This window comes from Acomys russatus, chromosome 15 (assembly GCF_903995435.1).
Source record: "Acomys russatus chromosome 15, mAcoRus1.1, whole genome shotgun sequence".
Classification (NCBI taxonomy): Eukaryota; Metazoa; Chordata; class Mammalia; order Rodentia; family Muridae; genus Acomys; species Acomys russatus.
Window position 1 is genome coordinate 65,384,523 of NC_067151.1, and position 141,389 is coordinate 65,525,911.

The window sequence follows — 141,389 nt, forward strand, 5'->3', positions numbered from 1 at the left end:
CCACTTAGTCATCTCTCAAGGCCAACAAAATTCTTTTTTGTTGTTGTTGTCATTAAAAATTATCTTTATTTTATGTTCACTGGTGTTTTGTATGCATGTGTGTTTGTATGAAGGTGTCAGATCTCCTGGAACTGGAGTTACAGATAGGCGTGAGCTGCCATGTAGGTGCTGGGAATTGAACTGTGGTCTTCTAGAAGAGCAGCCAGTGCTCTTAACTGCTGAGCCATCTCTCCAGCCCCTCTGTTCTTAATTCTTAACAGAGAATTCCTCAGACCCGTACAAAGTTCCAAGCACAGGAGTTATGGAGACATGTTTTTTAGTATGATCTTAATGAAAACAAAACTCAGGCCAGGCGTGGTGGCGCACACCTTTAATCCCAGCACTGGGGAGGCAGAGGCAGTTGGATCTCTGTGAGTTTGGCACCAGTCTGGTCTACATAGTGATTTCCAGGAGAATTAGGGCTACAGAGAGAGACTCTGTCTTAAACAAACAAACAAACAACAGAGGAAAAAAGCAAGTTCAGAACCTGGCATGGCACCACACACCTGAACTGCAGCATTCGGGAGACAGAGCTGGGTCTGCGTGAGTTCAAGGCCAGCCCGGTCTACACAGAGCTCCAGATCAGACAGGGCTACAAAGCCAGACTCTGTCTCAACAACAACAACAAACAACAGATTATTCTTAAATGTTTGGGACCGCTGGGCAGAGAGTGAATGTGAGGTAAGGCTGGTGCGTTTTGATGTTCAGGGAGATAAAAGAACTCAGGAATGCCTTCCTCTGCCCTTGTGTCTGCCCCACTGTTGCTGTTGTACAGCTTTTCACTGAGCATACTTATGGGGACAACTGTACACAGTAACACTTTGTATAAAGAAAATTTTGGAGCCAGGCGTGGTGGCGCACGCCTTTAATCCCAGCACTCTGGAGGCAGAGACAGGTGGATCTCTGTGAGTTCAAGGTCAGCCTGGTCTACAAAGCGATCCAGGATAGATAGGATCCTGTTACACAGAAAAATCCTGTCTTGAAAAAACAAAAAAACAAAAAACCAACAACAAAAAAGAAAGAAAATTTTGGCTCCTTATCTTAATTTATACTTGTAATTTGACATACAATGACAATTTAAATTGCTTCCTCAAACCACATACACACAATTTGGTTTCCGTAATTACCGTCACTTATACTTTAATTCAATATAATCCTTTTAGAGTTGGATATAATTATTTAAGATTTCACCTGGAAGAAAGAAAAAGAAAAGCAAAGCTTAAAGATGCTGAGATGTACCTCACTTTGTAGAGCCTTTGCAGGGTTTGCCCTCCACACAGATGCAAAGGCAAACAAACAAACCCCTTCCTTTGACAGAGCTCAGCCGGCCGTGAGTTAAGCTCTACAGACAGTAAGACGGTGTGCAGCTTCTGTGTCAGTTTTACACACTAGCTAGACATAAACAGACCCAAGTGTATACAAACACTGCGGCTTAACGGGAGAAACAGCATTTGAACAGTTGTTAAAATGTTGGGGGGGCGGGACTGCGAACGCCTGGATCGGCGCTCATTGTACGAATGTGCTGAAACCCTGCGTGAAGCCCCGGGAATGTACGTGACTCTCATGCACACACTACAGAAGGTTACTGTCTTAGAGTTCTGTGTGTATCATGCACACACAGGACTTAGGCTTTAACCATACACCTAAATAAACTCTAGATAAGTTAATTAAACATTATAAATTAACTGTAGAAAGACTAGGAGGAAATACAATTTACATATCAAAACCTAAAGATAACATATACTTAAAATGCTTATATTAAAGATCCTAGCACTGAAAGGATAGCTCAGTGGTTAAGAACACTAGCACTGGCTGCTACCCCAGAGGACCAGGGTTCACTCCCCAGCACCCACATGGTGGCTCACAACTGCCTGTAACTCCAGTTCTTTAGCACCTTTTCTGGTCTCTATGGGTACCAGGCACATCCATGATGCAGACATCCATGCAGGCAAAACAACCATACATATAATTTTTTATAATTTATGTATTTTTTTTATTTTATGTGCTTTGGTATTTTGCCTGCATTTATGTCTGTGTGAGGGTGTCAAATCTTGGAGTTACAGACAGTTGTGAGCTGCTACGTGGTTGCTGGGAATTGAACTCAGGACCTCTGAAAGAGCAGTCAGTGCCCTTAACTGCTGAGCCATCTCTCCAGCCCCCACATAATATTTTTGTAAAAATTTTATTGGGCTGGAGAGATGGCTCACCAGTTAAGAGCACCGTCCGCTCTTCCAGAGGGTCCCAAGTTCAGTTCCCAGCAACCACACGGTAGCTCATAACCATCTATAATGGGATCTGATGCCCTCTGATACACAGGCATACATGTAGGCGGAACATTATGTAATAAATAAATATTAAAAACATTTTTATCAAGGTCACAAAGGAAAACATTTTAGCCTAAAATTATAAACTGAATTTGTTTGTTTGTTTGTTTTTCGAGACAGGGTTTCTCTTGTAGTCCTGGCTGTCCTGGATTTGCTTTGTAGACCAGGCTGGCCACAAAGTCACAGAGAGATTGGCCTGCCTCTGCCTCCCAAGTGCTGGAAGGCAGTGCACCACCATGCCCGGCTAAACTGAATTTTTAAAGTAATGAAGTTAAAAAGACATTTAACCAATAAACACAAACAAGGTGATAGGAAAATTAACGTCTCACTAGGTCAATGACCAGGATGGTTGAAGAGAGGTCCTAGGCCTTATCCTAAAGGCATTAGCCTCCTCCCCTCCCTGTGGGGCACCAGGCCGCTGAGGATTTTGGAGGGGCTGTAGCTGTAAGGCAAGTGTGCTCTTGCCCTTGGGGTCTTGTGTTAGGTGGATAAGGTAGGAGGCAATTCAGAAGAAATGCCACTGCTGGTAAATAAAAGACGTCTTACTGGCTCAGACAGACATACTTGAAGTTCAAGTGAGACTTAGCCAGACAGAGTGATGGCTGAAGAAACTCCAGCTAATGCTAGACAGCCATCTGGGTACCCACCAGCTGTTTGTCCCCGACTCCAGTCCCTGGAAGGCAAGTTCCCAGGAACCCTGACTCAGTGACCCCCACCCAGAAGTGACCATCTACTTGGTATGACTAACTACTCCTTTCGCTTCTGTCACTTGCTCTCACAGATGCCCAAAGGTTGCTTTGAGTCGCCTTAACCACCTAACTTGGCAGAACAGAACGGTTTTTGTCGGCTTGCTTAGAGTGAAGGTCTTCACGGGGTTTTCCCCTTTAAAGGTCCTTTCCCACACCCCTCCTGGATGGCAAGCCCAAATCTGGCTCAGGGATTGTTCATCCTGCTAGAGGTTCATCAATCAACCTTTTAAGTGTACTAGGACCAAACCTAGGGTCTTTTCCCAGGGGTCACAACTCTGGGCCAGCAGCTCATGTTCTCTCCACTTCCCTCAGCACACAGGTTCGTTGCGTGCTGACCACAACAGCATGAAGTGGGAAATACAAGAGGGTGCACTGTACTGCAGTAGCATGTATTCAGTACAAATGCGGGGATGGTACAATACGGCTCAAAGTCTTAGGGACACTTACTACAGCTCTGCCAGCAGAAACACGCTGCTTCTAAGGAGGAAGAAATAAACGCTGCCGATGTTGCCCATGCTGGTGACGTGGGTCTGTCCTGCTTCCTCATTTCTCTCAGTCTTCTGCCTTCCTGTTTTCCAGATGATTTGCTTTGCTTTTCTCTCTTTCAGCCAGGCTGTATTCCCAAGTCCTTTGCATAGTCCCATGGACACATTTGAGGGTATTGCTCTTTCAGCTGAAATGCCCTCCCCTTTCAGATAGCAATTCATTTAATACTCATTTGCAGCTGGACATGGTGGTGTAGGCTTTTAAACCCAGCACCTAGGAGGCAGAGGCAGGCGGGATCTCTGAGAGTTTGAGGTCAGCTTGGCCTATATAGTGAGTTTTAGGACTGCCAGAGCTATCTCAAAAACAAAACAAAACAACACAACAACAAAACCAACTTACTTGTAGTTGATAAAAAAAAAATTGTGTAAGCCACAGTGATGGTGCACACCTTTAATCCCGGCACTTTGGAGACAGAAGCAGGTGGATCCCTGAGGTCAAGGCCAGCCAGGTCTATGTGGTGAGACCCTGTCTCAAAAAAATAATAAAGAGGAGAACGAGAGAGAGAGAGAGAGAGAGAGAGAGAGAGAGAGAGAGAGAGAGAGAGAGCGCACACTCGAGGGAGAAGGACTGAGATTAGGAGTCCTAGCTAAACCCACCTTACTGGTCTTTCCCATCACATCCCCAAAAGGCCCTCAGCTGGGCTCGCTGTCCCCCATATATGCTAACTGACTTCCAATGCTGGCTTTCTTCCTGTCCTTTCTCTTGGACCAAGATCCTCCAGGCTCAGGTGCAGCGTCATAGCCTTTCTACCTTTCAGCATCTCTCATGTTTTATTATCACCCACTTGCTCACAGGTTGGCTCCAGCGACCCAACAGAATTCTGGAAGAACATAGCACTGTCCCATAGCACTTGGCTCAAAACTGTACAAATAACAGGGGTGGGTTTTTTCAATCCTTCTTTTGCCTTCTTTTCTATCTCCTAACAATAATAATCTCTGTATTTTTTTCTTCTTTTTTTTTAAAGATTTATTTTATTGATTTTATATATATAGTATTCTGCTTCCGTGTGAAGCAGGCCAGAAGAGGGCGCCAGATCTCATTATAGATGGCTGTGAGCCACCATGTGGTTGCTGGGAATGAAACTCAGGACCTTTGGAAGAGCAGGCAGTGCTCTTAACCTCTGAGCCATCTCTCCAGCCCATATTTTTTTGTTTGTTTGTTTGTTTTTGACACAGGGTTTTTCTGTGTAGCCTTGGCTGTCCTGGACTCACTCTGTAGACCAGGCTGGCCTCGAACTCACAGAGATCCGCCTGCTTCTGCCTCCTGAGTGCTGGGATTAAAGGCGTGCGCCACCACTGCCTGGCTGCAGAAGTCCTTTTTTTTTTTTTTTCCTTTTTTTAATTGATGACCAATGTTTTGCAAAAATTCCCACCCAGTAATATATTTTACATAGCATGTCAGTTAAAACACAGAGCCACACTGACTGATACTGACAAGACAGAAAGGTCAGGCTAGGCCCAGAGCCCCAGTAACAGGGAGGAAAGGGCTGGCTGTGTGACACAGCTCACTCACAAGAACTAATGATTCCCTTCCCCTCAGCCCTCTGAGGTCCCTGTGGTTTAAGACTTGGTGACCAACACCCTGTCAGGAAATTAATTACCCTACCATCACCTACCCTCAGTCCCTTCTCCCACAGGGCTCTGGGGAAGGAGATTCTAGCGTAAAGGCTCTATGTATTTTAGAGTCCCAAGGCAGCCTCAGTGAGACGGAAGGTACTACGCTTTAAGAACCGTCTCTTTCCTCCTCAGCCTAGATAAGCATTTTCCTCAGGAAATGGGGGATCTGCAGGTCTGTGACTTAGGAGTTTCAAGGTGATGGTGCTTATAACTGGGACAGAATAGAGGAGACAATTGTCCTTGCAAAGCCAGAGCTCTACATCACTGCATGGAAAAGAGGCCAAGGGCCCCAGGCTAACATCTGTTGTTGAGTCATGCCCTGAACAGACTCCGGCCTTAGCCCAGCAGCTCTGAGGAACGAGAGAACTCAGGGAATTACACAGGCCACACAAAAACGCCGCCACTCAGAACCAGGAGCTGGCTAGGGAGGGAACACTGCTTTTCCATCCCAGAGGGCATTAGCCTCCTCTGTTAAAGTATGGTGTCAAGCGGAGCATCCAACCAGTGAGGGGACGCTTCATGGTGGAACAGTCCACTGTAAACAGTGATTTAAAACGGGGACAAGCCAGCCTGGTCTACAAAGTGAGTCCAGGATGGCCAAGGCTACACAGAGAAACCCTGTCTCGAAAAACAAAACAAAACAAAACAAAAATCAAACGGGGACAAAGCCAGGCATTGGTGTGCATACGCGTAATCCCAGCCTTGGGGGCCAAAGCAGGAGGATGGTGACTTTGAGGCTGGACCGAGTTACATAATGGGACCCCAAGAAAGACAGACACCAAGAAAATGAATAAATCATCTTTGAACCTTAAGACACCTGTCTGGCCTGGGATTCACTGTTTGTCTTGTTTTGTTTTCCGAGACAGGGTTTCTCTGTGTAGCCTTGGTTGTCCTGGACTTGTTTTGTAGACCAGACTGGCCTCGAACTCACAGTGACTCACCTGCCTCTATCTCCCAAGTGCTAGGAATAAAGGCGTGCGCCACCACCCAGCAGTGGCCTGGGATTCACTGTGCTGACCATATTCAGCCCGCCCCCCCCCCCCCCCCCCCCACCAGTGCTGTGGTTAAAGGTGCACATGGCTGCGCTCTGGGCTCTTTTTAAAATTATTTTGGTAAACTTTTATTTTGAGATAGGGTCTAACTGAGTTGACCAGACTGTCCTTAAGTTTTCAGTCCTCCTGCCTCGTCACCAAAGTGGCCGAGGCTAGCAACCTGCTCCACCTGGCTGACACAGTATGTGCTGCCAGGTTCTTTTCTGCTCAGTGCAAGGATGAAAAACAAAAAACAAACAAACAAACAGATGAAGACCTGGGATATGGGCAGTTGTTGGGGAGGCAGGGAGTGCATGCTCCCGTGGGCTTCTTTTCCCACACCAGGCTCGTAGCCCAGGTTTTTAGGAGGCTGGCAATGATGGCTGCATGCCTGGGCAACTCTTAACGCCCTCGTGGCAAAGGTCCCAAAGAGGCAGAAGTCACACCTCTCTCCGATAGCATGCAGGAGTTGGCTTAGAACACCATTAAACACAGGCCATAAAAAAGGCAGGGGCTTGCCATCCCCTTAGCTCTACCTGACATCTCTGACTGGAAAGACTGTCAAGGTGCCGAGTGGTCCCCCTCTCCCCGCGCATCCTCCCCGGCCTTGTTCTTTTCAGCAGCAGGGCACAGCGGCATCTGTGATGCCAGAGCTCACTGCCCCACCACCCCGAGCCTGGCTTCTGCTCTCCAGAACGCCTTCCACCCGCTCCCTATCTCCACCCCACATCTCTGCTCTTCCCATGTAGCCCAGCAGGCCCTGCTGCAGAGCCTCCCTTTCCTGCAGGGCAGCACACTCACCCCTGTATCCTGCAGCCAGGCCAGTCTCCTTGGCACCCTTGCCAACCCCACCCTGCTAATGTTCTGAGACAGGGCATCTGGATAGCTCTGTGCAAGCAAGACTGCCAGGGCAAGAGCAGCCTGGGAGTCGGGAGACAGATCTGGATGCCGGGTGGAAAGCCGCCTGGGTATTTTGATGCCTGTGCTGAGAAGTTGGGCTGGGGGGTGGGGGGGAGAGTGTAGGGGGGAAGGAGTTACATTCTCAGTTGGAAGGACAAAAGGGGAACCAGAGGGCCCAGGAGCCAGGGGTTGTTGCTTCCCATTTGCTTGGCCCAGAAGGGGTTGTGTAAATTCAGCTATGTCTTGTTTGGCCCTGCAGCCAACTGCCTTCCTGGCAGAAAGGAGGAGAAATATCACTGCATTAACAGAGCTTGCCAGAAACTAATAAACCCTCCGAAGAGCTGCAGTCAGCATTTCTCAGAGCTTCCCACTTCTGCAGAGGATGAGGCTGCTCGCTTCTGTACCTCTGCTGGGGCTAGTGTCCCTCCCTGCAGTCTCAGGACCCGGGATTCTGGGTAGTGCTGTTCCAAATCAGGACACAGAATGGCGAAACTCGGTGATACCGCAGGGCCTGATGGCTCATGACTTCTCTGAATGCCATAACACCCACACGTCATGGTCTGAGAGAGCTGTGACATACCTTTCAGATGTTGACAACAGGATGCCACCTTCAAGAGACGGTGTACTGTTTGCTCTTTCATCCTCTCCAAGAAGGAAAAGGAGGTCCATAGGGCAAAGAGGTATGTTAGCATAATTTATTAAAGTCACCATACAAAGACCGTGTGTCACAGACAGGAAACGAATTTGAAGGGGCACAGAGACCACACTGAGCGCCCTCATTCTGCAGAGAGACGCCTGAAGTCTCAGGACACTGTGCAGACAGAGCCAGGCCCTGGGCCGAGCCCTGACGTAGAAACACAGACTTAAGGCTTCTGGCTGTGAGTTGTAAGACTGAAGTTGTCCCCGTGGCTCTGCAGTCATGTGCCTGAACACTCTTGAGGCTACTAGGCCACACTCCGGGAAATACAATGAGCTGCAGGGTCATTGGGGTGGGATAGAGATTGTTATGGGGTACAAGGGTTCTGAGGGGTTAGAAGAACCCACCTGGGCCCCCCAAACAGTCCCAACTGTCCTATTCCGCAGACAGCACACACTCAGGGACAGACGCTAGCCCCGAGACACAGGTTGGCTCTGGAGGAATAAGTGAAAAGCAGAGATAGAGGGGAGTTAGTGCGCCCCTGGGAACCAGAACACTTCCCCCACAGTCAGGAAAACCCAAATACCTTAGCAGAAGCCTGTACAACACTGGTACTGAATCAATTATGAGATGTAAGCAAAACCAGCAATAACTTAGCAAAATAAATACAGTGGCGGTTTTGCTGGGACTGATGCAACTCGGAGGAAAGTTTTTAGCTCTGGGATAGGAAGACTGAGTTGTGCCTCTCAGGACACCGCAGGGGAAAACCCATAGCCTGGGACCTTCCAAGACAGCGAAGCCGCAAGAACTATTCGTGGCCCTAGAGAATCTTCCTGCTAAACTGCTCCCTGAATGCACATTCCTCGGTCTTCAGGAAGGCACACTAGCTAGTTTAGGTTGCCTGGCTGAGACCAGACCTGTCCAGCTAGCTCCCATTGGCTGTCTGTAGGAGGCCCTGGTCAGCACGGCACAAGGGTGGAGCCAAGTGGGAAAACAAATAGTTTGTTGTTGAGACCTGAGCTGTGTTTGCAGAAGGAACTTCGTTCCCCCGGGACACCTCCAGTCACTAGACATCTGTGCTTCCAGTCTTTCAGGCTGAGACAAATTTTGTCACTTCTCTGGACTTGACGAGGGGCTGGCTTTGGGCAGCTAGACTCCAGTGTACGCAGCAGGGGAGCTCTGGTACATGGGAAAACACTAACTGAGAGTAAGGATATTGCCTTGTTCCTGCTAGCAGGAGACCATCTTCCCAAGGTCTGCAGTGTCCCGAGGAGACAGACGCTCCCGCCCCATCTGCCAGCAAGCAGAGGACAGAAGCCTGGGGCACGAGCCCAAGACCTGGGGCCACCAGGGTAGTCGGAAAGTCAGCGTCAACGGCCTACAGGGTGGTGAGCTTCTCTGCAGGACTGAGGCGACAGCAATGGCAACTTCATCTCCTGGCAGCTCAGGTTTCTACCACTCGGATGAGAGGCAGAGGCTTAGGGCTGGGGGGCTTGGATATCCTGACACTGGAGAGAAAGGAGTAGATGGTGAGGGCTGTGCCGTTGCACCCGGCCTCCCAGAGCCTCCCCTCCCCGGTTCCATGGTGTCTCTGGAATACTACACTGCAGGGCTGGCTCATCTCATGAGCTCTTAGGTGATTTTCAGTAACATGGAGGAGAAGCTGTGGCATGACCCAGTCCTCTGGTGGCAAGGGTGGTAAAGATGGGGTGGCTAGCTACACACCTGAGGAGTGGACAGAGCTGAGGGTCTTGGTTTTCCCCCAAGATGTGAGGCCTCTTTGTGACTCTCTTAGAAACAAAAGACTCTACTCTAGAAATATGCAAATATATGTACAAATTTGCAATACACAAATATTATAAATAAAATTCACATGCAATCTTGGGATCTCATACACTTCCAGGAGCCATGAATGTTCCCTCCAGGCTAGGAAGCAGTCTATTGAACACTGACTGGAGATGGGGGCAGGAAGCTGGGCCTCGGGGAAGGAAGCTGGGCCTTGGCACAGCAAGCTTTACACAGCTCCTCAGCTCTCTCCCCTCCTCCTGGGCCCAGGCTCTGCAGGTGCTCACCTGCCCAGGTCCTCGGTCTTGGCCCGGGTCTGTGTGCTGAAGCTCCCGCGGGCCACCTGCTTCTCTATGAGATGCTCCATGCGGTCGTGCATCTCCAAGTTCTGCAAGGCAAGAGCAGGTCAGTGGGTCTCTGGGGCTGCTGAGCGCCCTGTGTAACCTGCGCGGGTGCTCCCGTTAGCCAGGGGTGTCCTTTCCCCTCATCATCTTCAGAACGGATCACTCTCTGCCTCAAGTGCCTGCTCCTCCATAACCTAGCAACCCAGTCACTTCTGGCTCCTCCTCCATGTATGTGGCTTCGTGTCTTCAGTTAAAGCAGTCTTATGCCTTTGTCAACAGCCTAGTTTTTAAAAAATTTTTTTAATTTAAATTTAATTTATGTGCATTGGTGTGAGGGTGTCAGATCTTTGGAGTTACAGATAGTTGTGAGCTGTCATGTGGGTGCTGGGAATTGAACCCGGTCCTTTGGAAGAGCAGTCAGTACTCTTAACCACTGAGCCATCTCTCCAGCCCGCCTAGTTTTTTTTAAAGTATCTGTAGCTTCTTGGTTTGTTTTTAGTTTTACTTTTTATTTATATGCATGTCTGTGTGAGTGTGTACCACATGCATCCAGGTGTCTTTGGAGTTCAGAAGAAAATGTTAGCAGCCTAGGAGCTGGGAACCGAACAGCAAGCTCTTACCTTGGAGCCATCTCTCCAGCCCAAATAATTTCAGTATTGTTTTGTTTTTCCTTAACATATCCTATCTTTAACTCTAGACCATGCTTTCTCTACATACCCTGTCTCCCACCTGTCTCCCCTATTACAGCCATCTTCACACAGTGGCTTGCAAAGTGATCTGAGGGTGGTCAACACACCAGAAGGGCTCTGCAGCAAAGCAGAGATGGGACTAGGAAGTCATCTTGATAGCTGACTGAACCCTTCACCAGAGATATGAGGAGATGCCAACCAGAGAATGTCCCCCTCCTCCTTCAAAGGCTGGCTCCACCGTCAGCAAAGCTCATTTGGTCAAAATGTGCTATGGTTGATGGCTTGTACCACAACGCTCTGCCCTCGACTGGGGATGCTGTCAGCTGCACCCTGGAAACTATCAACTCAACACTTCTAGATACTCAGTTCGGAGCAGCTGTTGGACAGGACCATGCCCCCTCCATGTGCCCAGGCTTCTCGAGAACCCAGCTCCCTGTCGGGGGCTGTCCCCCATAGACCTCAGCCTCCCCTCTGTGTGCCCAGGCTTCTCCAGAGCCCAGCTCCCTGTCGGGGGCTGTCCCCCACACAGACCTCAGCCTCTCCTCTGTGTGCCCAGGCTTCTCCAGAGCCCAGCTCCCTGTCGGGGGCTGTCCCCCACAGACCTCAGCCTCCCCTCCGTGTGCCCAGGCTTCTCCAGAGCCCAGCTCCCTGTCGGGGGCTGTCCCCCACAGACCTCAGCCTCCCCTCTGTGTGCCCAGGCTTCTCCAGAGCCCAGCTCCCTGTCAGGGGCTGTCCCCCACAGACCTCAGCCTCCCCTCCATGTGCCCAGGCTCTCCAGAGCCCAGCTCCCTGTCAGGGGCTGTCCCCCACAGACCTCAGCCTCCCCTCTGTGTGCCCAGGCTTCTCCAGAGCCCAGCTCCCTGTCAGGGGCTGTCCCCTACAGACCTCAGCCTCCAGATAGGCAATTTTCTCCTTGAGCTCTTGAATGGTGGCATCCTTCGACTGGATTACAGCCTTTGAATTCTGGAGCTGCAAAGATGTAAGAGACACAGAGTTCATCTTGCAAAGATGAGCTACACCCTCCCCAAACACCACCCTGGGTGCAGGGAAGGCAGCGGAGGCAAGAGGAGAGGTCTGCGTCTCATGGCGTCATGGTGTTTCTACAGAACCTCTCTTGTCATCATTAATGACCCCAGATGGGGGGAGCGGGGGAGAAAGGGCGGGCCAATCTCAAATCCACACCTATTCCGTTTGGTTCTGGAAAGTACAAACTGTCTATTCACTCACCTAGGGAACGTTTGCTGAGTGCTTACCGTATCACAGACACAGTTCTAGACAGTGAGAAACATGTGTAGGGAGCTGGCAGGAGGCGGGGAGGGGCCTCTCTATCCAGAGGGTAACCTTAGAGTCTCCAAACAGTTTTGCCGGCAGGCCTATCCCAACACGCTACCCTGATGCTCAGGCAGAACTCTGAGGCAGGAGATCTGCAGGAGCCACGAGGATGGATAATCTTCGCAGGTAACTGAGTTTATTATGACTCCATTACTCACTCACCGAGGAGATGTGGAGTGTAAGTGAGACCAGCCTCCCCCATCCCAACGGGAAGCCAGAAACTAGATGCAAAAACCGTGATAGGAAACAAGTGAGGAGAGCACCACCCGGAACCTAGCAACCGGCAGCCGGGACCCTCACGGGGCCACTGCCCAGAACCTAGCAACCGGCAGCGGGACCCTCACGGGGCCACTGCCCAGAACCTAGCAACCGGCAGCCAGGACCCTCACGGGGCCACTGCCCAGAACCTAGCAACCGGCACCGGGACCCTCACGGGGCCGTACCGCCTTAACTCAGGTGCCGAGGGGTGGACGCAATGACAGCACAGGCTTGGGGGTGTACACAGAGCAGCTGAGACGGGACCCCCGGTCTACCTGCTCTATCATCTGCCGAACTTTCCGCTGCTGACTCTTGAGCATATCGTCCAAGTGGTGGATCTTTTCACGAAACCCGGCCACTTCCTTTTCCAGAGCAGCAGCCCTGGGGAGAAAGACCAGGAGGCCAAGGTGAAGTCACACTTGCCACCCAGGGTGAGTCCCTGAGCCCCATGGCCTGCCTAGAGACAAGTAACCAGGCACTTTTAAAGCCTCACTGACACAGACAGGGTACGTCACTTGCATGCCACTAGGGGGCAGGGGTTTTGTGTTCCGTGGTAGGCCTGAACCAACCTTCCAAATTACTAGGATTACAGGCACAAGGCACCATGCCTTGCCAGGGGTAGGGATTTGTTTGCTTGTTTGTTTGTTTGTTTGTTTGTTGGCTTTGGGTTTTGTTTTTCAAGACAGGGTTTCTCTGTGCTGCTCTGGTTGTCATGGAACTCACTCTGTAGACCAGCCTGACCTCAAACTCAGAAATCCACCTGCCTCTGCCTCCTGAGTGCTGAATTAAAGGCGTGTACCACGTTGGCTTTTTAAAAAAAAATATTAACATTATTATTAAAATTTTTCAGTATTAAAGCCGGGAGAAAATTGGTTGTCTTGTTATTTTAAGTTTCTGATTACTTAGAAGATTTAAGTAGGAACTAGGATCACTCTAAGCAAACAAAGCCAAGATCCTCAATAAGAAACAGCTGCTCTGTCCTTAATTCTTTTTATTTCAATGATTTGTTTCTATATTCTATGTGCATTGGTGTTTTGCCTACTTGTGTGTCTGTTGGCTCTCCTGGAACTGGAGTCACAGACAGGCGTGAGCTGCAATGTGGGTGCTGGGAATTGAACCCTGGTCCTGTAGAAGAGCAGCCAGTGCTCGTAACTACTGAGCCATCTCTCCAGCCCCTCTATCCTTGATTCTTAACAGAGAATTCCTCAAACCATTATACATTTCCAAGCACAGGAGTTAAGGAAACATGTTCTACTCTACAGTACTTGGTCTTGGGTTTCCACCTTCTGACAAGAGGCTTGCAATCTGCAGAAGTGCTAAGGTCTTAGTACACTAAACAAATGGCTGGCTGGGCGTGGTGGCGCACACCTTAATCCCAGAATTCAGGAGGCAGAGGCAGGTGGATCGCTGTGAGTTCGAGGCCAGCCTGGTCTACAGAGTGAGCTCAGGACAGCCAAGGCTACACAGAGAAAACCCTGTCTCAAAAAAAAAAAAAAAGAAAGAAAAAAAAAAAAAAAAAAAAAAAAAAAAAAAAAAAAAAGAAAGAAAGAAAGAAAGAAAGAAAGAAAGAAAGAAAGAAAGAAAGAAAGAAAGAAAGAAAGAAACAAGACTGTTTGTTGCCTGGGATTTGTAGATAGTTGCAGGATGAGGGACAGTTAAAATGTTACAAACGTCAGCCCTTCTCCAGTGTCTGGGGAGGAACAGTACCTGCACATTGCAACATCCGCATACACATTTCAAGGGGACAGTATGTACCTGCTCTCTGGGGACAGCAGCACTGTGCCCTCTGACCTCACCCTATATACCACTTCATCTTGTGGTCACCTGAATCCTTTAAGAATTTATAATAATAAACTGGACGTGGTGTTGCACGCCCGTAATCTCAGCATCCAGGGGGCAGAGGCAGGCAGGTCTCTGAGTTCAAGGCCAGCCTGGTCTACAAAGTGAGTCCAGGACAGCCAAACCCTCTCTCAAAAAAGCAAAAGGAACTTATAATACTGTTTCATCAGTTCCACGAGCCACTACAACAAATTCTTGAGCCTGAGGAAGCAACTAGGAAGAACCCCAGATCACACACTCACACTTTGTAGGCCTCACACACACACACACACACACACACTTTGTAGGCAAATGGGAAAGGTAAACTGAGTGCCCTTGAGCACACTAATTTTGACTGGCAGTTAAAGTTGGGGTAAAACTGAACCTTTGACATGAGGGGCCTGCATTAGTCTGGATAGTCTCAGGCTTGTATGAGACTGTGGGACCCACAGTCAGTGTTAGGAGAGAAGAAGGTTGGCTGACATCACGGTGCTGAGTAGTAGAGAAAGCTTCCCTTAGTCACTTTTGAGGATGCCCGGAGATCCCTGAAAGACCACAGGCGCTGCTCCTTCCCAGCTCTGCCTGAAGAAATTGATAAGTACATGCTGGTACCTGGGCGGTGGTGGCACACGCCTTTATTCCCAGCACTAGGGAGGCAGAGACAAGTGGATCTCTGAGTTCGAGGCCAGCGTGCTCTACAGAGTGAGTTCCAGGACAGCCAGAGCTACACAGAGAAACCCTGTCTTGAAAAACAGAACAGAACAAAACAAAACAAAACGAAAAGAAAATGGACAGCGCTCAGGGTGGGGTGGTTACCATGCACCTGCCCCCTCATCCTCCTTGGAATTCAAACATTGTGAATCCCACCCTCAGCGCTCCACACGTGTCAAACACTATTCCAGAACATTCGTCTGGGATTATCTCACCCTTTGTTTCTCTTTTACTCTGCCCTAGGTACCTCCTACACAGAGGTGGGAGTTCTGAACGCAGCCATCCCCCAGCACCCGAAAGGGAGTGATCGTAGAGACCCCCAGCCCGTGTGCTCTGTTTCTCTTTAGTATTTGCATCCGCCTGTGTGTGTGCACCCCCTTACACCTCACCTCTACACTATGTAGGATACCTGATGCCATATAAATGCCACCCACATAACTCTTTATTGTTTGTTTTGGGGACCAATGGCAACAAAATAAGACTGTAGATATTCAGTAAAGAGACATTTCCGGTTTCCTGGGTTTTGTCTTGTTTTTTCTCTTTGAGACATGGTCTCACTGTGAAGCCCTGGATGGTCTAGATCTTGTTATGTTGACCAGGGTGGCCTAAAGTCCATAGAGATCCACCTGCCTCTGCCTCCTGGGTGCTGGGATTAAAGGCGTGGGCCCCCATTCCCAGCTCTGTTGTGGGAGTTCTGGTGTCTTTAAAAACTCAGTTGTGTTATGTAAACATGTTTCTGTTTCAACCCATGTGTGGAATATGCTGCTTCAGATTGGCCACGGCAGCAGACTATTTGCCTCCTGCAGGCTCCGAGAAGGGCATGATCTTTGCCAGCTACAGATAGTTTAATTCTGGGGACTCAGAAAGGGAATAAATGCCAGAGCCTGGAGAGGGACAGGGGTGCTCGGAAGAAGGCAGCTGCTGCTCCACCCACTGCCCCTGGGTGCTGTTGGTTCAGTTTGATGAGAAGAAGTTAAAGATGCCCTGACGACTACGACCGGACTTGCCCCAAGGAACCCAATGACCCTAACCAGCAGGAAGGAGCCTGAAGAGCCTGTCACGGGCCCTCCCCTCTAACGTTCTTTCTTTCCCTCCTGCCTAGTGTTGGGGGAGGGCTGGGAGGAAGGAAGAGGCATAAGAAACCCAAATAAAATAAATAAAAAGCACACTAATACAGCTCCAACTGTTCTCTTAAAGTTACTTTGAGGATATAACGTCAAACTAGAAAGGAGGCTACAATAAAAAAAAGGTGCCTGCGTTTTCCAAGCCAGGAAGGCCAAACCTGGGTTGTTCTAAGGAAGAGAAAAGACCCTCTGAAGACAGAGGGGCTGTGGCAGTGTCTGCTCATCTTTGCCCTTCAGGTAATGTCTGTTGAATTTGAAGAAGTCACTTATATAATGGTGAACAGACCCACTATGGCTCCCTGAGATGTTTGTTTGTTTTAGAGACAGGGTTTCTCTGTGTAGCCCTGGCTGTCCTGGACTCACTTTGTAGAGCAGGCTGGCCTCAAATTCAGAGAGATCCGCCTGCCTCTGCCTCCTGAGTGCTGGGATTAAAGGTGTGCGCCACCACTGTCCGGTGGCTCTCTGAGATTTAACTGTTTGTTGTTTATCTTTGAGCCAAATCCTGTTAAGTTGCTAGGCTGGCCTGGATCTCATGGTCCCCCTGCCTCTGCCTCCTGAGTACCTGGGACAATAGGTACAGACCACCACTACTCCATCTAGAAGGAGCGTTGTTACTTACATAGTCGCACTCTGTAACACAAGCTGGCCTTGAACTCATAGCAATCCTCCTGCCTCAGCCTTCTAAGTGCTCGGATCACAGGCATGTGCCACCATGCCCTGTCAAGGTCTCATTCGGTCCTGACAACTGAGGAAGCGCTCTTTGCTCTGAGGGTCCCACTGATCTGGAGCCTCTGATCCCCTCTCCTCATAGGAGGTTTGCCAAACTCTAACCTTGGAGGAAAAGAATGCTCAGCAATCCCTGTACAGGCCTCTGAGGACAGCAGGTGGTTCTTCGTTTCTATCTGAACTGCTTAGAGCAACAGGAAATTCTCATGATGTTCCCCGCCTGTCTCTGAAGGACTGGAGGTTTATATGACCTTCAGGAATGTCTAGTGTGTCTGCTTTAGGGGTAGGAGACGTGGAGTGACACACCCAGTGAAGCCTCCTGCACTGAGAGCCAGGACAGCCCATGCTGCCCTCCCCCGCTGCCTCCACTCTGCCCACCTTAGCTCTAAAGCCAGAAATCCTTGTCTTCAGGTCATTGCCCTCACGCTAAATGAGCTCCCTGAGGAAGGTAGCCCTCTGATCAGTGCCTGCCAGGAGAGTCTCCCCTACTGAGCACACTGAGTTAACCTGGAAGGCCTGACAGTCTGCACCACCGCAGCTTTACAGTGAACAGGGCCCTTACTTTTCTCTTTCTGCTTGGCAGTCAGCGTTCTTGGTCCGAAGCTCCTCTAGGGCCAGCTCCCCTTCCCTCACTTTCACCAGTAAGGCCTGATGCTCCTGGGTGGGACAAAAGAGAAGGCCTGTAGCAGGGGCCGCAACACCTTGGGGTAAAATGGGTAGCTTGGCTGCTACTGGGCCTGGGACAGTTGCCAGAGAGCAGCAGGCCGGGCTGGTTTGATGGGCGCCCTCCCCTGTCAGGGCTGGCCCTCTCCACTCTCAGTTTACAGAAACTTCCCAGCCTCGCCCATCTGCCCGAGGGAGAAGAGGCCTGGCATTGTGCAAGCCCACCTCCCGGCTCTGGCCAATACTGGATGGAACAGGTGGAGTGACTGGCTGCTGCTAAGAAGAGTCCTCAGAAACCCAAAAGGGCGTCTGTGTAGGGGCAGGCCGGAGGTGGGAGCAGTTTCCCCTGAGTGGAAGGAGACTGAGGCTGCATGACAGGCCTTCCGTTCCGCAAGTGCTGGAAGGCATCAGACAGGATGCGCATGGCTGCTGGGGAGGGAGTGCTCTGGGGAGCTACTAGGGAGAGAAGCCCAGGGTCCCTTCCTGCCCAGGGTGCCACCATTACCGCCTCCATGCCCAGCAAGCGCCTCTGCAGCTCCCCGACTTCTGCGGCTCTCTGCTCCACTCTGTCCTCCTCTCTCTGGAGGGCCACATTACTCTGTTCTGCCTCTCGCTGGTACCGGTTGAGTGTGACCTGTGACGCAGAAGTGTGTGTTCAACGGTGGAAGGAAAAGGGCTCGCACAGCTAAGCCTTCGAAAGGGAACCTGAGGTGGCTTCGGAGCCGGAGTGGGACAGAGGAAGCAACTGTCACTTGCACGGTGTCACTTCTCATCCCCCATCCAGGGCTGCTGTGGAGATTAACTGGCCCCTCACAGACTAACTCCATCTCCAAGGTCAATCGGCACACAGTTCACCAACACCCCCTGGCTGACATCTGACATCGTCAACACCTCCACGGCCCCCTCCAGGGCGGGCCAAGCCTAACCCAACGCTGTGGCTTCCCTACTAGTCAGAAGCAAATGGCCCAGGAGAGGCATCCCCATCCTCCCAGTTCCCTGCTCCTCCACCTCCACACCAAGGCAGCGGTCCTTCAGCCAATGAGAAACCACTCCGGAATGAACAGCAGGACTTGCAGTCGTTAGGAAGAGAAAGTGAAGAAAGAACGTGTTTGCTCTAGTTACATCTCCCGAGTCCTGCTCATCCGCAGCCCCACCGACAGCTCTTCCCAACACCTTCCTCGCCCGCCCCGGGAGGGTCTTCTCAGGCCCCGTGTATCCCTGAGCACAGTGCATGGTGGCGCCACACAGGCCTTAGTCCCTCCACACGCCCAAACAGCCACAAAGTTCCTTGAGTACAGCCTCGGTGAGCCCTAAGCGTGTTCATTTAGCCCAGTCCTTTGCCATCTCAGGTGAAGGCAGGGCCGCGGCCGTGCTGCCCCAGGTGCTTCACCATCCCCTTCTCCGATTCCCACCCACCCAGTCACCCGATCATGGCCTGGTAAAAGAATCCAGGCAAGCCCTGGGAGGCCTGGGTGACAGGAAGCAGACAGTTTGCCTGGCTCTTCCCCATCTCAGAATCAGGGCAGAGCAAGCCTTATGTAGAAACGGGTGAGGGGCCTGGCCACAGAGCACACCTGCCTCAGCCAAGCAAGGCCACTGCAAACCCCTCCTCACAGCAGGCAGCCAGAACAACAGGGGCCCATGCCTAATGACAGGAGACATTTAGGATAACTGTCAGTCTTGTCCTTCACACCCCAGGTTCAGAAAAGCAGCCTGGACAATCCTAGTCGTCCGGGCAGGTTAAGAAACCCTCAGTGCCAGGCGTTGGCCGGAAACAGGCCATCTTCGTGGGCAGGAGCTTAGAAAAGGCTCCTTTCAGTACAGAAACAGCACACGCAGGCTGACATGTGCCAGAGCGGAGTTAAAAGAGCCACGATCTAAATCTCCAACGTCTACCACAGACTAAAGATGCAAAAAGCAAACATACAACAACCAGGCTCCTCTCTCCCAGCAGCTCAGCCTGCCCTGCTCCTGCAGGAACGACGCTGACCTAAGCAGCACCTCCTGCAGGCAGGTAAACAAACTGAGATCCCCAGCCTCCCACCGGCAGCTCTTCCTTCCCAGCAGCAGTCAGAAATGACAAGTGTGTCTGAAATGCCACAACTTCTCAAAGCTTCCAAAACCCTAACCCTGCTCGGGGCTGCAGCTTCAGCCTCCTTTCCCTGTATCTTTTCCAGAGAACAGAGGAAATAGGTGGTCATCGGAGCGATACGTGAATAATTGTGTTATCTAAATTGGCCACGGTCAAATGGCTGCTTTGCTCACAAACTGGCCTTAAAACCTTCCCAAGTTGAACTATGTGTAACAGGAAAGTCTGCTTCAAAACCGAGCGCCAAGGAAAACAAAGCCTAGCTCCCTCTTGTACACCCACCCGCAGGCAGTGCTCACCACACACAGCCTCACCCAATCCAGATGCCGGGCTAGTTCAGGAATCCTTCCAACAGAACTGGAAATCGGCTCTAAGGGAAGCCGTTCCATGGGCTCCGTTTCCTCAACCTCAGGGCAGTTCACCATCCTCGGAGCTGCTCTTCATCCTCCATCTTCCTCTCAAACGTCCTGTGCTTAGGTAAGATGGCTCTGCGCATGAAGGCATTGCCAACAAAGCTTAGAGACCTGAGTTTGATGCCAAGAAGCCATGCAGTGGGAGGAAAGAACCAACCCCAGCAAAGAAGCCGGACCTCCACGCACGCACCTCCACGGACACACCACTCACTCACAACGGAAAAAGTTCCTGCTTTAGTTCCACGAACAAGAACTCAGGCCAGCCAGCCCCCGTCCACAAACTCTCAGTGAGCCTACGATGAATGCAATCCCATTGTAGCATGTTTTTATTTGTGAGTGAGCAATAACAGAAGGGTAGCTGCACACAGGACAGAAAACTGCTCAGTGCACTTCATTTTATACTCAAAGACTTTTCCATGGAGAAACGAAGACCTTGTACACTTTTGTAGACCAGACTGCCCTTGAACTCATAGAGACCCACCTGCCTCTGCCTCCCGAGTGCTGGGACTAATGGCGTGCGCCACCACACCAGGCTGACATTGCACACTCTTAATAGAAAGGGGGTTCATATTTATAGACTTTATATATTTTTTTAATTCTTCTAAAACAATCTAGATTACTGGGGTTGGTGGGGGTTTGGGCTGGTAAGATGGGTCAGCAGGGTACTGCCACCAAATCTGATGACCTGAGTTCAGCCCCCAGGACACACATGGTGGAAGGGGAGAACAGACTCCTGTAAACTGTTCTCTGACCTCCACATGCACGCCATGGCAGTGAAGTGTGCCCTACCCACCACGTGAATGAATGAACCAATGAGTGAGTGAGTGAATGAATGAATTTGTTTTGCTCTGTTTTTTTGAGACAGGGTCTCTCTGTGTAGCCTTGACTGTCCTGGACTCTCTCTGTAGACCAGGCTGGCCTCGAACTCACAGCGATCCGCCTGCTTCTGTCTTCTAAGAGCTGGGATTACAGGCGTGCACCACCATGCCCATACAGATTATTATTATTATTTTTTTTTTTTTTACAAAATCAACTATAGGACTAGAAATGTAGCTTCCTGGTAGTGTGCCTGCCTAGTGTGCATTCGATTTTCCATGACCACACACAAAAATTTTTTTAAATCAAACCAGGCATGATGACAGACCCAGCATTTGGGAAGGGAGGGACTCAGGCATGTTCAAAGCTGATCTGAGCTACACAAGGCTCTATCTCTAAAGAAATGATGGCAGAGGCTGGCGACGGCTCTGTGGAGCGCAGCACTTGCTCGTCCAGACCGAAGTTCAATGCCCATCACCTACACAGCGGTTCACAACAATCTAGAACTCCAGTTCCAGGGTTCTAATGCTCACTTCTGACCTCCTCAGGCACCGGGCACCCGTGTGACAAACATATATGCAAGCCATATACATAAAATAATGGAATCTAAAAAAAAAAAAACCCAACCCAACTATAACAATAATTAAGGTGACAAAGCCCTGTGTGTGCACTGGCATAGTTATTTCTTTGAGAAGACAGATTTATTTACTCACCCAGCCCACACTGATGAAACACCACCCTACACCATGTACCAGGCACTGGGGTTCTGTGAGCATGAGAGCAACAGGCACTGCCTACAAGGAGCCTCGGGCTCTGTGATTTTTTTTTTTTTTTCTTTTTTTTTCGAGACAGGGTTTCGCTGTGTAGCCTTGGCCATCCTGGACTCACTTTGTAGACCCGGCTGGCCTCGAACTCACAGCGATCCGCCTGCCTCTGCCTCCCGAGTGCTGGGATTAAAGGCGTGCGCCACCACGCCCGGCTCTGTGATTCTTACTATGGTCCACAGCAATAATTTCTGAATTACCTGCTGCCCCAGACCAGAACTATGCTCAACTTCAGCAGAGCAGAGAATCAAGATCTGACCTTCATGGCTAGCCCTGTGGCTCAGTGGTAGAGCACTGCCTAACATGCACGAGGCACAGACAGTTCCGTCCTCAGCACTGCAAAGAAAAACAAAACACCTGGCCTCTGAACTACGGCCAGATTTGGAGAGCAAACACCTTAATACCTAAGGAAAGCAGAGGCAGGCAGGTGAGCAAGGCTTCGCAGCCCTGCAGCTCTTCTTGGCTGGCATCCACCCAAGACAATGGAGTCCATGCTGAGAGAGTCACTGGCCCCTCATTCAGCAGCCAGTCCCTCAGGGCGCCTTCTCTCCAGATGCCAGCTCTTACCTCAAAAGCCACACGGTCCGCCTGGTGTCGCTGTTCGGCCTCCTGCAGCTTGGCCAGCAAGTCCTGCACGGTCTTCTTCAGGCTCTCGACATCTTCACTCATGCTGGTGTGCACCTAGAACCGGAGCAGACAGAGGAAGAGAAAGCCGCCTAATCTGAGACTTGGTAAGACACGGTGGCCCTGCCCCCCTGGGATTTGGACCATCTCTTGGGACCACCCTCACACAGGAAAGGGCAACCAAATGTTTTGAGTTATTTACACAAAAACATTCCCCCTTAATCCCTAAGGGTCTTGGCCAGTCTCAAATCACCCAACTATTTAGGATACAGTAACTTTTCCCTCCCCTGAGATAGGGTTTCTCTGTGTAGCCCTGTCCTGGACTCACTTTGTAGAGCAGGCTGGCCTGGAACTCACAGTGATCCTCCTGCCTCCCCCTTCCAAGGGCTGGGATCACAGGCGTGCACCACCAGCCTGGCTGACACAGTAACTTTTAAACATATCAAGGGGATAGTTTCTTTTTTGTTTTTTCAAGACAGGGTTTCTCTGTGTAACAGCCCTGGCTGCCCCGGAACTCTAGACCAGGCTGGCTTCAAACTCACAGAGATCTGTCTGCCTCTGCAGGGATTACACCCAGCCAGGAATGAATTATTTTAAAGCATTTTTACATTTATTTTGTGTGTTGGGGTGGCAATGTGTGTGCCACAGAACACGTAGGGAGGTTTCCACCTGTGGATCTCAGAGACTTCAGGACAAACCCAAACCTGGCTGCAGGCTCGGCCACTGGCTCCGTAGAATGACCCCCAGCAGAGGTGTACGTTTGCATGTGCGTGTGCGTGTGCGTGTGCGTGTGCGAGCACGCCCTGCCTTCCTGCAGGTGAGAGTCTCCTTTTGCGTTGCCGTTGCTTTAATGCAAGGCCTCCCTCTCCAGCCAGGCTGATCTGGAACTCTCTATATAGTCTTAGCTTAGCCTCAGACCTGTGGCCATCGCCTGCCCAGTCCCAGGGACAGTGGCCATCTGGCTCCCACCACATGGAGGCCGCAGCCCCAGCCCGCAGGCACCTTTTGCTGTTTTCACATTGAACGCAGGGATCAGCATAAAAAGGGCTGCTGTTGGATTGACAGGTTGAGAGCAACAGCCTGAAGCTCAGGGATCTGACGTGATGAGGCAAAGGGTGTCCCGCTGAGGTGACTGCTGGCTGTCCCTCCCAGACACACCCAACCGCAGGCTGGCGTAAGGCTGAGCAGGCGTGTAGGGTCTCGCTCTCGTTTTGCTACGAAGGCATGAAACACCGCCTAACTCCCTGAGTCTGGCGCAGACTCCGGGTCTTGCACAGTAGGAAGCGGCAAGACCCTCTTCACCCCAGCTCAGAGCTCTCACGGGGTGGAGGGAGACGCTTTGCAGCCTTCTCATTCTCCTGGCTCCCGTGCGCCTCCATCTGTACGCGTGTGGGCCGGGGAAGACCCCTCACCACACCCCATCTCACAGGCTGTCGCCAAAGTTGGGATGGCAGTATCTGGTACAGTTTGGAGCTTGTAAGAAGAATCTAGGCAGACGTTGCCAGGTGTTACTATAATTTATTACCAATAATTTATCTGCCAAATGTGGTGTGGTGCTCTGTGGAAAATGAGCAGCCCGAGCTGCACACTTAGCATTGAGCACACGGCTGGAGCCACACTTAACACCTGGACATTGATTAAGTTGCCTTGTCAACTCCTCTCCAGCCTCACTCTAGCACCTAGGCCACGTGAAAGCACGGCAACAGGCCTCCGGGTGTGTGCTGCACGCATTGCTTCAACTAGTCTTCTCAGAAGATCCTCAGAAGACGACATGGAGATATTTTTGCCATTAAAATATGTCAGACGTTCAGCTCAACAGCAGCTGTTTGATAGACATGTAAGGCCCTCGGCTTAATTCCCAGAATGCAGAGAGAGATTTTTACAATGTAACACAACACAAAACAACAAAAAGAGGAAGGTATAAAACTACATATGAGAGGAACAAATGACAAACTAGGCTTCAAGCTCACATCAGTCTCCAAAGTCCTGAGATTAGAACAGGAATGTGCCATCATTTGTGACTTAACAAACAGATTTCATACAGTAATGCGCATAGACCCTAAAAACATATTTTGAGAAAAAGCAAATTTAAAAAAAAAAAAAACAGGAAAAAAGATATAAACCCTCATGTAAAGTGAAAGCACCCGACAGCCACATTTAAAGCAATATATTAAGTATTTTATAGTTAGTGGAAAAAGAAGAAAAAACAGTTCAACCAGGGAAAGGCCTTGCTGAGCCATGATAAGCTGTGACTAATGGAGAGGTGTGATTCAGTTCTACACAGAAACACCCAACCCCAAAAAATTGGCCTTGGGGCTGGGTGTGTAGTTTAGTGGTAGAGGCCATAATTACTGAAGAGACCTAGGTTCACCGTCAGCACTAAGCAAACAGAGCCCCTTAAAAACAAAACAAACAAACAAACAAAAAGCCCCCCACCAAAGAAACAGGAGACCAAGAAATGTGGTCTGTGCTTCCACCTCAAAATTGTAACTAAGTATTTGCATGGATGAAAAGACAGAGAAAATTTTTCTCTCTGGAGAAGAGACAGAAGGACAGACAGGAAACATGGGGGAAGGACATGCAGAGAGAAAGAAACCAGGGACTCTGGAATCTGTCGGGAGACAAACCACAGAGTGCTTAGAGACACACTCGCTCTCCCAGGAGGCAGTTAAGCAAGGACACTGACGACGACAATGAACCAGGCTCACTGTTGGCCAAAATGTTTGTACATGTGACCAAATCATCTCTTCTCTCTCATCCCCCAAACCCAGACCTCAGAAAACCACTTTACAGAGGGACAAGACGGCTCCGTGGATGATGGAGTCTGCTACCACGCCTCATCAAGCCTGACACCTGGAACCCACATGGCGGAAGGACAGAGCCATTTCCTGCAAGCTGTCTTCTGAGCTCCACACACATGCACACACACAGTAAGTGAATGTAAAGAGCAGTGTTTTAAACCACCTGACAATTTCATTTACAAGAAGGAATTCTTCTTAATACAAGAAATAAACCACCTCATATAGTTTTACTTAATTTTTAAACTTAAAATTTAAGTTTTGCTTAGTCTTCAAATCATAAATCATATCCTTCAAGCAGTGTACTTAGAAAGCCACAAGATCACAAGCCGCCGCTGGAGAGACACCCAAGTTGACCGCCTGTACTGCCATGTGTGCTGTCTTCTTCCTCAGCCTCTCGCTTTCCCTGACGCCTGCACAGACGTCTGAAATGTGCACTATTCCTCATCTTTACCAATAAACTTGCTAACTTGGCTTCACTCTGACCAGCTCTGCAATTATTTTGCAGAATAGTCAGGAATCTGGCCTTTCCTCCTCAGTGGCTGCTCACAGGCAGCTTACTGCTGCCACTGACACATAGTCTAAAACTGTTAATTTTTCTTGTTTTACTTTTCTGTGTTTCTGAATTTCCAAGATTTTCTACAGTTAGTATACCTTATTATTTAACTACACAAGGTAACCAGTACCATTAAAAAAAAAAAAATGTGTATGAGTGCTCTATCTGCACACACACCTGCAGGCCAGAAGAGGACATCAGATCATATTATAGATGGTTGTGAGCCACCATGTTGTTGCTGGGAATTGAACTCAGGACCTCTGGAAGAGCGGACAGTGCTCTTAACCGCTGAGCCATCTCTCCAGCCCCACAAGTATCATGTTTTAAAATCACAGCAATAGAATGAAGGTCTATCAACTAACATGAAAAGGCTTAAATAAAGTCGGGCATGGTGGTACACACTTCTAATCCCAGCACTTTGGAGGCAGAGGCAGGAGGATCTCTGTTAGTTACAGGCCAGCCTGATCTACATGCATAGTGAGTTCCAAGACAGCCAGCACTACATAGATAGACCATGCCCCCCATCAAAATAAAATAAAATAAGACTTATACATAGGAAACAATGGCACTAGACTTTGGACAAATATTAGAACCACTTAAAGAGCTATAAAATAACCCTGATGCTGGCCCGAGATGGCTCAGCAGCTAAGGGCTCTTCCTCCCCATCCAGAGGACCATGTTGAGCTCCAACACCCACACAATAGCTCACAACTGTCTTAACCACAGTTCCAGGAGATTCAGCAGCCTCTCTCTTCTGCACACATGTGGAACACATGCGTACGTGCTGGCAAAGCACTCATCAACATTTTTTTAAAAAGGTCCTGATGCTCAGGTCACATCCCAGAACAGTCAGTCACTGCGTCTCCAGGGATGCCTCCAAAGCTCTTCAGGCTCATGCAAGGGCAGCCAAGAGACACGGCTCTAGGGGGGCCCACCCACCAACAGCGGCTGCTTCTGTGTAGTTAGCCTGGGGAGGCTTTGCCTTTTCTGCTTCTGCTGTTTGATTTTTATACCAAGTAAGTACGAGGTGGGATGGCCAGGGAGCAGACGGTGCTGCCTGCCAGCTAAGGGCTGCCCAGCATGGTCTCTCCCCAGGTGCCTACCTCGGGTGGGCTGCTGTAGAGAGCCATGGGATCCTGACTGAAGCCATTTGGCTTTTCTAGCACCACCTGTTCAAAGAGAAGCAAAACCAGGAGTTAAGAACCATTTAACTAAGCAAATAATTTTGAAGCATCGTATTTCTCAGATGCCAAACCCTACTGACCTGTAAGATGGCTCAGAGGCACCTGCCACCAAACCTGACAGAATCCACCTGGCAGAGGAGAGAACTCACCCCACAAGCCCTCCTGACACCCCCAAGTGTGTCACGGCATGAGTGAGTGCATGTATGCACGTTATGTGTGAGTGCCCATATGCATGCTATGTATACATGCTCACATGCAAAATACATGTAAAAACCTGTTTTCAGTCTTCAGGGAAAGAGAGAAGGAAAAGGAAGGAGGCGGAGAAGTGGGAACAAGCAGAAGAGAAGGAACAAGGAAGATTTCCAGTGCTCCATGAGAAGATTTCCAATGCTCCATGAGCAGTGTTCCATGAGCAGTGCTCCATGAGAAGATTTCCAGTGCTCCATGAGCAGACAGGAGGAAGAGGGCAGCTAGGTGGCCTTGAGAGGGTACTGGACCCAGTCGGGTGGATGGAGCAGACCTCAGGCTAAGGCCTGCAGTGGGCTGGAAAATGTGTGAGCGCATCCCTCCCAGGAATACCAGCTGCCGCTTGCCACAACCCTGAGCTCTCCCTGTGGAGGGACCCTGACAGGTTTGACAGGGTGTAAACCAAGAAAGGAAGAAGCTTTTCCTACATCAGCCGGCTCAGCGCGGACTGCTGCTTGTGCCTCCAAGGGGTCCGGGTTTTGTGGCCTGACTCTGACTGTGCACAAAAGGTTCTGGTGCCACTTGACAAGATGCCCCCCACCCCAACCCCAGCCAGGTGTGACAACTGGCCCTGATAGTGCTGCTTTCAGCCAGAGCAAATACATTTGAAAATGTCCAGCATGTAAAACCCAGTCAAGCCAGGTGCTGTGGTGTACACCTGTGATCCCAGCACTCGGGAGGCAGAGGCAGGTAGATTGCTGTGAGTTTAAGGACAGCCTGGTCTACAAAGTGAGTCTAGGACAGCCAAGGCTACACAGAGAAGCCTTGTCTTGAAAAACAAAAAGCAAGCAAGCAAGCAAGCAAACAAACAAACAAACAAAATACCCAGTCACGACAGTAAGAGCCCATCTGGAGCCAGCTGCCAGGCCACTTCTACTGTCAGAACAGGGAGGGGCCTGCTGGAGAAAGATCACCCAGCTCGAGCCAAAAGGCAAACAAAAGAGACAGAACTCTGGTCTCAGAAGCCCAGGTGAGAGGTCAAGAAGACCGCGCTCTGCTTCTGAGGACACCGCTTTCCTGGAACCTAGAGAAGGCTGGGCAGCAGAGTGTCAAAGGCCATTGATTTGGGGAAGATCGATAGCATGTGTGCTTTCTAGAAGGTAGCCGGCACTCACACGTCTGTGCTGTGATGCACCCCAGAACTGCTTCCAGCCCCTGACACCCCTTCTTTTCGGCACTGCTGCATCTCTTTTTCTGGGAATTTGCCCACTCTGACTGAACCAACCTCCTACGGGATCTTTGTGACGAGGCACTGCTGGTCAGATGAATTAATTACTGATTTGATCCAAACAATTTTAGAAGCTAAAAAGTTAAAATAGTTGAAAGAAAGTTTATGGTTGCAGTAGATGCTTTTGTGGACCTCCAGATGCCTCGTGAGGAGACAGGCTAACGACAGATTTATGACCACAGATAAGCTTTCACTCTAGAGATGGCACCACGAATCCTGGCATGCACCTTAAGAATATACAAGTTGGTTTAACCTTCCCATGAACCCACAATATAATGGGACTACAAAAAAAGTCTAAATTAAGTACAAATCTTAATGTCAAAAAATACAAACTGTTTTGTTGTAATTCCTTATACCTTGTCAGCTTATTGCATAAAATACTGTCATTCTAAATGTACTTTGTATCTGGAATGAAAGGCAGATAAAACTATTGTCCTGAACTCACCGTAAACTAAGAGATAGCTGGAAAATGTGTAGCCAGGTCAGTCTTTATTGAAAAGACATATATTCTTGTGACCTCTCCTGTTAACCTTTAGGCCTTGTCAACTTTTGTCCTTCTGAACTTATGGACTCATGTAATGGATACATAGATAAGAAAGATTTAGTTTTAATGAAAAAACATGTAACTTGCTGTATTTTAGAATTAATCTGTTTTTGCCTTTTTGACTATGAGGTAGTTCCTTTTCTGACACAGAGCGCTTTGACTCGAGAGCATAAAAGTTGTGACCAGACAATGAATAGGGTTGACATTTTTAAAAGTTTCATCCACCTTTCTTGAGTGTGTGTGTGTGTGTGTGGTGTGTGTGTGTATGTGTGTGTGTGTGAGTGTGTGGTGTGGTGTGGGGTGTATGTGTGTGTGTGTGTGGTGGGTGGTGTGTGTGTGTGTGTGTGTGGTGTGGTGTGTGTGTGTGTGTGTGTGTGTGTGGTGTGTGTGTGTGGTGTGTGTGTGTGTGGTGTGTGTGTGTGTGTGGTGTGTGGTGTGTGTGGTGTGTGTGTGTGTGTGTGTGTGTGTGGTGTGTGTGTGTGGTGTGTGTGGTGTGTGGTGTGTGTGGTGTGTGTGGTGTGTGTGTGTGTGTGGTGTGTGTGTGTGTGTGTGTGGTGTGTGTGTGTGTGGTGTGTGTGTGAGTGTGTGTGGTGTGTGTGTGAGTGTGGTGTGGTGTGTGTGTGTGTATGTGTGTGTGTGTGTGTGGTGTGTGGTGTATGTGTGTGTGTGTGTGGTGTGTGTGTGTGTGTGTGTGGTGTGTGGTGTGTGTGTGTGTGTGGTGTGTGTGTGAGTGTGTGGTGTGTGTGTGTGTGGGGTGTGGTGTGTGTGTGTGTGTGTGGTGTGTGTGTGTGTGTGTGGTGTGTGTGTGGTATGTGTGTGTGGTGTGGTGTGTGTGTGTGTGTGTGTGTGTGTGGTGTGTGTGTGGTGTGTGTGTTTGGTGTGTGGTGTGTTGGGTGGTGTGTGTGTGTGTGTGTTGGTGTGTGTGGTGTGTGGTGTGGGTGTGTGGGGTGTGGTGGTGTGGTGTATGTGTGTGTGTGTGGTGGTGTGTGGTGTTGTGTGCGTGTGTGGTGTGGTGTGTGTGTGTGTTTGTGGTGTGGGTTGTGTGTGGTGTGTGTGTGGTGTGTGGTGTGTGTGTGGGTGTGGGTGTGGTGTGTGTGTGTGTGTGTGGTGTGTGTGTGTGTGGTGTGTGGTGTGTGTGTGAGTGTGTGGTGTGGTGTGTGTGTGTGGTGTGGTGTGTGGTGTGTGTGTGTGTGTGGTGTGTGGTGTGTGTGTGAGTGTGTGGTGTGTGTGAGTGTGTGGTGTGTGTGTGTGTGGGGTGTGGTGGGTGTGGGTGTGTGTGTGAGTGTGTGGTGTGTGTGTGGTGTGGGTTTGGGGTGTGTGTGTGTGTGTGGGGTGTGTGTGTGGTGGTGTGGTGTGTGTGGTGTGTGTGTGTGTGGTGTGTGTGTGTGTGGGGTGTGGTGTGTGGTGTATGTGTGTGTGTGTGGTGTGTGGTGTGTGTGTGTGTGTGTGGTGTGGTGTGTGTGTGTGTGTGTGGTGTGTGTGTGTGTGTGTGTGTGTGTGTGGTATATGTGTGTTTGTGGTGTGTATGTGTGTGTGTGTGTGGTATGTGGGGTGTGTGTGTGTGGTGTGTGTGTGTGTGTGTGTGTGTGTGTGTGTGTGTGTGTGTGGTCTTGCTTCTTCTCTCTCTTTCTTCTCCCCCCTCCGTTCGTCGCCTCCGGGCCTCGCCCTCCGCCTCTCCGGAAAGCCGGCTGAAGCTTGCCTTAGCCTGCAGAGCTCTCCGAAGCTGCCTGCTCCTGCTCAGGGGCTGATCTCAGATTGAAGAGTCTCTTCTTACTATCCCCTGCATTTCTTTGGCTAGCAGCTGCTTTTTGCAGCCCTGGCTGCTCCTGCAGTGGTCAGTTTAAGCTTTCCTCCTGAGTCAGAGAGGAAACCCTGTCCCCTCCCCGCTTCCCAGGCCTTACTAGCTGCCTCTTGCAGTCTCCAAATTTAAAAGGTTTTAAAATTTTAGGTATAGAACATGAGAAAGAAACGTCAGTCACTGACTGACCCTAAATGAGAGACAGAGATGTCAGTCACCAGTCTGACTGACCCCAAATCGCCAATGCTGCCTCCATTTGCCTCAGTTTCCCTCCTGGACTGAGATAACTACATATACAAATGACAGACTAGATCAAGACTTCCACTGTGGCCTGAAGACACGGCAGCTCATGAGCACCTGAGCACTCTTGGCCTTCTGTGGCACTGGGCACACACATGTACATAAATACACTGGCAGGCAAACACTAATACACATAAAATAAAAGTAATAAATCTTAGCAGAGTGTGGTGGTGACACCTTTAGGCTTGAGAGGCAGAGGCTAGTGGGTCTCTGTAGGTGGGAGGCAGTCCTGGTCTACATAGCTAGCTGTAGGATAGTGAGGGCTACACAGAAAGACCTTGTCTCAAAAATAAACAAAAATAACACACAAACAAGAAAAAAGACTTCCATTTCTACTTAAGCTCCCCCAAGTTCAGCAAAATCAACTTACAAGAAGTTTGGACGAACAGGTGACTGTCTATGGCTAGGTGCTGGGAACCCCATCTCTGAGAGTTCTCAGGAAGCCAGCTCCCCAACACACCCTCCCTTCCCAGCCACGCTGTCAGAGTACCTGCATTTCCTGCTGACGCTGAGGGTCTTCCGAATTCCTGTCAAGCTTGCTACTTATATCCTCCCGAAGCTTCTGCAGACAGTTCCTGGCCTGGAACAAGAGGGCCAGACACTTGAGAGTCAGGGCAGGGACCCTAAACAACCCTTGGGCCACACCCCCCACCCATACCACTTTCACTCTGGCATTGTTCTACACAGTGGCTGCAGACAGAGGACTTGTGCTCAACTGGGGTGACAACCCTGTCTCTCCTGTACAAACAGGACAAGTCAATCCCCTCCTGTGGCAATGCTGACATGCTAGTTCAGTTTCAGTTGTTTTGTTTGTTTGTTTGTTGGCTTTTCGAGGGTGTCTCTGTATATCTCTGGCTGTCCTGGAACTCACTCTACACCAGGCTGGCCTCGAACTCACAGCGATCCGCCTGCCTCTGCCTCCCAAGTGCTGGGATTAAAGGTGTGCGCCACCACTGCCTGGCTGGCATGCTAGTTGAAAAGACACATGACACAAAAGATAAATAAGATGGGTAGCATGGAGTCCAGTGGAAAGTGCTAAGGAGAAGCACAAGCCAGGTGGGGGCTGGGAAACACTGGGGAACGTCCTGACCATTCAGACCAGGGAGCTCACAGAGGTGGCTAGGTGCAGGGCACTTAATTCTTTGTTCACTTATTGGTTAGATCCAAAAGGTCAAAAATGTTATGTGTCAGCACTCAGGAAGCAGAGGTAGAGAGGTAGGCACATCTCTATGAGTTCAAGGCCAGTGTGGTCTGCATCGAGTCCCAGGAAAGCCAGGCCTCCACAGAGACATCCTGTCTCGAAAAACAAATAACAAATAAACACACACACACACTAAGAGACAAACACACACACACACACAATTTGACAAATAGGCGGGCATGGGGAACTTTAGTGACAATAAAAGGAACAGAAAAAAAAAAAAAAAGACATCAGAACCCATAAAAGACGGCAGCCCCAAAAATGTAAGGTTCAGGGAATGTAGGTGCTCCCGCCGGGAGGGCCCGCACCTCCTGGATGTACTGGACCTCACTCTTCAGCTGGTTGATGGTCTTCTCCTGCATCATCTTGTCTCCGGACCGCCCTCTCAAGTACACCTGCAGCAAAGGACGGCACTGTCAGCTAAGGGACATGTAGCCCATCCCAGAAGGAAGGACACCCTGGTACCACCAATTCACCAGGGGACGATTTGGCAACCCGGTTTGGCAGAGTGAACAGTGGACTCCTAACACTCAGTGTAGGAGTGCTGGGGTTTACACAGGTGAGGCAAGCACTACCAACTGAGCTACAGCCCAGCCCAGAGTGTCACTGTTGGACCTACTCAATCTGCTCCTAGAAGTTTGTCCTAACACGGCAAACCCAGCCGCACAATACACAACCACACCAGTACGAATGTGGCTTGATGGAAAAGCAGCGGGGAGGGTGAACTCTGCCTCAGCCCTGCAGCGGCCATGGAAAGAGGGCCGCAAGAGTACGCCGGGCTCTCCTCAGCACACTAGCATTTTCCAGCTGAGGAAATGGCACATTTGTGTTCAGCCAAGCATTAGATATGGTTGCAAAAAATGAAAATAGACAAAATGTCCAACAATAAGTTATTAATTCAATAAATTAAAGTAAATCTTAAAAGGAATATTATGTAGTCATTAAAATGCCAGATACTTATAGACACAGATGTGTCGTTAAATGTGGAAGGAAACGGTAGGGCAGAGTATACTAACACAATTTCATTTTCTCTTTTAAAGAAGTGCACACAGAGCCAGGCGTGGTGGCACACACCTTTAATCCCAGCACTCGGGAGGCAGAGGCAGGCGGATCGCTGTGAGTTCGAGGCCAGCCTGGTCTACAAAGGGAGTCCAGGACAGCCAAGGCTACACAGAGAAACCCTGTCTCCAAAAACAAGAAGAAGAAGAGGAGGAGGAGGAGGAGGAGCAGCACATATATATCTGGGAGGGTGTACAGCAAGATGCTGACAGTGGTTACCCTGCTAGATTATGGGGTAGCTTTGCCTTCTCCAAGAAGCACGCAATTACTTAGAGTAAGGAAAATAAATAAAGTAATTACAGGCATCCAGTTTGGAAAGGAAGAAGTACAACAATTCCTATTTGCAGACGATACAACCTTACAGCGAGAACAGCCAAGAAACCCCATGGGACGGCAAGTGGAGAGCCACAGGGCTGAGGGACACTCACTACCCCGATGTGCAAACCGGGTGTCCTCCTGCACTTCAGCAATTAGCAATCCAGAGATGAAATCTCATTTGTGGGAGCTGGAGAGACAACGACTCCATGGCCTAGAGCATTTCTCTGACGCCATGGGGACTGGAATTCACAGTCTGGCACAAGGTGACAAGCCAGCTTCTCCACAAGTGCCTGTGGCCTCAGCTCCAAGTCGGGCACAGATGGAAGGTTGCCAGGTTTACTGGCTTACAATTTAGCTGAGAAAGCACAGGCCTCAGGTTTAGGACGAGACCCGTGCCTCAAGGAAAAAGGCAGACAGTGGCATAAGACACCCAATGGCCTCCTCTGATCTTTGTGTATGTGCGCAGGCACACAGGCACATGCACCCCTCCCCATGCACACACGCACACATGCACTCACACATGCACACATGCACCCCTCCCCATACACACATGCACACATGCACTCACACATGCACACATGCACTCACACATGCACACATGCACCCCTCCCCATACACACACGCACACATGCACACATGCACTCACACATGCACACAAAATATGTTAATAAAACAATAAGCAAAATTCCATTTACAGCTGGGTGTGGTAGCTCACACTTGTAATCCTATCACTGTGGAGGTTGAAACAGGAGTTTCTGGCTAGTCTGAACTACAAAGTGAAATCCTATCTTAAAATACTAAAAGATTCCAAAGCTAGGTATAGCGGTGTACACTTCTGAACCCAGCAGAGGAGGCAGAGCCAGGAGAACCAAGAGTTGAGGCCAACCTGGGCTACACAGCAAGTTCCAGGTTAGCCCAGCCTATAATGTAAGACCTTCCTTATCTAAAATATATAGCAAAGTGAGGGGCTGGGAGCAACAATTAACAACACCTGTTCTTGCAGAGGACACAGGTTTGAATTCCAGCACCCGCACAGCAACTTACAACCACCCGTGCCCAGGGCATCCCGACGCCCTCTTCTGAGCCATGTGGGCTGTTGGGGGTTGGTCTGTGCTGTATGTATTCTGATGCCTAATTCCGGGACCCAAGATCTGGTTGCAATCCAGATGACTCCATTCTCCATGTACACCAAACATTTGCTCCCCAGTTATCTCTGATTGGTTAATAAAGGAAGGGTGGACAGCCTGTAACTGGGGTCTCAGGTAGGGACCACGAGGCCAACAGAGGAGAAAGGAAAGGAGTGGATGGGGACAGGGGACGTCACCTGATGAAACAGACGCAGCCCAGACAGGACAAATGTTGGCAAGCAGCCTGGGGTGTGTGGCTGGGAAGCAGTCAGACTAGCTTAGAAAATTAGTTTAAATCGTACCTGCCCAGTTATGATGCTTGAGCTTGTTAAATAAATCCACAAGTCTTTGTCTCAACTGTTTGGGAGCAGGGTTAGAAGAGTCCTCTAAAGCTAATGAACAGTCAACAACAGTGGGCACCACGTGTACACGTAGTACACAGGCATAAATGCAAGCAAAACACTCATGCATACAGAATAAAATAAATAAGCCTAAAATAAATATTTTTAAATAGCAACCTTGGCTGTCCTGGACTCTCTGTAGACCAGGCTGGCCTTGAATTCACAGAGATCCGCCTGCTACTGCCCCCTGAGTGCTGGGATTACAGTCGTGTGCCACCATACCTGACCTCGTTTCTATTTTGAGATTTACCACTAGTTGTTGTTTAAAAAAAAAAAAAAAAAAAAAAAAAAGATAAAGAAAACCTTTTAAAAAATTAACTTCATAATTTACCCCGTCTTTCTGCACAGGAAAACTCAGAAAGCAATCCCTCCCAATCTGACCAACAGACTCGACACAGTTCCAAATATAGACACTCTAGTTTGCTTCTTTGCAGAAACTGGTAACCTGAGCCTAAAATTCACAGAGAAATATTAAGGAGCCCTGGGTATTGACCAAAAAAACCTAAACAAAAAGACAAGTTCATAATTAGCAATCACTGCTCAGGATGGTATGCCAAATGAACTGATGGGCGGAGTAGAAGGAAACAAGTCACAGTTGCTGATTCCATACATAGCAGTGTCCCCAATAGGTAAGTCCAGAGAGACACTGAGCTGCAGCCATGCCTGGAGGAGTGCTCTGGGAGCCAGGCCTGGAGGAGTGCTCTGGGAGCCAGGCCTGGAGGAGTGCTCTGGGAGCCAGGCCTGGAGGAGTGCTCTGGGAGCCAGGCCTGGAGGAGTGCTCTGGGAGCCAGGCCTGGAGGAGTGCTCTGGGAGCCAGGCCTGGAGGAGTGCTCTGGGAGCCTGGCCTGGAGGAGTGCTCTGGGAGCCTGGCCTGGAGGAGTGCTCTGAAGCCAGGCTTAGAGGAGTGCTCTGGAGCCTGGCCTGGAGGAGTGCTCTGGAGCCTGGCCTGGAGGAGTGCTCTGGCAGCCTGGCCTGGCGGAGTGCTCTGGAGCCAGGCCTGGAGGAGTGCTCTGGGAGCCGGGCCTGGAGGAGTGCTCTGGGAGCCAGGCCTGGAGGAGTGCTCTGGGAGCCAGGCCTGGAGGAGTGCTCTGGGAGCCAGGCCTGGAGGAGTGCTCTGGGAGCCAGGCCTGGAGGAGTGCTCTGGGAGCCAGGCCTGGAGGAGTGCTCTGGGAGCCAGGCCTGGAGGAGTGCTCTGGGAGCCTGGCCTGGAGGAGTGCTCTGAAGCCAGGCTTGGAGGAGTGCTCTGGAGCCACACCTGGAGGAGTGCTCTGGAGCCTGGCCTGGAGGAGTGCTCTGGGAGCCTGGCCTGGAGGAGTGCTCTGGAGCCAGGCCTGGAGGAGTGGTCTGGGAGCCGGGCCTGGAGGAGTGCTCTGGAGCCGGGCCTGGAGGAGTGCTCTGGGAGCCGGGCCTGGAGGAGTGCTCTGGAGCCAGGCCTGGAGGAGTGCTCTGGGAGCCAGGCCTGGAGGAGTGCTCTGGGAGCCAGGCCTGGAGGAGTGCTCTGGGAGCCAGCCTGGAGGAGTGCTCTGGGAGCCAGGCCTGGAGGAGTGCTCTGGGAGCCAGGCCTGGAGGAGTGCTCTGGGAGCCTGGCCTGGAGGAGTGCTCTGGAGCCAGCCTGGAGGAGTGCTCTGGGAGCCAGGCCTGGAGGAGTGCTCTGGAGCCAGGCCTGGAGGAGTGCTCTGGGAGCCAGGCTTGGAGGAGTGCTCTGGAGCCACACCTGGAGGAGTGCTCTGGGAGCCTGGCCTGGAGGAGTGCTCTGGAGCCAGGCCTGGAGGAGTGGTCTGGGAGCCGGGCCTGGAGTAGTGCTCTGGAGCCAGGCCTGGAGGAGTGCTCTGGGAGCCGGGCCTGGAGTAGTGCTCTGGAGGCAGGCCTGGAGGAGTGCTCTGGGAGCCAGGCCTGGAGGAGTGCTCTGAAGCCAGGCTTGGAGGAGTGCTCTGGAGCCAGGCCTGGAGGAGTGCTCTGGAGCCAGGCCTGGAGGAGTGCTCTGGGAGCCGGGCCTGGAGGAGTGCTCTGGAGCCAGGCCTGGAGGAGTGCTCTGGGAGCCAGGCCTGGAGGAGTGCTCTGGGAGCCAGGCCTGGAGGAGTGCTCTGGGAGGCCAGGCCTGGAGGAGTGCTCTGGAGCCAGGCCTGGAGGAGTGCTCTGGAGCCAGGCCTGGAGGAGTGCTCTGGGAGCCTGGCCTGGAGGAGTGCTCTGGGAGCCAGGCCTGGAGGAGTGCTCTGGAGCCAGGCCTGGAGGAGTGCTCTGGGAGCCAGGCCTGGAGGAGTGCTCTGGGAGCCCGGCCTGGAGGAGTGCTCTGGAGCCAGGCCTGGAGGAGTGCTCTGGAGCCAGGCCTGGAGGAGTGCTCTGGAGCCAGGCCTGGAGGAGTGCTCTGGGAGCCGGGCCTGGAGGAGTGCTCTGGGAGCCTGGCCTGGAGGAGTGCTCTGGAGCCAGGCCTGGAGGAGTGCTCTGGAGCCAGGCCTGGAGGAGTGCTCTGGAGCCAGGCCTGGAGGAGTGGTCTGCTTTGGGAGCCAGGCTGGTGGTATACATCTGAAGTTCCAAGGCTCAGGAAGCCAGGCAGGAGGAATATTGCAAGTCTGAGACAAAACTTTACTACACAGACCTGGTCTTTAATTAATTAATGAAGAAAGAAAGAAGGAACGAACCCTGGACTGTGAAGTGGTGATGTCTGTAGAACCCTATGGCTCTACCAAACACCAGGACTGACTACTGTAACTGACTTCGCTATGTCAGGGGTGGATTATCTAACTACATATTACATTCTAACGTTATTTTTACTTTTTTAAAAAGTAGTTTTAATTAAAAAATTACTTTCTACTTACATGTGCACTGGAGTTTTGCCAGCATGTATGTCTGTACAGCACCACATGTGTCAGGTGCCTACAAGGCCAGAAGAGGGCATTAGCTCTCCCGGAACAGAGTTACAGACAGTTGTGAGCCACCATGTGGGACCTGGGAAGTGACCCTGGATCCTTTGGAAGAACTGCCAGTGGTCTCAACCTCTAAGCCATTTCTCCTGCCACCTATTTAAAAATTCCTAATTATGTGTATGCATTTATGTTTGTAAGAGACTGCACATGAGTGCAGGTGCCTAGGGAGGCCAGAAGAGGGCAGCAGATCCCTTGGTGCTGGAGTTACAGGTAGTTTTGAGACTTGACATGGTTGGTGCTGGAAACCCTACTTAAGAGGTCCTCTGCAAGAGCAGGAAGTGCTTAACCACTAAGCCACCTCCCCTTCCTGCTCAGGAGGAAGGAAGGAAAGAAGGAAAGAAGGAAGGAAGGAAGGAAGGAAGGAAGGAAGGAAGGAAGGAAGGAAGGAAGGAAGGAAAACTGTTCATCCCCAATCCTGGTCCGGCCGACTCTGGAATTTGGGTGGGATGAGATGAGCAAGAGCTAGCATCCCCCTCCTCTTCCTCTCAGTCAGCGCTGTCAGCCAACAGCCCCCTTCTCGTACTGCAGGGAGAAAGCTGAAAGAAAAGGGGAAAGTGGATCGAGCTCACCTTAAGGATCTCCTCGTGGCCGTCATGGGACTCCACCAGTTCCGACGCCAGAGAGTGCCCTGAGGAGGGCCCAGACACCATGGCGTAGGTCTTCCTGCCCACCTGCCAGAGAGACAGACAGAAGTGACTCAGAAGCCACGCGGCAACAAGAGCCTCCTGCCCTCAACCCACACAGAGCCCGACAAGAAGCGTCAGGCTGGTTTCTGTCCCCTGCAAGAGCAGCCACACAGACACAAGGACACAGGGCAGGGAACGTTAGGAGGAAACTTGGGTTGGCTTTAGTTTTAGTGGGGGTCTCCCCCTTCCCAAAGCACGAGGCTCAGCTAGCCGGGTGTGTCTGAAAGGAGATGCTCTCAGGCTTGCACAACAGAGGTGGCTGCAGGCACCGCTGGGATGAGGGTCAGCAGCAAGGACGCGCTGGCTGCGAGGAAGTCCTGCCACAACAGACAGCTCCGCACCTCTGTGGTATGTGCTCAAGTCCGTGTCCTGCCAGTCCACTCTGGAGACCCAGCTTGAGAATGTCCATGCCACCCTAACAACGACAACAGCAACAGTGCTCCTCGCCTCTCAAGCCTACAAGAGCAACCAGCCTGGGTACTGGCACATCCCTTAAGAGGCCTCTGTCCCTCACACATGAGAATGACTGTACAAGCGTATGGCCCCACGTGGCTCCAGGGACATAGCTTGACTCTCAGATCACAGGAGTATAGGACATGGATTACTCACCCCCAGAGAGTGGAGAAATTACCCTGAACTGTCATTTCCAAGCCAGTTTGTTTGTTTGTTTGTTTGTTTGGAGACCAGGTCTCATGTTGCGCAGGACAGCCCTGAACAGATTTCCCGGCCCCACTTCGCCAGTGCTAAGATCAAAGGTGTACACCAGGGCACTTGGCTCTTGACGACAGAATGTCTGCTTCTGACAAGCAGCCACGAATTTTTTGAAGCCTAGGAGAGCCTTCTAGAACCAAACAAGAAGGATGCACCTGAGTCCTAAATTGGAAATGGAGGCACACACATAGATACATACATAGATACACACACACAGAAACACACAGCCCTGTAATTTTAGCACTTAACAGCTGAGGCAGAAAGAACGTCAGTTCAAGGCCAACCTGGAGCACTCAAAGTAAGGCATGTCCAAAAAACCAAAACAAGCAAACAGCAAACAACAAAACAAAAACACAAATCCAACTGGGCCTCTCTCAGCCATATGGAAATTATCCAAGTTACAGAAGGCAAGATAACTAATCTAATTTCAAAGGACAAAGCCGAGTTTCTTTTCTAACTCCGGGTAGATTATGCACCGGTGGGAACAACTAAAAACCTTAGAGAGGAAAATGAAAGCGAGAGAAAAGTAGGAGGCTAGAAATTTAGGATGCACGAGGGACATGGCCATGCTGGGCTAGTTTGAATGGGAAAAAACAAGGGCTTGAACGGTCAGTGTGACACAACAGCATGAGGGTGGAGAGAGGACAGACATTCCTCTCTGCCCTTTCCTTCTGTTTCTCTCACACTGCTGAAGATGGAACCCAAGCTAGCTGCTCATGTTAGCACTCTACTGCTCAACTGCACCCCAAACCTCAGAAGATGGGTGCCCTGGGCATTAAGGATGAAAGCAACCTTGAACTAGTGGTGGGAGGCACAAGATCTGAGTTTGAGGTCAGACGAGTCCACACAGCAAGTTCCAGGCCACAGAGCTAAAGGAAGATCCTGTCTCAAAATAAATGAATTAAATAAATAAACATTTTAAAAAATACTTAAAGAAGAAAGAAACAAGCAATTAGCAGACCCAGTAAGATCGCTCAGCACGTAAAGGCCATTGCCACCAAACCTGGTGACCTAGTTCAATTCCCATGGTCCACATGGTCCAAGGAGAGAACCAATTCCTGTAAGGTGCCCTCTGACCTCCATGCATGAACATGCTCTCTCCCCACAAATATATAAACGAAAGAAAGAAAGGTCTCACTATGTAGCCCTGGCTGCCCCAAACTCACTATTTAGATCAGGCCGTCCTTGAAGGCACAGAGATCTACCTGACTCCACCTTATTTTCTGAGACGAAGGTAACTTGCTGAACCTGAGGGCTCACCAATTTTGCCAGGTTGGAAAGCCAGCTAAGCACGCCCAAATCCTCCTGTCTCCACTCTCTAGCACTGAGATGACGGCACCATGAATCAGACTCAGGTTCTCATGACTTCATGGCAAGCACTTCACCCAGCTCCAGGAGGTGTGTGTGTGTTTGTTTTGGAGGATTTTTTTAATGCTATGTGAGTGCTTTTCTTGCAGATTCGCATGTGTACTATTTGTGTGCAGTGCCTGTGGAGGCCAGAAGAGGGCACCAAATCACCTGGAATTTAAGTTAAAGGCAGTTGTGAGCCATCATGTGGGTGCTGGGAACCAAACCTCTCTAAGGTCCTGTGCAAGAGCAGCCAGTGCTCGACATTCTGAGCATCTCTCCAGCCTCCTTGCTCCAGTTTTTTGTTTTTCTTTAAGGGCCCATTCTTACCACAAAAACGCTATGTGAGGCAGTGCATATGCTGACTAGCCAAATCTTATCGTTCCACACTGGACACATACTTCAAGTAATACCTACACTTGTATCTGTCCTTTGAAAAGCATGTTATGTCAGTGTGACAGCACACGCCTTTTTGAGACAAGTTCTCATTATGTAGCCTAGGATTTGCTGCGCAGAGCAAGCTGGCCTTGAATTCGCAGACATCTGTCTTTGTGGCTGAGATTAGAGGCATGCAATGCCAACCTCAATCAGGAAAACTAAGACAGTTCTTTAGTAAACGTTCATCTTACCAGCTAGTAAAGAGGGATGAAGATTTGCAAAGTGTGATGGCTGGTTTTAATTGTCAGCTTCACACAATCAAGAACACCTGGGTGTGGGGCATGTGACCCGTGCAACTGGGGAGACTGGCCTGAAGCAACAGTGAGGTTGAGATGTGTCCAAACCCCAAAAATCTCAATCTTGAGATCATCAGGGATAAAGATGGCTCCCCCTGCCCCGCCGTTCTGTGCCTGTGTGCCCCAGTGCACAGTCTTGTGACACTCCCACCTCTACCACCCTTGAGGTAGTCACGCAGCCTGGTGACCAGGACGTGTCCAGCTAGCACCTGAAATTCCTCTCCATGCGAATGAAGCATTCTCAGCACCTCAGCCCCAGCCAATGATGTACACTCACCCCAAAAGCCCCTGTGCACCTCCCCAAGGTTTATATAGCTCTTATTCCCACCACCAATAAGGAGAGCTGCGTCACTGAAAGAACAGTACCCTAGAAGGTGCCCCCCAAATCACTGCCCAATCAGCATCCTCTGACCCACTTGCCTTTGAGTCCAGCACCTACCTGTACGCACCATTGCCGAGACACCCCAAGGGAGGAAGCAGACCCCAGGCTTCGGAATGACACTGGGAAAGGAGTCTCAATCAGAACTGTCTGCATTCAGACAGCATGTGGCAATCAGGAAGCCAAGGCAGGAAGCCAAGGCCAGCCTGGCCGACAGAGTTGAGTGCCAGGACAGCCAGGGCTGCACAGAGAAACCCTGGCTGGAAAAGCCAGAAACAGCAATAACAAAAGCATGGTATTTGTGTGCTGGAGCTATAGCTCACTTGGTGGAGTGCCTGACTAGGATGGATGAAGTCCCAGCGTCATTACCAGCACTGCATGAGCCCTGGCATGCTGAGGATATCTGTAATCCTAGCACCTGAGAAGAAACAGGGCAAAGCACAAGCCTGGGCTACACAGTGAAGTCCCTGCCCCCAAAGACAATGAGTCAGACATTTCTAAAATCCCTGTAGCTATCAAAAGAATAAAGAAGCACTACGAACAACTCTGAACATAAATTTGGTCATTTAGATTAAATGGATCAATTCCTAGAGAGAGAGAGCGCGGAGTTGGGGGGGGAGGAAAAACAGCAAAACCAAAACACCTACCGCTGTGAGCCACCCAATCCTATGAATAATGTGGGACCAGCGCACAGTCGGGTTTATACTCTAAACTCTCACAGCACAACTCTGGCTCCACTCTATCAGCTCACAGACTGTTCTAGAAGCAGCGCCAATCCTGTACAATCCCACCCAGAACAGAAGACAGTGCAGCTCTTGTTGAAGAACTTGATGAAGCTAAGATAACCCAGTACCAGACAAAGACAGAAAAAAATGTGCATGCGTATAGACACACAGGCACACACGCGGATATAGTCTGTTCCCTAATATTTTATTATAGCCTGGATAAAGATATGAAGAGGCATTTTACTAATGAAGAGACACAGACGGCAACTGAATGCTTCTAAGTAAATTCAACATCACTAATATGAAGCACATGTGAGCTGAACCCACTGGACCGCACCGCACGCCTGTCAGACTCACTAAAGAGTGCACATTTGACACCACACACACCAACACTGCACCAGGGGCGGGGAGATGGCCCAGGAGTAAAGGTCTTGCTGCCAAGCCTGAAGGCCTGAATTCCATCCCAGGGCTCACATGGTAGAGGCAAAGAAACCACTCCGGCAAGCTAATCTCTGTGTTTATCGGCACCACAGCACACATGTGCACAGACTCACACAAATTCTCAAGTTCAAGGCCAACTTGGGCTATAATGAGACTGTATCTTAAAATAACAAGGCAAACAAAACAAAGGAAAACAAAAAACCCTTAAGGGTTATAGCTCAGTGGTAAAGATCTCATCTGCACGCTCGAGGCGTTGGGCTGTGTGTCCGGTACCACCCCGCTCCCAAACAGAGAAACTGTTATGTGTATGGGTGTGCGTGCACCTGATGACCAAGGAGGGCCCCAGAACTAGAGTCACGGGTGGTTGTGAGCCACCGTGTGGGTGTGAGAAGTCAAGCCCAGGTCCCTGAAGGACAGGCAGGCACTAACTCTTCAGCCCTGTGAACTGTTGGATTTGTGACTATTATTTGAGAAAATTTTTAGCAGTAAAAAGAGACCAATTCTGACACATGTACTACCAAGTTCAAGAGTGCTCAGAGTGTAGGAAGTAAAGCTCAGGGTGTGGATGCTTCAGTCACCGAACACACCCAAGTGAATAAAACACCGCCATCAGGGCTCCTGATCACATTAATCCCCCATATGAGCCCCCCTGCCACGTGGAGGTGACCCTTCACTGAAAAGGAACAAACTATTTCTTTCTTTTATTTTTAATTTATATATGTATTATGTATACAGTGTTCTGCCAACATGTGTGCCTGCCTACCAGAAGAGGGCACCAGAACTCATTATAGATGGCTGTGAGCCACCACATGGTTCCTGGGAATTGAACTCAGGACCTCTGGAAGAACAGATAGTGCTCTTAACCTCTGAGCCATCTCTCCAGCCCGAACAAACTAGCTTTAAGCCGTAAGAGGAGGCTGCACAGAAGAGACTTCTTTATAGCCCAGAAATAAAGTGAGCACAAAATAAATGTTCAAAAAGAAAGAAAAGAAGAGAAAGAAGGAAGGTAGGTAGGAAGGAAGGAGAGAGAGAACACATTAAAGCCTGCTGGGAGCGGATGCAGGGGGCTTGGAGGCAGACGTGGCTGTGAAGCAGCAATGGAGGGTTCTGGTGGTGACTACAGAAGCTCAGTCAGTTGGTTTCTCTCCATGCCCTGCAACATAGTGTACTGGAATTTGACGCTGAGTAATAGGTATAGGAAATTCTTTCTTCTATTTTTTTTAGATTTATTTATTTACTATGTATACAATGTTCTGTCTGCATGTGTTCCTGTACGCCAGAAGAGGGCACCAGATCACATTATAGATGGTTGTGAGCCACCTGTGGTTGCTGGGAATTGAACTTGGGACCTCTGGAAGAGCAGTCAGCGCTCCTAACCTCTGAGCCATCTCTCTCCAGACACGCTTTCCTCTATTTTTCAAGACAAGATCTCACTTGGTAGCTTAGCTTGTCTTTAAACTTGTGATCCTGTTGCCTCAGCCAAAAATACTTTATTTTTTGAGACAGGGTTTCTCTTTGTAGTCCTGGCTGTTCTGGACTCACTTTGTAGATCAGGCTGGCCTCAAACTCAAAGAAATCCACCTGCCTCTGCCTCCCAGTGTGCTGAGATTACAGGCATGCACCCCTGTAACTAGCTGAGACCCTGTCCTTAAAAAATTAAATTAAATTAACAGGTTGGACGTGGTGGCACGTGCCTTTAAAATTTGATTTTTAATGACTTTTATTTTCTATGTACTGTGTATAGGTGTTTTGAATGCATGTATTTAAGTGTATCATGTGCATGCAGTGCCCAAGGAGGCCAGAAGATGTCAGATCCTCTAGAACTGTAATGACAGACAGTTGTCAGCTATATGGATGCTAGGAATCAAACCCAGGTCCTCTGGAAGAGCAACTAGTACTTCTAACTACAGAGCCATATTTCTGGATTGGGGCACAGCTTTTTGTTTGTTTGTTTGGTTGGTTGGTTGGTTGGTTTTCAAAACAGTGCTTCTCTGTTTAACAGCCCTGGGTGTCCTGGACTCACTTTGTAGACCAGACTGGCCTCGAACTCACAGAGATCCACCTGCCTCTGCCTCCTGAGTGCTGAGATTAAGGGCGTGCGCCACCACACCTGGCGTTGGGGACACAGTTTGTTTTTTTTTTTGGGGGGGGGGGGGAAGCACAGCTTTTATCTCAGCACTCAGAAGTGGAGATAAATAGATCTTGGTACTTTTAAAGCCAGTTTGATCTACATAAGAAGTTCCAGGCTATCCAAGGCTGTAGAACAAGACCTTGTCTCAAAAACAAAACAAACAAATGAAAATAAAATGCAAATTTAAAATAAAGTAACCATGGAAGAGGCAGTAAAGAAAAGGTGGTCACCGGAGGATGGGGAGGAGGGCTGTGAGATGCTGTCTCCAGGACGTGCCTGCCCTTTGCACAGCTGCGGCTACCTGTACAAGGGAGATCAAGTCCACAAGCTACCAGGCAGCTGTCCACCAGGCACCTGTCCACCAGGCAGCTGTTGTCCACCAGGCAGCTGTTGTCCACCAGGCAGCTGTTGTCCACCAGGCAGCTGTTGTCCACCAGGCAGCTGTCCACCAGGCACCTGTCCACCAGGCACCTGTCCACCAGGCACCTGTCTACCCGGCAGCAGGCAGCAGGCTCGGGGAGGGCCATGAAAGTGAGGTTAGAGAAGCCAGAGAGATGACTCTGCAGCTAAGAGCAATGTCTGTCCTTCCAGAGGACCTGGGTTCAAATCCCAGTATCCACATGGCAGCTCACACCTGTCTGTAACTCCAGTTCCAGGGGATCTGACACCCTCACACAGATATTCATACAGGCAAAACACTAATGCACATAAAATAAATTAAAAAAAGAAGAAGAGTGCAGGGTGGGGGGTACATTAGGAAGTGTCTGGGAGGGGCTGTGGGGAGCAGTTATGGTGGATGTGACCAAGACACAGTATACACATATATGAAACTGTCAAAGAATAAATAAAAAGCCCTAAATAGAACGCCTATATCACGAAGGCTCTGGACCATTGCAGAAAAGAAAGCAGAAACAGTGTAGGAGCTAGGGAGGCAAATGACTACAAATAGGCCCTGTCCTTGAACCCCCGCCCTGAGGAGCTCTTAGCATTTGGCACCTACTAGGGGAGGAAGAGTCAGTTTGGAGAGTGTATGTAGCTTCTGGTAAGTCGACGTCCCAGTGGGAGACCACACAGCCGAGAAAATATGGGCAGCACAAATTGGACTTGGTGGATGTGACGGACTGAATAGTTATGGCCCTATTAGAAGGCGTGGCCTGGTTGGAGGAAGTGTGTCACTGTGGGGGTGGGCTTTGGGGTACCATATGCTCAAGCTAGGCCCACTGTGAAGCAGAGTCTCTTGCTGTGGCCTATGGATCAAGACGTAAAACTCTCTCAGCAATCTCTCCAGTATCATGTCTGCCTGTCTGCCACCATCTTTCCTGCCATGATGATAATGGACTAAGCCAGAGCCAGTAAATGCTTTCCTTTATAACAACTGCTGTGGTCATGGTGTCTCTTCACAGCAATAAAACCCAAACTAAGACAGAGGATTTACAAAAAAAGAGGGCAGAAATTTGGATGAGTAGGGAAGATGGGGTGGATTTGGGAGGAACTAGGGGAAAGGAGCAGGTATAATCAAAACACATCATACAAAATGCTCAAAGAGCTAAGCTAATAGGGAGATAGATGATTGATAGATCATAGATAGATAGATGACAAGATAGATGGACGATAGATAGATATATATAGATATAGATAGATAGATATAGATAGATAGATAGATAGATAGATAGATAGATAGATAGATAGAATTCAACAATAAAGTAAGCAGACAACTCAGTGTGAGCACCTGTTCATCTACACCAGTCCAGAGTCTGCCACCTGTTCCTGCTATAAACATTACATCTGGCATTGCAAGTACCTGACTGATCTTTTTATAACCTTTGGATTTTATTTGATTGTTTCAAGGCAACAATGTCACTGTGTAACCTTGGCTGGCCCAGAGCTTGCTATATAGTCCAGACTGTCCTCAAACTATCAGACAGATGCGCCTGCCTCCGCCTCTAGAGTGCTGAGACAGAAATGAACCAGCACACCTGCTTCCTCTGTGACCTTCACTGACTCCTCTCCTTGCGCAGTTCCTTGAACGCAGACGGCGTATTTATCTGTGGCCGACATGCAGTAGCTCTGCTCTGAAGACACTTGAACGAATTCAGGCAATCCAGCCAGAGATCATCCTGATTCCCTTTCTTTGAAGAAAAATGAAGGGTTTTTTGTTGGTTGGTTGGTTGGTTGGTTTGTTGATTAGTTTGGCTGGCTGGTTATTTTGAGGCTGGGTTTCTTTGTGTAGCCCTGGCTGGCCTCAAACTCAAGAGATCCACCAGCTTTTGCTCCTGAATGCTGGGATTAAAGGCATGCACCACCACTGCCCAGCCAGACTCTTTTATCTAGAGAAAACAGGAACACTAGACAAAGCCAAAAGAGAGTGGCTGAGGAATATCATGAAAAAGACCAGCAATAAGCAAAAAAGGTGAACAATCCTAAGAAGAAATACAAATGGCCTATAGATCCATGAAGGGAGCTCTGCTGCGGTGGGCACACCTGCAATACAGAGAGGCAGAGAGGTCAGGACCAGTCTGGCTGCATAGTGAGGGGCTGGAGAGACGGCTCAGAGGTTAAGAGCACTGGCTGCTCTTGCAGAAGACCTGGCTCAGTTCCCAGCGCCACATGGCAGCTCACAACCGTGTATAACTCCATTTCCAGCATCAGACGCCCTCTTCTGGCCTCCATGAGCACTGTGGCTCACAGTCTGTATGTGAAGGCAAAACATCCATATACATAAAATAAAATAAAAAGTTTAGAAAAAAAACAAATCATAAAAAGGCCACAATTGTGATCCTAATCCTTAACAGACTAACAAGAGTTTGAAGCCAGTCTGGGCTACACAGCAAATTCCTGGGAGCTTGGGCTTAAAGAGAGAGAGAGAGAGAGACAGACAGACAGACAGACAGAGACAGACACACAGAGAAAGGAAGGAAGGAAAAAGGAAAAAAAAGCCAGGCACAGTGATGCACACCTGTAATCCCAGCACTCAGAGAGGCAAAGGCAGGTGGATCTCTGTGAGTTCGAGGCCAGCCTGGTCTACAAAACAAGCCCAGGACAGCCAAGGCCACACAGAGAAACCCTGTCTCAAAAAACAAAGCAACAACAAAAGAAAAAAGAAAAAAATAGACACTGATTCACAAAACACGACTTTTCATTTATTTAAGTACACAAATACACTGTAATTGCTAACTCCCACACACGGCGATTACTATGTGTGGGACCCTATTGGGCTCTGTTCCAAGGACTCCACATGTACTAACTCATTTAATTCCAGTAATTCCATACAGTCGGCACCAGCGTTCCAATTTTTAAAACAGGTTCAGAAGTTAAGGGTCTCATCCCGCAACTAATCAGAGACAGAACTAAGACTCAAACCTAAGACCCATGGCTCCAGTCTGGGCTTCTAACCAAGATGCCGGCACGCACGCACACGCACGGGGGTGGGGGTGAGGGGCTGGGGAGGATCAGAAATTCAAGGTCTCCCTGGCTACACAGCAACTTTGAGGTTAGCCTAGACTATGAGACCCTGGAAAGGAAGGAAGAGCAGCCAAGGTGGGGCAAGGGAAAGAGTCTGGGGAGGAATATGAAGGGCCTTTTGTTCCATATATTTCCAAGGTTTGGGGTTTGCATGTGTGTATGTCTATCTGTGTGTATGTTCATGCAGGTGGAGGCCAAAGGTCAACCTCAGGTGTCAGTCCCCAGTGGCCTGTTATATTGCTCTTTCTAGACAAGGTCTCTCCTTGACCTGGAGTTCTCGGGCCAGACTGGCTGACCAGTGAAGCCTAGAGACCCTCCTGTCTCCGCCCCCCAGCGCTGGCACCTCAGGTGGCCTGCCACCATGCCTGGTTTTTATACACATGGGTTCTTGGGATGGAACACAGTCCTCAGCTAGCCCAGCAAGTACTTCAGTGCTGACGCCATCTCCCCAGCCCCTCCTGTGATATTTTAAACTCTAGTGGAAATGTTGCCTAACACTCCTGTGACAAAAATGACAGTGAAGAGAAGAAAAGTACTGTGTAGTCACAAGTGGAGCATGTGAGCTCCTTCCGGCATCAACGGATCCTGCAAGCTGCTTGCTCTCTCTGGACCCTGTTTACAGTTTGTGGAGTGGGGGTGATCAAAGCCACCCTGCTCAGCGTGGGGCCGAGCAGGAGGTGTGAGTACCTAATAGTCACAAAAGTACGGCAGTAGCACTGAACCCAAGCAACTCATAACAGACTGCCCAAGGCTCTCCAGGATGCTACAAAGCCGCAGCCCTCACCCCACAACTCCACACCAGTACCAAGGGCTAGGCCTAGGGCTCCTGTCTGCTTGGTGAGACCAGCTGTCCCTCCGGAGCTAGAGTGGCCTCAGGGTTGTGCTCAGGGCAGAAGAGACCTTTAGGAACACCCCCAAAGTGTCTGGCAGGATGGTCCCTACTGGGGCTACAAGGGAAGTGGAGTCTTCTCTAGGGGAAAAAGAGCAGCACTAATCACACGGTGAGCAGGCCTCTAACCTCATAAACACTCCCGGGAGAAGCCCAGCGACCTCCAATTACAACAGCCTCTGCACTCTGTTCAAACAAACCAGCGGTGACTCACTCCTCAGAGCAGGGAGGGGGTAAACACATAGCTGAGGGCTTAAGAGATCAAGAGGCTCAGAAAGAGGTGATAGGAGATAAATAGGGGGGCCCCAGGAGATAATCAGGGGGGCCCCAGGGGTTCTCACGCCACAGGCCTACTGAATGGGAAAAGATCCTTGGGAACCCGCTCTCCAGGCTCCTAGGGAGCCACCAATGCTGGGAGCGGGAGGTCAGGGTAAAAAGCCAGGGTCACAAAGACAAGGGAGACAGACATAGCCTCTAAGCTGAAAACCTTTGAGTCACCTTCACCATGTACCCAACTTCTGCCAGCCTGTGCCCACCTGAATCTGAGAATGGCTACCTTCTGGTAACACTGACTCCTGAGAGGCCAGCAGGAGGGAAACCCCATGAAGTCACAGAAGAGGACGGGGTGGAATGGGATGGCTAGGTGCCCACCCTCCCCTAGGGAAGGCCCCCAGTCCACTGGGCATGCAGGCTTGCTGGGCCTGGTCCTCCAGGAGACAAAGAATCCCTCCCTTTCCTCCTCACAGCTAGACCAACAAAACGCGAGAGGAGCTTACCTTTACTCTGGCCCCACCCACAGCATGGACGGGCAGGCACAACAGAGGAAATACAAGAAGAGGAGGCTTGGGGCAGCGCCCTGTCACCCCCCACCCACCCCGGGCAACGAGAGTATGTGCACTGAGGGGGTGGGCTCCCAACCCCAGCTCCGGAAAGCTACCTGCTGCTGACTAGTCTCCCTCAAGCCCAGCAGGGGGTTGAAGCTTCTCCAGTCTCGCAACTGCCTGGTGATTTGGCTTTCCTGCTCTCACACTCCTCTCTTATTTACCATCTCCACCCTGCTCTGCCCAGTCCATAGTGTCCTCTCTTCCTGTCCCTGCTGCCCAGGCTTAAATCTGGGCCAACAGTCTTCCTGGCACACATCCATTCCCCCACCTAAGAAACAGGTGTTTCACAAGACTGCACCGTGACCCAAAGAGGCACATGCCATAATTATTAACAGGTGAGGGAGCTCGTCCCACCCGCTCTGAGCACAGGCCCTGGAACCGAAACCATCCGGGGCACACCTCCCTCCACCCCAGAGAAATACGGGCAGTGTTGGTGCCACATGCCTAATGATTAAGTAATCTTCCTCCCTCAGACCCTCCCTTCCCTCACCAGGCAAGAAAGCCAAGCCGTCCCCAAATGCCCAGCGGCTCGAGACCTCACTGAAGGGTCAGGGCTGGCAGTAAAAGGGGAAGGGTCCATGGTGTGAGCAGAAACTTCCTGGATGAGTCTGGGGCAGCGGCAGGAAGTGAAACAATAGTCTCCAAGCCTGAAAAGATTCCTCCACCCAGGTGTCACGGAGACGGACTTCCATCATGGAGAACGCATCCCATCGGAGTAGGCAGCAATGACCACAGGGCGCCCTTATTTTGTGTGTATCTGAGGCTGGCCTCCATGGAGCCAAGGATGAACTTCTAAGCTGCTGGCTTCTACCTTCCCGGTGCTGGAAAATTAATCCAGGGGCTTCATGCATGCTAGGCGAGAGCCACTCTACAAAGCTATGTCCCCAGCCCCTCACTCCTCCTGGGAAAGTAGAATACTCAATTCCATTCCAGCCCCAAGTAAAAAGGAAACCTAAGTCCACATAGACTTATGAAACTTCCTAACAGTAATATTTACAAAACAACTCAAAAGTCCTTTAGTAATTCCAAGAGGAATATAGTTAAATATGGAATACCACTCAGCTCTTAGGGCAGTGGTAGTGCGTGCCTTTAATCCCAACACTTGGGAGGCAGTTCTGAGTTCGAGGCCAGCCTGGTCTACAGCAGGGCTACACAGAGAAATCCTGTCTCAAAAAAAATCAAAAACCAAAATAAACAAAAGGAAAGAGAACCTGCCATATGTTAACATGTATGAGCCTTTAAAGCAGAAGCCAGTCAGAAGGACCACAGACTGCATGACCCCACTTAGGTGAAACACAAATATGAAAGGTAAATTATGGACAAACTAGACTGGGGTTGGGAGACTCGGGGAGCAGTTGCCAACGGGTGAGGGCTGGGAGACTGGGGGAGCAATTGCCGACGGGCTAGGGTTGGGAGACTCGGGGATGGAGCAATTGCTGACGGGTGAGGGTTTTGTTGTTGTTTTGTTTTTTTGAAACATGGTCTTCCTGTGTTAGCCTTGGCTATCCTGGACTCACGTTGTAGACCAGGCTGGCCTTGAACTCATAGCGATCCACGTGCCTCTGCCTCCCGAGTGCTGGGATTAAAGGCGTGCGCCACCATGCCTGGCGAAGTTTTTTTCTTTTTTAAGATTTATTTCTTACTTATGCAGTATTATTCTGCCTGCATGTACACCTGCAGGCCAGAAGAGGGAACCAGATCACATCATAGATGGTTGTGAGCCACCATGTGGTTGCTGGGAATTGAACTCAGGACATTTTGGAAAACCAGCTGGTGCTCTTAACCTCTGAGCCATCTCTCCAGCCCTCGGATGGAAATTTCTCTAGGAAGTAAGCATATGGCTTTAAAATTGGCTCAGTGATGACCATGTAACTTTGAATACACAGAAAAACATAGATACATACCTTAAACTAGTGAATCATGTGGCATAATAGTTTTAATAAAGGTTATAAAGCTGGTTGAAATTCACGGTAGGCTTATAATAAATCACATCCCAATTTAAAAAATATTTATCTTTGTTTCATGTTCATGAATATTTTATGTACACGTATATCAGAGACCAGAAGAAGGTGTCAGATCCCCTGCAACAGGAGTCACAGATGATCGTGAGCTGCCCTGTGGGGGCTGGGAATCAAACCCAGGTGCTCTACAAGAGAAGCCAGTGCTCTTAACTGCTGAGCTACCTATTTAGCCCTTACAGGCCAATTCCTAACTAAGAAAAAGCCTCAGGCGTAAACTACTTCAGCTTCTGAAGTCTTGCAGGAAGCACCTGGTCCACAGTTAGGACAAAGGCTCAGACTACAGCAGATAAAACAAATTCCACTCCTACCCAGTTTTGCCAAGGGTGCCAGGTGTGGTGGTATAAAACTTTAACCCTAGTCCTTGGGAGGTAGAAACAGAAGATCTCCTGTGAGCTCAAGGCTAGCCTGGTCTACATAGCAAGCTCTAGGACTGGCAACAGAGAGAGCCTGTCTGAAAACAAGAAAAAAGAAAGAAAGGAAGAACGGAAGGAAGGGAGGAAGGATTGGGAGGGAAAAGTATAGTGTGCAAGGAAGAGTGACCAGAGTGAATAGCCAGAGAGTCAGAGTTCACCGGCTGCCCTGGCCACAAGAAAAAGAAAACGGACATGAACTCTGGTGCCATGTATTTGACCACCTCTCCTTGATGGGGAGGCCTCATGACACTCAGAGAAAGAATAAGCAGGCTACCAAGATGAGACTTGATAGCCTTTGATCATATAGTGAGGAAGGAGGTCCCCCTCAGTCACAGACATAGAGGAGGGGAATAGGGAAAAAGTGGGAGGGAGGGAGGAATGGGAGGATACAAGATATGGGATATCAATTGAGATGTAATCTGAGGAAATTAATTAAATACAATTTTTAAAGAAGAAAAGGACTCATTAACCTTCAGCACTACTGTGAAAGCCCAGCCCTGTTGACCAGCAAATGTTACCGAGCTCTCATCCTGGGTCTCTCCAGGGCCTGCTACACTTGCCACCCTAGCCTGGGTCTCTCCAGGCCCTGCTACACTTGCCACCCTAGCCTGGGTCTCTCCAGGGCCTGCTACACTTGCCACGCTAGCTTGGGTCTCTCCAGGGCCTGCTATACTTGCCACCCTAGCCTGGGTCTCTCCAGGGCCTGCTACACTTGCCACCCTAGCCTGGGTCTCTCCAGGGCCTGCTACACTTGCCACCCTAGCCTGGGTCTCTCCAGGGCCTGCTACACTTGCCACGCTAGCTTGGGTCTCTCCAGGCCCTGCTACACTTGCCACCCTAGACTGGAAGAGGGGCCTGCGCTACCAAGGAAAGGGGAGCCTGTGAGAATAAGCAAGTGCCACATGAGAAGGCGTAAAACGTGACCCAAGTCAGGACGGGCATAGTGACACATGCCTGCAGCTGTGGCACTTTGGAGGCTGGGGCAGGAAGATGACAGCAAACCTAAGGCCATTCTGGGCTGCATGAGTTCTAGGCCAGCCTGGGAACAAACAGGTCAGGGTTAGGGGGCGTGGAGAAGGCCCAAGGGTAAAGTGCTTGCTCTACAAGATGGTGATAACAGAGTACAGATGCTCAGAGACTGAGGAATCCTGATGCCAACATCTGCCCTTGCCTATACCTGCGCTCACACACACAGACTCCTCAGATTTCCTCCACCCCGAGGCTTGGCTGCCCAGATGCACTTAAGACAATCCAGTCCACACCAACAGCAAACAGTAAATGCAGCTCACGTCTGAGCGCTTAGCACGTGCCAAGCGCTGCGTTTAATGTCTCATACATACTGTCTTAATCCTCATAATGATCTCATGAGAAGGCACGATTACTGCCTCTTCTTACATATGAGGAAGTTGATAATGAACAGATTAGTTACCACAGTGCTCTGGCAGAGCACTTAGTCAGACTCACAAAGTTATCTGCCCCATTTTTGTTTTTTACTTTTTATTTATTATTTACTTAGTTAAAGACAAGTCAGTTCTCACGAATGCCAGACTGGCCTTTGAGCCCCCTGTGTACCAAGGATGGCCTGTACTTCTGATCTTCCCGACTACTGCTCTGACTGCTGGGACTACGGCACGCGGCACTACACCGCGCCTGCACGGTGCTGGTCAGCCAACCCAGGGCCTCCTGCTCGCTCAGGCATGGAGCAGCCCCAGGCCACACTCCTAACCATAACGCTATCAATGGAAGTCACCAGTTAGCTAAAAATCGTGACTCCACTGCATTCGCAAGAAAGGAGTCTAAAAAATGGGAATAGTCGCCTCCCTATGATTCCTACAATAGGAGCCAATAGAAATCTAAAACTGACAAAACAGCTCAAAACCAGGAGGCACAGCTCTGCGACAGAGCACTTGTTTGGTGTGCATGAGGCCCCAGGTTCAAGGCTCCCTACCCCCAGAGTTTTCCTGGAGGGGGGTGGGGGCTGGGATACAGCTCAACTACAAAAAAACTCGCCCGGCATGCCCCGAGTCCTGGGTTTGACCCCCAGCACGGCATAAACCAGTCATGTTGTCATATGGGTGTAACCTTGGCACTCAGGACGTGTAGGCAGGAAGACTGGAGGTTTAAGGACGTCAACACTGGGTCTGAGGGCAGCCTCAGTACAAGAACTGAGGAAAAGGGGAGGGGGGGGAGGAGAGGAGCCGGACCTAAACTTAATGGCTCAGCTAAAACGGTGTCTGATGCCAAACCTAACAAGACCCACGTGGCAGGAGAGAACTTCCCTGGCATGTCTCCTGGCTGCCACACATGTGCGTGGCATGGTCACACTCCTGCCCCTAAGTAACCAAATGATTGTAATTTTCAAAAGAGGAAAGAAAAATATTACCATGAGAATTTTATTTAGAAGCAGAGGTTTGCACCAGACAAAACAGCCAAGATCTCAGAGTGGCCACTTCCATGTAGCAGAACTTAAAGTAGAGAGCAAGTATATTCTTTCAAAACCGCTGATAATAGTTTTGTCTTTTAAATCATGTACAAGAGCAGGATGTGGTGGCACATGCTGAAGTCCCGGCACGCGGGAGGCGGAGACAGGAGCACTCAGAGCTTAGGGTTAGCTTACGGTACATGACACCTTGCCTCAAAATGCCAAAAAATAAAAATAAATTGTGTACAAGTACCTTTTACATTTTATTTATGTATTTATTTAATATGTGTGAATGCTTCTCCTGTATGTATGTATGTACATACGTGCGTATTATACCATACACAGTCCTGGTACCCATGAAAAGCGCACCTGATCTCCTGGAACTGAAATTGTAGGTGACTGTTAGCTACTATGTGGGTGCTGAGAATCAAATCAGGATCTCTCTGTAAGAACAACTAGTGCTCTGAACTCCTGAGCCGTCTCTCCATCTCACTAACATGTATTCTGAACTCCTGAGCTGTCTCTCCATCTCTCTAACATGTACTCTGAGCTCCTGAGCCATCTCTCCATCTCTCTAACATGTATTCGTTTCATTTCAAAAGTCAAAGGGGTGAAGGCAGGCAGTGATCACTCATGCCAGAGACTGCGTGGGCACATATCTTTTTCTTCTTCTTCTTCTTCTTCTTCTTCTTCTTCTTCTTCTTCTTCTTCTTCTTCTTCTTCTTCCTGCTTTTCCTCTTCCTCCTCTTCTATTTTATTTGCATTGGTACTTCTGGAATGGAGTTACAGACGGCTGTGGGCTGTCATGTGGCTGGGAGTTGAACTCAGGACCTCTGGAAGAGTAGCCAGTGCTCCCAAGCAGTGAGCCATCCCTCCAGCCCCAGCACGTGTGTTCTTTTACACACAGCCCCCATGGTCCTCCACTGGTGGCCAAAGTTGGGTTCTGCTCTGGAGCACACTGGGCAACCTTGTAAGCCTGCCAATCAAGGAACCGGCCCTATTCTAGTTAAGTAGGCTGCCAGGAGACAGTGGCACCTCTCCTGGAATCTCAGAAGCGGCTGGAACAGCCCTGAAGCAGGAAGCACAGGCACTCCTTCCCAGGGCCCCTGCGTTTGAACTTTTGAAGCTTTCTTTTAATATCTGTGCACTGTTCTGTCCTTCCAATAAATCCTCCTTAGCTAGTTACTCCTGGCTGGTTACTATAACCAAAAGAAGGTAATAGAAGTGTCTGGTAAGAATGAGTTGGAGGTAGCCGGGCGTGGTGGGGCACACCTGTAACCCCAGCACTCGGGAGGCAGAGGCAGGTGGATTGCCATGAGTTTGAGGCCAGCCTGGTCTACAAAGTGAGTCCAGGACAGCCATGGCTACACAGAGAAACCTTGTCTCAAAAAAACAAAAATAAAAAAGAATGAGTTTGAGATTTATTTTTTCTTTATATGCCAATATAATTTACCAAAGTCACTTTCAAACATTTTTTTACATTAAAATACACTTTACAACCAGACACAGTAGTCTACACTTTTAATCCCATCAAACATACATATGACAGACACAAAGTTTTGTCAGACTATCCTCACCAACACTCCAGGGATGTTAGTTGGTTTTTTGGTTTTTAATTTGGTTTCTCCTCTGCTATGTTTTTTTGTTTTGAGACAAGGTCTTGCTATGTAGTCATGGCTGGCCTGAAATTTACTATATAGACTAGGCTGGCCTCGAGCTCAGGGATCCTTCCTTCTGCAGCCTTCCGAGTTCTGGGAAGTGGCTTATACCACTATGCCCAGCCTTCTCACTATATTTTTGTTTACTTGTTTGCTTAGTGACAGTAATAGAGATGGATGATTAAGGAAGAGAAAGGCACTCCCAAAAAATCAAAGGGGGGCGTACAGTGCTGGGAATGGGCCGAAGCTCAAAAGCTTTAAGTCCTATGTTGATTTCAGACCCACTAGTGGGTCAAACTCTGTCCTTGTATCTGTCCCGCAATGACAGCACCACCAGCTGTACTTCCACGTCACCGTGGGAAGCACTGAAAGGCACGTGATCAGGGACACACGGTCCCAGGATTCTGACTACAACCATCTATATGCACAAATTCCGGGCGCTAGGGGTGGATGAGGCCCCATGCTCAAATCTCAGTAGTTACAGTGTTCTCCTGGTGGGGGTGGACTCAGGGTCGGTTGGGGAGACAGCTCAATCAGATGAATTGGTATGCCCAAAGCCCCCGGGGTCGACCCTGGACACCGCCTAAACCAGGCACCTGTTGATTCGTTTATTTACTCACAGCGCCTGCACCATCCCTGAGCCCCGTTCAATGGTATGAGCACAGGACTACATGACGGGTTCCCAGGGACTGTCCAGAGCCATAAATTCTATCTGTAGGTTGGCTCAGAGGAGAGGAATCCAGGACAAGGCCTGTCTCCTGACTGATTGATTGTTTACCATTGGCCCTTCCTCCTCATGAGCCCAGGAATGTCTCCAAGAGCAAACCCAGGCAAGTGTTATTTCAGTCCCGGCTTTAGAGTCAAATAAGTCTCAAGTCTAGCCTGGCCCCTCTCTGATAGAAAGCTCTTTAGTTAGCTCTAAATGCATGTTTACCTGAGGATGAACTCCTTGTTATTTTCCATTTCTGTTTCCTGTCCCACAAAACAAGAAACAAAAGTATCAAGGGACAGCAGCAGATGGCCTGTCCTCTGTGCTGCTGGCAATGTGGTTTTGAAGATCTTTCTTCTACATGGTGTGGCCCTGGGCCCCTCACTCTTACTCTTTCCACATTCTTTCCGACTCAACCATTTCAAAAACACCAACAGCATAGAGCATTTAAGGCTGAGACGATAGAATATGGTTGGTTGGGGGTGGGGGGTTGTTTTGATTTAGTCAGCGTCTCCACCTAGGGGTAAAGGCTCCGGTTTTAGGCAGTGTCAAGACTAATAATGTGGAATAGACATTCGTATTTCTAAGCAAAGATGTCAAGGGGACAGTGCACCGACTAAACTTCAAATGAGCACCTATTCTACAACTATTCTTTGAAGAAGAGCCATAATCCAGCTGTAGCTGGGTTAGCTTTGCCTCAGGGACATGCTGAGACAGGCAGAAGCAAAGGAATCAGATGGGGGGGGGGGGGAAACACGACGACACACAAACTCTCCATCACCTTGGCTCTCCCTTCACTCTCCCACAACAACTTGGAAATAAATTAATTAGTACAGATCTATGGTGTATTTGGATCCCTCAGCAACGCCTAGAAACATTCAGCATCAAATTACCGGCGTTTCCCCCCTCTGAAGAAAGAAAAATCTGCGGTCAGCTGAGGGTGGTGGAGTGGGTTGGACAGGAGGGGAGCAGGGCAAACTGGCTTGCACTGGAGAACGTGTCTCTCTCTCTCTCTCTCTCTCTCTCTCTCTCTCTCTCTCCCTCCTCTCTCTCTCTCTCTCTCTCTCTCTCGCTCCCTCTCCTCTCTCCTCCCCCTCTCTCGCCTCCTCCTCTCTCCGCTCCCTCTCTCTCTCCCTCTCTCTCTCTCTCCCTTCTCCAGATAGGTTCTCGCCTCCCGCCCCGGGTTCCGAGGCACCCCCTTCAAACCCTACCGGGACTTGGCAACTGGACACGGAAGCAAAACCCAGGGAGCTACTGGTTGGCCGATAAGGGGGTTGGGGATCCGAAAAGCAAGACGAAAAGGTGAAACCCGAAAGAAGTGACCGTCGAATGGGAAGCTCTATGCGTCCTCTTAGCGAAAGGCAGAATCTAGGACCGATGCCGGAGTTGTCTAAGACCTGCCGCCCCTCGCAGGCTCTCTCTCGGTTCTCAGCTCTAGTAGACCACCCCCTGTGCGTTGTTTTCCTAGTTAAAGGGCAGCCGGAAGCATCGTAAAAGTCTTTGAAGGGCTTCTGAGGCCACCGGGGAGCACGGAAAGACCTAACCGGCTTGGGCCGTCGCAACAGCGTCCTAAACAGCGCAAGGACCCGGTCCCCTAGAGCGTCTCCCTCGACCCAATCTAGCTCCAGCCCGAGCCGGGGCTGCAGTGTCCTCGCCAAGGGCAGGTACTCCCCAGCCCTGGAGCCGCCAGCCTTTAGTCCCCGCAACCCCGCCGTCCGCCCGCAGGGCAAAGGAAAGAAAGCGCACGGGGCGACGCGGGGCTGAGCGCGCCGAGCCGCAGACGTCGTCAGGTGGCGTCGGCTAGCTCGGCGTGAGGCGCCGGGAGCCGTGGAGCAGGAAAGCCACGGTGCCGAAGCGGGAAGGCGGGGCGAGCGCGACGACCTACCGTGGTCTGGCTCTCCGGGCGCACGTCCACCAGGGTACACCAGTTCCGCGTCCCGTTCATCTTCCCGCGGAGGTCGCGCGAGCGTCCCCAGCTCCGAGGTCCGGGCGGCAACTGGGCGGGCGTGCGCGGAACCGCCCGCCCCATGTATAGGCGCGCCGGGGGCGGGGCCGAAGGTGGGCCACGCCCAGGGCGGGCTTTTGTCAATGAGAGCGAGCGGAAGCGAGAGGTGGGCGGTGCCGAGAGGCTTCAGGACTCGCCCACCCGCGCTGTGGCAGATTTCCATAAAGGTGGGGCTTGGGAGCGAGGGTCCCGCGGCCGCTTAAGGGTTTTACTTAGGGGAAAGACGAGGCAGTGTGTTGCGGTGGTATCTCAGCACTCATTAGACTTGTCTCCTTTCGGTTCTCCAGGACCCGTGCAAGGAGAAAGATTCTGGTCCTTTGTAGAAGGCGAGTTGTGTCCTGCACACGCTTCTATGGTCTTCTCCTCTCCCTATAGGTAAGCCAGCCTGTAGGCTTTTTAGAGCTGAGTAAATCTTTCCTCTGTGGTAGAAAAGCAGGCTCCAAGGGCCAGCTCACTCGGACTAGTCTAAGCCAGTCTGGCAGGTGCTCTTTTCCTGGCATGCCGCCCGGGCCGTAGTCAAAGCCAGCTAAGCTCTGGGTGGGGCTTGCTTCGCAGAAGCGAGCCTTATATGGCAGGGAGAGGCGGGACACATTGCCTTAAAAGGAATTTGCACCCCAAAGGAAAGATGCGTTCAACTGCACCAATGGCGTTTGATGCTGAAGCTCGGACTAGGATCTTGTGGGCTGAACTCTACTAGAAGGCTGTCTCACTGACTGATGGTCCACAGAGACAGCAGGCAGAGGGCGTAAGGTCTGACCAGCTTGAGAGTAGGACGTACCAATATAGCTAGCAATTTGTTTTGGTGAGCAGCTGGCTTCTTCAAGTGAGGGCCACGGAACTGGATTCCTGAGTCACTTGCCAGTTAGAAATGGACGCAAAACTCTGTACCTCGAAGATAATGCTGGAGATAGCAGTGACCCCGGAAGAGAAAACGCTCAGCTCTGACCTTTCCTCCTGTCCCTCAGAAATGCTATTTGTTGCCGTTTGAATGAGAAAGTCCCCCATAGGCTCTGTCATTTGAATACCTGGCTCTCAGTTAAGTAGACTTGCAAGGAAATTTTGTCACTGGGGGCAGGCTTTGAGAGTTCAAAGGCTCGCCGCCATTCCGTTTACTCTCTGCCTCCTGCTTGTGGCTTGAGATGCATGCTTTCTGCCTGCTGCTCCACCTCCCGCCATGATGGTGATACACTCTTATCCCTTGGACTGTAGGCCCAAGTAAACACTTCTGTAAGTTACCTTGGTTGGCGTGTTTTATCACAGCAACAGAAACAACAAACTAATAGAGCACTGTTTGCTATTCCCAGAGGCTAGGAGAGAATGGGTCTACTGTAAGTAGTCTGTCCTTTCCTGGGTCCCGGATCAGCCATAAGAGACTGCTGGAAAATGAGCTAAAGCCTTATTTTAATGTCCAGTTTAAATGACTTCTTGAAATAGGGTTTGCTTAGTAGGTAAAGGTGCCTGGCTGCCAGGCCCGACGCCTTGAGTTCAATTCCCAGGGCCCACACTGTGGAAATCGAGAACTGACTCTCAAAAGTTGTTTTCTGACCTCCAAAGGGGTAGCATTCATATGTACATACACGAATGCATGTGCACACTCAACACACACACACACACACACACACGTTTAAACCAACAACAACAAATGTTAAAGTAGGCCATCAAATTAGCCAGAAAAATGAAGAAGACAAGACCTTCTATATATATATATATATATATATATATATATATAATGCCATTTTAATATTTAATTTGAAATAAACCAAGGCTGGATTGGGAGAAAATAATTGATTTGCAGAATATCTCTTTTTTTTTTTTATCATGAAATTACATGTCATTGATGAGAACAGAACTTACTTTGGAAATAAGAGGTGAAGCTTCCCCATTACCTTCACCCACCAGAGATTGGCACACTCCAAAACTCAAAGGAGGAATATATTCCCCGTTACCCCTTCCCATCTCTACCTAGAGTCAGCTTCTAACCTCAGGCAAAGCTCTGAGAAAAAGCAAGGATCTGCTGGCTCCCACAGAGGCTGGGCACATCTGGTCTGAGGAGCCACGAGGAGGCCACAGGGACTAGATGTTTGCTTTTAGAACCTCTGTAAGCATTGGTCATGGTTCCCAAGTACAACCACCTATGGCAGCGTCCCCGGTCACAGAGGACGAGGAGGAAGACGGTGAGCAGAACCAGTCCCCGCCACCTCACCAAGGCCCATCCAAGCCCTTGTCCCAGGGGCTGGCTGGCAGAGCAGCCTGCAGCTGAGGCAGGAGGACAGGCTGGGGGCCCCCAGTGAGGAAAGGCTGGTGTTTGGAGAGGTATGAGTGTGCAGGCTTATGAAAGGCAAGAACAGCACCCTCGTCTCTCATACTGGTAAGGCACTGAGGATAAAGCCGCAAGGCAGGGGCGGTGAAGATGGAAAAGAAAGACGGAAGGTCCCCACCCCCACCCCGGGACCCAGTGACTTGGAAAAAACAAAAACAAAAATATTGCAACCCGAAGAGATGCCAGGGACTACCACACTGACCCACAACGGTGCAAGGAGAAGAATCTGAGAAGTGGGTAGCGCCACGCCTGCATGCCCGTTACCCATAATGCCCCCTCCCCTGCTCCAGAGTTAGGGGAATAAAGGTTGCAGGGATCCAGCGAGCAGAACAGTAGACATTTCCCTGAGCCGTATGGTTAAATATTAAAGAACTAAAGCTTTACACACATGGCAGCATCCACCCCTTTCTGTCGCTTGCAGACCCCCTCGGCGTGTACACTGACCATTAGACCCCACGGTCAGCCGGACTTCCAGTGAAAAGGACAAGCCACTCAGCAGCTCACTGCTAATGTGTGTGTTTGTCACCACCGCTTTCCCCCCTTGTAGTCTTAAGTCACCCATAGGGGAGAGAAAAAAAAAGAAAAAGAAAAAAGAAGGAAAAAGACTCTGAGGCAGGCAGGACAGCGCGAAGGGGCTGAGGCAGGCTTGACCGCAGCGAGCGCGTTCGCGGTCCTCGGAACCTAAGAGCGCGCGCTAACAGGAGCTGGTCTGCAGGTTGCTCTCGGTGAGCAGTGACGCAATGGATGAAGGGTCGTAGACGCCGTCAAACTCCTCGTCCGAGCTCAGGCCGTCTTCTCTGAGGGCTGACTCGGCCGCTGAACGGGAAGCTTTTCGCCTGAGTCAGAGAGAAAAGGAGAGCAGGCTGAGCCGATCGCCCTTCCACGCTGAGGGCGGAACTCCCCCAAGACCTAGGGCTCGTCCTCGCGTGGCCGCCTGCTAGTCAGGGATCTGGGGAGATGACGTGAAGGGCGGAAGCTAAGGTAACTACGAGCTAACCGTACTGGCTTCTAGGCAGGGACAAGGGGCTGCATATTTCTCCTCATCCAGCTTGAGAGGAGCCCGGGCCCTGAGGAGCATGTGCAGGTGCCGGAGGGGCGGCCATACCAGGCATCCTTTTCCAAGGATTTGATCCGGGCCCGGAGCTGTTCGGTAACCTCGTGCTGTTCCTCCACTTCCCGCTGCGCCTTCTTCCTCAGGCTGTCCAGCCGCTCGATCTCCTCCTCCGCTTCATCCACCTGACGCTTCAGAGCCTTCACCCTCAGGGTTAGCTAAACCGGAAACCATGTCCCCGCATCAGAAAAGCATCACTACCAAGGCCTGGGCCCTCCCCTGCACTGATCCTGACAAGGGACGATCCACACAGTCTCCCCAACTCTCCCTACCCCCACCCCCCACAAAAACAGGTCCTGACCCTCTAGCCTCGGGGAGCTGTTGAGAAGGGGTTAAGGAGCTGAGGAGATAGCGCAGACAATAAAGTGTTCGCCAGGCAAGCAAAGCGCAGGACCTAAATTTCAGTCTCCTTAGGGCACAGGAGCCAGCCAGGCAGCCAGCCTAACCTATTTGACAAGTTCCAGGCCAGTGAGAGACCTTGCCAAAAAAGCTGGACGCTGCTTAAAGGGATAACACTAAAGGTTGTCCTCTGGCCTCAGCGCACATGCGCACACTTGCGCACGTGCATACACATATATACACAACCCCCACACAAGCACGGCGCAAAGGTTATTGGGGATCCGATGAAATCGATGCACATGAAACACTTAGAGAAACCAGCACGCGCGACGCGGAGGCTATGACTACTCTAGGCTAGACCTCTTTGCCTAGTCTGTGTCCTTCCGCGAGCAAAAGCCAAGCGTGGAAGCCGTGTGGGGGAGTGTGGCCTCCCCTGGCCGCAGAGAACCCAGGGTGCCACGTCCTCACCTGGTCTTTCTGGTCGTTGACGTGCTGCCGTTCATCGTCGATCTGGATGGAGAGCTCCTTAACCCTCCGCTCCAGCTTCCGGTTGGTGGACTGCAGGACTGTCTTCTCTCTAAGAGGGAGAGGGAGAGGGCGGTCTGCGGCTGCTGACATTCCTGAGGGGCCTTTCCTTAGCAGTGGACTGCCTCCGTGAGCCTCACCAGTAGATGGGAGGAGCCAAAGAACCAGGGGGCTAGAAGCCGTCCACATCCCAGAGTTCCCACAACTCTGCTCTCTATCAGGGCCAAGGGGGGCTCCCTGAAGATGAGGCCAGGTTGGGGTGGGTGTGAGGCGGTGGAAGAACCCAGAGGAGAAAAAACCCAGAGGAAGAAAGGGGAGGCGAGGCGGCCGAGCGGCAGGCGCACTTCACCTCTCTTCGGCTTGCAGCCGCTCTTGCAACAGTTGATTCTGGGACTCCAGCTGGGAGAGGCTGGCGCTGGGCTTCTGGAAGCCTTCTGAGGTGGCCAACCGGGTCTTCAAGTCCTTGTTCTGAGAGAGAAGTTTCCATGGTTATCTCTCCGGCTGGTCCCCTATATCTGGACCCCTGGCTCCGCCCCGAAAACTCCTTTGCACCTGTCTCTCCAAGGAGACTTTGTCACACTCCAAGTCCTGCCGGGCAGACCTCTCCTGCATGAGCTCTGTCCGCAGCTGATCCACCTGTTAGGGTGGGCAAGAAGAATCAGACTCGGGGATGGCTAAGGCTAAGGGAACCAGTAGAAGCAGATCCCTGCACAACACTCGCTGAACCCCGGTCCCCCAAATTCTCAGGCAACTAGGTACTCTCATCCGAGAATCACAGGTACCTGTTGAAGTTTTATAGAACTGTTTCTTTCTCTTAGCCTCTTTCCTTTTTTTTTTAATTTTTAATAGTTTTTAAAGATTTTATTTATTTATTATTATGTATATAATAGCTGTCTGCATGTACATCTGCACACCAGAAGAGGGCATCAGATCACATTACAGATGGTTATAAGGTATCAAGTCATTGCCAGGAATTGAACTCAGGACCTCTGGAAGAGCAGTCAGTGCCCTTAACCTCTGAGCCATCTCTCCAGCCCCTCTTAGCTTCTTTTTTAACCCAGCTATCATATAAATAATCAAGACTCTTTTATAATACAAGGCTTCAGCACATAATCTGACTAGTTTAAATCCGTTCTTAGCCCTCTATGCTATTGTGTCTTACTCCCTGCAATACTTGCACTTTGTAGCTTTCCCTGGCTCCAGCTCCCTCCTCCTGATCTTCCTTGGACCTCTGCCCACAGCTGAAGCCCTTGCTTCCTCCCCTGACTCCTCCTCCCCTGGCTGGCAAGAAGTCCAGCCCTATTCGCTCCCCTGCTCAGTGATTGGCTGCGAGCTGCTTTATTAACTACTTCAACAAACACCCTCCTCAGCGTTCTGGAGCCTGACTGGACTTGAGAAAGCCATCATAGTCCGCGCTGCCATGAGGCTGCTGGTCGTCCTCTCTTCTTCGCTATAATGGATTGTACCGCCGAAAATCAGTTAGACATCCGGCAAGGGGCCCTGAAAGGCTATTGTACCCTCGGTGAACGTAAAGCTCGTTACCCTGGAAACCCCAAGATGTCTGAGGAACCAGGAACATGGGACATCTGCAGTGGAAAGATACAGGCACCGAGAGGAGCAGGGAAGAGAAGGGAGAGAAGAGAGGCTCTGTGTGCTGCAGGTAACAAAGCTGGAAGGGAGGAACGCCCAAGACCTTTCGGGCCAGATGACGTCACCGTGAGCACTGGATGCTGGATGTGGGCGTGGAGCTTACAATTAAAAGACTGCTTTGAGTCTCAGAATAGACTCTGAACTTTGGACTCCTGAGCAGTATTGGAACTAGAAGACCACAGACTTTTGAAATCGGACTGAGCGCATTTTGCACTACGATATTGATAGAAGTTTTATGGGAGGGGAGATGGAGAGCGGACCACTGAGAGATGTTTGGAGGTGGGCCTGGTAGTGGATTAGACCCAGCACTTGGGAGGCGCACAGTGGCAGGCGGAGCTCTGAGTTTGAGGCCAGCCTGGTCTATAATGTTCCAAGGCCAGCCAGAGCTACCTAGAGAGACCCTGTCTCAAAAGAGCAACAAAAACCAACGAAAAGGTGATGTGATTTGGGTGTCCAGTTAAAGGCAGATATGATAGCTTTTCCAACAGCCTTCTTTCAGATGGCTCCTGAAATCCCGCAACCAGCACTCCTGAACTGAAACAGTGCTCACTAGGGTCAGAGCATCCTGGGCCACCAGGACTCTTTCCTCAGACTGTAATTCTTGGCTTCCTTCCACCTAAGGACATCTGTCTACCCTTTCCAAAGCAGATGAGAGCCTGAACCAGACCCTGCCTTGCCAGGTTGTAAAAGGCGGGAGAGCTAAGTCGTCTTTGAGAGAGCTGGGGTGTTACAGTGAGAACTAGGCACAGCGAGGGGTCAGGAGGAGTCACCTGGTCCCGGCCTCGGTTCACCCGATCTGTTAACAGTTCCACGGTGCTCTTCTCCTCGTCTAACTCTGCTTCCAGTCGTGAGACTTTCTCCTGTGGCAGAAGGGCAAAAAAGGTCACTTCTGTGCCATGTTCTGGCCCCTAGAACAGCAAACTCTTATCAAGGCCCTGTCAAAACTTCAGCCCACAGACTTTTCTCCCTGGCACAACATTCCAGAGCCTTCTTGTGCTAGCTCAAAGTCGCTATGGAGCTAGCGCCCCCTGCTGGCCAAGAAGGCAAACGCCAGACTCCATTCCTTCTTGGAGAACTAGTTCCCTAAAGGAAAAATTAAAAGTGTAAAACTCACGTTCCCCAGCAGAGGACAAGACTGGAAAAACTCAGACAGCATTTCCAGAGTGTGGAGCAAATCCAAGCCACTCAGTACTGGGCAGACCACCTCAGCCTCAAAATCAGACCTACCACTTTGTAGCACCGGACCCACTCCACTGGAAAGTTACTTAGCCCCGTGCCTCAGTTTCCCTTATCTGCAAAATGGAGATGAAACCATCTACCTCACAGGGTGATGCGGAGGATGAGTCTTATGTGCCACATCCACAGTGCAATACACGCTTGTTGCTGTTCTTACTTTTTTTTTTTTTAATGTGCATTGGTGTTTTGCCTGCATGTATGTCTGTATGAGGGTGTCAGATCTTGGATTATAGACAGTTGTGAGCTGCCATGTGAGTGCTGGGAATTGAACCTGGGTCCTTCAGAAGAGTAGTCAGATGCTCTCAACCGCTGAGCCATCTCTCCAGCCCCCATACTTTTTTTTTTTTAGATTTATTTATTTATTATGTATATAATGTTCTGCCTGCATGTGTGCCTCCCCGCCAGAAGAGGGCACCAGATCTCATTATAGATGGTTAGCAACCACCATGTGGCTGCTGGGAATTGAACTCAGGACCTCTGGAAGAGCAGGTGGTGCTCTTAACCATCTCTCTGAGCCATCACTTGGGCCCCCTGTTCTTACTTTCAAGTACAGCAAGCTGAAGACTACAATTTGCTCTAAGAGAGGAAAGCCACTGCTCAGTTCCAGCCAGCTGCTGGCATGCGGAACTCAGGTCTAGGAGGTCAGTGCTACCACCGCCCAAACACAAAAGATGACAAAAACTCAAAAGTTCTTACAGGAAATTAAGTTCCCAGCCAAACCATCAGTTGTGGCTTCTCAAATTTGATTCTCTAGTACAGAAAAGGGCTTGGGAAGCCTTGCCCCCGCTCGGCCTGTCCCGCCATCTTTACCTCGAGGCTCTTCAGTTGTCGAGCCTTGTCATCCTGGGAGCGTTTCTTGTTTTCAGTCTCCTGCTCTAGCGCCTGCAGCCGCTGGGCCAGCAGCTCTTTGTCCAACCGGGCTGTGTCCCGCTCAGCCTGAGACGTCTGGAGGGCCTGCCGCAACCTTTGCAGCTGGGCCCAAAGGCAACAGACAACAGCTCAGCCTAGCTGAAGCGCAGGGGTGGAGGGTGGGAGCAGTCTGCTTGGGGGAGGAGTATTTCACCACTGAAATTCTTTAGCGCCGGGCTGGGACCACAGCTTGGCGCACTTGCCTAGGCTTGCTAGCTCATGGTGATGAAGAATCACTTTCAAGTTCATTTTCTTTATTGTCTTAAAACGTCCTGCACAAACGGGGATCACTTGAGAGTTTTTATTGGGGAGGAGGCACCACTTGGCTATTTAAAGAGTTTTTTGTTTATTGTTGTTTTTAAAAAAAATTTTTTAATTATGTATACAGTGCTCTGCCTGCATGTACACCTGCGGGCCAGAAGAGGGCACCAGATCTCATTATAGATGGTTGTGAGCCACCATGAGGTTGGGGGGGATTGAACTCAGGACCTTTGGAAGAGCAGTCAGTGCTCTTAACCGCTGAGCCATCTCTCCAGCCCTTAAACAGTTTTTTTAAACTCCCAATCCTGTCAGACCTGGTGGAGGCATGCCAGCACTTAGGTGGCAGAGGCAAGGAGATCTCTTTGCGTTCAAAGCCAGCCATACTGAGACCCTATCCCAAAACATCAACTGATCTAAGTAATATGAGATGATGTTTAGGCAATAAGACTTTTTTTTTTTTTTTTTTTAAATCTTGGCTGAGCAGTAGTGGCGCACGCCTTTAACACCAGCACTCAGGAGGCAGAAACAGGCAGATCTCTGAGTTCCAGGACAGCCAGGACTACAAAGAGTGACCCTGTCTCAAAAAAAATGAAAGAGAGAGATTTGCCCTATAGACGATCCCCTCTTGTCTACCCAGCATGAACAAGGCCTCCTTCCTTGGTGTGCCACCCCGAGTGTTTACATCTAAGTCTGTTCCTGCCATGTAGGCTCCTACCTCATCCTGAAGCCGGCTCAAGCCCCCTGAATTCTTTTCAGCCTCACTGGCCCAATCCTTGGCCTGGCGCTGGGCATCAGCCACTTCCTTGCGGGACTTTTCCTTGTACTCCTCCATCTGGGACTGGAGCTGCTGCAGGGCTAGCTTGGAGTCATCCCCAATCTGCTCTAGCTGAAACGCAGAGGGAAGGCTGTTGCTTTGGCACTGCGCCACCACCACAGCAAACCTCCCATCCCTTCCCTAGACCGAGCTCCCGGGGATCTTCCCAGAGCGTTCTTTTGGCCAAGCAGCCCTCTGTGGTTCTCCTGGTCTGGATCCCTGGTAAGACTAGCAGCTGTGGTCAAATGTCTGGACATCCTAGCTTTATCACTTACTTATCATGTCTGGCCTCATCTCCCCCATCTGTAAAATGGGATAATAAATAAACCTTCAGTGACCATATTTCTGCAAACTCAAGGCAACATGGTTATGAGATATACCACCAAGAAAGAAAATCTGGCAACTAAGTTATGACAAACCCTCAATTGCTATTTCAGAGAAAATAAAATGTATGTGTGTTTTTGGGTTTTTGTTTTTTTGGTTTGTTGCTGCTGTTGTTTTGGTTTTGGTTTTTTTCTTCCTCCATTGACATTGCTAGTAGTCAGCCTTATTTTAGAAAATAAGACTGGGAGGAAGAACCTTATCAGCTAAAAGCAATTTGATTTCCTCATCTCCCTTGCATCTTCCTCTCCCCGCAATTTAAAGCTTTACTGATGCAGAGCCTTATGTTTAGGTCTTCTAGACTCTTCTAAAGCAAACTCCTAGGGCTACTCTCCAAGACAAAACCACTGCCACACAGTAGTGGGTCACATTCGGGCCAGGTGTGGTGGGACACACTCTTCACCCCACCATTTGGGATTACAGAGGCAGGTGGGTCTCTGTGAGTTCAAAGTCAGCCTGGTCTACATAACATGACTTCCAGGATAGCCAAGGTCCCACACCCTGGCCCCACCTCCAGGGCTGGCTTCTGCAGGGCCCACAGCTCTTGCCAGGGATCCATGCCACCCACGCTCACCTCTTTGTTGAGTCGGTCCACGGTCCTGCTCAGCAAGCGCTTCTGCTCCTCCAGCTCTGCCTTGCTCCTCCGGAGAGCCTCTCGCTGCTTGGCCTCCTCCTCCAGGGCCCGGTTCAGTGCCTGCTGCTCCTGCCCGAGGCGCACCAGCCCCCGTTGGGCCTCCTCCAGCCGGACCTCTAGGGCCCGCTTGGCAGCTGCCAGGCTCCCCTCCTCCTCCTGGGCGGCACTCAGGGCCTCCTGTAGCTGCTGTTTCTCTACCTGGCACGGGGGAGAAGGGGAAGGTTGGGCCCAGGGAAGGCAAAGCTTAGGCTAAGGAAACAATGGAGGGAATGGTGGAAGTTATTTATGAAAAAGGTAATGTGGGCATGGTGGCGCACACCCCCGGTCCTAGACCTTGTGAGGCAGAAGCAGGCACGCCTCTGTGAGTTCGAGGACAGCCTGGTCTACATAGTGAGTTTTCAGGCCAGGTAGGGTTATACAGCAAGGCTCTGCCTCAAAGGACAAGCAAATAGGCTTAGAGGGAACTAGCAAAGAAACCAAAGCACAGAACAAGCAAAGGGTGCAAGGCAGGAGACAGAAATACCAGTCCAAAGTCTGAGACGCTTACACCAAGTCACTCCAGGAAACAAACAATGCCACGCCTAATACATGCCGTGAGAATAGAAGACCACCGCCGCATACCGAGATGGGAGCATGCGCATGCGGGTATACTGTCGCGTGTGTGGGCACACTACTGAGAAAGGGAGCATCTACCGGGGCTCAGGGCGGTTAAGCAAGGAGGCCTCCGAGGTGGACAGGAGCCCCCCCCTTACCTCCAGCCGACGCACTTTGTCGCGAAGTCGAGCCTCCGCCGCTTCCCCGCCCTCCGCCAGGCCCCGGGCCTCCTTCAGCTGCTGCTCCAAACCCAGGATGCGCCTTCGGAAGTCATCGTTTTCCTCCTGGGTCTCCCGAAGCGTGGTTTCCACTGTTGCCCGACGCTGCCCCAGCACCATGGCCTCTGCCTCAGATGCCACCTTAGCCTGCGGGCAGTTGAGAGAATCGGCTCAGACCGGGGGGCTCTCTCTGATGGGCAAACAGGCCACCTGAGAGAGAACCCACCAAACGCTCAGAGGAGGCATGCACAGATAGAGGGGTGGCCCCCGCAAAGAACCTCCCAGATAACCCTCCCCCTACACAGATGCAGCCACCCTGGCAAAATCTGCTTTTCACCACATGCACGCACACAGACACACATACCGACACACACACACACACACGCACACACACACGAGCTCCAGAGCTGCTCACACACACACACACATACACAGACACAGACACATCGGCACACACACACACGCACGCACGAGCTCCAGAGCTGCTCACACACACAGAGACACAGACACACCGGCACACACACACGACACATGCACGGCCGCACGCACCCACGCGCTCCAGAGCTGCTCGGTACATACCCATCACAGTAACTCTGCAGGCCCTCTGGGCTTGTCCACCCTCCTGACCCCTCAGCCTCCACCTCCTGAGCCCTGGACCCACTCCCCTTGCCTTGGAAGCCTCGTCACAGTCCTGCCGCAGCTGCTGCACCGTCTTTTGCAGCTGGAGGTTCTGCTGCTCCAGGTTTCGGGCTCGATCAGCCTCGGCCCTCAGCACGGTCAGCTGCTTCTCCAACTCCTGGTCCCGCTGTCGCCCAGCCACCTCCTGGCTCTGCCGCTCTGCCCGAAGCTCTTTAAGCTCCCCCTGGGTGCGGCGCAGCTCCTAGAAGGGGAAAGAAAACAGGCGACAGACAAGAACTAGAAATGTAAATGACAGCACTGTTGAGAGAGCAAGTGGGCAGATTCACAAACAGCTGAACACGTGGTGGCGCACGCCTTTAGTCCCAGCACTGGGGAGGCAGAGGCAGGGGGATCTTTGTGAGTCCAGGACAGCCTGGTCTACACAGAGAAACCCTGTCTCAGGGGGAAAAAATTATAGACTAACCACATGACAGTCCTATTCTTTTGTTTTTGTTTATATGTTTGTTTTTCAAGACAGGGTTTCTCTGTGTAGCCTTGGCTATCCTGGACTCACTTTGTAGACCAGGCTGGCCTCGAACTCACAGTGATCCTTCTGCCTCTGCCTCCCAGAGAGCAATCTATTTTTACATGATACACCCAAGAAAGGTCCTGAGTTCAATTCCAAGCAAGTGCATCTGTAATGAGACCCGGTGCCCTATTCTGGCGTGCAACTATGCATGCAGGCACAACATTATATACATAATTTAAAAATAAGTAAATGAATAAATAAAAGTAGAAATTTTAGGTCAAATGTGTGGTACATTAAACATGCTATACATGCTATAAAATTTCTCTATTCATTTTTAGTTTTTAAAGACAAGGTCTCACTACACAGACCAGGCTGGCTTTGAACTCACAGTGATCCACCTGCCTCTGCCTCCCAAGTGCTGGGATTAAAGGCGTGCACCACCATGCCTGGCTATATAGTATAGAATTTTAGAAAACAAGACTAGCTGCCTTTAAATATATATACTAATTGGGCTGGAGAGATGGCGCAGAGGTTAAGAGCACTGACTGCTCTCCCAGAGGTCCTGAGTTCAATTCCCAGCAACCACATGGTGGCTCACAGCCATCTATAATGAGATCTGGTGCCCTCTTCTGGCCTGCACTATATACATAATAAAAAAATTTTTAAAAAATAAAAATAAATACCAAAACACAAAAATATGACACAATAAATACTAATGTATCAGACATCTTTTTAAAGGGCGGTTAAAATATGACTACGTCTCTCTCTAGCTACAGTTTATAAACTGCTATTCTCTTTTGCTATCAGGCACGTCTGATGCTGGAGATAGCCAACAGGACTGAAGAGGTTGGGGTATGCAGTGAGATTACAATGCAGACACGAACGCAACTCACCGCGGAGAAAAAGCAGCAGCTGTCCGCTCTGTGTTGGGCTCGGCTGTCTGCTTCCCTAACCTACACTTTATTTAGATACTTGATAAAACACCCTGCCGGTCGGAGGCACAGTGACCAGTGAGACTGTCTGGAGGACTCAACTTGCCCATGTCAGCTACTACCTCAATAGGTTGCAGGCTCTCTGTGGTATTTGTAACTTCCCAACAGCATAATTTTATGTCATCCAAAAATCATTAGCTGTGCTCTTTTTTGGTTTGATTTGGTTTGGTTTTTTTTTTTTTTTTGCAAAGGGGTTCTTTGTGCGGGGGGGGGGGGGGGGGGGGGGGGGGGGGAGTGGGTAATTGAGGCAGAGTCTCTCTACAGAGCCTTGGCTGTCCTGGACTCACTATAGACTAAGCTGGCCTTGAACTCACAGAGATCCATCGGCCTCTGCATCCCGAGTGCTAAGATTAAAGGCGAGCACAGCCACACCTGGCCTCCCAGCTGCATTCTCATTCCTCATGAACTACAGCATCAAGAGTACCAAACTGGGTTTATTTCCATTTTTATGACTTTCTCAGGACTCTTTTATGAACTACCATCCATTTGTGATGAAAAAGGATCAACTTAAAAAAAAAAAAAACTAGGAATCTTGGAGTGTTGTGTCACCAACCTGCCAGCAAGACCGTGGCTTGGGATACTGGGGAGATGCAGGCCAACCACTGGGCCCCTTGAGCACCATGTCCAGACAGTGTTTTCTAAATAGCCTTCAAATTAAATTACTATTTTGTTTCTGAAGTAGGTCAGCTAGCCAAGCTGCTCCCAGCATGGCAGTCCAGGGATTATATTTCTCGATGTAAATAAACAGGCATCCTAACAAAACATTTGTCTCGTCTCATAGCTAATGAATTTCCTGTTGAAAGAGCAGTTTTTCCAGTGCTGGCCAAATTAAGGTTCTGAGCCTGCAAAAACAACCCTGGAGTTTTACGTTTTACAAACTCGCCTGTATTCGGCTACCTAAGATGCCGGCTAGGCGGTAGCCAGCAGCTTCTGCCTCTACCACAAGCTGGCTACTGACGGCTTTCTTCATCAGAAAACCCTGTAACTGACGGGGCGACCAGCCCTGCAGAGCTGGGAAGCCGAAACTGAGCTGCTGAGCTGAAGCCTGGAAACCCACTCACAGACACGCTCTCACCAGCATGGACAGAAGTTCATCAGTGAGGCAGGCAACCCCACCTCCACCCCATTCTGTACCCCAAGCGCCAAGCACCTTTCTAAGCTCTTCAACCTGGTGACTGTCTTTCGCACCGGCTCGGGCCTGCTCCAAGTCCCTCAGTAAGGCCTCCATCTTCTCCCCCAGCTCCTCCTCCATCTCCTCCTTCTCCATCCGCAGCTGCAGCAGTCTGAGCACAACATGGTCAAAAACAAAGGATAAAAAGATCAAGGTCAGACTTCCCACGTAGAGGAGATTCACAGGACACGGGGAACCAGCCCTCTGGGGGCCAGGGCCACAGACACAAGCTCAGGGAGACCAAGCAAGCAGCGAGTAGGGGCTGGAGAGATGGCTCAGAGGTCAAGAGTACTGTCTGTTTTTCCAAAGGTCCTGAGTTCAATTCCCAGCAACCACATGGTGGCTCACAGCCATCTATGAGGTCTGGTGACCTCTTCTAGTATGCAGGCATACATATGGGCAGAATACTGTACAAATAATAAACAAACAAATAAATAGTAAGAGTGTGAAAGCAGTGCCGGGCGTGGTGGCACACGCCTTTAATCCTGGCACTCGGGAGGCAGAGGCAGGCGGATCGCTGTGAGTTCGAGGCCAGCCTGGTCTATAAAGTGAGTCCAGGACAGCAATGATAACACACGGAAAACCCTGTCTCGGGGAAAAAAAAAAGAGTATAAAAGTTCAGGGCTGGAGAGATGGCTCAGCGGTTAAGAGCACTGTCTGCTCTTTCAAATGACCCTGGTTCAATTCCCAGCACCCACATGGCAGTTCACAACTCTCTGTAATCCCACACCAAAGCATAAAATAAATTATTAAAAAAAAGAGTGTGAAAGCACAGCGTAAAAGAAAGCCAGTTGGGTACAAGAGTCAGGGTAAATGCCCCTGCAAAAAAGAGAAGGCTTACTCCTGCTTGGTGGCTCTCAGCTCATCCTTGTTTTTCTGGAACATGGTCTGCCAATGCCCTGTCTCCTCTGAGGTCTCCTCTAGCTCCCTTTGCAACTCCCGCACCAGGGAAGTCATCTTCTGCCTCTCAGCTTCCATTGCAGCATGGTCCTACGGAAAGAGAAAAAAAAAAAAAAAAAAAAAACGGGCACCAGTTAGCTCAGAGGGCAAAGCTCACCTTAAGGCAGGAGAGGAAGCTGAGGCCAGAGAGCACTGTATCAGCGACACCCTGACACCCTGCAGGTGGGACGTTGGGAAGCCCAGCCCGCTTTTCTTTCTGTCGTGGGCAGGAAGCTTCTCTCCGTTATTTATTCTCTGTGGAGTCTGGCCACGCATTCTTAAGGTCCTCTCTCTGCCATGGTAAGTTCCCTACCCACTGTCACTACATCTCACGCGTGTCCTTTAGGGAAGGATCGCGTGGCAATCGCAAAAAGGCCAAGAACGCACTAGTAAGGCAGCCCCGCTCCCTGGCAGCGCCTCTCCTCTCCCAGCCCGGTTTCTTTGTCACATGCCTGGGTCGCATCTTGCATGCTCCGGCGAAGCTGCTCCGTGTCTCGCTGGTACTGCAGCCGGACGTGCTCCACCTCCTGGTCGTGGGAAGCCACCTCCTCCTTCAGGGCCCCCTTCAGGGCTGTCAGCTCGCGTTCCCGCAGCCTCAGCTGCTCCTCTACCCGTTGTTTGCCTTCTAAGACCTCTTCCAGAAGTTCCCGGGTCTCCATCAAGTCCTGAGGAAAAGGAAGGTGGAAGCACAGCGGTGACCATACTGGGGACTCGTTCTATTAAATAACTCACCCAAAGCCGGGCGTGGTGGCGCGCGCCTTTAATCCCAGCACTGGGGAGGCAGAGGCAGGCGGATCGCAGTGAGTTCGAGGGCAGCCTGGTCTAAAAAGCGAGTCCAGGACAGCCAAGGCTACACAGAGAAACCCTGTCTCAAAAAACCAAAAATTAAAAAATAAATAAATAAATAACTCACCCATTTAGCAAAAAGGTGTTTATTAAGAGCTAGGCAGAGTGGCACATGCTTCTGAGCCCGATAATTAGAAGGGTCACAAGCTGGAAGCCAGAATGGACAACTTAGCCAAGTCCCGCCCCCAAAACGAGAATGTATTCATACTCGGTATTAGTCTAGTATTGGGTGACGGCGGTCCTCTAAACTGCCTGGAGCACAAAGGGAAACTGCCGTTTCGGGCTCTAGCCTCAACCCGCCTTGAGTCGGCCGGAAAGCACACTGAAGAGCGCTGGTGAAAAACTCACCTGCTTCCCATAAGTGAAGGGAACAGTGGGTGAGGAGCCCCGAGGACGCTAAGGGGGTGGGGCGGGGTGGGATAACCGAGGCTAGAGCAGATGTCCCCACCCACGCTCCCACCCCCACCCCCGTTCCCAAACCCCCCCACCCCCCCGCGCCTCCCCGCCCCCCCGCTCTCCCTACCTTCAGGAGCGTCTCCTTCCCAGGCTCCGGACTCGGCTTCAGCGTGGCCTGCAGCTCCCTCACCTGGCTCTCCAGCCCGTGCCGCAGCCCCTCTTCCTGGCTCAGGAGCAGCTTCGTGTGCTGAAGCCTAAAGACAGACAGCATGGCTGGGGCTGCGCTGGGCAGCTACACACCTGCCGTGCACCGACCTTCACTGAAATCTCTTCTTTGCTGCACATTTTGGTTTTGCAGTGTGGGAGATAGGAGGGCGTTGCCCAACTGGGCAAGCACTTCATCAATGAAGCACACCATGTCGCTACTCAAATCCTCCCCTCCCCCCCCCTTTACTTTATTTGTTTACTGTGTGTACATGTGTGAGGGAGACATTTGCGTGGCAGTCAGAGGACATCTTCCAGGAAGTCAGGTCTCTCCTTCCTACTCGTGTGTCCGAGGCACTGAGCTCAGGTCCCGGGCTCCAGTGGTAAACAGCAGAGCCATCCATCTCCAGGCCCCTGTTCAAATCTTTTTTGGCTTTTTGGTTTTTGTTTTTTCGAGACAGGGTTTCTCTGTGTAACAGCCTTGGCTGTCCTGGACTCGCCCTGTAGACCAGGCTGGCCTCGAACTCACAACGATCCGCCTGCCTCTGCCTCCCGAGTGCTGGGATTAAAGGCGTGCGCCACCACCGCCCGGCTGCTGTTCAGATCTTAACATTTATACCCAACTGCTTCAATTAAAACTGTGAGCCGGGCCTCCTGGCCTGTCTTGGCCTGCCGCACTCTCCGCCTTCTCAAGCCTTAGTACGGCTCACATGCCCCACGTTGGTTACTGTCTCTTCCCTGTCACCGGGAGCTAAGATTCTGGAGAGAGGAGCCCTCCCTGCTTGGCTCACTGAGGCGCTGCAGGAGCCCATGTCAGAGCCTGTCACATAAACAACGTGACTCATAGACAGAAGACACCTGCTGAATCTGAGCAAACACCCTCCCAATAATCCCGGGAGTAACTGATGGTTTTAGGGCCGCTTTCCCAACCAAGGATCCCAGACAGATACACCCAGGTTGCCTATCTTCGCCATGCACTGTCACCGTTACCATAGAAACGGAGAGAGGACAACCCGGGCCCACTTAGCTTCTTTTGTTTGTTTGTTTGTTTGTTTGTTTTTCGAGACAGGGTAGACCAGGCTGGCCTTGAACTCACAGTGATCCACCTGCCTCTGCCTCCCTAGTGCTGGGATGGTATTAAAGGCGTGCGCCACCACGGCCAGCCCATTTAGCTTCTGCAGATTCCCCTCTGCCTCCTTCGACCCTACGAGAGTCATCGCCCTCTAGGTCCAAGCCCTGGTCCCGGGGCAAACCTGTGTGACCCGCGTACGCCCCCGCAGCTGCACTACCCGTGTGACCCGTGTGAGTCCCCTCGGCTGCACTACCCGTGTGACCCGCGTGAGTCCCCGCGGCTGCACTACCCGTGTGACCCGCGTGCGCCCCCTCGGCTGCACTACCCGTGTGACCCGCGTGCGCCCCCTCGGCTGCACTACCCGTACTCACTCCTTGGCGCTCTGCTGGGCCTCCCCCTTCCTCCTCTCCAGCAGCTCCTGCAGCCGGTTACACTCTTCTGCCTTCTCCTCCAGCTGCCTCTCTAGCCCAACCCTGCACGGCTCCAGCTTCTGCCGCTCCTGCAAAAGAAATGGAGAATAGGAAACGCTTGTACAAAGATCCAGTATAGCCTCAGCACGGTAGCACATGCCGGTGACCTTGACACTTGGGAGGCAGAAGCAGGAGGATCACTGTGAATTCAAGGCTAGGATGGTCTAGAATCCCAGGCCAGTTTGGCAGTTTTTAAGCTGCAGAGTAAAACCCTGTCTCAAAAATAAATAAATAAGCAAATAAGCAAGCTATCAAACATCCTAAGGCTCTGCAGGTATTCTAGTAATAACAGGCATGACTCAGAATTACTCAGCTAAGCTAATCCCAGAATCTCCAGCCTCAGACACCGAGAAATGCTTGTTTTAAGCTGTTAAGTTTTGGAGTAATCTGTTTTTGCAATAAACAGTATATTATTATCTTCACTTACTGTTCAGGAAACAGGATTTGAATACTTGAGAAGTTAACTAAGATTAATTACACAGCGGGCAACAACTAGAACCGAGGTTTGAACCTTTAGGTTTGCTTCCACTTAACCATTAACCTGCCCCGCTCTCCCCTTAAGGAGAGGATTACGAACCATCACTGAGCCCCAACTAGGTACAGGCTAGAAGCTGAGAAAGCATTTGCAAAAGGTGTGGGGTCTGGGGGCGTGGCTGGACAGTAGCGTGGGGCTGGGGGCGTGGCTAGATGGCAGAGTGGGGCTGGGGGCATGGCTAGGGCACCGTGTTTGCCCAGCAGGCACAAAGCCCTGGCTTCCACCCTCAGCTCTGCATAAACTGGGCACGGTGATGGACATCTGCCATCCGAAATGTAGGAGGCAGGAGCGAGAGGATTAGAGGCTCAAGGTCATTCAAGGTCACTCTTGGCTAACATAGCCAGTCCACGGCCAGTTTTTCTGAGACCCTGCTCTCCCAACTCCAGAAGTTGAGACCCTGCTCTCCCAACTTCAGAAGCAAAACGTAAAAACAAAAAAGTTTAAGTTTTAGAGGAAGAGTGGCTGCACCTTTTCGTCCCATCTCTGCAACTTTACAGCCGCAGCAATTCCACCAACCTCTCTGATCTTTGGGGTTTCCCATCAGAAAAGGTCCTGCCATACACTTTCCACAGCTACTATAAGGATTATAGCCCAGGACAGCATCTGCCATAAAAATTACACCCAAAAACTTGACACTATTTAATTGCTATCATAATTATGATAAGAAAAAGACTGGAGACACGGTCTCAAGTAATCCAGTCCTCAGACCTGAGAACCTTGAACTCCTGCCTCTACCTCCTGAGTGCTGGGTTTTCAGGCAAGTACAACCACAGTTGGTTGTGTTCAGTACTGGGAATCGAACCCGAGACTTCATGCATGCAAGGTGAGCGCTCTATCAACTGATCTACACCCCCGCACGGAGAACAAGAGCAAGCTTCTCAAGCTTTATATAAGCAGTAAGCAGCAGGCCCAGATACAGAATCCTAAGGAAAATGAAAAGGAAGTGGCCCGCCCCGCCCCGCCCTGAGTTCCAGAGAAGCTCAAAGTCCTTTCTGGGACTAGAACACTGACTTCTCGTCTCACATAACAATGCACACAGTACTTGGCCTAGAAGAGCCAGCCCAGCTGGGCAGGGTGAGGAAGACGTCAGTGAATTCAAGGCCGGCCAGGGATAGTCATACTCAAAGAGCCAGCCTCGTCCATCCCCAGGCGGGGCGTCTTCCCGGCGGCCCCTCACCCCTCCCGTGACCTGCCTCACCTTCACTTCTTCGTCCAGCCTTCTCTGGAGCTCCTCCATCTTTTGGGTTAGCTCACCCTGCCCTGCCAGGGCCTTAGTAGAAGCAGGAGGAACCATCTGCCAGAGGTACGGGGGAGGGAAGGCAGTGGGGAATGAATCCGTATCCAGATGGCTGAAGCCCTCGAGGCTCTAGCGGTGACCCTTGCTCCGACCCCCCAGAAGGCCACTCACCCCCAGAGGTTGCATCTGCTCCAGCACCAGACTGACTTTCCTCCTCACGGATGCCTCACTCTCCACGCTTCTGGGGGACACAAGGACAGAAGGCAAGGGTGAACAGAGGAAAGGGGCAAAGCAAGGAAGACAGGAAATGAAGCCAGAGGACAAGGGGTGAAGTGTCCGTCTCCGCCGCTGGCTGGGCCCCACTTACCCCTCCCTGAGGATGCCATAGATGGTGGCCCTCACATGGTCCACACTGCCTGGTGCTGCTGCCTCCCGCTGGTCTCGGAGAAGGTCTGGAGTTGATTTGAACTGGGGAAGGAAAAAGGAAGAAAAGAAAGAAGAGAGGGAGGGAGGGGAAATTAGGCCAGAAATGTCTGTATGTGGCTTGCAAGGAACAGAGGTGGCTGTTGAGAGACAAGGCCTCTCGGTATGATGAACCACACTGCTCAGGCTCGAGGAACAGCCCAGAGAAAAGACCAGGCCGTACAGACCTCTGTGCTACTGCTGCAGATGACACTTTTCTCAAGAACCAGCGTCATAAGGCCGTACTAGCTCTTATAAATGCGCAGCTATAGAATTCACATAAGTTTGTCTCGAAGCAAAGACACTGGCCACTTAGAAACGCCACTGAGTGGAAAAAAGAAAGCATGGAACGGACTTCCGCAAGACTGTGAGGGGAGCTTTCCATACCCTCCAAGCCTGGATTAAGATAGGGTGCCAGAGCCTGCAAATTAGCATTTGCTGATGACGGACAAACGGCTAACTCTCCGTATTTGATAGACACAATGGAAACTAAAAGGCAGAGACTTCCTCCCCTCCTTAAGTGGGCTGATGCTAAGGTGGTGGCTGGCGGGGGGGGGGGGGGGGGGGGGGGGGGGGGGGGGGGGGGGGGGGGGGGGGGGGGGGGGGGGGGGGGCGGTTGGAAGTGGGGAGAGATGACATCTGACCTGCACCATGGAGGGATCCTGTGCTTTCTCCCGCGGCTCCTCAAAACTCCGAAGCACCCAGTCTTGAGTCTGACGGGACCGGCTGAAGCTGCTGAGAGGGCTCTGGCTCTTGGACGATGGCTGCTTTGAACTGTCCACATAGTGGTCATACTTTGTGCCTGGGGTCCAGTGGTTGGGTGACCGGCGTTCCCGATCTTCGCAGGTGTCCCTCGAGAGCCTGCTGTCCAGACTCTGGCTCCGCTTGCGCTGTTCTTGGGGAAGGGTCCGCGTGCGGCGGGCAGCCCGGCCCCGAACCTGGGCTCCCTTCTGACTATCGAACTTGCTGATGAGCGAGTCCACTGAAGACAACGGGGCAGTGTCGATGGTGTTCACCGGGACAGTCTTTTGAGGGGCTAGTTCCAGCAAGCTGGTGCTCCTGTTGCTGGGACCCACAGAAGCAAGGCCTGTCAGAGAGGCTTGCGACTGGGAACGGAGCAGCCTTCCTTTCCAGTGCTCCCTGGGCTCCTCATCAGAGGTGCTTCCCTGAGAAGCGGCTGGAAATCCCTTGACTTGAGAGTAGGGGTTCTCAGGGAGCTCCGAATCAGAGCTCAGCGTTCCTGGGGACCCCCGACTGTTGGCCCCCTTGATTTGGACGCCAAAGGAGTCAGTCCCTTTCTCTCCACTGTTAAGCACCACAAAGGGCTGCCCGGCAATGCCCTGCACACGCACAGCGACCCCGTAGGTACTGGCTCTGGCGTCCTTAGCAGGGCGCCTCCCACCACGACGAAGGGTACCCATCTCAGTAGCATCCTCTGGTTCTGTTATAAAGCGAATTTGGACTCCATGGTCTACAGGGCCCCGGGGATCAGCCATGATGCGCGCCTGCTCCACATGAAGGAAAGGTCCTAGAAGATGAAGAAAAGAGTTTTAGCTAAGGAGCCGGAAGTAGAAACCCAGCCGGAAGCCGACAGCCTTGTCAGCTCTTTTTGCAGAAAATAGTTCTCGTGTTTTATCTGAGCAGGAGAAATGCAGTGTATGGGAGTCTAACCCAGTTTCTGACTTATTAGTCCTGGAGTGTTGCGTTCCTCAGCAACTTCCCCTGGGTGTCGGGGAATTCTCCATCCAGATAGCACACTTAGAAAAGTCTAAGAAGCCAAAAGTGGTGGCGCACGCCTTTAATCCCAGCACTCAGGAGGCAGAGGCAGGCCGATCTCTGTGAGTTCGAGGCCAGCCTGGTCTACAGAGCTAGTTCCAGGACAGCCAAGGCCTCACAGAGAAACCCTGCTACGAAAAACAAACAAACAAAAAGAGAGAGAGAAAGAAAAGAAAAATAGAAAGAAAGAAAAGTTAGGAAGGTAGTTCTTAGTAGTAGACAGCTTGCCTAGTGTATGCAACGTCCTGGGTTTGACTCTAACACAGGAAGGAAAAAAAAAAAATCAGAAATAAACAGATAATATAGTTTGAGGCCCACAAACCCAAAACAATTATTTCTTTTGATACAGTCCTGAGGATTGTGGCTTACTAAGACTTTGAAGATAATTTTCTGATCTTCACATACAACACAGATAGCCATGGGTCCACCAAGTAAAGGTACACCCCCAAAATCCCTCTGGTTCTTCCTTTCCCTTGAAAAAAAGAAAACCCCCCCTATTGAAGAGTTTATTAAACAAACCACAAAATGTGGCATCCCATTCCTGGGAAGATCCTTAAAGTGACATCGGTGATGTCTCTGGAGCGAGGGTACTGGGGGCTAGACAAGGACAGAAGAGCTTCTACTCTCTGGGCTGTCTACGGTGTCCCCTTCTGTCCCTTTTTAACTTGGAACTGTGTAGCTATACCACCTATTTGAGAAAAGACTTTGGGTTGGGTTGTGACTGGGGGAGGGGGTGAGGGGGGCACTAAAGCATCCGTTTAACATGTGTGAGACCTGGGATTTGATCCTCAGCACCAAGAGAAGAAAAGAAAACAGAAAGCAGGGGAGGAGGAGGGAGGTCTTAAATATGACCTTCTGTTACACAGAGCTCTGGCTGGCCTGGACACGCTTTGTAGACCAGGCTGGCCTCAGCTCAGAGATCTGCTTGCCTCTGCCTCCAGAGCATTGGGATTAAAGGCGTGCACCATCATGCCTAGCTGGAGACATGGTCTTAGGTGGTCAAAGCTGGCCTCACGACTGGTGACACAGCTGAGGATGACCGTGAACTTCCGATCCTTCTCTTTCCACTTCCTGAGCCACTAGGCCAGGGACGGAACTCAGGACTTCGTATACGCCAGGCCAAGCCCTCTACCGACAGAGCTTCATCTCCAGCCCTTTAAATGTGGGTTTTAGTGTGCAGGCTGCAGGATAAGAGACAAGGCCATGCCGGGCGTGGCGGCGCACACCTTTAATCCCAGCACTGGGGAGGCAGAGGCAGGCAGATTGCTGTGAGTTCGAGGCCAGCCTGGTCTACAAAGCCAAGTCCAGGACAGCCAAGGCTACACAGAGAAACCCTGTCTCAAAAAACCAAAATATAAAAAGAGACAAGGCCATGAGCAGGCCAACTTCCTGGTCCACACTGCCTAAGATTCGAGTCAGCGAATGGAATGTGTTCCAGGTTTGCCCTGGCTCCTGGAACTTGGGAGGGAGGTTTTGTTCCAAGCGCATTACCACCAGCAAATGGAGCTGCCCTACTCCTGCTAGTCTCTTCCGGGAGCCCAGCACCGAGCTGGAGGGAGGAGCCTCAGGTGTGCCAGACAGAAAAACAATCGTGCCCAAAGCAACCTCCCTGTGGGGCTCTTGGCCAAGGAAACTTGGCAAGGTCCCTCCTAGAGATAGTAGCTCTAGGAAGCCAGGAACCCGGGGCAGCTGAAGGGAGGGGGGGGAGGGGCCGAGTTCAGGTGAGAAAGGGTTTGGGGGAGAAGTGAACATTGAGGGAATTCTTAGCACCCTCAGCCCTTCCCAGCTGGAGAAAGGATGGGATGGAGAAACCCTTTATTGAGAATGATTCACGTTGGCAGCCCTGGGGCTGGGAGAGCAAAGCAATCCACCTCCCTCCCAAGGACGCAGCCCACACAAACTTTCAACACAGAATTTTTTTTAAGTTTGTGAAGGCAGAGGGAAGGAGCCCTCCCAACAGAGCAGTAGTTCTCAACCTGTGGGTCGTGACCTTTTCACAGGGGTCACCTAAGGTGTCTATGTTATGATTCATAACAGTAGTAATATTAAAGTTATGAAGTAGCAAGGGAAATAGTTTTATGGTTGCAGGGGGGGGTCACCACACCATGAGGTATTAAAGGGTCGAAAACCATTAGGAAGGTTGATAACCACGGCACTTGAGTCAGGACCTCACTTGGAAAATCACGTTCATATATAACCCCAGCACTTGTGAGGCTGAGGCAGGAGGATTGCCATGAGTTCAAGATCAGCTTCAGTTATACAGCCTCCGTCTACCTTCACATGCGTTAATTTCATAACATGTAATTTTTTCTTTTCTTTTTTCTTTCTCTCTCTATTTATTTTTCTTTTCTTTCTTTGAGACAAGGTCTATGTAGCCCAGGCTGGTCCTGAACTCATCTGTAGCTGCTGAGGAAATCAAGGTTCCCTCTTTAAGTTTGTTTCAACAATACAAGAATTTATAAATGCGCTCAGAAGAAAACTTAAAGACAAGTTTGTTAGGGTTTGAGAGAGATACTGTCGGTCTCAACAGTTGCCAGGAGGAGGGAATAGAAAGAAGTTGCCAGAGCTCGGCAGTGGTGGTGCACGCCTTTAGTCCCAGCACGTAGGAGGCAGAGGCAGGCGGATCGCTGTGAGTTCAAGGCCAGCCTGGTCTACAAAGTGAGTCCGGGACAGCCGAGGCTACACAGAGAAACCCTGTCTCAAAAAACCAAAAAAAAAAAAAAAAAGTAGAAGAAAGAGGCAAGGTCGTGCTTGTCTCACTGGGAAAAGCAGATGGTTTCTTGCCGAGCTTCCACCATGTTTGTTTGTTTGTTTACCTCAGTTGAACTCCAGACAACTACTGTAGAGATAACTTCCTGTGTCCTCCACTACACAAGAGGGCCCTCCAGGACAAACACTGAGACTCGAGGCTGTCCTCTGCCTGGAACACGGAGAATGCAAATGAATACTTTTTCCAAGGCTATGGACTCTCCCAGCAGCAGAAAGATATGCCATGGATGCCTCACGGCACTCTCTGGGCCTCAGTAACAAGATGTCTTCCGGGTCTGGACTCTGTGCCCTGGGCAGTCCTGATCTCACATTCAGGTGCACCTAAACTGCCAGCTCTCAGAAATCACATGATTTATTCATGACGAAGTTCTGCCCTGTCAGTGTATCTGCAGATCTCCCAGATCAGGTCAAGGAGCTCCTTACTGAGTAGGCACAGCAAAGCGCCCAGCCCCTTGGGCCAGAGTGCCAGACAAGGCAGGGGTGCTATCCAGGGCTCCCCTAGGTTCCAAAGACACGTCCCTCCCTCACAGCCTCAACTGCTATCAGTTCCAGGACGTGTAGGTCAGGGGTCGGGACTAAGAGATCTTTAGGGTTGGGTCAGAAAATAGACCTTTAAATGATTCAACACGGAAAACCCGAAACCTACCCACCCGCCTTCAGTTACAGAGGACAGTGGGGCGGGGCCAAGGGGGCAGGGCAGCGTCCCAGGCCTTGCATAAGGGCCTAGGCAGGTAAACAAGAATCAGGACCAACAACTCGAAGCCCAAAGCCCAGGGCCTGTGCTCTCACCAGATGCCTGACCCTCTTTTCCCTCCCCTGGCACATGCCCAGGGCACTTCTCACCAACTGTACTCTGGGAAAAGGCCAGGACAGAAGTTAAGTCAGTGCCATCTGTCTGCCTCTGCCATTCCTTCCGGAACGCTGGGAGAAGGCACGCTACACCTGTACCAGCCGGACAGCCGTTTCTCCCCGAGTTACTCATTAGCTCGCCCTGCCCCAATTCCATCACCTCTGACCCAGCCATACGCATCTGGCTTCCGACTAGGAGTGACAGGGTCCCTGGGCTTCTGGCAGGAAGTGGGTGGGGGCGGGGTGGTTTCGGGTGTAGACACAGGGACAGGCAATACGCTGGATGCTGAATAATTGGCGCATTTAGGAAGTGGACAGCACTGGAACCACCTCAGCGGCAGCGAGAAAGCAAGCAAATGGTCAAAATAAAAACAGAGCGGCTTAGTGACCTTATCGTTTGATAAGAAGGCTCCTCGTAGGCCCAAACAGGACTCCCCAAGTGGATACCAGCCCAGGTCCACACTGGGAAAAGCAGAAACCTGATAGCCAAACCAGAGCTGCTTGGCCAGTGGGGGTAAGACAACACAATGAAGCACTGGGCTCTTACGAACTGGCCGGACTGGTTTGAGAAGCGAAGAGAAGGGAGGGCCCTCGGAAGGCCACTCTGGAACCTTGCAGAACAGACCAGAGAGGTCCCCCACCTAAGGCACAGGGACAAGACCAAGAGTGGAAAGCTCTGTCCAGCCTACCTGACAAGGCCTAGACTCTGGAGGAGGGGACAGTAGTTAGACATACACAGAGGACTTGGTGACAGGCCAGTGTGTGGCCAGAAGACTTGTCCCTGCAGCACTCCCAAAGCGGCGCTCTTGGTCTTACACTTACCTCCGTCAGCTCCCAGGCCCTTGGGTCTCCCCTCCCTAGGACAAAAAGAAGCAGCCCTGGCCCTCTCTTCTCCCACAAGGGCGACTGGCAGGCAGGCAGGCAGGCCAGCCTGGGAACCACAGGGAGTCAGAATCCTCTTAGAATCAGGCAAATCTCTGAATCAGCAGGCCTCCAGAGCCAGACCCAAACTCCCAAATACCCGGGTGAAAGGAAAGCTGCCCTGGGATATGTAGGCAGCTTGTCTACATAGCGGTGGCTAATTATTTCCCAATTACAGCAACTGTCTTCCGACAGAGCATCAAAGGGGCCAAGCTAAGGCTGACTCTGCTTCCACTGCTGCCTAAGGCAAGGAAATTCACCTCAGAAGTAGCCTGGGCCCAACATACATACATACACACACACACACACACACACACACACACACACACACACACGCCTCTCATGTGGCCCGGGAATTTGGAGGTGTAGTTCCCCTAGTCTTTTGGCCTCCTAGGGAGTTCTGCACCACTAGTAACTACAGCCAGTTATCAAAGATTATGCATCAGAGATGCCTGCTAGGGTTTCAGGGAATCGAAAGGATTCGATTCTATGAGGGGCATCAAGGAAATTAGCTGCACTCCCAAACCTCACCATTGTCGTCCCCCCAACCCAAATCTAGAACCAGAGGAGAAAAAAAATATGTATATATTTGCTAGAAGGAAAGATTTGACATCAGGCCTCCAAGAAAGACGACTATTTATTTCTAGGTGGGTGTGGTGACACAAGCCTGTAAATCTGGCATTGGCAGCTGGAGACAATCAGTTCAAGGTCAGCCTCAGCTGTACAGCAAGTTCAAGGCCAGCATCGGGCTGCCTTAAAACCCAGATCACCCCTCGTTCCACACCCCCGAAAAAGGCAAACATTATTCGGCTATCTTGTGGGTCCAGAGATGTGTTTCTTCATTCCTCTCCCATAAACACACACACACACACACACACACACACACACACACACACACACACAGTTCTTTCTAGAGGAAGAAGGAAAAATTCTCCTGGCATGAAATCTCACACCTAGCAAAGGGGCGGAGGTGGGGTGGGGGGCGTAAGGCGGGAATGCCCTGGTATTCTGACCTTAGCGTCTTACTGGCAACTGTTTTCACCTGTAGGCAAACGGTCAGAGAATGGTCCCACATTTTAGAGCACTTCCAAAGCCAAAAGGAGGGTGTCAGAGGCCGGCGTGGACTGACGGGGAGGATCACCCCCCTCCAAAAAACCAAAAACACCAGCAGCACATGCTGACATCTCCACTTCAGTCTCTGCACCTCTGGCGGCACTCTTCTCCCCCCCCCCACACACACACCGCCCCCGCCCCAATGCTGGTCTCCAAGAGAAATTCTGCCCCAAGGGCTGACGCCTGACCTCCAGAGATCGTAGCGCCGAAACGCAAGCATGCCCTGGGAATAAATAACCTTACCCCTCGGGTGCCCCACACCTGGCACCTTCCCCACCACTCGCTTTTGCCACCGTGGAGCCTAAGGGGCCAGTCCGTAGTTCTGCCACCGCGCTCCGACCGCCCCTCCTCCCTAAACTCAGCACCTGTGCCCAGGAGGAGGGCATCCGACGCCTCCGCCCCGCCGCCCAGGCATCGCAGGTGTCCTCGCGCCCAGCAGACTCACTCACCGGGGGCCAGCTCCACGCTCCCAGGCTCCCACACCCCCCGCAAGGGGCTAGCGCTGGGTCCGCCCGCCCGTGCAGCACGCGCGGCGGCGGCCAAGCCCCTCCGAGCTCTGGGGCTCCCTCCTCTCTCCCGCCCACCAACCTGTTACTCCACGGAAGCTCCGCCCCGTTGGCCGTCACCTCCCGCTCCGCCTCACCCCTCCTTCTATTGGTCGGATTTCCGCAAGGGGCGGGGCAGACACCGCGGGAACCCAGAACCGGGGTGTCCCCCCCCCCACCTCCCCCGGCCCGATGGGTGGGTGGGAGGGGAGGTCACGTGGGCGGGCGGGGGTGGGGCGCCGAGGGGCCTAAGAGGCCATTTTGGGGGCGTCGGAGCTTTGCGGACTTGGGGTATCTTATCGCCAGAGCATCCCTTGGGGTGCGTGAGGAGCGCCTCCCGCGTGCTCTTCTCAACGCAAATCTAGCCACCGCAGCCCTTTCTTGCCCTTCGTCTCCCTCCGCGTGAGCCAGAATTCTGTTCTGTCACTTTCCGCAGAAAATTTCTTCGTAGTCTCCCGACGTCAGCGCGTCCTGCATCTCCGCTCGCCTGCGTTATCTATCGGCAGTCCGAACCAGAACCCCCCCAATTGTGGATTCTCATCCCCGGGGCTCCTGGTCTCCATAGTCTTTTTTTGCAATTTTGTACTATTTATCACCTAATTTTGTTTTGTATTGTTTATCACCTCATTCTAAAAAATCCTGTTCATCTTTTTGTCTCCCTACGAAGAGCTCGGCCGGAGAGCCGAGATCTTCCTTTTCTTTCGTATTGTACGCCTCATTTCAAATGCCTATAACGAGGCCAGCGCGTATTTGGCTCTTAATAAAATATGTGTAGAACGAATGGCTTGGGAAGCGAGTGCTGTAAGTTTACGTGTATCAGAGTGATCTTTATAAGCAGGAAGGGACCCAACCACAGGTTGTAAGCCCACCGATTTTGGAAGCCTGTCAATAAGTAGGGCTTTTGGTCCCACCACACCGAAAAGATTCTGGGATGCTGCTTCGCCTGCCAACTGAGGCAGTTGGCATTAAAGCTGGCTCCCAGTGTGAGCGGCTGAGGTATGTCAGAAGACTGGCTTGGCTTACCTTGCTGGGCTCTGAACAGCTTCTCCCCTTTATTTGTTCGGCAAATATTTATTGTAACATGTTTAGATTTGAAGATTCCTCATCTTGGATACAGCCAGCATTCCAGTGGCGTTCGCTGGCGCTCACTCCCTCCTCCTCCCCCTCCCCCAGCCTTCAGCAGCTGGGCGTGGACCCTGGAGGGCAAAGTCCACCTACCTGTTCTGTAGCTGGGTTGCTAGGTCTCCGCATTCCAAAGGAAGCTTTCGAGGAGGGATAGAGCCCCGGGGAGGAATGGCCGAGAAGGTGCGGTTAGCGCGACCTTCTGCAGAGGTGGTGTCGCTCCTGGATCAGGTTACCTCTAGACCCAAGGGTGATTTGGAAAAAAGATCTTAACAATGAATGAATGAATGAATGAATGTGGTGAATTGGCCCAGATACTGGAAAAGTGAAAGTAAATTAATTCTCCTGGGTAGCCCCTTAGACTGCTACCTAATGCATTTGTAGTAAATAGAAATGGGAGTGGGGGATGGGAGCCTCTGAGCCACCCACCGTCAAACTTTCCTCCTTGGGAGGAGCACTCAGAGGAACATTAGCATCAGGCTTGGATGAAAAAAATAAATGAATAAAAGAAGCTTGCCCCCCAAGAATTCAACCCCCTGGACTTAAATATAGAAAGGTGAGGGCTGGAGAGATGGCTCAGAGGTTAAGGGCACTGGCTGCTCCTCCCGAGGTCCTGAGTTCAATTCCCAGCAACCACATGGTGGTTCACAGCCATCTATAATATGATCTGGTGCCCTCTTCTGGCCTGCATGGGTACATGCAGGCAGAACACTGTATACATAATAAATACATAATAAATACGATTTGCTTGTGGGAAGGTCCCTTTTCAACCAAAATAAGGTGCGATCTGACGTGAGCCTCTAGAAAACAGGTAAGATTATACTTGCAGGGATCGTTTCTACAGTTCGTACTAGAGAAATGTCTCTATATGTGTAGAAAAAGAACAGGTTAGTGGGTTTGTGGTTCAGACAGTGTTTGCCCAGCACGAGTGTGGTGGAGGATGTGACTCAGCAGAAAAGTATTAGCCAATCACGGCCAAGTCTCTAGGTTGAAGCAGTTGGAGGAAGGGCATCGTGGGGAGCACTCGTCCAGAAAACAAGTACGTAGAGAAAGAACAAAGGGAGTAAGAAAATGTACAAGTGGTGGCGCAGCCTTTAATCCCAGCACTCGGAGGCAGAGGCAGGCGGATCGCTGTGAGTTCGAGGCCAGCCTGGTCTACAAAGTGAGTCCAGGACAGCCAAGGCTACGCAGAGAAACCCTGTCTCGGAAAACAAAACCAAAAAGAAAAAAGAAAGAAATGTACAAAGGTCCCGAGCAGAAAAACATGTTTGCTGAGAGGACGGGAAGGAGTCAATAGAACAAGCAGGGAAAATAGTGAGAAGACAAAGGGTGTTAAATACCAAGATAAACTTCTATAGTTTACATGTAGCCCAGGCTGGCCCTCTCCATCCGCCAACCTCAGTCTCAGAGCGCGAGGTTGCAACAGTGTACCAAGACATCTGAGCCAGTTTGCCCTGGCATAAGGCTAATCTAAGGGTTTGTATGACAGATGCAATGGGGTAGCTTGATGGAGGTAGCCAGCCCCACACAGCAGGGCAGCGCAAAGGGAAGGATAGTTAATCCCAAGAATGGGAGGAGAAAGACCACCAACCAACTCATCATGGCTCAATTAGTTAAAGCAAGCAGCTAATTAAGGCAAGCGTGTGTGTGTGTGTGTGTGTGTGTGTGTGTGTGTGTGTGTGTGTGTGTGTGTGTGCGCGCTCGGCTGCCTCCCCAAAAGACAGGATTTGAGAGGTCAGCATTGGATACAAGGAAGACAAGGCTTTATAGAGGTTTCCAAATGGAGGATTTAGTGAGCAGAACAGGCGCACAGGCGGGTTACAGGCGCAGGGGCGGGGTTACAGGTGCACAGGCGGGTTACAGGCACAGAAGCGGGTTACAGGCGCAGAGGCGGGGTTACAGGCGCAGGGGCGGGGTTACAGGTGCACAGGCGGGTTACAGGCACAGAAGCGGGTTACAGGCGCAGAGGCGGGGTTACAGGCGCAGGGGCGGGGTTACAGGTGCACAGGCGGGTTACAGGCACAGAAGCGGGTTACAGGCGCAGGGGCGGGGTTACAGGCGCAGAGGCGGGGTTACAGGTGCACAGGCGGGTTTCAGGCACAGAGGCGGGTTACAGGCGCAGAGGCGGGGTTACAGACGCAGGCGCAGAGGCCGCGTTACAGGTGCAGAGGCAGGGTCACAGGTACAGAACATAAGCATGACAGGTTATTCCCTCCCGAAACAAAGACGTGGTTGCAAGGTGGGCATAACAAGGTGTCATAGCAACAGGTAGCCATATAATCTTTTGAAACAAAGGTAGGGTTGCAAGATGATTATAAGCAACGTTTGGAAACAAAGACATGCCATTCCTGAGGCAGGCAGTGCAGAGCCATTAGTAGTTAAGGTGACAGGTGGGGCATAGCCCAGTCCTCGAAAAACAGAGGTTTAGTCATAAACAGGAATGGGCCTAGTTTGTCTTTACTAATAAGCCTTTAAGTCTAAGGTGGAGGCAAGCTGGGTCTTCAGGACAAGAGGCCACTACCTTGTGGTATTTCCTGCATGTTTCTTGTTGCTTAACTCTTGGCTTTTTTTTTTTTTTTTTTTTTTTTTTTTTTTTTTTTGGTTTTTCGAGACAGGGTTTCTCTGTGTAGCCTTGGCTGTCCTGGACTCGCTTTGTAGACCAGGCTGGCCTCGAACTCACAGTGATCCTCCTGCCTCTGCCTCCCGAGTGCTGGGATTAAAGGTGTGCGCCACCACGCCCGGCTTAACTCTTAACTCTTGGCTTTTACTTAAATGTCTTATTGTGGTTATTGTTTGTTTAATTTTTGGAGACAGAGTCTGATCAGGTAGCCAAGGCGAACATCAAATTCACTATGTATCTCAGGCAGGCCTTGAACTCGTGACAATCCTCCTGCCTTTCTGTCCGGAGAGTTTAGACTATAGGTGTAAAGCGTCATGCTCAGTTCAACACTCCAACAAGAGTAACTTGTACTAACTCATGAGCTTTTCCTGGTTGAACTGAATTTCTATTCTGGATGTGGTTAGGAAAGTTTGTTTTTTTAAAGATTTATTTATTTACTATTATGTATACACTGCTCTGCCTGCATGTACACCTGCAGGCCAACAGAATGCATCAGATCACATTATAGATGGTTGTGAGCCACCATGTGGTTGCTGGGAGGCACTGATGAGGCAGGCATGGTGGTTTATGCCTACAATCCTACTATGCAGGAGACTGAGGCAAGAGGATGGCCACAAGTTTAAGGCCAGCCTGGGTTACATAATGAGTTCTAGACTAACCTGGGCTACAGAGTGAAATGTAGTCATTTGAATGAGGAGGGCCTCTTAGGCTCATATATTTGAATACTTGGTCGTCAATTAGTGAAACTGGTTGGGAAATTTTAGGAGGTGTGGTCTTGCTGGAAAAGTGTGTCACTGGGTCAGGATTTGAAGTTTCAAAAAACTGTGGCCCCTGCGCTCCAATCTCCCCCCACCAAATCCCAAAAAACCACTCTCCGCCCAAAAAATCCACAACCCCACACCTTAACCCCCTTCTCTCCTCCCTCTCCCTCACCCTCTCTCTCCCTCTCTCCGCCCTTCCTCTCTCTCTCTCCCTCCCCACCCCCCACCCCCGCCTTATGCATCAAGATGTGAGCTCTTGTCTCCATCGTGGTGTCTGCCTGGCTGTCTCCATGGTCCTCACCATGATTGTCATAGACTCTCACAGGAAGGAGAGTGGTTTACAGTCATGCTTCATATGCTTTTCCAACTTTGGGGTCTAGGACCTCCAAGATTTCCCCAAGGCATTTCCTTCCCCTGACCCTTTCTCAGTTCTCAACTGGGAAGCACAGCCACAGAGAGCTGTGGCAGCACCAAGCAGTACACTGATTCCGGACTCAAACTCTGTCACCTCACATAGCTTCAGAAGAGCTATCGTCCCAGCCAAGTCATCATAGTGTTTTACCTTCTCCCATCTTCAGCTTCCTCTGAGAATGAAAGAGATGAGCCCAGGCTGGGTGTGGCAGCACACTCCCCGAGCCCCGCCTTCGGGAGGAGGAGCAGGTGGATGGTGGTGAGCTCCAGGTGAGCCAGGGCAGCACAGTGGGACCCTGTCTTTCCTTCTTTCTTTCTCTCTTTCTTTTTCTTTATCATTTTCAAAGTCTTTTTAAAAAATATTTATTTATTATTTACACAGTATTCTGCCCACACGTGTCCTGCCCACCACAAGAAGGCACCAGATCTCATTACAGGTGGTGGTGAGCCACCATGTGGTTGCTGGGAATTGAACTCAGGACCTTCGGAAGAACAGATGGTGCTCTTAACCTCTGAGCCATCTCTCCAACCCAATGATTTATTTATTTAGTTTATGTATATGAGTGTTCTGTTTTCATATACACATGCATGCCAGAAAAGGGCATCAGATCCTAGTATAGATGGTTGTAAGCCACCATATGGTTGCTAGGGACTGAACTCAGGACCTCTGGAAGAGCAGACAGTGCTCTTAACCCCTGAGCCATCTCTCCAGCCAGGAGACCCAGTCTTTAAAAAAAAAAAAAAATGGCTGGGCAAAGTGGTACAAGCCTGTAATCCCAGCACCCTGGGAGGCAAAGGTAGGCAGATCTCTGTGAATTTGAGGCCAGAGTGCCCTGCAAAGCAAGTCAAAGACAGCCATGGCTACACAGAGAAACTGTGTCTTGAAAAAAACAAAACACTCAGGAGGCAGGGGCAGGTGGATTGCTGTGAGTTTGAGGCCATCCTGGTCTACAAAGCAAGTTTAGAACAGCCAAAGCTACACAGAGAAACCCTGTCTTGAAAAACCAAATAAAGAAAAAACACAAACAAATGAAAAAACAAACAAACAAACAAAAGCAAAAACAAAAAAGTACCCAGATTTTATGTCCATATTTTAATTTTTTTATTTATTCTATCTTTTTGGTGTCATGGGCCACCCCCGCCTCTGTCTTCTGAGTGCTGGTGTGGCAGTTTGTGCAGGCATACCAAGCTTATGGTCACAGTGTCCTTAGGAACTCCGAGGGGCACGTGGGTCATGTTGTTTCCTCCTCCGGCTGGCAGCACAAGAAAGCACAACCATAACAGGATAACTTTTTGGAACAAAGAATTCCAGGCCACTTTTCCCAGCATAATTCCATCTGGAAGTTCCTTGCGTTGCTCCACATCCTCCAACCACTTTGTCCTCCAGCATCTGCCCAGGTATCTCTAATACCTTGGGCAACTAAATCCAGTATCCTCAACATTTCCAGTGTAAACCGAAAATGAGGGTGTCCTTTGGAAGGAAAAAGCCATAGCCAAGAAAGCCATATACCTCCAGTTACGATGAAATTAAAAGGAACAGGCTCTTTCCACATAGTTTTTTTTTTTTTCCTTCCAGAGTTGTGAACACAGCCTTCTGAGCAGAGAGCCAGCTTTTCCCACACATACCCAAACAACAGCTGATCCCACCTCCGATCGCTTTCCTTCTCCTGTCAGTGTGGGAGACAAGCTTGGCAGCTGAAAACCACACACATCCCAAAGCCTCAAGGCTTCCCCAGTCTTCCCTGTCCACTGCGTCAAAGAATTATCTGATTGTTTGCTTTGGCTCAGTTCTGCGCCTGAATCTTCGAAGTTTAGACTAGGCTGAGAGGATACAGCCTCTCACAAGGCTGAGTGCAGTGGGCATGTATACTCGCAGTCCCAGAGACCGCAAGGGGGAAGGCAAGAGACAGGAAAATCCGGGGAGCTCACTGGCCAGGTACCCTACCTGCTGTTGTACGGGTTCCGGGCCAACGAGAGACTTTGCCTCAAAAAAAAAACAACAACAACAACAAAAACAATGATGAGGCTCCCTGAAGAACCACCCCCATGGGCACACATGTGGGCCCGTACACAAATAACACACACTGAAAAGGGGGTGAGAGGTGCTGGATTCAGAGACGCCTGACAGAGCAGCTTTGGCGCCATTGAGAGAGAATCCGCCCTTCAGCTTCACTGGCTTTGGGGACTGCTCTAGTGTCAGAGCTAAGACACTAGATGGCCTCTAGTCCATGAGGACAGCGAGAATGCCACGGAGGGTTGGGGGGCTGGCACCCACCACTGCTGGACTCCTTAGGGCTTCCCGTTGGTAGGATCTGCTCTGTGGCTTGAGGTCCACCTTGCCTGTTTTTGTTTCCCAAATCGATTTCTGTGAAAGGCATCGGGTCCGCACCACCCCCCAAAGACTTCAGGGTCAGGCTAGACAACATAGTGAGATTCAGGAAAACAAAAACCTCCTGGTTAGTGAGAGGCACAGGGAGTCTCTGGGGGGAAGTTGGCCCACATGCTAGCCCTGTCCCTGAAGGTTAAGTGGGAGAGCCCTATTCTGCAACAACTCGGGGCAGAGAGATAACAGTAAACAGAGCGCGTGGAGTTGGCTGTCCTTAGTTGCTTTGAGCCCTGCCAGGAGATAATGAAAAGTTGAGAGCAGTTAACAAACATTGAAAATTCACCGTGGGGGCCAGAGGGCCTCTCTGAAAGTTTACAAAGGGGCCCTTATCTACTGCAGGGAGTGAGGGAAAAACACCTGAAGACCAAGACTCCAGAATTCCCAGGGGCTGCTCCGCAATCGAGGTGTGAGGGAGGGGGCAGGGGGAGGGTGGACACAGGAGGGAGAAGGGGGGGTGGGGGGAATCCTGACCCACGGGATGAAGGTCTAGGAGGGCACCAAAAAGATGTAGGTTATTGACGCCTCTCTGAACTGTCTTAAGAGGGTGCCTAGGGCTGGAGAGATGGCTCAGTGGTTAAGAGCACCATCTGTTCTTTCAGAGGTCCTGAGTTCAATTCCCAGCAACCACATGGTGGCTCACAACCATCTATCATAAGATCTGGTTCCCTCTTCTGGTGTGCAGGTGTACATGCAGACAGAACACTGTATATGTAATTATTAATTAATCTTTAAAAAAAAAAAGAGTGCCTAGCCTTGTCTGTCAAGAGCTAGCTCTCCCTCCTCCGGGAAGAGATATTGCAGAGGCCTGCCTCTTCCTGCTCAGAGTCTCTCGTTAAGGTTAAATTGCAGTATAGTTCAGTGAGGCTATAAAGGGGCCTGTAAGGGAAGAAAGGGACCAGGCCTCAAAATATCTGAGTGATTAGAACTAAGAAGTGCTGGGCATGGTGGCATGCGCACGCCTATAATCCCAGCACTTGGGAGGCAGAGGCAGGCGGATTGCTGTGAGTTCAAGGCCAGCCTGGTCTACAAAGCAAGTCCAGGACAGCCAAGGCTACACAGAGAGATGCTGTCTCAAAAAAAAAAAAAAGAAAAAAAAGAAAAAACAAAAACCCTGAGAAGTAGCTTGGTAATGTGGCGGGAGCAGTGCTGGGCCTCCTCTGGAATGCAGTGGGAATGCAGGCTCTCTCTACCGCCAAGTGGTAGGTCTGAGACTCAGGACAAAGGGCCAACCCAGGCGCCTATTTAACATATCAAAGTGAACGCTGGCCACCAGGCTCTCCTAGCATCTCTCAGTACCTGTTACAGAGTCGTCCTGGCTGGCACCCTGCCCCTACCCTAAAGCCTCCCCTCAGCTTCTCTGATTTTTATATAACCTCAGCCATTTTGGTCATGAAGTCTCTTGGACACTTGATCCTCTGCTACCCTTTCAGTCTTCCTCTTCTGTCTCTCTTTTCTCTTCCTCTCTCGCTCTCCCCACCCCCCTCATGGCCCAGTTCATGCTGCCCAGGCCCTTTGAGATGCCTCTGCCTCATCTCCACAATAAACTTTCTCCTCCACCATTCCTAGGAGTGTCGTGTCCTCATTTGCTTTTCTTTCACTAAGGCCCTGAGGTTCAATTTTTTTTTTTTTTTTTTAATATTTTATTTGTAGCCGAGCGGTGGTGACACATGCCCTTAATCCCAGCACTCGGGAGACAGAGGCAGGCAGATCTCTCTGAGTTCGAGGTCAGCCTGGTCTACAAAGCGAGTCCAGGACAGCTGAGGCTACACAGAGAAACCTTGTCTCAGGAAAAAAAAAAAATATAAGTATATGTGTGTATATATATATATATATATATATATATAGAGAGAGAGAGAGAGAGAGAGAGAGAGAGAGAGAGAGATACATATATACATATATATTTTTGTGTGTGCATGGGCGTGTGTGTGTGTGTACCTGCCTGTATATATGTCTGTGCACCAGAAGAGACATCAGATGCCCTGGAACTGAGGTTACAGATGGTGCTGAGCTGCCAGGTAGGTGCTGGGTTACGATGGCTCTTAAGTGCCAAGCCATCTCTCTGGCATGCCCCGGGCTGGGTTTCGATAAGCTCTATTCAGAGAATGAAATATCAGAGTGCATAAGGGAGAGTTGATATTGGTTTAGACATCACTTTTATTTTTATGGTCTCGGGGGTTGTTTGTTTTGAGGTTTTTTGTTTTTTATTTTTTGGGTTTTTGGGGGCTTTTTTGTTTTTGTTTGTTTGTTTTTGTTTTTCTTTGAGACAGGGTTTCTCTGTGTAACCTTGGTTGTCCCAGACTTGCTTTGTAGACCAGGCTGGCCTTGAATTCACAGCGATCCCCCTGCCTCTGCCTCCCAACTGCGTGCGCCATCACTCTCAGCCTTACTGGTTTTTTGAGATGGGGTTTCATGCAGTCCAGCCTGGACTCTAGCTCACTATGCAGTTGAAGATGGCCTTGAACCCCTGATCCTCCTGCCTCCACTTCTCAGATGCTGGAGCTGACAGACATGCACTGCCAGCCCTGGGTTGCAGGTCATCATTTTCTCGGACTAGAATTAACATCCTGGTGAGGACATGCCCCCACGAACTCCTACAGAGGAAGTGACAGCCCTTCTGAGTGAAAATTAAATAGCTGTACTGTCTAGTAACTAGGGAAAGAAAAGACTAAATACCCTGTTGAAGTATGGAAACCAGAGTTGATCTTAAGATGCCAGAAGCTGGGGGCTGGAGAGATGGCTCAGCGGTTAAGAGCACTGGCTGCTCTTCCAGAGGTCCTGAGTTCAATTCCCAGCAACCACATGGTGGCTCACAGCCATCTATAATGTGATCTGATGCCCTCTTCTGGCCTGCAGAGCACTGTATAATAACAAATAAATAAATCTTTAAAAGAGAGAGAGAGAGACAGACACACACACACACACACACACACACACACACATCAACAGCACCAAGAAGCCTGTAGTAGCCTCTGTCTGCAAGCCAGAGCAACAAGGGGTGGCACTATCACTATCCTGGTCCCTTTGTGCCAGCGCAGAAGGTACGGTGAGATAGCAGCTGGTTGTGGCATTCGATTCCCAGAAGCCTGGAGTGAGGGTGACCATTCCTATGGTGACCAGTAAGACCAGAGTGACCGTCCAGGGGGTTTAACACTATGAGTAAAGGGTGAGCCGGCCGTGGTGGCGCACGCCTTTGATCCCAGCACTCGGGAGGCAGAGGCAGGTGGATCACTGTTAGTTCAAGGCCAGCCTGGTCTACAAATCAAGTCCCGGATGGCCAAGATAACACAGAGAAACCCTGTCTCAGAAAAAAAAAAAAAAAAAAAAAGAATAAAGGGTTAACAGAATGAGGCATTCCTCACAGCAAAACAGATGGGGGGAACTAAACAAGGAGATTGCCGAATATCTAAAATGCTTGCTGAAAAAATAAAATAAAAATAAAAAACTTTGAGAACCTTAGTAAAGGAAAACAAAACAAAACTGGGTACTATGATGGTATAGTGATGAGCTGAGCTGCCCTCCAAAAGCCAGGCACAGCGCAGCTGTCCCCAGCACTGGGTTGCTGGTCAGCCAGCCTCACTTAACTGATAAGCTCTACAGTCAGTGACAGATGGTATCAAAACACAGGATGAAAAGCAGTTGTTGATGTCACCCAATGTCACCCTCTGCCCTCCACACACGTGCGTGTGCACACCCCCCCCCCCCCCCCCCCCCAGCACACAAGTTAAGCATAAAAGGAAGCAAGGAAGGTGGAAAGCTGAGCCGGGATCCTGAGTTTTTGTTTGTTTGCTTATTTTTTTCAAATCGTACTTCCTGACCTAAGTCACTTTTCAAGCCCCAGGCTCATTGGCTGGTGGACTGTTCGTGAAGGCTGGCAACGCCAGTAACGTATGAGGAATGAGGTACCGATTTGATCTCCATCTTCCCAAAGTGGGGCATGTGATCTTTCCTTGTGATTATGCACAGAGGAAGGGACACACTGCACACATAATAAATCTTTAGTTTAAAATCTTTTTAACAAAAAAAATTTTTTTTTTACAAATCCAGTGCTTACGGGACATCTGTTCCAATGTAAAAAGCACAATTTCTGCCAGACATTGTCAATGTCTTTAATCCCAGAGACAGAGGCAGGGGAATCTCTTCAAATCCCTGGGCACCCACAGGTACAGAGTGAGACTCTGACACAAGCAAACCAAGACAAACTGCCGCAAAGAAGAACTCACAGCACCTTAGTGCTCTATAGGTCTGGACGCAGCCCTTTCCTCACCAGAAACACAGCTCTGACCTACACACTAGGTCACCCAGCAATCGGCCGCTCTGGGACCAGCAGAAGGCTCTGTGGGTAACTGTGCCTGCCTTGCAAGCTTGGCAAACTGAGTTCAGTTCTCAGAATCTGCACAGGGGCTGATGGATAGAACCCTTTAGGTTGTCCTCTGGCCTCCTCATGTATGTCGTGGCATACAGGCCCATGTGCAGACACACAACAATAATAATAGACATGAAAGAAGAAGCCTGTCACTCTAAGCCGGGCGCGGTGGCTCACACCTGTAATCCCAGCACTCTGTGAGTTCGAGGCTGGCCTGGTGTACAAAGGGAGTCCAGAAAAGCCAAGGCGGAGCCGGGCGTGGTGGCGCACGCCTTTGATCCCAGCACTCAGGAGGCAGAGGCAGGTGGATCGATGTGAGTTTGAGGCCAGCCTGGTCTACAAAGTGAGTCCGGGACAGCCAAGGCTACACAGAGAAACCCTGTCTCGAAAAACCAAAAAAAAAAAAAAAAAAAAAAAGAAAAAAGAAAGAAAAGAAAAGAAAAGCCAAGGCAACGGAGAAACCCTGTCTCAACAACCAAGAAATAAAAAATAAAGGTCTACCACTCTGAGTGGGGCCTGGAGCAGAAAAGAAGTAATAAGCCCATTGTCACCACTCCTAATGACCTCCTAGAGGACTTTGTGTTCCTGGGTCTTCAAGGTTAGAATATCTAATAAATCCACGTGGTGGTGGCGCACACCTGTAATCCCACCACTCAGGAGGCAGAGGCAGGAGGATCTCTGAGTTCGAGGCCAGCCTGGTCTACAAAGCGAGTCCAGGACAGCCAAGGCTACACAGAAAAACCGTCTCAGGGGCGGGGAGAAACAAGAAGAAAGAAAGAAAGAAAAGAGAAATCCTAATAATTCCCCAAAGCTTCAGATACTTTCTAGCAAGTGGAACACATAGAAACAGATTCTATGGGGGCTGGAGAGATGGCTCAGAGGTTAAGAGCACCGTCTGCTCTTCCAAAGGTTCTGAGTTCAATTCCCAGCTACCACATGATGGCTCACAACCATCTATAATGAAATCTGGTAACCTCTTCTGGCCTACAGATGTTACATGCAGGCAGAACACTGTATACATAATAAATAAACACATCTTAAAAAAAAAAAAAAAGAGCTCTGACTGCCCTTCCAAAGGTCCTGAGTTTAATTCCCAGTAACCACATGGTGGCTCACAGCCATCTATAATGTGATCTGATGCTCTCTTCTGGCCTGCAGGTGTTCATGCAGACAGAGCACTGAATACATAATAAATAAATTTTCAAATAAATAAAACTAAAGGACCGTGTGTGGTGACGCACCCAGGTACCTCTCGATACCTTTGCCTTGCTAAGTATGGCCATGAATGACAACATGAGCAGCAAGTCCAGGATGCTCAGGGGACCTTAGACCTTCAGGTACTAGAGCTTTGACGCTGGCATCTGACACACCATGGAGACAATATGGGCTAAAGAGAGCACAGAGAGGAAAACGAAGAAGCTGGGCACGGCGGCACACGCCTGTAATCCCAGCATTTAGGAGGCTGAGGCAGAAAGATCACTAATCTGAGGCCAGCCTGGGCTACATAGCAAGTTCCAAGCTAGGCATGACACCCAGTGACTGTCCTGCCCTACCCCTCACCTCCCTGCAGAAGAAGAGAGGAGGGAATGGCACCAGACACAAGCCACTAACTAGGTTTCCCCATAGGAAGAGAGAGCCAGGAAACCCTTAGCAAGCATGTATGCAGACGTACACAAAGGGTGGATTGGAGTAGCCACACATAGGCCCAGACTGGATTACCTTCAGCAACATAATGTCTCAGCAGGTTAAACTTGACAACTTGAGTTCACTCCTCAGGAGCCACATGGTAGAGAGAGAACAGACTCCTGCAGGCTGTCCTCGGACCTCCGCATAGGCATGTGGCACGCACACACTCAGACTCACACACACAAAGTAAATAAACATTCGGGAGGCAGAGGCAGGCAGATTGCTGTGAGTTCGAGGCCAGCCTGGTTTACAAAGTGAGTCTAGGACAGCCAAAGCTAACACAGAGAGACCCTGTCTCAAAAAACCAGAGGCAGAGAGAAAGAGAAACAGAGACAGAGGAGAGAGAGAGAGAAGAGAGCGGTTGGGTGTGATGGAACACACTTATAATTCCAGCAGTTCAGGGTTGGAGGCAGGAGGACTGTGAAGCCGCCCCTCCTACACACACACACACACACACACACACACACGCGCGCGCACACATGCACACACACGCACACAGTACTCTTTGTTAACAGTATGGAATGTCCTTATCTCATTCCTTTAAAAGCAACTCTGTCTGGAATTTACTATCATGTTTTTCCCACCCACACCCCAGAAACGAGTGGACATGGTATGCACACCCAGGCCTGCTCATTTCTGAAGGCAGTGAAACTACTCTGCAACTTTGCGCCATTACTATGGGGTTGACTGACACCTTGTCAGATCTACAAAATGATTCTCTGCCTCGCCCAGCTGTTTTTGCACCACTAATGAACCTTCTGCTGTGTTCCAGTGTCCCAGTGAAAAAGTAATAAAATTCAAAGAGAGAGAGAGAGAGAAAAAAAAAGAATATGCCTTTTTTTCCCTCCAAGACAGGGTTTCTCTGTGTATCCCTGGCTGTCCTGGACTCACTTTGTAGACCAGGCTGGCCTCAAACTCACAGTGATCCACCTGCCTCTGCCTTCCGAGTGCTGGGATTAAAGGCGTGCGCCACCACCGCCCAGAAAAAAATGACATGTTTATTTTTGTTTTCTTTTGTTTTTGAGAGGAGGTTTCTCTGTGTATCCCTGGCTGTCCTGGAATTCACTCTTGTAGACCAGGCTGGCTTTGAACTCAAAGATCTGCCTGCCTTTGTTAGGATTAAAGGCGTGGGACATCATGCCAGGCTAAAACTATAACTATGCACATGTGTGTACACACAATGCAATCATAAATCTGTATGTGCACACACTGTTTTAGGGCTGGGGTATAGTTCAGTGGTAGGGCTCTTGTGTATGTGTGTAAGGTCCTCAATCTAGTCCCCAGCACCAGGGGAAGAGATGTGTGTTGGCAGTTGGTCTGGTGATGTGTATTCTGACGCTAATTACTGGCTCCCAAGATCTACGGTAGTTGCTGCCCAGAAGAGCACATTCTCACGTACACCTGTCCTGGTTGCGTAAACCTTGCCCAAGAAAGGACTCCAGGTTTGACTAATAAAAAGCCGATACCTGGCCAGGGCTGGAGGAAGGTAGGCCTGGCGAAGGCTCTAGGGCTTTGAGAAGAGAAGGATCTTGGGAAGGGGGAAAGGGCGGAAGAAGAAAACAGAACCACCCGAGACCAGCACGATTGGCATGGATGAAGGAAAGCTGCCCAGAACCAGCAAGTGTTTTGGAATTATGGCTGGGAGGTAGCCCAGATAGAAACGATTAGAACAGATGCCACGCTCTGGGGGCTTGGGAGGTGGGAAGAGAGCAGGAGGCAACATCTGCCAGGCCCCAGGTGAAATAAGGCTGTTCTAAAATCCATCAGGTGTCTGTGTCCTTACTGATTGTGATGGCAGGTTAGACAGTACCACCACAATAATTCTCAGGCTAATAATAAACAGCCATAGTTTATATTAACCACAAAAGATACATTTGTAGATTAGGGCTGAGGAAGGTAACAAGAAGCCTAGCAGCACGAAAGGATGGTAAAACAGCCTTTTATGTGCCCTTATTGTTGGCATTAGTTAAAAGTAAAAACAAGGAGGGCTGGAAAGATGGCTCAGAGCTTAAGAGCACTGGCTGCTCCTCTAGCGTAGCTGTGTTTGGGTCCTAGCGTCCACGTGGTGGCCCGCAAACGCCTGAAGTCCACTTCTAGGGGACTGTACAGCCTCTTCTAGCCTCTGTGGACACTGCGTGTGGTCCACAGATGGATACAGGCAAAGCACCTATACACATATAATAAAAGAAAATTAAAGAATCTAGGAGGATTTTTAAACATGTTACACGGGGCTGGAGAGATAGCTCAGTGGTTAAGAGCATTGTCTGCTCTTCCAGAGGACTGGGGGTTTAATTCCCAGCACCCACATGGCAGCTCACAACTGTAACTCCTGTTCCAGGGATTCTGACACCTTCCTACCAAAGTGCCAAGAATAAAATTAAATAAATCTAAATAAATAAATTACAGAATAAAAACAATGATATTTTTTCTAAACGTACCAGCTTCTGCCCTTGTTTGTTTGATTGTTACTTTGAGATAACAAAGGCTTAAACTAGTGATTCTCCTGCCCATGCCTCACAAAAGTGCTGGGATCTCCTTTCTGCCTCCTAGCAAGTCCCTGGGCCAAATGAAACAAGCCTTTAATCCCAGCACTTGGGAGGCAGAAGCAGGGGGATCTCTGTGACATCAAAGCTGGTCTACAGAGTGAGTTCTAGGACTACATAGAGGGGTCCTGTCTCAAAACAAAACAAAACAAAAAAGTAAATAAGTAAATTGTAGTAGTACATGCCTTTAAAAACCCCAAAATTAGCCAGGTGTGGTGGTGCACGCCTTTAATCCCAGCACTTGGGAGGCAGAGGCAGGCGGATCACTGTGGGTTCGAGGCCACCCTGGTCTACAAAGTGAGTCCAGGGCAGCCAAGGCTACACAGAGAAATCCTGTCTCGAAAAATCAAAAAACAAACAAACTAACTAACAAACAAAACAAAACAAAAACCCTAAAACTTTGGAGGCAGAGGCAGGCAGATCTCTGAGTTTGAGGACATCTTGGTCTACAGAGTGAGTTCCAGGACATCCAGGGCTACACAGAGAAACCCTGTCTTGAAAAACCAAGAGGGGGGGGACAGGGAGGGAGAGAGAGAGAGAGAGAAAGAGAGAGAGAGAGAGAGAGAGGGAGAGAGAGAGAGAGAGAGAGAGAAGAAAACCCATAAAACTAGCTGGGTGTGGTAGCACAGGGCTTTAATCCCAGCACTCAGGGAGGCAGAGGCAGGCAGATCTCTGTGAGTCTGAGTCTAGGACAGCCAAGGCTACACAAAGAAACCCTGTCTCAAAAAAACAAAACAAGACAAAACCCTCCACAAATTTATTATAATATTTATGGCCAAAGATCCACAATTCCTGCTTTCAGCAGGCCTCTGCAGCCTGGAGGATCTCGGGAGGACTGGCTTCCTTGTCTCTCCGCATTCCTTGGCTCCCGGTTCTTTTAGACATCTTTAAAGCCGGCGTGGTAACAGTGTTAAGTAAAGGAAGAGGTCATTCGCCTCAGGCTGTGTCCACATTCCCAGTTCCTACAGGTAACAAACTGTAACCTAAGTCAGCGTGTAATCAAACTGAATCCTCACTTAGGAGTAAAGGGGAGGAGCTCAGCCTCAGCCAGTGACAGGCTGTCAACTCCTGCCTCTGGCCAGGCAGATGATTGTTCTGCCTAGCTTCTGTGAGTTTATAAAGGCTTGAATGCCTTCCAGTCTTGAGTGCTTCCTCACTCATAAATTGGTCTTTGCCCAAATAAGCTCTGCTAAATTTAATTTGTCTGTGTCTTCAGAATGCATCTTCAGATTTGACCAAGCCTTCCCTGAGTACGAAACTCCATCCTTTCAGAATAATCTACCCATCTCAAGACACTTTTTTTTTTTTTTTTTTTTTTTGGTTTTTCGAGACAGGGTTTCTCTGTGTAGCCTTGGCCATCCTGGACTCACTTTGTAGACCAGGCTGGCCTCGAACTCACAGCGATCCGCCTGCCTCTGCCTCCCGAGTGCTGGGATTAAAGGTGTGCGCCACCACGCCCGGCTCAAGACACTTTTTTTTTCTTCCTAGATACAGTTTCAGATGTAGCCTCGGGTTGCCTTGAACCCACTCTGTTTCACAGACTGGCCCTGAACTTGTGGCAATCCTCCTGTCTCGGCCTCTCAAATGCTGGGATTACAGGCATGAGCTACCAAAACTAGTTTTAAATTTCTTTCTTTTTTTTTTTTAAAGGACTTATTTATTTATTTATTAAGTATAGTGTTCTGCCTGCATGTGCGCCTGCACACCAGAAGAGGGTGCCAGATATCATTACAGATGGTTGTCAGCCACCATGTGGTTGCTAGGAATTGAAATCAGGACCTCTGGAAGAGCAGACAGTGCTCTTAGCCTCTGAACCATCCCTCTAGTCCCTAGTTTTGTTGTTATTATTATTATTATTATTTTTTGTTTTGTTTTGTTTTGTTTTGTTTTTCGAGACAGGGTTTCTCTATGTAGCCTTGGCTGTCCTGGACTCACTTTGTAGACCAGGCTGGCCTCAAACTCACAGCAATCTGCCTGCCTCTGGCTCCCGAGTGCTGGGATTAAAGGCGTGCGCCACCACGCCCGGCTAGCCCCTAGTTTTAAAATTCTTAATTACACCTGGACAATAATACCTCTTGTCCTATAAAACCAAGAACCTCCTGGGTTTAGGATGGTGACATCTTTTGGAGGACAATATTTTACATTATTATTGTGATGCAGAAGGTAAGGTCTGGGGGCTGGCGAGATGGCTCAGAGGTTAAAAGCGCTGACTGCTCCTCCAGAGGTCCTGAGTTCAATTCCCAGCAACCACATGGTGGCTCACAACCATCTGTAATGAGATCTGATGCCCTCTTCCAACCTTCGGGTGTACATGTAGGCAGAGCACTGTATATATAATAAATAAATAAATAAATTCATCTTTTTTAAAAGGGGAAGATCTCAGCTTCTGGCCTCGTGTGGTGGTACAACTGTAATCACAGCACTTGGAAGGCTGAGGCAGGACAGTGAAGGCACAGTCAGTGCTAGCTTCTTCCTTCCTTCCTTTCTCAAGACCAACTTCTTCCTCCTCCTCCTCCTCCTCTTCTTTTATTCTTCTTGTTCTTGCCTCTTTCTTGTTTCTCTTCCTCTTCTTCTTTGCTTTGTTTTGTTTTTCGTTTTTTTTTGGGGGGGGGGAGTTCTGAGACAGGGTTTCTCTGTGTAGCCTTGGCTGTCCTGGACTCACTTTGTAGACCAGGCTGGCCTTGAACTCACAGCAATCCACCTGCCTCTGCCTCCTGAGTGCTGGGATTAAAGGTCTGCACCACCACTGCCCAGCTCTTGGTTTGTTTGGGTTTTTTTGAGTCAGCTCTCACTATGTAACCCTGCCTGGCCCTGAGTTTAGAGGTCAATGGAGATTGTGTTATGAAAGGCAAGGCAGCCGCACAGGTTAAATTAGAGCTTTCAGAGGCTGATAACCGCAATGAAGCTACAGCAGGCAGACTAGGTGTAGAGCTGGGAACTGGGGTGGGGGAGTCACTCTGCGGAGGCAGCTTTTGAGCTAAAGCTTGGGTGATTTGGAGACAATGACAGGCACCTTTGGCCCCGTGCCTCCTCATTTTTCTCGACGTGTAGCCCTGCTGACTCAAGACGTTAGTTTTTACCTAGAGCTCAGCTTTCCCCCTCCCCCACGCAATCATAAATGAGCTCCAATTTTAAAGAAAACATTGACTTATACTCATCTCCTCAGGAGACTGAGGCAGGAGGATTGCTACAAGTTCCAGGCCAGGCTGGTCAACAGAGTGGGGACCTCAAAAATGGACAAACAACAGTGAACAAAGATGAGGTACTCAGCTACCAAGCCTGTGGACCTGAGTTCGATACCCAGAACCCACATGGGGGGAGGAGAAAACCAGCTCCTGCTGGTCACCCCCTGACCTCTTCCACATGTGCACCGCAGTTACCCCCTGACCTCCACATGTGCACCACAGCGCTCCTCCTCCACAAATAAATACATCCATGCCATAATTTTAAAACTCTTTTTAAAAAGTAAAGCTTTGTGTTTTGGGGTATGGAAGAGCAGCCACGCTGGAGAGATGTTCAGTGGTTAAGAACACTGGCTGCAGGGCTGGCAAGATGGCTCAGAGGTTAAGACCACTGGCTGTTCCTGCAGAGGACCTGAGTTCAATTCCCAGCACCCACACTGCAACGCACCATCTGTAACTCCAGTTCCAAAGGATCCTGCTGTGCCCTTCTGGCCTCTTTGGGCACTGCATGCACGTGCACAGACATACCACAGGCATAACACCCATACACAAATAAATAAACCTAAAATATAAAAAGAAAACTAACTTCTGTCTCTAGAATTAAAAACAGAACCCAGAAGTGTTTGTTTTTAGTCTGGCATAAAAACCCAAAGACCGAGCCAGGCGTGGTGGCGCATGCCTTTAATACCAGCACTCAGGAAACAGAGGCAGGCGGATCGCTGTGAGTTCAAGGACAGCCTAGTCTACAAAGCGAGTCCAGGACAGCCAAGATAACAAAGAAACCCTGTCTCAAAACAAAACAAAACAAAACCAAAAAAAAAACAAAAAAACAAAACCCAAAGACCACAATGACAGAGACCCAACCAGAAGCCATTTAAATTCTTGGCTACTGGTGTTTAAATTTGGGGCCAAAAACTCTTGGGAATGTCTAAAGTAAGCTTTCCTCAGACAAGCTGCTGCATCGTGGGCACACTAGGAGCGGGGTGGGCTACACTGGTCACTGCATCCTACGGCACACTCGGACAAGCACACTAGGACCCTCAGCCAGCAGAATGCCAGAGGCTCTGGCTTTCCCATGAGAGCGCCTCCCTTTCCTCGGGGCTGTAAAAGGGAGGGTTTTCTGTAGATTAAAAAATAGATTGGTATCAGGAGGAAGCTAGCCAGTTAAATGAAAGTTACAAACTGTTTACAAAAAGAAGGGGCATCCTCGCCCGCTCACAAAGACTTCTCTTTGGTTCCCAGGGAAGGGAGAGGCCCCCCTCCTTCTCCTCCTCCTCCTGTATGGCTAGAAATCCTCGTTTCTCTGGAATGTCCTTTGTTTTCCTCTCAAAGAATTATTTAATCTTAGGACTATGGTGTAGTTCAGAGAAAGAGCACTATCTAACATGGGAGAGGCCCTGGCTTGGTTTTTTTGCATCGGAGGGGAAAAAAAAACCCAAAACTTATTTCTTTTTTGCTTTTTTTTTTTTTTGGTTTTTCGAGACAGGGTCTTTCTGTGTAGCCTTGGCCATCCTGAACTCACTTTGTAGACCAGGCTGGCCTCAAACTCACAGCGATTCGCCTGCCTCTGCCTCCCGAGTGCTGGGATTAAAGGCGTGCGCCACCATGCCCGGCTGCCCAAAACTTATTTCAAAACAAATTTCTGTTTGAGCACAAAGGTGAATTAGATGCATTCTAATATGCAAATAAGCATATATAAATTAAATATCTAAGCTGCATGATTTAAAATTTTGCTTGTTTGCTTTAGAGACAGGGTTTCTCAGCGGATGGAGAGATGGCTCAGAGGTTAAGAGCACTGACTGTTCTTCCAGAGGTCCTGAGTTCAATTCCCAGCAACCACATGGTGGCTCACAACCATCTATATGTGATCTGATGTCCTCTTCTGGCCTGCAGGTGTACATGCAGGGAGAGTACTGTATAAAAATAATAAATAAATAAATAAATCTTTAGAGATAGGCTTTCTCTGTGTAGCCTTGGCTGTTCTGGAACTTACTCTGTAGACCAGGTTGGCCTTGAATTCAGAGATCTGTCTGCCTCTGCCTCCTGAGTGTTGGGATTAAATGACTTAAACTTTTTACATAAGTTTGGTGGTTTTTTTGTTTTTTGTTTTTTGTTTTTTGTTTTCTTTTGAAAAATAGCTTACACCGGGCATGGTGGTGCACACCTGTAATCCCAGCACTCAGGAGGCTGAAGCAGATGGATCGCTGTGAGTTCAAGGCCAGCCTGGTCTACAAAGCCAGTCCAAGACAGCCAAGGATACACAGAGAAACCCTGTCTTGAAAAACTAAAAAAACAGAAAGAAAAAAAAAAAAGAAAAAGAAAGGAAGGAAGGAAGATGGCTTATTAAAACATATGGTAAACTCCAGTTGTAAAGTGTACTGTGGGAAAGTTCCCATGTGTGTATACATCTATGGAATTCCTCCTCCACACAAGACAGCAAGTGTAGGGTTTGGAGGTGCAGGGTGGATCTGTTTCCCTGGGTTTTGACCTCTTTGTCAGCTCACAAATTTGTACCCTGAGTAATGAAACAAGATCACGCACGCACGCACGCACACACACACACACACACACACACACACACACACACACACACACACAGAAAATCTGCAAAAGTAGTAAAGAAAAGCGACTTCCTACCCACCCACTTGGCAGGTGCTCACTAGCCCATTAACGGCAATCGTGTCATTTTTCTCTCTCTCTCCCGGCTGTACTCAGGGCTCAGCTGGAATGCAGGGGGCTCAGTGGGACCCCAGCCCAGCGCTAGCTGTGGAAGCAGCAAGAATTTCTGCCCTTGGCTCAGCAGTAGCTCTGGCTCTTGCTTAAGCCTCACTATTCCCTGTGGACTAGGCAGAAACACCTGCATCCTGCCCGCCTACCCTCCTAGCCTGATCTCCCCGCCATCCGGCAGTAGTCAGTGAGTTGTTACCAGGTACAACACTGTTTCAGGCTCAGGGTAGGGAGCAGAAGTCAAGCATTGCTGTCTGCCTGCCTGGACCAAACTTGTAGGCTTCCTCCTGAGGCGAAACTAAAAGCTAGACTCTGGTCGGCTGTAACCTGTGGGTTAGTCCCAGGCGTCTGCCCTCTTTCCTCCTTGGTTTTGCAACTGCTGTTGTGTGTGTGTGTTCCTCCCCGGCTCCGGGCCCTCCCCTGGACCATCTGCGGTGTTTCTCCCCTGTTCCCTCACCTTGGGAAAGGTCTTCCCTTTGGTCGGTGCCTGGCTCCTCTCCTTCAGCGCCTATTTACTTTCCTGCTTTCCAAGTTGGCTTCTAAATCAAGACAACTCTCCACTCCCTCCACCCCGACCTCGCCATAATCCGTAGGCCAAATCTGTTTGCTACTTTCTGCTGCTGCTGCTGCACCTGCGCACCTGACCTCTGCTGCACCTGCGCACCTGACCTCTGATTAGGCACAAACTAGGTGTGTGAACTTCTGCCACACATCAGCTATCTGTCCCAAAGTTCCTGTCTCCACTTCTCAGAGCCCTGAATCACCTGAATTTGGAGTGACTCTTTTAGATTATACTAGAGGCTAGCAGTTAGGAAAACCAGATGGGCACTGTGGCTCACACCTGTCCTATCAGAGGGCTGCTGTGAGTTATAGCAGCCTGGGCTACTGAGTGGAGCCCTGTCTCAGAAGAGCCAAAGCATAGAGGCTGGAGACACGGCTCGCACTTATTGCTCTTTGAGATGACTCCCAGGTTCAATTCTCAGCCCCCACATGGTGGCTCACAGCCATCTGGGACTCCTGTTCCAGGGGATCTGATGCCCAATCCTGATTTCCTTGGGCACTAGGCATGCACATGGCACACATACATACATACAGGCAGGCAAAGCATGTATACACATAAAATCTAAACTAAAACCCAACAACAAAATCAACTATAACAATAAGATGACAAAGCCCTATGGGTCCACCAGCATAGACTTACCTGCTGACAGCATAGGTGTACCCGCTCGGTTCATGTTTATGAAGTACCTACTTTACTTCCAACAGATTCAGTGCCCTTTTCCGGCCTCTGAAGGCACCAGGCACGCATGTGGTGCACAGACACCATATACATAAAACAAAATGATAATGGTGATGATGATAAAAACCAAACCAGGGCTGAAGAAATGGCTCAGTAGCTAACAGAGCTTGCTGCTCAATCATGAGACTAGAAACAGAACCCCAGCACCCACATCTAGAAACTCACAGACTGCTGTGTCCACCGCTCCAAGGGACCTGACACCCTCATCTTGTCTCTGAGGGCATCTACACTCATATACCCCTACACCCTCCATAGACACACAAATGATATAAAAATAAATTTAAGGGCTGGAGAGATGGCTCAGAGGTTAAAGGCACTTGACTGTTCCTCCAGACATCCTGAGTTCAATCCCAGCAACCACATGGTGGCTCACAGCCATCTATGATGAGATCTGGTGCCCTCTTCTGGCCTGCAGGTGTACATGCAGGTAGAGCATTGTATGCATAATAATAAATAAATAAATCTTTAAAAAAAATTAAAATCAAAGAGAAAACAAACAAACAAAACAAAACAAACCAAGCTAGCAACCACCTGCTAGCTACCTTGAATATGGAACATTTAAAACAAACTAATACTTAAGTGCAGGGTGATTTTATGGACTGTGTAGAGTAGTCTCAGCCTTGGGCAAAGCAGGCTGGGAAGCAGCATTGGACTTTAGAGAAGATTTACCACTGCTAGGGTTAAGTCAGACTGTACAGGGCACAAACATAGGAAAGGAAGTCTCTGAGAGCCTAGAGAAGACAGAGGGGGCGGAAGGCAGCACCAGGCTGGCAGCCCGGACTCAAGCTCCGGCTGGTTCTTGTCCTAGACAGGGCTGGTACAGAAGGGGTTTTGCTCTGACCACCCAGAGAATCAGCGGGAAACGGTAACTGTCTACGAGCAGCAGAAATTCATCTGTTACAACCAAGCAGCAGAAATATGAATAAGTAAAATAAAAAATATGGTGTCCTGGCCAGGATCCTGGAACGGGGTGAAAAAAAAAACCCCACTAAATTAGAAATGAAAAAGTGGCCAGGTCCGGCGGCACACCCCTGCAGTCCCAGCACTTGGGGAGGCAGAGGCAGGCAGATCACTGTGAGTTCCAGGACAGCCTGGTCTACAAAGTCCAGAACAGCCAAGGCTACACAGCGAAACACTGGTGGGGGTGAGGTGGGGGTGGGGAAATGAGAAAAACAAACAGAAAAACTCCCCACAAACCATAACACGATAATAACCTTGGCGTGGCAGCACACACCTACAATCTCAGAATTTGGGGGGTAGAGGAAGGACAATCAGGAATTCAAGGCCATCCTTGGCTACACAGGGGCTTCAAGGCCAGCCTGGGCTACCTCCTCTAGTTTCTAACGACTTTTTGACCCTAAGACTGTGGCACCCTAAGCTCAAGGGGAAGGAAGGACCTGCCACTCTGTGAATGCTCGCTGTTGTCGCCAAGTCCAGCACCTCAGTGATAGAGCAGCTTCCTGTTAGGTACAAGGCCTTGGGTACGTCTCTGGCGCCATTGCTGCCACCGCCACTGCCACCGCCGCCAACTAAAGACAGGCAGTCTAACGGGAAGATGAGCAAAGGAAAGAAACAAGGTTGTTTTGTTCCTACTGGAAGTTTCACAAAAAGAACACAGTCAATACAGAGCAGAGGAAAACATCAAATAGATGCAAACCAGAGCAGCTGGAAGATGCCATTCCTTTGGCTGTCACACTGGTGGGGGGTGGGGGGGCTTTTATTGCTTAGGTTTGGTTTGGCTTTTGGTTTTTTTGAGACAGGGTTTCTCTGTGTAGCCCTGGCTGTCTTGGACTCACTCTGTAGACCAGGCAGGCCTCGAACTCACAGCGATCCACCTGCCTCTGCCTTCTGAGTGCTGGGATTAAAGGTGTGCGCCACTGTTTTGTTTTAAGGTCTGGAAATTTCTGAAGCATGCTGTGAGAAAATAGGCAATCTCAAATATTCCTGGCAGGAGTGGAAGTCACGATCTTTTTGGTAAGCAACCATCCGGTGACAGCCATCCGGTGACAGCCATCCGGTGGCAACCATCCGGTGACTGCCATCCGGTGACAACCATCCGGTGACAGCCATCCGGTGACAGCCATCTGGTGGCAGCCATCCGGTGGCAACCATCCGGTGACAGCCATCCGGTGACAGCCATCCGGTGGCAACCATCGGGTGACAGCCATCTGGTGACAGCCATCCGGTGACAGCCATCCGGTGGCAACCATCCGGTGACAGCCATCTGGTGACAGCCATCTGGTGACAGCCATCCGGTAACTGTCACCTGAAATACAATGTTTTGACTCAGTCACAAGTCCCGTTGCTACAGTGGTGGATGAGCGTGATTTTGAGGAATGACGGAGCGCACACTGTGTGAAGACACATAGTCTTTCCCTTGAGGAAGAAGAAGAAGAAGAAGAAGAAGAAGAAGAAGAAGAAGAAGAAGAAGAAGAAGAAGAAGAAGAAGATTTGCTCTTCCGGGGACAGTGCTTAGAGGCACTCAAAATGGTCCAACATTTGACATACCGTCATAGGCTCTCCTACAGTACAGCCTCTAACAAAACGAGGCTGTCTCGAACCCCTGGCAACAGGATTGCTTACCTGTACACCAAGAAAGTTGGGAACGCACCTAAATCCGCATGCGCAGTGTGCCCAGGCAGACTGCACAGGGTTCGTGCTGTGAGGCCTAAAGTCCTGCTGAAGCTGTCCAAGACAAAAAAAAGAAGCAGGTCAGCAGGGCCTACGGTGGCTCCGTGTGCGCCAAGTGTGTCCGAGACAGGACCAAGCAAGCTTTCCTTATTGAGGAACAGAAAATCGTTGTGAAAGTGTTGAAGGCACAAGCACAGAGTCAGAAAGCAAAATAAATATGTAGCTTTTTTAAGTAATAAAAGTCAAGACTTGGTCTATGAAAAAAAAAAAAGAAGAAGATTTATGCCAGGTGGTAGTAGCACAGGCGTTTAGTCCCAGCACTCGGTAGGAGGCAGAGGCAGGCGGTTCTCTGTGAGTTTGAGACCAGCCTGCTTTATAGAGGGAGTTCCAGGACAGCCAAGGCTACACAGAGAAATCCTGTCTGAGGGAAGGAGAAAAGAAAAGATTTATTTATTTATTTTATTTTACTTTCTGTATATGAGTGTTTTGCCTGCATATATGTCTGTGTAACATGTATGTATCGATTGCCCATGGAAGTAAAAAAAAACAGAATCAGATTCCCTGGAACTAGAGGTGTGATGGGAGTCCTCTGCTTAGCCATCTCTCTAGCCCCACTTTTTTTTTTTTTTTTTTTTTTGAGATTATGTGCTTCTATATGGTGCTGGCTACACATAATTAGACTGCCTGTACTGAGAGATCACAAGGCATATGCTACCATGCCCAGACCAATAATTTCTAAAAACCAAAAACCAACCAACCAAACCTATGAATAAAGTAAGGGTCTTAATAGGAGAGTCAATAAATACATTATGGACTAAGGGGCGGGGCCTTTGCAAAGATGGCGGCTCCGAAGGTGCTGGAGTCGGTTCGATAACACTTTTGAAAGACCTCCAGGAGTCGGTGACGGCTGTGACTGCACAACTACACTGCAGTCTGACAAAAACGGTTCGAGCTGGAACATTCTCCACAGAGAGCGCTCAGCGCTTCCCGGAAGTGAAAGACCAGCTGTTGCTCATGTACCTTTAAGGACCTGAGCCACCTCATCCTTGACAAAGCCTTGGGAGGATCCCTGCGGGGACACCTTGCAGTGCTGAGGTTGGTGGAGATTTGCACGGTTTTAGAAAAACTTCATCCCTTGGACCAAAACCCTGAAATATCAAGCTGGCAAACTTGTCAAGGCTGCAGGGACGGCCGGCCTCGGTGAGAATGGCCCGCTTCCTTCATCCCAGCAACATGATAAGGAAGTTGAGCTCTGAGGATGAAGAGGAAGATGAAGGAGAGGAAGGCCAGTCTGAGGCTGTAGGGAAGAAATCTGTAAAAGGAGCGTCTAACAAATATGTCCCCTGCGGCTGGGTGGTGGTGGCGCAGGCCTCGGGAGGCCGAGGCAGGCGGATCTCCGTGAGTTCGAGGCCAGCCTGGTCTACAGCGCGAGTCCAGGACAGAGTTCCAGGGTAGCCAGCGGTGTTACACAGAGAAACTCTGTCTTGAAAAACCAAAAAGGAAAAGAAAGAAAGAAAGAAAGAAAGCTGTCCCTCCACGCTAGGTTCCAGTACGTCACGATGAGACAGAGCTGAGCGGGAACAAAGGGACTGGAAAAAGCCAAGAGATGGGCGCTGAGCAGCTGGAGCAGCTGGAGCAGCTGAAGCAGCTGAAGGAGAAGCCCCATGGGAAATCTGTGATGCCCGGCGCTCTCACCGCACGCTCCAGAGTCAGGAGGACCAGTGTAGCATTAACTGTGATGGAGCCATTAAGTGTTCTAAGTGTTCGCAGGCGAGAGAAGGGAGCAAAGCGAGAGAAAGCGAGAAAGTGTTGTGAGCTCCCAGCTTGACTCCCTCGCTCTCTTCAGTGACATCAGCGCTCACCTGAGTGAAGACCAGAATCCTATCAAAAAGCGGAAAAAGATCCCTAGACAGGTCGGAAGAAGAAAGCCGGCGACGAGCTCGCGCACTAGGGCGCTTCTAACTTCACCGCATGTAGGTGTGTGTCCTCCTTCGGCTGTGTTTGCCTTGGAAACGTGGAAAGATCTTTACTAAACAAAATAGATTTTGCTTATGAGTAAAAAAAAACAAAAACAAAAACATTACAACGCACCTACCTGTACCATAGGTGTTGGGCTGTTAGAGGGAAACAGATTTGTATGTCTCAATAAGATGGCCGGCGTTCTTTAAAGACGGAAACGACGAGGCAGGCCGGAGAAGCGAAGTTCAGAGTGATGTGTACGGTCTCAGGCGTGAAGTTAAAGGCACGCAGGGACAGCTCCATAGTTCCCAGCTCAGTGCAGAATGAAAGGACAGGAGACCCGTGTTCACAAGAGCCCCCAGCATACAGTAACAACGGCAAAGCTCCAGGCAAGGCTGGAACCCTCCGCAGTAGGGCCTCGAAGCCCCAGCACAGGCCCACGAAGATCTGCCTTCCGTCACACGCAGTTGGTTCTCATTATTTAATTCTGCATTTGCCGGTTCGTCTTACTCGCTAAAATTATTTTGTAATCTCCCAAACAAGACACAGAGTGCTTACATGGTCATTCATGGATGCGTACGGGTGGGGGTAGGGGTGGGGTGGGGATGTCACCAGCTATTACATTACCAGCTGAGGTCAAATGAGGCAACATTGCTTCTCGTTTTGGCCCCTGGCTCACTCCATAAATAAGCATCTCTTTCTCTAATGTATTATATTTAGTGTGACACATGCTTGGCAGGGTGGTTATTTAAAATGATCCTCAGGGTCCCGTGGAACTGCAGTATAGAGTTCCTCGGCCCGAGACGCCTTCAGCGTATTAGATACGCTTCCTTCGGCGTGACTTACCTGTGAGCTCAGTGTTAGGGAGTCCGCAAAATGCATCGCAGAAGATGAGTGTAAGTGGACACATCTCGCACACTGGTCAATTGAAAATGTGGGAGACGAATCAGGCAGTGATGGCTAAAGCCTGTAACCCCCACACTGGGGGAGGCAGAGGCAGGCAGAAATTGTTGAGGCCTACTCTTTGGCATAGCTGCTGCCATGTTTTTTGGTTTTTGTTTTGTTTTGTTGTTTTTTATTTTGTTTTTTGAGACAGGGTTTCTCTGTGTAGCCTTGGCTGTCCTGGACTAGCTTTGTGGACCAGGCTGGCCTCGAACTCATAGTGATCCTCCTGCCTCTGCCTCCTTAGTGTGATGTGTACGTGCTTGTAACTCTGTGTATCTGCAGAACTGAACTGGGAGTAAGAAAGAATAATTTGTTTTTCATCATAAATATTTATTTATTTAGTAATACTAACAGTTTACCAACATAAGGGTTTTCAAGACAGGGTTCCTCTGTGTAGCCCTGGCTGTCTTGGAACTTACCAGACTGGCCTTGAACTCACAGAGACCCACCTAGCTCTAACTCCCAAGTCTTGGGATTAAAGGTGTGCACCACCACATCTGGCTTATTTTTACTTTTTTTTTTACTTACATGTATTTGTGTGTGAGAGATAGAGGGAGAGAGTGTAGGTCATGCGTGTAAGTGTGCCCACAGAAGCCAGAGGAGGGCATCTGTCCCCTGGAGCTGAAGTTACAAGGGTCCCCTGGAAATCCAGCCAGTTCTCTCTCTTTTTCCCCGCCACCCAGCCAGTTCTCTCAATTGCTGAGGCATCTCTCCAACCCTGTTTCCCCTTTTATACCTTAATGTGCTATTTGATGATTTTACTGTAAGGAAAACTTATTTTCTGAAAATAAGTGTGAAAGCGTATCCATCAAATTCTTCGCCTCTCCTTTCCATCTGTGGCATAAGTTAAGGTCCCAGATTCAGACCAGGATCACTTCCTAATAGCTCTCCCTCCCTCCTCCTTCCTCCTAAAGCACCCTCTCCATTATGTCATTTGCCTCTGGAAAGTCTGAACATTTTCCTCATCACCAGCCTAGCAGATCCGGCTTGCAAAGTGTAAGCAGGTCTCAGCCTTGGGCCTGCCTGCTCTCCACACCAACCCCACGGTGTTCATCTCCTGTCCCTCCTGCCCGCCTAGGCCTGAGCCACGCTCTGTTCTGCTTCTGGACACTTGCCTGTTGACCTCCAGGATGGCTTCTCACCTCTCTCCCTGGCCCAACCCTGTCCGTGAAGTACTTGCCATTGGGGTGGTGCACACCTTTAATCCCAGCACTCGGGAGGCAGAGGCAGGCAGATTGCTGTGAGTTCGAGGCCAGCCTGGTCTACAAAGTGAGTTCCAGGAAAGTCAAGGCTACATAGAGAAACAACCCTGTCTTGGAAAAAAATGTTAAGCAGTTACTATTTTAATTAAATTCTAATTACTTTATTATTTTTTAAAGATTTATTTATTATTTGTACAGTATTCTGCCCACATGTGTGCCTGCCTGCCACAAGAAGGCACCGGATCTCATTATAGACAGTTGTGAGCCACCATGTGGTTGCTAGGAATTGAACTCAGGACCTCGGGATGTTTGGAAGAGCAGCCAGTGCTCTTAACCTCTAAGCCATCTCTCCAGCCTCCAAATTCTAATTACTTCACAAGTAATTAGAATCATATCTTGTTTGATTTTTTTTTTAGTGACCTTATGAGGTAGATGGTATTAACCCCATCTTTAAGAATATTATTTTTTTAAGATTTATTTATTTATTTTTATGTTCTTCCTGCACGTACACATGCTCACCAGATCTCCTTTTAGATGGTTGTGAGCCACCATGTGGTTGCTGGGAATTGAACTCAGGACCTCTGGAAGAGCAGTCAGTGCTCTTAACCTCTGAGCCATCTCTCCAGCCCCCGTTATTTATTATTTTAATGTTTGTTTGTTTGAGACAGGGTTTTCTTTGTGTGGCTCTGGTTGTCCTTGAACTCACTCTGTGGACTAGGTTGGCCTCTAATTCAGCAATCTGCCTGCCTCTGCCTCCTGAGATTAAAGGTTTGCACCACCATGCCCAGCTATATTAACCCAATTTTAAGTGAAGAAACATGTATGTATGTATGTATGTACGTATGTATGTATGTACTTACTTATGATGCTAGGATTAAACCCAGAGCTTTGTCCATGCTAGGCAAGTGCTCTGCCATTTGACCTCAACAAGCACGTCATTTTTCAGTGACAGGTCCTGAGAGACAGGACCAGGAAACCAGAAGATCGGAGGGTAGATGAGCTCGGGGTGAGAGGTCGTGCACAAGCTACGTCTTATGCCAAGCGAGCGTATTATGCAGTACAGCATCTCAGCTGGGCGTGGTGGCGCAGCCTTTAATCCCAGCACTCGGGAGGCGGAGGCAGGCAGATCGCTGTGAGTTCGAGGCCAGCCTGGTCTACAGAGTGAGTCCAGGATAGCCAGGGCTACACAGAGAAACCCTGTCTCAAAAAACAAAACAAACACAGCATCTTGTATATATTATTTACAATGGGCAAATGGGACAGAGCCAGCAGGAACTATCACTTAACGGGACCAAGTCAGAGGGAAGTTAAACAATGTTGCGCAGACGGAACACAGGATAGCTCAAGAACATTACAGACTGAGCTCCCAGCAGCCTTGGGACTGATAACCATAACCCCATAGAGTGGGAAGCCTCCGGTTCTCAGGCTCTGAAGCCACAGCTCCCCCAAGGCCCTGGCCCCAGGCCATTACCAGCTCTGCCTCCCATAATCCTGATTTTAGAGAAGGAGCTATGTTCTTTCTCCATAGATCCAGCCTTAGGGAAAGCCTGGATCAGCCCCTCCATCCCCGGGCCCTAGGGGAAAGAAACAAGTGACATGAAGTGTCCTGCCCGAGGTCACACAGAGTCTGGCTCTAGAATCTGCTTTTAGCCACATGTCATTCTGCCCCTTGATTGCTCAAGTAGATTTACATTATGTGGTGAGTTCTGAGGTGAGGAGACAAATTTCTCCCTTTGGGAACCCCGTATCGTCCTCAGGAAAAATCTTATCAACCGCCCAGCATATTCTGGGCCTCATTTTTATGGCAGGCTGACCTGACACTCCTGTCCCTGTAAGTGAACTTGGGACTCAGAAGTTGGGCAGCGCAGGAGAGCAGTGAGAGAGAGAGAGACACACACACACACACACACACAGAGAGAGAGAGAGACAGAGACAGAGAGAGACAGAGAGAGAGAGAGAGAGAGAGAGAGAGAGAGAGAGAGAGAGAGAGAGAGAGAGAGAGAGAGAGAGAGAAATGGGGAGAAAAAGAAAAGAAGTAAAGAAGCAGGCATCAGGCATGGTCCTTTGAACTTGCTAACAGCCCACTGTTCCACAGAGGAGCAGAGACACAAGCTCTTTGTTAGGTTAGCCAGCCCCTCTGGCTTTTCTCTGAAGACCGAGAGCCTACGGTGAGCCCTGTGGCCACAAGAGGGCGAGAGGGAGGAAGCGCCTCTGCTCTGAGGACTTGAAGGCCAGGAGGGAGAGGTTGGGGTGTTCTCTTCTTTTGTCCCTTCATCTTGCACCAGGTTCTGGGGCGCAGTGTGGAAAATGCTCGCTTTCAAACAGCGTCCCAGGTTTGAATTTAGCCCTGCCGCTGCTTAGCATGCAGAGGTCAGAAGATGTCAGTCAGTTCTCTCCTTCCATCGTGTGGGGCCTGGGGACTGAACTCAGGCTGCCTGACTTGGTGGTAAGTGCCTTTACTCACCAAGCTACATCCCGGCCTCTGAGCTTAACTTCTTCTTTTTTTTTTTTTTCTGAGACAGGGTTTCTCTGTCTTGGGGGGGGGGGGGGGGAAGAAGATGCCACTCCCTACTTAAAACCTTAACTCAACACGCTGAGTGCACATCAAACAAGCGTGTGATGATACAAAGTGTATGGTCTCAGCGGTCCATCCACTCGCCCTCCCAGCCTGCCTCTGCTGCCCAGTGGGCTCTTCCTGCCTCTGCTGCCCAGTGGGCTCTTAGCATCTGAATTTCTGTTTTCCTTCTACTTTCTTTCCAGTTTCTTTTTACTTTCATTTACTTTCCTTCATATGTCAGCCAATAATAGTATTGAGTGTAAATAGATTATAAAATGTGTGCTTCAGTCACCAAATTCTGTATTCAAAGTTCTACATTTAAAATGCAGGAAGGACTGGTGAGTTGGCTCAGCAGTACAAGTGCTTGATGCCAAGCCTGCTGACATCAGTTCAATTCCAGGAGCCCACCACACACACTAAAGAATAAATAAATACATATAAAACATATGCAAAACAAAGGAAAACCTTGACCTTTTAGTTAATTAAGATTTGTTGAGCCGGGCGTGGTGGCGCACGCCTTTAATCCCAGCACTCGGGAGGCAGAGGCAGGCGGATCACTGTGAGTTCGAGGCCAGCCTGGTCTACAAAGTGAGTCCAGGATAGCCAAGGCAAACACAGAGAGACCTTGTCTTGAAAAAAAAAATTTTTTTGTTTTGTTTTTTTAGTCCAGCATGAGATTCTGTTAAATTCTCCCCTTTTTCCAGTGTGTGTATGTTTTTTGTTTTTCGAGACAGGGTTTTTCTGTGTAGCTTTGGCTGTCCTGGACTTACTTTGTAGACCAGGCTGGCCTTGAACTCACAGTGATCTGCCCGCCTCTGCCTCTGGAGTGCTGGGATTTTTTTTTTAAGCAGAATTAATTCACTTTATTTTTCTTGTAAAAACCCTTATGTGGTAGCCACAGCTAAAGCCTGGGTCCTTTGAACAGACATTCTGATGTGGGTTTTCACAGGATGATCAGTGAGTTCCTGATAAGGAGACTTGGTGAACACAGTTTCTTTCCAGAGACCAGGTGTCAGGTAGCTGTAAGTCTTGGAAATGACATCAAAAGCGGCCTTGGCAAAGTTGTCCAGGGTGGCAGTACAGCCCCTGGCTGTGTGTAGCAGTCGTCAATGCCGGCCATCATCAGTAGCTTCTTGGGCACAGGAACAGAGACAACGCGAGTGCCTCTGGGGGCAGGGATGAGACGCACCAAAACAGAGCCACAGCGGCCTGTCACCTTGCATGGAACAATGTGTGGCTTGCCAATCTTGTTCCCCCAGTAGCCTCTCCACACAGGGACGATGGAAAGCTTGGCCAAGATGATGGCCCCTCGGATAGCAGTGGCTACCTCCTTTGAGCACTTAACACCAAGACCAGCGTGACCATTGTAGTCCCCAATAGTGACAAAAGCCTTGAACCTTGTCCGCTGGCCAGCCCGTGTCTGCTTCTGCACTGGCATGATCTTGAGACCCTCATCCTTTAGGGATGCGCCCAGGAAAAAGTCAGTAATCTCGGACTCCTTAATGGGCAGGGAGAACAGATAAATCTCCTCCAAGGACTGATCTTCATTTCCTTAACCAGGTGGCCCAGCTTGGTGCCGGGGATCCACGCCTTGTCTTGGCTTCCTAAGATTGGTGCCGAATCCTCCGCGGAAGCGGCCTCACCCTCCTTATCCTGGGCCCCGGTTCCTCGGGGCCCTCCCGCTGCACCAGAGTCATCCGCCACCCGAGAAAGAAGAAGCAGGATTTTTTTTTTTAGATTTTTATTTATTATGTATACAGTGCTCTGTCTACATGCCAGAAGAGGGCAGCAGATCACACCACAGATGGTTGTGAGCCACCATGTGGTTGCTGGGAATCGAACTCAGGACCTCTAGAAGAGCATTCAGTGCTCTTAACCTCTGAGCCATCTCTCCAGCCCTGGGATTTTTTTTGTTTGTTTGTTTTAAGATTTACTTATTTATTATGTACACAGTGCTCTATCTGCATGTACACCTGCAGGCCAGAGATCACATGTAGATGTTTTGAGCCACCATGTGGTTGCTGGGAATTGAACTCAGGACCTCTGGAAGAGCAGTCAGCGCTTTTAACCTCTGAGCCATCTCTCCAGCCTGGGAGTGACATCTCTTGACAAGCGCTTTTTGTTTGTTTGTTTTTTGTTTCTATGTTTGTTTTGAGACAGAGTCTCACTGTATAGCCCTCGCTGTCCTGGAACTTGCCCTGTAGACCTGGGTTCAGACTCACCGAGTTCCGCCCGCGTCTGCCTCCTGACTGCTGGGACTAAAGGCCAGGCATACTTTGTGTGTGTGTGTGTGCGTGTTATGATTTGAAAATGAGGTGGCAGCTGGGTGTGGTGGCGCGCGCCTTTAATCCCAGCACTCAGGAGGCAGAGGCAGGCGGATCGCTGTGAGTTCGAGGCCAGCCTGGTCTACAAAGTGAGTCCAGGACAGCCAAGGCTACACAGAGAAACCCTGTCTCGAAAAAAAAACAAAAACAAAAACAAAAAAAGAAGAAGAAGAAGAAGAAGAAAATGAGGTGGCATGACACAGACATGAATATGGAGAGATTTGGGAAGAAGGGAATGAGGAAGAGTTAGGGCCTGAGTGAGCCATGAGGGTAGGGAGAGACAGACAGACAGACACACACACACACACACACACACAGGAGAGAGAGAGAGAGAAAGAGAGAGACAGAGAGAATGGGGCACCCTTAGAGAAAGTGCAAGGGTAACAGAGAGAGTAAGAGAGCAATAGACGGTGAGTTTGCCCTTTTATCCTGGACCCCTGGCACACACTTAGTGTCAGACAGGGCACGATGTCAGAGGTTGCTAAGCAACCTAGGGGGCAAGCCGCTTACATGCCACCTGTGTGTTTTATCCGCATCTATATCTGTGCACACCTGGTACCCACGGGTGCTGAGGACATAGGATTCCCTGGGACTGGAGCTATACACAGCTGTGAGCTGCCACGTGGGTGCGGGGAACTGAACTTGGGTCCTCGGGAAGATCAGCCAGTGCCCTTAACTGCTAAGCCTTCTCTTCAGCTCCCTGACACACGTTTTTAAGACCACGCTGGCTGGCGGAGGCACAGACAGAGGCTGCAGTGGGAGTGAAAAGAGGGACGATCTGCCTTGGACAGCAACTGGCAGTAAAGATTAAAACAACCCAGCCAGAGGTATAAGGGATGTAGGGGAAGGCACAAAGGTACGAGGCCCAATCTGTGTGCACCCTTTGTACTTTATAGTTTGCTCATCACAGCTTTCACTACAGTGGACTGAAATGACTTTATGACTAAATGTGGTGATACATGCCTGTAACCCCAGTTCATAGAAAGCAGAGGCAGGAGGAGCACAAGTTCAAACCCAAACTGTGCTACATAGTGGGTTCCAGGCCAGTAAGAATTACATATTGGGCTAGAGAGGTGGCTGAGTGGTTAAGAGCACAGGCTAGTCTTCCAAAGGAGTTCAATTCCCAGCAAGCACATGCTGGCTCACAGCCATCTATAAAGAGATCTGGCGCCCTCTTCTGGCAGGCCGGCGCATGTGCAGGCAGGATGTTATAAAATAATAAATCTTAACCAAAAAAAAAAAAAAAAAAAAAAGAATTACATATGGCACTTTGTGTAAAAAAACAAACAGAAGCCGGGCATGGTGGTGCACGCCTTTAATCCCAGCACTCGGGAGGCAGAGGCAGGTGGATCGCTGTGAGTTTGAGGCCAACCTGGTCTACAAAGTGAGTCCAGGATGGCCAAGGCTACACATAGAAACCCTGTCTCGAAAAACCAAAACAAACAAACAAACAGAAGCTGGGCGTGGTAGCGCACACCTTTAATCCCAGCACTCAGGACACAGAGGCAGGCAGATTGCTGTGAGCTCGAGGTCAGCCTGTACAAAGCAAGTCCAGGACAGTCAAGGCTACACAGAGAAACCCTGTCTGGGGAAAGAAAGAAAGGAAAGGAAAGGAAAGGACAGGAAAGGAAAGGAAAGAAAGAAAGAAAGAAAGAAAGAAAGAAAGAAAGAAAGAAAGAAAGAAAAGAAAGAGAAATCTCTATCACAAAGATCTCTCTCTGTCTCTCTCTCTCTCTCTGTGTCTCTCTTTCTGTTTTTCTGGGGTTTTTTGTTTGTTTGTTTGTTTTTGGTTTTGGTTTTTTGAGACAGGGTCTCTCTGTGTAGCTTTGGCCGTCCTGGACTCACTTTGTAGACCAGACTAGCCTCGAACTCACAGTGATCCGCCTGCCTCTGCCTCCCAAGAGTGCTGGGATTAAAGGCGTGCACCACCACGCATGGCCCTGAGGTTGGTGTTTTCATGAGAAGGAATGTGACTTCAAAACTAGCCAGACCTGAATATTGAGGCCCCCTCCCTCCCTGCCCCCTCCCCCCATTTCGGGAGAAGGTTAAGAGTGCTTTAATATTTGCCAGGTGGTGGCGCACAATTTTAATCCCAGCACTCAGGAGGCAGAGACAGGTGGATCTCTGTAAATTCGAGGACAGCCTGGTCTACAAAGGGAGTCCAGGACAGCCAAGGCTACACAGAGAAACCCTGTCACAAAAAAAAAAAAAAAAAAAAAAAAAAAAAAAAAAAAAAAAAAAAAAAACCAACAACCAAGGAGGGGTGGGAGAGAAAGAAAAAAGAAAAGGAAAAGAAAAAACAAAACAAGGGGTACGGCTATAGGTCAGTGATAGAGCACAGCCTAGCACACTGGAGGCCTTGAGTTCATCTTCTGAAGCTGTGATTCCTTTGTTGGCAAATGGCGCAGCAGCCTCTTGTCAGTCTGAGCGGAGCTGCTTGAGCAGAAGCAAACAGTCCAGTTCCCCTGGACCGGGGTGTCAGGGCCGGTTTGATTCCGAACACCTGCATGCCTTTGAACTTAGCGGCGTGGCTCTTGAATTACGCCCCGGCAGGTCCCACGTGCTGAGCTCAGCTGTCACCTCACATCAGTAAGAAAGCACAATCTTAGGAGCCAGTAGGGGTCTGGCACAGTCTATCTCTCGGAACCTGTTTTAATTAACTCGCTGAAGTCTTAATCTAAGCAAACAGCGCAGTAAATCTCTTCAACAAGTTTCCGCAGTTTAGCTGACAGCCCGAAAATAAACAGCTCTCCAGCAAGCTAGGCTTCGGTCACTCCCCACACACCCCAGAAACTCTAGACAGCTCAAAGCAGAGAAATCCAGACTTAAGTCCCCCCAGCAAGTCACATGACTTCAGGCCTTCAGGAAAATACTTTCCATTACCCGATGCCCTGGAAGCCGGGGGCCCTAATCGCTTTTGACATCAATAGCTTGAATAACTTGTAGAAATTCTTTTACCCTTGATCTTCATCAAATGAGCTTAGCCTTTCCGTGTTTAGACTGACTTCTCTGGTTCCATGCTGGCAAGAGGGAGGTCCTACTTGCAGATTAGACACACTCCCTCCCCCTAACGTGTTTAAGTGGCTACATCACAAGGTCAAGAGGGCCCACGTCTGGTGAAGGACCACACCAGGACTCTTCAGAGAAGTAGCTACTGTGCGAGCAGGTCCCCATCCTTAAGTCCCCTCTCACGTGTACAGTCTGCAGTATGGAACCTTCACTCTTGCGAACCGGTATTTATTATTTTATATACACAAAGCATTTTGGGAGACATCCATTTAAATAAATCAATATATAAATAAATCAATAAATATGTACTATTTCCTAGGCTTCTTTAATTGCACAGCACTGCAATGAGATGAACTCCATTTCACTAGAGACTCAAACCAAAAAAAAATTTTGTTTTTTTCTAAAACAGGGTTTCTCTGTGTAGCCTTGGCTGTCCTGGACTTGCTTTGTAGACCAGGCTGGCCTCAAACTCACAGCAATCCTCCTGCCTCTGCCTCCCGAGTGCTGGGACTACAGGGATGCGCCACCACACCCAGCTGCTCCTAACGTCGTTTTAATGCCGTGGATAAGTGTGTCAGATGTGCGATCTGGAGTACCCAACAGCATCCTGACTGTCTGCCGTTGACATCCTCAAGAGGCAGAATGAGGCTGTTTTCTGCTACACTAACACAGCAAGAACCACACCGCCTAAATCTGCATCGAAATTACGTAAATTATTCATCAGTAAATTTTAAAAAATTGATCTGGGTTACACGGAGTTGAACTAGGTGTAGAGCCTTACAGTTTGAAACAAAGGGCACATATTAGAAAGAAATGAAACCCAGTAATCCCAGCAAGGGCAGGAGGATCGCTGTGAGTTCGAGGCCAGCCTGGTCTACAAAGCAATTCCAGGATAGCCAAAGCTACACAGAGAAACCCTGTCTGGGGTGGGGTAGGGGCTTGGGGGCGGGGCAAGAAGGGAACCAAAAAAACAAAACCATCATCCACCACGCTCCCTCCCGGGCGATATTTTTTGGGGAGTGTGGCTCCATTTGGGAAAATTACCGCCACACTAAAATCTTATGCTGGTGCAGACCACAAGGCCTGCCAGCCGGGTCTGAGGGCCTGCCACGACGTAATTTGCATGCAAATTAGGTTTTGGGGGTGGGGGGTGGGGAGGGAAAGAAGAGGAAAAAAAAAATCTACATTCTAATTATTGTTTTTGTCCAAATCACCTCGTTTCCTGCACTCCCGACTGTGGTTCCGTCCGCACAGTCTAAGGCTCCGAGTGCATGAAGTGGAATTGATCAGTAAGGAAAGACTTGTCGTGGCCAAGCCCGGCGGGCTCCCGGCTGCAGGAGGTTCCCGCTGCCCTCGCTGCCCCGCGCCGGGGGCTCCGGGGTGCGGGGTCCGCGGAGCAGCAGCGGCGGCGGGGCGCACGCACCGCAGGCACGGCAGACGCCCTCTTTTTCCCTGAAAACTTTCTAGACGGTAGGGACTATTTTCTTCCAATGTAACCTTCCACCAAACTGGAGGGAAAAGTTACCTGAGGCTGGAGCCGGTCTGGGGGCCCCCGGGGGGGAGGGTCGGGGTAACCCTGGAGAGCCAGGGTCTGGGAAAAAAACAGTGCTCTCTCTCTGTGAAGAGCCAGAGTAGTGGCTGTTGGTTAATTATTAAGTCTTCACGTTGGCGCTGAACACTTAAGACGCGTTAAAGAATATTGACGGAGGGTAGATTCCGCTAGACAAATGGTCGACTCGACACTGGCAGGTCTTGCGTCTGTCAAGCCCTGCCTCCAAGTCCTTAGTTTTCAGTGGTCGAGAAAGCCAGGTCTCCAAAGAAGGGATTCTTGCATGCTTGATACGAATGTCACATCTACACGCTGCCCTTTCAGGCATTGCTAAATTGTCTCCATATTGTGGGTGGGTACACCTGCAGAGATATTTAATGATTAAGAAACTCCACTGGACCTGCGTTTGTCAAAACGGCTGGCAAAATCAGCCTGAAAAGGAGTGTTAGGAAGAGAGGAGGAGGGGGATAAAAGAAAGATTTCATATTTGGGACCTGTGCTTTCTCATGAAACCTGAATCGAGAAATCATGAAAATACGGAGTGAACACTGTGTGTATGCAATCAAGATTCAGTAACAACAATAATTTTTTTTGCAGCGCTGACCTTGAACCAAGGTCCTTACACATGCCAGGCAAGTGTCCCACGTCTGAACTGTGTCCCCCCAGCCCTAGGATGTATGTCTGACTGTGCACTGCTGCTTTAAAAAAAAAAAGTCTGAAAACCACCACGCTACACAGTGCACTTAATATTTTTAGGATGCTTAGATTTGAAAGGTTTGAAAAGGCATCTAATTTATTCCTCTGCTTAGACAGTGCTTCATTTTAAGAAAAGTACAGACTTAATTATCTTTCTTATCTTCCCATCTCAACGTTTGCTCTGAATATTTTGTGAATAATTTCTTTCCTTAGAGCTATTATTTCACTTAGGGAGGCTATAAATTGAAATAGGAAGGCATTTCTGCCAAGCTCCCCACTTTCTATAGCTCTCCTTCTGTCCTGTCTCTTGGACAATGGACACATTTCAAATGTGCTCAGACCACACGCCTCTCCCCCTTCACCCATGGAGTCTCAGAGAAGCCTGGGCTGCTGAGCTAACATGGACTCAAATACCCTGTGAATCTATTTTAATTGTTATTATTATTTATTATTAGTGTTATTATTTAGTTTCATTTTGGTTTTTTTGAGACAAGGTCTCAAGTAGCTCAGGCTAGTCTTAAATTCGCTATGTAGCCAAGGATGACCTTGAACTCCTTGCTTCTGTCTCCTGAGTACTGGGATTACAGGGCTGTGCCACCATGCCTTGTTTATGGATGTTGAGTCTGTTCTGCGTGCTAAGTAAGGACTCTATTAACTAACCTGGATCTCTACCCTCTCTTTTTTTTATGTATTTTATTTTATATGCACACATAAACACACACACACACACACATGCGCGCACGGCTGGTGCCCACAAAGGTTAAAAAAGGTGGGTAAATCTCCTAAAACTAGACTCGCAGGTGGTTGTTAGCTGTCAGGTGGGTGCTGGGAATTGAACCTGTGTCCTGTAGGAGAGCAATTAGTGCTTTTAACCACTAAGCTATCTCTCTAGCTCCTCTACTCCTATTTTTGCTTGTTTGTTTGTTTGTTTGTTTGAGACAGGGTTTTTTCAGTGTAGCCTTGGATGTCCTGGACTGTCTCTGTAGACCAGGTTGTCCTGGAGCCTCTGCCTACCTGAGGGCTGGATTAAAGGCACGTGCCACAACGCCCAGCTCCAAGACATAATTTTTTTTTCGGGGGGGGGGGGCAGGGGTCGAGGCAGGATTTCTCAGTGTAACAGCCCTGGCTGTCCTGGAACTCTCTTTGTATATCAGGCTGGCCTCAAACTCCTGAGAGCTGGCATTAAAGGCGTGTGCCACCACACCCGGCTCGAGAAAGAATTTTTAAGCCTTTAATCCTAGCACTTGGGAGGCAGAGGCAGAGGGATCTGTATGAGTTTGAGGCCAGCCTGGACTATAGAGAGAAACCTTGTCATATATATGTGTGTGTGTGTGTAAGTGTGTGAGGGGTGTGCTCATGAGCACCGGTGGCCTTAGAGGTGAGACTCAGTGGATCCCCTGCACCTGGAGTCACAGATGGCTATGCAGCTCCCTGTATAGGAGGATCTGGGAACTGAACTCTGATCCTCTTAACTTGCTGAGCCATCTCTCCAGCCCACGACCTATGGTTTTAATTTATTAGACTGCAATCCTATCCAACACACCTCAGGACTACATGATAGACCTCGGCACAATAAATAAATAATAAATAAATAGAAAGGTTTCTTAGCAACCTATTGAGAGGCCACCTGATTCGTACGTGTGCCTGAGCAGCACTCTGTCTTGAGAAGCCCACAGCATGCTTGGGTGTGAACTAGCCTTTCTCTGAGCGCTTTTCTATACTCAAATCTATCCTGAACTCTCCTCTTAATAAAGTCCGTGTCTGGGGTAGTGACAATGTGTTTTCCAAGCAAACCTGTGACCTAAGCTGCACCCTGGAACCCGCCTCATAGTGTTACCCTCTGGCCCCTACATGTATACAATGGCATGTGCACACACACTCAGAATAATAATTTTTTTTAAATTAATAATTTAAGCCTCTTACTCTGCTCTGAACTGGCTTACCCTGAAGTTCTTTCCTGTAGCGCAGCCCTGGCTTCGCCGCGGTCGAGGTCTGCGAAATGAACATCTCAATTTTCTGCATGTAGCATGACCTGTCTCTGGCTCCTCCTATTCCACTGTTGCTGACACTTTCTACAATTTCACCCTCCTGTTGGGGAACATAGAAGTTTGAGGTGCTTGAATTTGCTTCTGTCCCCACTCAGCTAAAGGAGCTTAGGGTTGTGCTAAGCAGGCCTGATTTGGGACTGAATTCTCTTTCTGTTTGTTTTTGTTTGTTTGTTTTCTGAGACAGCCTTGACTGTCCTGGAACTCATTCTGTAGACCAGGCTGGCCTCGATTTCACAGAGATCTACCTGCCTCTGTCTCCCAAGTGCTGGGATTAAAGGCATGCGCCACCACCGCCCGGCCTTAGTTATTTTCATAGTTAAAATTTAGTAAATTCTTTTTTTTTTCCTTCAAGAATTATTTATTTATTTACTTACTTATTTAATGTATGTGAGTCCTCTGCCTGCATGTACATCTGCAGGCCAGAAGAGGGCAGTAGATCACATAATAGATGGTCGTGAGCCACCATGTGTTTTCAGGGAATTGAACTCAGTACCTCTGGAAGAGTAGCCAGTGCTCTTAACCTCTGAGCATCTCTCCAGCCCCATCAATTCTTGTCTGCACTCACATTGCACATGCTTTAAGACACTGAATTTGCCTTATAACTGTCTCCTCTGAAAGGTGGCCTGGATAAGTTGATGTGATAACCAGTGGTTCAGGCAGGGTTTGGCATCAGAAGTCTGACTTGCCTGTCTCAGGCTAACACAGACGGATAGGGGTAGGATCCTTTGTCTGTACCTGGTCCTTTCACTTTGCTCTCAAGCACTCACTGAACACTAAGCATGAGTTTTGCTCCTAAATACCGACTCCCTAAAACACAGTTTGGCATCTGTGAGAGTGATCGGAACCTTATAGTCTTACCTTGTTAAGTGACATTTGACGCATACCAGGCAGACTCCAGCGGTCTCCTGGCCTACCAGGTGAAAGGGGATAATTGCCTGCAAACGGACAGCCGGAGGGAAATTGCTCTCAGGACGCTCTGGGTAAAATGTTCCAAGTGCTGTGCAGGTATGTGCCTTAGCAGGGCCAAAGGGCACTCAACCTGCAGCACCAATGCTTTAGGAGGCCAAAACAGTAGGATCTCAAGTTCAGGGTCAGCCTGTGCTACATAGCAGGACCCTATCTTTTCCTTTTTTCTTTTTTAAAAATATTTATTTGTTTGTACTCTGTTCACATGTATATCTGCAGGCCAGAAGAGGACAGAAGAGGGCACCAGATCACATTACAGATGGCTGTGAGCCACCACGTGGGTGCTGGGAACTGAACTCAGAACCTCTGGAAGGGCAGCCAGTGCTCTTAACCTCTGAGCTGTCTCTCCAGCCCCAAATGCTTTCTTTTATAAGAGTTGCCTTGGTCATGCATGGTGTCTCTTCACAGCAGTGCAATGGTAACTAAGACAGGAGTGTACTTTCTTACTGATGGGGGCCTAATCACATTTGTTTGTTCATTGAGACAGGATCTTGCTATGCCCAGAATGGCCTAGAATTCTGTATGTAGCTCAGGCTGGCCTTGAACCTGTGATCCTACTGCCTCAGCTTCTTGAACCAATATTGGAGTTACAGGTGTGTACCACCAGGCTGGTGGTTTTTGAAATTAACTTTCAAATGCTCTGAGCATAACTGATTCTTGAAGTCTTATTTCAGCTGCAAGAGAGGTGCTCAAATTTGTTTTCTGTTGCTGTGATAAACATCATGACCAAAAGCAAATTGAGAAGAAAGGGTTAATTTCAGGTTACATTCCAGATAACAATCAGTCACTGAAAGCCATAAAAACAAAACAAAACAAAAAACAACAAAGCAAAACAATCAGTCACTGAGGGAAGTCAGGGCAGGCAGGAACTCAAGGCAGGAACCTGAAAGCGAGACCAGAAGCAGAGACCCAGGAGGACTGTTGCTTACTGGCTTACTCCTTTCTTCTCCAGTGCTCATCTTTCTTTCTCTGTTTTTATTTTTTGTTTGTTTTTGGTTTTTGTTTGGTTTGGTTTTTCGAGACAGGGTTTCTCGGTGTAGCCTTGGCTGTCCTGGACTCACTCTGTAGACCAGGCTGGCCTCAAACTCACAGCGATCCACTTGCCTCCGCCTCCCGAGTGCTGGGATTAAAGGCATCATGCTGTGCTCATCTTTCTTATACTGAACCGTCCCATATCAATCAATAATCCCACAGACAGGGCCATAGCCCCATCCGTCCGATCTAGGCCGTCCTTCAGTTGAGACTCCCTCCTCTTAGGTGATGCTTGCTTCCATCAGGGTGGCAATGTATACCAACAGGAGCAGGTTCTTGAGGATGCAGAGCAGTCTGCACAAATACCCGATGACTTGAGTAACGGCACGGGTACTGCACTATGACCAGGCCTTCCAGACGAGCTTCCAAACTTGCAGGGGTGTGGAAGCTGAGCGGCTTTCCTGCATGCCAAAGACAATCAGTTCAAGTCACTGAAGCTGCTGGGCTTCCTGGTCAACCGTTGGGACCTAGAGGCTCCTCAACATCCCAGATATTAAGTAACATCCTACGTGAGCGATAGGGATAAACATGAGAAGCCACTCGTTATCAGAACAGCCTTCAGTTCTTTGCCTACATGTGCCATATGATTATCAAGAAAAGAATCTTATCCAAAGAACCTCGGGGTCAGCAGACTCACAAATGAGTCTGAAAGTTCAGCAAAATCTTCAGTCTGTTCAAGTGTGCATTTTTCTGGAAAAGATGGTCTATCCCTTTCATCAAGATGTTTGAGGTAGCAGGTGGTGGGTGGCTGGAGAGATGGCTCAGAGGTTAAGAGCACTGTCTGCTCTTCCCGGTGTCCTGAGTTCAGTTCCCAGCAACCACATGGTGGTTCACAACCATCTGTAATGAGATCTGGTGCCCTCTTCTGTAATGCAGCCATACATGCAGGCAGAGCACTGTATACATAATAAATAGATAAATATAAAAAAAAAATTATGTTCAAGGGGCTCAGATGCAGAAAAGGTTATTTATTTATTTATTTTGTTTTTCGATACAGGGTTTCTCTGTGTAGCCTTGGCTGCCCTGGACTCACTCTATAGACCAGGCTGGCCTCGAACTCACAGAGATTCACCTGCCTCTGCCTCCCGAGTGCTGGGATTAAAGGAGTGCACCACAATGCTGACTACAGAAAAGGTTTTTTAAAGGTTTTCTTGGCTAGAAATAGGGTCTTCTACTGGAAGAAGAGACCTGAGCTGCCAGGCAGTAAGGTGGGTGAGCTGCCAGGCAGTCAGGTGGGAAAGCGGTTGTATTCAAGCTGGAGTCACCGCCTAACTGCGTTTATACAAACTCAGCAAGGAGAATGACTTCCCGCATAGAGGAGAGCGACATGATTTCCTTCTGTAAACGCACTTCAAGCCATGTGTGTTGGTGTTCTCCCACGTGTGTTAGTGTTCTCCCATGTGTGTTGGTGTTCTCCCATGTGTGTTGTTGGTGTTCTCCCACGTGTGTTAGTGTTCTCCCATGTGTGTTGGTGTTCTCCCGTGTGTGTTGTTGGTGTTCTCTCATGTGTGTTGGTGTCCTCCCACGTGTGTTGGTGTTCTCCCACGTGTGTTAGTATTCTCTCATGTGTGTTGGTGTCCTCCCATGTGTGTTGGTGTCCTCCCATGTGTGTTGGTGTTCTCCCACATGTATTGGTGTCCTCCCACGTGTGTTGGTGTTCTCCCACGTGTGTTAGTGTTCTCTCATGTGTGTTGGTGTCCTCCCATGTGTGTTGGTGTCCTCCCATGTGTGTTGGTGTTCTCCCACATGTATTGGTGTCCTCCCACGTGTGTTGGTGTTCTCCCACGTGTGTTAGTGTCCTCCCACGTGTGTTGGTGTTCTCCCACGTGTGTTAGTGTTCTCTCATGTGTGTTGGTGTTCTCCCATGTGTGTTGGTGTCCTCCCATGTGTGTTGGTGTTCTCCCACGTGTATTGGTGTTCTCCCACGTGTGTTGGTGTTCTCCCATGTGTGTTGTTGGTGTTCTCCCATGTGTGTTGTTGGTGTTCTCCCATGTGTGTTGGTGTTCTCCCACGTGTGTTGGTGTCCTCCCACGTGTGTTGGTGTTCTCCCACGTGTGTTAGTGTTCTCTCATGTGTGTTGGTGTTCTCCCATGTGTGTTGGTGTCCTCCCATGTGTGTTGGTGTTCTCCCACGTGTATTGGTGTTCTCCCACATGTGTTGGTGTTCTCCCAGGTGTGTTGGTGTCCTCCCATGTGTGTTGGTGTCCTCCCATGTGTGTTGGTGTCCTCCCATGTGTGTTGGTGTTCTCCCACGTGTGTTGGTGTTCTCCCATGTGTGTTGGTGTTCTCCCATGTGTGTTGGTGTCCTCCCATGTGTGTTGGTGTACTCCCAGACAGGGCACTGAAGCAGGAGGATTATCATGAATATTGAGATCCTTTTCTTTTCTTTTTTTTAATATTCAAAAGCCTTGGCTGGCAGATGTTTATTACCTTTGTGTTTCAGGGAACAAAAAAGATATTCAAAAAGTATTCTTTTACTATCCTGAGCAATGGCTTCATTTTCTTTTCTACTTTTATTGTACCTCCTCAATAACAAGAGACTGGTGGAACATTGTGGTGTGATATGGACTGGTAATCCCCGTGCTTCAGAGGCTGAGGCAGAAGGACCACTCCAATTTCAAGGCTAGATTTGTCTTCATAGCAAGTCTGAAGAGAGCTTAGACTGCATAGTGTGACTGAAATTCAGAGACAGAGAGACAAGACACACATGCAGACACACAAACACACACAGAGAGATAAGACACACACACAAACACACACATACTCAGAGATAAGACATACACACACACACAGATAAGACATACACACACACACACACAAACAGACAAAACACACACACATAGACAAGACACACACACACACACATACAGATAAGACATACACACACACACACACACAGACAAAACACACACACACATAGACAAGACACACACACACAGACAAAACACACACACACACAGACAAGACACACACATACATAGACAAGACACACACACACACACACAGACAAGACACACACACACATAGACAAGACACACACACACACACACACAGACAAGACACACACACACACAGACAAGACACACACACACACACACAGACAAGACACACACACACACAGACAAGACACACACACACACACAGACAAGACACACACACACACAGACAAGACACACACACACACAGACAAGACACACACACACACACACAGACAAGAGAGAAACATATTGGGAAGAAGGCTGACCTCTGTGTACACTACAAGACACACATGCAGACACACAAACACACACAGAGAGATAAGACACACACACAAACACACACATACTCAGAGATAAGACATACACACACACAGATAAGACATACACACACACACACACAAACAGACAAAACACACACACATAGACAAGACACACACACACACACATACAGATAAGACACACACACACACAAACAGACAAAACACACACACATAGACAAGACACACACACACACAGACAAAACACACACACACACAGACAAGACACACACACATATAGACAAGACACACACACACACACACAGACAAGACACCCACACACACAGACAAGACACACACACACACACAGACAAGACACACACACACAGACAAGACACACACACACACAGACAAGACACACACACACACAGACAAGACACACACACACACACACACAGACAAGACACACACACACACACAGACAAGAGAGAAACATATTGGGAAGAAGGCTGACCTCTGTGTACACTACAAGACACACATGCAGACACACAAACACACACAGAGAGATAAGACACACACACACACAAACACACACATACACAGAGATAAGACACACACACACACATACAGATAAGACATATACACACACACACAGACAAAACACACACACACACACACAGACAAGACACACACACACACACATAGACAAGACACACACACACAGACAAAACACACACACACACATAGACAAGACACACACACAGACACACACACACACAGACAAGACACACACACACACACACACAGACAAGAGAGAAACATATTGGGAAGAAGGCTGACCTCTGTGTACACTACAAGACACACATGCAGACACACAAACACACACAGAGAGATAAGACACACACACAAACACACACATACTCAGAGATAAGACATACACACACACACAGATAAGACATACACACACACACACACAAACAGACAAAACACACACACATAGACAAGACACACACACACACACATACAGATAAGACACACACACACACAAACAGACAAAACACACACACATAGACAAGACACACACACACACAGACAAAACACACACACACACAGACAAGACACACACACATATAGACAAGACACACACACACACACACAGACAAGACACCCACACACACAGACAAGACACACACACACACACAGACAAGACACACACACACAGACAAGACACACACACACACACAGACAAGACACACACACACACAGACAAGACACACACACACACACACACAGACAAGACACACACACACACACAGACAAGAGAGAAACATATTGGGAAGAAGGCTGACCTCTGTGTACACTACAAGACACACATGCAGACACACAAACACACACAGAGAGATAAGACACACACACACACAAACACACACATACACAGAGATAAGACACACACACACACATACAGATAAGACATATACACACACACACAGACAAAACACACACACACACACACAGACAAGACACACACACACACACATAGACAAGACACACACACACAGACAAAACACACACACACACATAGACAAGACACACACACAGACACACACACACAGACAAGACACACACACACACACACAGATAAGACATACACACACACACAGACAAAACACACACACACACAGACAAGACACACACACACACAGACAAGACACACACACACACAGACAAGAGAGAAACATATTGGGAAGAAGGCTGACCTCTGTGCACACTACAAAACCTCTGCATCTTGATTCTGAAGGATTCCCTCTCATCTACAGTGATTAATCTTCAAAGCCCTTCAATAGAATGAGTTGGTAGATTACTTGCTTTTCTTGGTTGCTTTCTAGAAATAACTCATGCCTATAACAAAATGCAAATACTGCCAAATTTAAGAAGAATGTAACCTAGAAAAAGAGGAAAATGATTACATGTTGTTCAGCAGTCCATTATAAATTTGAGCAAGTTAGATACCAAGTATCTATAAAATAATCCAATTTATATTTCCATGAAGCATTGCAACATTAATTGAGTTACTAGATAATCACACCTGGCCAACGCCATAGCAACAGCATGGGTTTTGCTCGTGGGTAACTCTTAATTGATGTTAAGATGCAGCTACCCGAGGTCATTGTCACCTATGAGATCAGGCAGTAATTCAAAGTGAAATCTCGATGAGTGATGGAAGTGCTCTTATGGAATTTTTTTTTCCCCAAATATATTTTGAGACTAGAGACCTTTAATTGTTCCTTGCTAAAATCTAGTGAGGTATTTCCCTTTCTTTCAGAACCCAGTCTGCAAGGTTCTCTGGCTTTTCCTCACCTCCTGAGCCCCTTGAATGTCAGGTGGTGGCAAATAATATTTGCAAGTGAAAGCCAGCCACAGCTTCTAAGCTCCTTACTCTGTGACACGCTCAGACAATCTCCTCTTGCCTTTTACTTCCTAATGATTTCCCAGGAGGTTGGGCTTCCCTCCCCCTGCCCCCCATCCTCCAGTCTGCTTTTGTGTGCTGACTCCCCTCCTTACTCAATGCAGTAAGCTGTCAATCTTTTCAAGTTAAGAGCTGCTCAGACGGTGAAAAGTTTTGTTGTTTTTGTTTTTCCTGCTTTCATTTCCCCAAATGAAGTCTCTTTACTTTGCAGATTTTACTGCCCTGAGGGCATTAGGGAGGGTCAAGTGTCTGTCTTTTTCTTGTTTGTTTGTTTGTTTGTTTAAATAGAGGTGCCATTGTCCCTCAAAGCTACCTTCTGCTTGGACTGACCTGACAGTCTCATCTGTCGCACTCCCAACCATACTGCCCACAGCAACTCATACAGGTCCACCTCACACTGAACCTTAGTGACCAGTGCTTATTAGTGAGACACCACAGAGCCCACCTCTGCCTTTGAAGACTTGTTGGAAGCATTTGACACTTTCCAAGCGACAGGTGGCCTCAATTTTCAACCTGTAGCAGAAACCGTAAGGCAGGGAAGCAAATAAGTGTTTCCATAAATGGACAGGAAACTCCCTCTTGCTGCCTAATTGTGAAAAGCTCCACTGGGGACTGCCATTAACCTTTCACTCTCTTTCCTAGAAACCCAGATGGGAAGGATTCAATGTTTCTCACTTGACTACTGAAGACCGTAGACTCTTTCTTTCTTTTTTTTAAAGGGTTATTACCACTAGGGTCTGATTTCTTCAATAAATCCAACTACACTGTTGTCTGGACTCCTGGCCAGCATGCTTCTGAGGCACACGTAACTTGATTTCTGAGGTCTTGCTCCAAGTTGTTTTCTTGTTTTTATTTCTCATCATTATCAAGATGGTTCAAAAGAGAGAACCCAAGCCATCAGCCTTCTGCAGTCTAGAAACACACGCCTTAAGTGAGAACACCCAAATGTCCCAGCACTGCCCAAGTTAACATGGACGTTCCCTCTCCACAGTCCACATTCCACAGGGACTCCGTGGACTGTAGAGTTGTTGTCCAAGCCTGGCCTCAAAGGCACTCTATGCCCAGGGCGATCTGAGCACTTGTATCCCTTAGAGATGGTGTTCTAGTGCCCTGAAGTGGTAATTTGCAGCTTACTCTCCTTACAAAATTCCTTTGCCCACCATCCGTCCATCACTGAAATGCTCATTAGTTCTGAGCACGATGGTGCCTTACTCCATCCTGTGCTCACTGGCCTTTTCCCTCTGCCCACCCACCCCTCCAAAGCCGCCTCCAGACTTAGGAAAGCTCCTGTTTTTTACACTCAGCAGTGTTCTTCCATTTCTTTTTTCTTTATGGAAGTCATAGCACCATCACTCACACAATTTTGTTTGCTATCATGAGTCAAAAGTGTCTCCCAGCACACAGACTAAATGACAGAAAAACAGGCTTTTTTTTTTGTTTTTTTTTTTAATGGGAAAGTAAAAGCAAACCAAAACAGCAGCAACAACAGAAACCCTACAGAACTCACTGGGCTCGAGAGGTAATTTCATTGCTGCCAGCCTGGTTGAAGCCACAGTCATCTCTCACCAAGACGAATGCAGTGCTATCCTAACTGTTCTCCCAGCTGCCCGTGCTCCTACCAGTTACGCACCCACTCCCAACAAACAGTCACAGGGATCTTTAAAAGCAACAGGTGACTTCACATAAGGGGTTGAAACCCTCCACTGGTTTTGCTTAGTTAGGACTAAGCCCTGCAGTTTGCTTCATTCTTTTCAGACTTTGTCCACGTGTTACTTTTCTCTCTAACAACTCCACATAAAGAGGTTACTTCCCTACCATTCCCTGCACAGGACAATCCAGCCGAGTCCTGCCCATTGCCAAAGCTCTCACCGGACTACAAATTTGCTTATGTGTAACAATTGGTGCTTTGTATTTCTAGGAGGCAGATAAATGTCCTGGTCACAAAAGCTACCCATCTCTATCTGGTCATCTCAGAATTTAGTCATCTTGATGGAGGAAGCAAAGGTCTCACAGGGAGACGACTGACTTGCAAACCATTCTGACCAAATAGCCCAGCTGTGGTCCAGCCCCATAGCTTCCAAACACATGGAAGCTTCTGAGATAATGTCAGCACTGACCAATAAGAGACTCGAGAACCAGTGAGCTCAGCCAGTCATCTTCCTGAGTCACGAGAGACAAGAAAGTCATATTAGTTTGTTGGTTTGTTTTTTGAGACAGGGTTTCTCTGTGTAGCCTTGGCTGTCCTGGAACTCACTTTGTAGACCAGGCTGGCCTCGAACTCACAGAGATCCGCCTGCCTCTGCCTCCCGAGTGCTGGGATTACAGGTGTGCGCCACCACGCCTGTTTTATTATGTGTATATTCCCTGTCTCTTCCGTGGTAGAGTGTAAGTTTCACATATTCAGGGGTTTTGTTTTTCTATGTTTTTATGTTTTAAGTAAAAACTTTATCTTTTATGATTTTATTTTTAATTATATGTATGTGGGAGGGAGGTGTGGGGGTGCATGCATTTGAATGTAGACACCCATACGGCCGGAGGAGGGCACTGGATCCACCAGAGCAGGAGGATAGGATCCTGGGCACTGAACTCTGGTCTGTAAGAGCTATGACAGCTCTTATCCATCGAGACATCTCCCCAGCACCAGGGACTTTGTTACTGTATTCCTAGCTCCAAGAACAGTGTCTGGAACATGAAGCATAGGCAATAAATATTGAATGAAATAATGGTACATCAATGGTACACGATACGTCTTCAGCATGACGTGATAATGGCTTTTGTGGTCAACAAAATGTGGCAGGATTTGTTGAGCTATTTTTCATTGGCTGAAAGTGACTGATTGGTAGTTTGGAAAAAAACATATTCAAAGGTGTAAATATGAATCTCCACCTGCCCATCCCTGCACCAAGTGCCTTTATTTAGAATTTAGTTTGGAGCAAGTATCAATGTATGGCTTAAAGATCATTCTCAAATACCCAAGGAAAGTACTAAATTTTTATCATCTCAGGACACAATAAAGTAGAAAACGTCTTAGCCATCAGAAGTCAGTTTTTGTCTGTGTGTAAAGTGGTAAATAGTCTTGAGTGGATTAATCAACTTATTTGCACCAATCTAACAGGGCCGTGGAAGCTATGGTTTCTGAGATTGGGGATTGCTGTTGAGACTTCTCACAACGGTTTCGAAGAAGTTCCCATCAGAAGAGTAACCTTGCTAATCAATCACAAGGGGTTTCTCCCCAGAATCCAGAGGAGATTGATACAACTGGTTTAAAAAATCTTTCATTAGGTAGGTGTGGAGATGAATCCCTTTAGGTCTAGCACCTGGGAAGCAGAGGCAGGTCGGTTCTCCTAGTTTGAGGTCAGCCTGGTCTCCATGGTGTGTTCCAGGGCAGCCAGGGCTCTGTAGAAAGACCCTGCTTCAACAACAACAACAAAACAGATAAACAAAGAACAAAACTCAAAACCGAGAAAGTGTTTCATTTAGACAAGGGCGCCACTACAAAAGGCTACCCCAACCAGCGTGTCTTAAAGAGGAGTGCGATCTTGCTCTTAGTGGCAACGACAGTTGTTGGTGCCAATGGGACTCACCATCTTGCTTGTGGCATGAAGTTCTCTTGAATTGGGAATATAAACCTTGAGTGGAAAGTGGGGAAAAGTCCAAATTGGTCTGGAAAAGTCTTAAGAAAGTAAACTGGGAGATATTTTCTTTGGGCATGCCATTTTTCTCAGCAAAATCTGGCTGGTGTTTGTGAGGCTAATTATTCTTTTCTCCATGAAATCTTTTTTATTTATTTATTTGCAGGCCCAGACAAACTTGACTAGAAAAGAAGCCCGGACAAGGGTTAGGCTGATCGATGACGTAGCACGCCGCCCAGCCA

The 141,389-nt window shown here is 49.5% G+C and overlaps 2 protein-coding genes and 2 pseudogenes across 2 annotated transcripts; 2 read left to right on the forward strand and 2 right to left on the reverse strand.

Annotated features, from left to right (window-relative positions):
- Positions 1-9,286: 9,286 nt before the first annotated feature.
- On the reverse strand, positions 9,287-59,380 carry Tuft1 (tuftelin 1). Its single transcript, XM_051157677.1, has 12 exons — positions 59,240-59,380; positions 38,312-38,413; positions 32,222-32,308; positions 31,203-31,292; positions 26,516-26,581; positions 22,002-22,115; positions 17,798-17,926; positions 17,192-17,286; positions 12,526-12,631; positions 11,546-11,629; positions 9,915-10,015; positions 9,287-9,350 (listed from the first exon to the last, which is right to left on the reverse strand). Exons 1-12 carry the CDS (start codon positions 59,297-59,299, stop codon positions 9,287-9,289), a joined length of 1,098 nt encoding a protein of 365 aa, XP_051013634.1. The 5' UTR covers positions 59,300-59,380.
- Positions 59,381-62,318: 2,938 nt separating this feature from the next.
- On the reverse strand, positions 62,319-81,353 carry Cgn (cingulin). The gene is made up of 20 exons (XM_051157678.1): positions 80,467-81,353; positions 79,728-79,828; positions 79,532-79,601; positions 79,322-79,417; positions 77,490-77,617; positions 75,970-76,096; positions 75,053-75,265; positions 74,503-74,651; positions 73,641-73,773; positions 71,022-71,231; positions 70,292-70,498; positions 69,480-69,737; positions 68,426-68,596; positions 67,351-67,512; positions 66,075-66,164; positions 64,207-64,290; positions 64,004-64,122; positions 63,598-63,706; positions 62,785-62,948; positions 62,319-62,515 (listed from the first exon to the last, which is right to left on the reverse strand). Exons 1-20 carry the CDS (start codon positions 81,316-81,318, stop codon positions 62,374-62,376), a joined length of 3,585 nt encoding a protein of 1,194 aa, XP_051013635.1. The 5' UTR covers positions 81,319-81,353; the 3' UTR covers positions 62,319-62,373.
- Positions 81,354-113,383: 32,030 nt separating this feature from the next.
- Positions 113,384-113,742, forward strand: LOC127198969 (60S ribosomal protein L34-like; annotated as a pseudogene).
- A 623-nt stretch (positions 113,743-114,365) lies between these two features.
- On the forward strand, positions 114,366-132,158 carry LOC127199089 (neuroguidin-like; annotated as a pseudogene).
- Positions 132,159-141,389: the final 9,231 nt, after the last annotated feature.

Excerpts from the sequence above, each read along its gene's own strand:
- Tuft1 (XM_051157677.1), bottom strand. The coding sequence starts at position 59,299 with ATGAACGGGACGCGGAACTGGTGTACCCTGGTGGACGTGCGCCCGGAG. Across the intron at positions 38,414-59,239 it reads GCCCGGAGAGCCAGACCACG|GTGGGCAGGAAGACCTACGC; the intron begins GTAGGTCGTCGC and ends TCTCTCTGGCAG. Across the intron at positions 12,632-17,191 it reads TGCCAAGCAGAAAGAGAAAA|GGCTGCTGCTCTGGAAAAGG; the intron begins GTAAGGGCCCTG and ends CTTTCTCCCCAG.
- Cgn (XM_051157678.1), bottom strand. The coding sequence starts at position 81,318 with ATGGCTGATCCCCGGGGCCCTGTAGACCATGGAGTCCAAATTCGCTTT. Across the intron at positions 79,418-79,531 it reads AGCAGATGCAACCTCTGGGG|ATGGTTCCTCCTGCTTCTAC; the intron begins GTGAGTGGCCTT and ends TACCTCTGGCAG. Across the intron at positions 64,123-64,206 it reads AAGTCTCCTTGGAGAGACAG|AACAAGGACTTGAAGACCCG; the intron begins GTGCAAAGGAGT and ends CTTCTCTCTCAG.